General features: G+C 33.6%; 5 protein-coding genes and 1 long non-coding RNA gene across 8 annotated transcripts; 3 read left to right on the top strand and 3 right to left on the bottom strand.

Annotated features, from left to right (window-relative positions):
* Nucleotides 1-3,579: 3,579 nt before the first annotated feature.
* On the bottom strand, nucleotides 3,580-20,212 carry MESR4 (misexpression suppressor of ras 4). The gene is made up of 5 exons (XM_075312757.1): nucleotides 19,315-20,212; nucleotides 11,251-14,207; nucleotides 10,160-11,196; nucleotides 8,859-10,097; nucleotides 3,580-8,793 (listed from the first exon to the last, which is right to left on the bottom strand). Exons 2-5 carry the CDS (start codon nucleotides 14,188-14,190, stop codon nucleotides 4,572-4,574), a joined length of 9,438 nt encoding a protein of 3,145 aa, XP_075168872.1. The 5' UTR covers nucleotides 14,191-14,207; nucleotides 19,315-20,212; the 3' UTR covers nucleotides 3,580-4,571.
* A 2,850-nt stretch (nucleotides 20,213-23,062) lies between these two features.
* Nucleotides 23,063-23,697, bottom strand: LOC142241697 (uncharacterized). Its single transcript, XR_012723762.1, has 3 exons — nucleotides 23,458-23,697; nucleotides 23,288-23,393; nucleotides 23,063-23,222 (listed from the first exon to the last, which is right to left on the bottom strand). It is a non-coding gene; the product is annotated as an uncharacterized LOC142241697 (long non-coding RNA).
* Nucleotides 23,698-31,826: 8,129 nt separating this feature from the next.
* On the bottom strand, nucleotides 31,827-105,359 carry LOC142239444 (uncharacterized). 3 transcript variants are annotated; one of them, XM_075311234.1, is made up of 5 exons: nucleotides 104,738-105,359; nucleotides 66,537-66,586; nucleotides 38,140-38,376; nucleotides 35,567-35,907; nucleotides 31,827-35,495 (listed from the first exon to the last, which is right to left on the bottom strand). In XM_075311234.1, exons 3-5 carry the CDS (start codon nucleotides 38,352-38,354, stop codon nucleotides 35,002-35,004), a joined length of 1,050 nt encoding a protein of 349 aa, XP_075167349.1. In that variant the 5' UTR covers nucleotides 38,355-38,376; nucleotides 66,537-66,586; nucleotides 104,738-105,359; the 3' UTR covers nucleotides 31,827-35,001. The 3 variants fall into 3 exon arrangements, with proteins under 3 accessions (XP_075167349.1, XP_075167350.1, XP_075167351.1); XM_075311235.1 differs by having other exon boundaries at nucleotides 105,016-105,359; XM_075311236.1 differs by lacking the exon at nucleotides 104,738-105,359 and adding an exon at nucleotides 104,573-104,689.
* Nucleotides 105,360-112,655: 7,296 nt separating this feature from the next.
* Nucleotides 112,656-113,630, top strand: LOC142239698 (odorant receptor 45a-like). The gene is made up of 4 exons (XM_075311481.1): nucleotides 112,656-113,004; nucleotides 113,062-113,248; nucleotides 113,311-113,534; nucleotides 113,599-113,630. The coding sequence occupies exons 1-4, from the start codon at nucleotides 112,656-112,658 to the stop codon at nucleotides 113,628-113,630; spliced, it is 792 nt and encodes a 263-aa protein (XP_075167596.1).
* Nucleotides 113,631-119,843: 6,213 nt separating this feature from the next.
* Nucleotides 119,844-128,040, top strand: LOC142239697 (odorant receptor 45a-like). Its single transcript, XM_075311480.1, has 5 exons — nucleotides 119,844-120,195; nucleotides 120,261-120,447; nucleotides 123,588-124,050; nucleotides 127,758-127,913; nucleotides 127,978-128,040. The coding sequence occupies exons 1-5, from the start codon at nucleotides 119,844-119,846 to the stop codon at nucleotides 128,038-128,040; spliced, it is 1,221 nt and encodes a 406-aa protein (XP_075167595.1).
* Nucleotides 128,041-131,692: 3,652 nt separating this feature from the next.
* LOC142239696 (odorant receptor 45a-like) lies at nucleotides 131,693-134,564 on the top strand. The gene is made up of 6 exons (XM_075311479.1): nucleotides 131,693-132,044; nucleotides 132,109-132,295; nucleotides 133,134-133,416; nucleotides 133,501-133,596; nucleotides 134,155-134,310; nucleotides 134,375-134,564. The coding sequence occupies exons 1-6, from the start codon at nucleotides 131,693-131,695 to the stop codon at nucleotides 134,441-134,443; spliced, it is 1,143 nt and encodes a 380-aa protein (XP_075167594.1). The 3' UTR covers nucleotides 134,444-134,564.
* Nucleotides 134,565-136,781: the final 2,217 nt, after the last annotated feature.

The raw sequence follows: 136,781 nt of genomic DNA, 5'->3' as shown, positions 1-136,781 counted from the left end.
TGCCAAAATTGTATTTTTTAGAAAATTTCGTCAAAATTTTATTTCTTAAAAAATGTTGGTAAAATTTTATTTCTGTAGAAACTTTTGTATAGAAAATTTTGTCAAAATTTTATTTCTATAGAAAATTTTGTTAAAATTTTATTTCTATAGAACATTTTGTCAAAATTTTATTTCTATAGAAAATTTTGTCAAATTTTTATTTCGTTAACAGCTTTTTTAAACGTTTTTCCTCGGAATCTGAAAAAAAGCTTACCATTTTGTCTTCAATATGTCATACATATTTTCAGCGGGAGGGTTTATAATAACTTCATGCACTTTTTCCCAAGATATTACTATCAATTGAGGCGATAATCGTTCGAAATTTTGTAGAATCATTACCAGGAGTAAAACAGTCATTACACATTGCATTACATCGCGGTGAGTTATAGTGACTAACTTATAATGACAATAATAAGTACTTCTAGGTAATTTTTGAATTATTATTGTCAAAATGCTAATGGCTTAATAAATAGAATAAATGATGGTATCATTAGGTATAATTATTCACATAATTGAGCATTTACTTAAAAAAACTCAATATATATAATGTAACGGTAATTCTGAAAACTTTTCCGTTAACGAATATTTTTCACAAATATTTCATAATAATTGTGTTTTAAATTAATGACATTACCATATTATTTTTTAAACAAATGTTTTTATTATACCTCATTCATATAATACTTCCATAATCCACTTTAACTAGATTTCAACTGTCATTTGCCTTGTAAAAAAGGGATTCAAAGTCCACATTCGAACCTAATGTGAATGGACTATTAGGTATATTATAACGAATCCAAATCCCCTAAACAATCTAAATATTCAATTAAAAATGTAATTAATTCAACCAATTTTCTAATTGAAACTAAAGTCAATTACAAAAATTAATAGTATCAATTAATTTTTTTAATTGATGCTATCATTCCTGTAATTGAAGATATTTCAATTAAAAATTAATTGAATCAATTAATTTCGTGATTGAATTAGAAATTATTTATTAACAACATTTTAATAACAATTAATTATTGCGTCTTATCTTATTTATATGAATATATTAACATTTGTGTTTTTTTAATTTATACAATATTCATTTCTATTCAAATAGCGTCTATTTAACAGCATTACTCGACATATATCGAACCTTTGTAATCGGCGGGAGAAGTCATTATTATCGATATTTGGTTACCTGAGACAATAAGTAGTTATTTTTCAAACTTTGGTATATCTACAAATAAGTGATTACATATTAGGTGATTATATGCTTTAAAAGCACTACTTATTTCATGGCCGAAGGTAAGCCTGGGGTGAAGTACTTTCCTCCTAGGACATGCGTATGTAAATGTAATCCGGATACTAACCATATACTGTATAGACTTTTCAGGCATTTCAAAAGAGTACTATTAACATGGGACTTTTGTACAATTCAAATTTTTTTTGGACATTGAAAAAAATGATTTTGGTTATATGAAAGTGTCACGATCATAACTGAGGAAGGTAAACCTTCCTTTTAAAAAAATGGGTACCCCTTAAGGTTGAGTTACATACTATGCGTTAATGCGTCCGTTGATTGAAGAGTTGAATTTTCTCTTTGACAGCAACAGTTTTGTTAGAGTGCTTCAAACTGAAAAATAGCAACCCTTCCCTCAACGCACAGATTAAAGCATGATATGTAACTCAACCTTTGGAATCTGGAGTAGAAGCTACTTTTATATATATCGGACAAAGTAATATACTTAATAAACAAAAAGTAAAAATCAGATTGATGATTGACAATCGAAAAAGTTATCGACCAATAAACTCGATATCTACTGCCATGATTCGAAAAATTTAGATTTCGGTTAAAAATGTAGATATCGAATGCCGTGATTAGACCCTTGTAACACAGTAGGGATGAAGGCTTATAAATCCGAGCAGCATAAAAGTGATGAGGAACAGTGGTTCCCACGATAGGTACTGAAAAGGAAACAAAATCGGCTTCTCCAAAATAATTTTTATTTTTATACCCTCCACCATAGGATGGGGTTATATTAACTTTGTCATTCCGTTTGTAACACATCGAAATATTGCTCTAAGACCCCATAAAGTATATATATTCTGGGTCGTGGTAAAATTCTGAGTCGATCTGAGCATGTCCGTCCGTCCGTCCGTCTGTTGAAATCACGCTAACTTCCGAACGAAACAAGCTATCGACTTGAAACTTGGCACAAGTAGTTGTTATTGATGTAGGTCGTATGGTATTGCACATCGGTTTACATTTACGTATAGCCCCCATATATGGTCTCTAACAATCATGCAAAACTTGGTTCACATCGGTCCATAATTACATATAGCCCCCATATAAACCGATCCCCCAATTTGGCTAGCGATTGCTCTAAGAGAAGCAAATTTCATCCGATCCGGCTGAAATTTGGTACATGGTGTTAGTATATGGTCTCTAACAAACATGCACAAATTGGTCCGTAATTATATATAGCCCCCATATAAATCGATCCCCCGATTTGGTTTTCGGAGCCTCTAAGAGAAGCAAATTTCATCCGATCCGCCTGAAATTTGGTATATGGTGTTAGTATATGGTCTCTAATGACCATGCAAAAATTGGTCCACATCGGTCCATAATTATATATAGCCCTCATATAAACCGATTACCAGATTTGTCGTCCGGAGCCTCTTGAAAGTCCAAAATTCATCTGATTCAGTTGAAATTGGGTACGTGGTGTAAATATATGGCCTCAAAGACTCATGCAAAAGTTGGTCGAAATCGATCAATAATTATATATAGGCCCCATATAAACCGATCACCAGATTTGACCTCCGGAGCCCCTTGGAAGAGCAAAATTCATCCGATTCGGTTGAAATTCGTTACGTGATGTTGGTATATGGTCTCTAACAACCATGCCAAAAGTGGTCCATAGCAGTCCATAATAATATATAGCCCCCATATAAACCGATCCCGGGATTTGGTTTTGGAGCCTCTTGGAGGGGCAAATTTCATCCGAGTCAGTTGAAATTTGGTACATTGTGCTAGTATATGACCGTTAACAACCATGCCTAACTAGGTCCATATCAGTTATATATAGCCCTCAGATCGATCCCCAATCACACAAAAATTGGTCCATATCAGTTCATAATTCTATATAGCCCCCATATAAGCGACCCCCATATTTCAATTCTGGCTCTCTACGTACCGTGCAAAAGTCCATGTCGATTCGTAAATATTTGTAGACTTACATATACATAACTTTTTTGTCTAATATATACCACGTATGGACTAACTCACAATTTAGAAAACGATGTTAAGAAGTTTTAAGATACCACAACCCAAGTAGTTCGATTGTGGATGACAGTCTTTCGTAGAAGTTTCTACGCAATCCATGGTGGAGGGTACATAAGATTCGGCCTGGCCGAACTTACGGCCGTATATACTTTTTTGTTTTCAATTAGAGGAACAAAAATGCCGAGGGGACATCACCTTGGGAACTGTATCTCAACATAAATTTCCATTGTCCTAGTCTAATATAACCAACATTTAAAATGCAAATATTTTTAAGATTTTTTTAATTGATTGGAGTTATATTTAAGCATATATAATATACATGAATTACTTAGAGAATATATATTTTATATATCGTAAGTATATTTAGATGTTTAATAATAGTAGTAGTTGCTAAGTTTTAGAACATTTATGTGGGGGGATACATATATATATATTACATCGAACCTATTAAAAAAATTACAATGATGTGAGAGAAAAGGTTCCTTAGTGCATTAATTCTTCATCTGGGGAAACAAATGAATAGTGTAGTCTATATAACTAAAATATGACATCAGCCAAACGAAGATATTACATTTGATGTAATATCGTTTTCCTATACTATGTTATTTTTGTTGGTTTCTATTTGTTTGTAAACATATTTACACAAGTTCTTATGCATTCAAATATTCTCAAAGATTTTGTATTACTAAGCTTAATAATTAAAATATTTCAATATATTTTTTTTTCGTTTTCTCCATTATTTCTTTACATTCACAAACTGAAAATAAGTTTACGATATTAGTGGGTAATAAAAAGAACTATGACCCAATAAACTTCTATATCCCAGAGCTGAAGTTTGTTTAAGTTATACAAAGTTTTGCTTTTAATTTCATCTCATCCCTAACAAGAAGTAGTTAGTATATTTTCAAAAATTTAAATTTATAAAAAAAAATATTTAAGCTAAACCAAATCTATTCATTTAACATCATATCATAATAAGCGTAATTTGGCGGTTTTAGTTATCTGAACTCTTTATCTATAGATTGTGCAAGAGTTCCGAATGCGGCGTTTTAATTCTTCGCATTAATTTTTGAGCCACAATGAAATAAAACAAGAGAGAGAGAGAGGAAAAAATCGTAGATTATATGCAAAAGGACAACATAATGTGTGGGTGTGTGTGTTTGGGAGACATATAGAGAGCCTGTGGGATATTCGAAAACTCCCCCAAAAATATCACATTTTTAAATGGAGTTGGGTGGAGATAGTAAATCATAGGATACTAAACATTACTATGCTGGCCGAGAGCCGTTGTGGGATACAACTCTTCGGAATATTTCGGCCTACATTCTGCACAAAACCATTTTCCTTGAGGGGCCACCATAATACCCACACACTCAAAGTGAAACCATTCGATGAGACAGTTCTCTCCATCACAGGCTATCATTTCGGATACTTCGTCGTAGGGACAACGACAATAACAATAAACCGATTCACCCTCTCGAGCTTGTCTAGCCCCAGCTGGAGGCCGTATTGGATATCGTATGTTGTTTGCCTTGAAATACTGAAGTGTTGCAAAGTCCGGATTGGGCAATAGAGCTGGTGGTATTTTATGATTGAACGCTTTTGTTTGGGGTGTGGGAGGTCGTGGTGGCTGTGTGGGTAGCACTATGTTCATATTGCTGGAATTCTTTGGAATAGGTTTAAAGGCTATCTTTGAAGTTTGCGGTAAGGTGTTATTAATTTCATCATCACTACTGGTATCCGAGGTATTGTAATGATCTTCAGTATTATGCGTCTCGTGATTTCGTGTCGTATTTAAACCAATTTCAGATGGTCTAATTTTTAGAGTTGGTATTGGTGGTTTCCTATCTCCCTTGGACTCTTTCTTCTTCAAAGGTCTTTTCTTGGCCGATTTTTCTCCTCCTGTTAGCGAGACGCGCGATTTCTTTTTACCACTGGATGTGCCACCAAAACTGCTGTTAAACAAATTGTTTGCAGCATTGGCTGGTGTTTTCGGTGTTCTATGACTTTTGTTTTTGTTGTTAAGAATACTCTTTGAGGGTGTAGGCAGATCTTCTTTGCGCCATGTCAGCTGAGGTGGTGGTTGAGGCTTGAAAGCCCTTGTACCTATCATCAAAGGTGGACCATTCAATAGGTTCTCATCATCACTGGTGTAACCATAGAATTTATTTGGCCTCCTTGCTCGTTTGGAACGTTTCAGTGAACCATCTGCATCCGAACAGCTACTGCCATCACTAATGCGATGGTGTGAACCACCTGAATAGTGAGGCATAGTTAATGGTCTCGGCGTTAAAATCTGTTCTGTTGGATGTATATGAACTGGGGGTGGGGGAGCTGGATAGACGCCAATATGTTGAGCAACTGTCTGATTGGGTATTGAATATTGCTGAGCCATTGTGTTTTGTAGTCCTTCCATTGTGGGATTTATGAAAGATTGTGTCGTTGGTGGCATGAGATTCTGAGCCACCAAAGATTGTTCCTCTACTTGGCTATTCATCAATTGGATGTCTGTGTTAATTTGCGCCGGCGCAGTTTCTTGCATTTGTTGTTGTTGGTGTAGTTGTTCCATGGAATGACCATGTCCTTTGCATGATGATTTGCGGTCACGCTTCTTCTTCTTAACTTTAACCTTAGGTCTCTCATTGGATGCCACTTCTTCGGGCAACGAAGGGGTTGATGGACGGCTATTCTCCACGATGTCAAAGTTGTGCGATGGCGATAGTCTCGTTTGTGCCATCAACTGTGCTCTCTTTTGAGCCAAAAGCTCACTGGCCAACTTTTGCGGATGTTCATCGTAAAATTCTTCATCGGTCTCCGATTCGTTAGTTTCCAAATCACTCTCATAGAACAAGGGTTCTTTAGGTGGTGAAGGGGCTCTAAGTTCTTGAGATTTATCTTGACCATCCTCGTCTTCAACATTAATTACCTCCGAAGTTGATTGTTTATGACCCTGTTTCAGAGGTGAAACACTTTCACTGTGCTTACGCATGCGATCACGTTCAGACTTCTTGCGATGTCTCTTCTTTACGGAAGCATTAGAACCAGCCGATGAATCGCTATCATCAGATGAAGACGAGGAAGATGACGATCCAGAGTTTGAAGATGAGCAAGAGCAATTGGAACCGCAAGAACAACTGGAGTCTGAACTAGAACTGGAATCGCTGGAGGAAGATCCAGAGCCTTCCGATCTACGAGACGTTGTGCGCCGTGGAGATTTATTCTGCTTTCTCTTTGTGGGAGAGATTTCTGGTGTTGAGCAAATGTCTCCATCTGGCTTTTTGAAATCACCATCCTTGGCAGCCTGTGGTGGTGGTGGAGGAGGAGGTGGTGGTTCATACAACTTGCAGTAGTCATGATCGGATAAAGCGATATGTATGGGTCCATACATGATTTTGTTGATATCCTTGGGTTCAGTCGACTTTTCTCGCTCGGGTGTAGTATCTTTTTGTGTTTTTAGGAAATTTTGCCATATCTCCAAGACTTTTCCAGGCTCCGTTTCATTCGATTTTTCAGTATCTTTGGGCTCCTCATCGCCTTCTGCCTCCGACGGTGGTGATAGCATTACTCTGGGCATAGCATCTATTTCACTTCTGGTTTTAGAATCCGAATCTGAATCATCACCACCACTGGAGTCGGTTTCAGATAAATTGGGTGCAGCCAAATTTAAATCCTCTATCAACTCTTTGCGCTTTCTATTTTTCTTACGCTTCTTGCGAATTCCATCACCCGCCTTGGATTCGTCAGTCTTTGCACTAGCTGTCACCTTTGTTTCTCCCCCGCTTACAGAAGGTTCTTCCTTCTTTTCTTGCAATTTGTCATTCTCCTCTTTTTTGAGACCAGCTTCTAACATTTCAGTATCATCCAGAGGTTCTTTTTTAATGACAACAACATCGGATTTAGTATCATCTGAAGTAGCATTTTCCAATTTGATTTCACCCTTGGCCTCCTCTAGATTGGAATCCTTACTCTCTTCAACCTTTTCAGCTTCCACAGGGGGCGGCAAGTGAACTTCGGCATGCTTCAATAAAAGTCTGCGCGATATAAATTTTTCCTCACAATCATCTTCTATGCATGGATAACGGAAATCGCCAGAGTGTATGCGTTTGTGTACTCTCAGATACATAGCCTTAGAGAAGCAGAGATTGCACACCTCGCAGATAAATGATTGCGGTGGTATACAAAAATGATAGACATGTGGCCATTTCTTTTGCAGACACTTTTTGCAGATGGTGCTTTCCGTACCATGCTTCCAGAATAAATGTTTGGTGATGTCCAATTTATTTCGATAGGCTATACCACAGCGATAGCACAAATGATGAAGCTTATGCTTCCAGACATGTGATGACAATTTACTCTGGTCACGACAGTCTTCCAAACAAACATCGCATGCGAAATGCTTCTTGCGTAAATGGACCATGAGGCGAAATGGCGATGGTATATTCTCCAAATCGCACAAACAGCACCGGAATTGCACATCGAATACTGAAACTTTGTTTGGGGCCCCCGGGCATATGTGACATAGGATCTCGCTGAAACTAAAGAAGTTTGCCCGGCACATAAAGCATAAAATTGCTGTACGAAGATGCATTTTTCTGTTGTGCAAATACAGTTCCTTGTGTGTGGCAGCTACAACGCGACACTGGAAGCACTCGAAAATGCGTTCGTTAAAGTTCTTAGTGAATGCCCCATTGCCCACTGTGCAGTAACTGTTGGCATTGAAATAATGCTCCTCCAATTCTGGTAGAAAACTTTTTAATTTTGCCACAATGGTGTCGGCTTGCAACTCCTCGGCTGTAATACTGTCCACTGTGGCCGTAAATCTATGCTGAGCGATCATGTGCAGGACTAAACTTTTGCCGTTAACAGCAATTCGTCGAGCATGATTGCAGTACAGACATGTGGGATAGACCGTCCTCAAGCATATGCGTACAAAATCCACAGTTTCATATTTATCCAAGGGTTGATCCAATTGTAGATCCAAAGTTATGGTATCCTCATCTGCTACTTCAATACCATCAGCAGGAGGAAGTTTTTCGCTTGGTTGTTCCGTTGTCTCTGCCTTCGCATTAAGGTCACCACCGTCACTATGCTCCTTAGTATCACACACATCAATATCGACATCTTCTTCATCATCTTCCTGCGGCGAAACTTTAAAGTCCCCAGTTTCAGTTTCAGTTTCATTAGCTTGTTCTGTAGCTTTATTTAGGGAAATAGCTTCTCCTCCATCTTCTTGAGGGGTTTCATTATCATCATCTTCGGTTTGTGACACTGTATTTTGCGACATTGGTAAATCGCTTTCCTCAGCTTGACTATCTTTTGGACTTGTAGCCCCACCAGCTTGTAACGAATCCATATCGGATGGAAGAGTATCATGGTCATTTTCGTTATCGGTGATATGGCTTGTGTCCATGGGTTCATTATCTGTACTTTCCATGGACATATTCAAATGATGGTGAGCTTGATTACGCTTCGACTCCTCCCTGTAAAAGCGAAAGCGGTTAACAATAGGAATAAAGCAAAAGAGGTAATTTTATCACCAACTTACCCATATATTGTTTGTGTAGGATGAGCTGTTATTGTCTCATCAATGTCCATCATATCACTACCAATGGTATCTCGACGCTCGTGGGCTGTTTGAGACTTGGCTGGACTAATACCAACTGTATGCGCAGCAGTAGCGGGATGTGGTGGAGGTAGATCTTCCTCTGTGGATTGCTGACTCAATGTTACAGGGCGAACCAGTGATTCATCATGTTGTCCTAAACGCTGCTGCAAAGATTCTTCACTCTGTGATATCGAGATAGTTGGCCGCCTAGGTGTAAACCATCTCGAGTTCGGGGAGGCTGGCGGGGTTGGTGACCAATTTTGATCGGTAGTTCTAACGCTGCTTTGTGAAATAGTGGGCTGGCGAGGTTCAACAAATTGTTTATTTTGATGGTGTCGGAATGATGATTTCTTAGTGCGTTTGATGTCCATTTTGGTGCGTTCTATCTCTTGCATAATACGAACTAAATTCGAATTCGGTTCATCCAATGAATCGTCATCGTCCTGCGATAGTGTTCGATTTTGAGATGTACTATCTCTGCGGCTGACCTCACATGCGGGATCATCCTCCTGCGAATTTGCTGCTTCAGTGGCTGACTCTGTAGCCGAATTTCTTTCCATCTCACGGTCTTGAGAATTGGCGGGGGTAGTTTCAGCAAACAGGGGAAGTAAACTGGAATTACCCTCGTTAGCGGTTTCATTGGTAGCTGATGAATCATTTGGATTTTCAATACTCCTGTCCTGGTCTTCATTATCATCTTCGTCTTCCGGTTCTTCACTCTCGGACGAGGACAGGGCATCATCTACCGATTTTTGGAATTCTTTAGGTACTCGCAGCTTGAACTTGGGCACCACAAGCCTCAGAGGAGGCACTTTTTTAATAGTGTCTTCTTCTGCTTCAGCAGTCGGTCTATCTGGTGGTAGAATCACCTGTTGTGGTTCCATGGAATCGCTAGATTGGCCTAGTGCTGCCACTGGCAAATTAGATGCAGAAAGCGGTGCTGCGACTACAGGTGGAGGCGGAGGAAGATTGTTCGCATTAGAAGATTCATCAATGACCATATTACTACTACTGTTACTATCTTCGCTATGCAAAGGATTTGGGGTTGGCGGACGTTGTACAATACGGCCACTATCACAGTTCAAATTGGAATTGGAAAATATGGCGTTGGAAGAGTCTAAACCAAACTGTGTACCAACACTAGGTGTCTCCTGAGTAACATTTTCCACAGCTGGCGGCCTGAAATTAAAAGGACAGCGTTAGAATAACCAAAGAGCAAAAGTGGTGAGATAAAAATGTACCTTTCACAACCTATGGGATTTTGTGTCGAATGCGTCTTTTCCTTTTTCTTTTTTAATTTGGAAAAGCGTTTGCTATCAGGATGGGCTTTACATTGATTAGTATGTCTGCCCTTTTGTCCACATAATGCACAAGGTTTGATATATTCACCACAGTCATGTTGAGAAAACTGATCCTCTGCATCAAAAAAATGTTCACAGGTACAACACATAAGAATGCGAGCCTCCAGGGCATGACCGTCTATTTGAGGAATACTCTTGCGCAATGCTTCCTCTGAATTGAAATGCGTTTGCTCCAGATCATGTTTGATTTCTAAATGTAAAGCCAGTTTTTCGGCTGTGGGAAAGAAACGGACGCAGTACATACACATATGGCGATTGTGTATTTCTCGAATGTGTAGGAAGAGATTCCAGTTTTCGTGGAAAGTGTTGCAACTGGAACATTTGTAGAAACGTTTCTTGCTTACCACAGGACCGGGAGTACTTTCCTTTGTATCCGTCAAGGGCAAAGTATTGCTAGATTTGGCTTCTGTGGACAATGGAAGTGTCGTTTCATTTGAATTAGGCGCAGGTGCTGCAGATGGCGTAAACGTTGATGGGGGAGGAGGTGGATGAAAAGGAAAGAAGCTATTTGAAGACAAACAAATAGTTTGATGTTCTGTGAGAGCGGCAAGAGAATCGAAACTACCAGTTTTGCATTTGAAGCAAAGGTATTTTGTTACAGATCTTTGCGCTGGTGGTGGGGGCAGTTGTGGCGGTGATGATCTAGGCAGTTCAGCTGATGTCTGGAGAACGGATGTTGATTGTGGTGGTGACGGCTCTATTGGAGGTGCATTTATGGTTTGTGCCTGAGGAAATTGAGACGGTGCTGGTAGTGCTATATCCATTGGCATTGGAGGGGCCTGATACGTTTGTGGTCTATTCAAACTTGGAAATTTTGGTTTTTTCTCCAGTTGTTGCAATAGCAAGGACTTAAATACTGGCATCGATGGAGACTTTGGAGGTTCGGTTTGCATCTGATCTTCAATTGAATTTTCAATCTGTAAGAAGGATAGTTATAGAAAAGAAAATACAGAATATTTGAAAAGGCTTACCCTTTCATTGTCGAAGGTTTCAGATTTTATGACCATTTTGTCATATTCGTGATGGTGACTTTGCGGTCTAGATTTTGTTGCATCATCAAATATGGTTGGATCTTTGCGTGATGCTTCATTCTCATTGTTTAGATGAGGTTGCTTTTGTAATGGACCTTGGGGGAATCCATCATCACTGTGTCGTGAGAGTTTACGTTTCAACGAAATCCTCAAGGGCTGGACTTTTTCTTCTTTAACATCATCCATAGGATGGTCAATAACTAATTGTTGTGATGAAGAAGTATTTGTGGAATAAGAAGCAGCAGAGGCCAACGATGAATGGCTGGCCTCGTCCATATTGTCAATCGTGGATGCTTTTGGAAATTCCGCATTATGTAAACGTGTATAGTCATTGGTCGCAAGTAAGCCATTGACATTGTTATTATTCTGATTGATTTCTTGAGTTTCTTCATTTATTTTCAGTTCGGTTTCATTGTCAGAATCCGGTTGAAAATATTCCCGATCCGACTCGTTTATGCTACTACGTGAGTTTTGGTTTAGCGATGGTGGAGGTACGTAGACATTCTCTTGATAATTATCTGATCTAGTCTCCACACATTGTGTTCTCTCCGCTGAATTCTCTTGTGGTGTCCGTGCCTCAGCTTGACTATTGCTTTCCTCCTTTTGCTCCAGTGGTAAACTCAATGGCGTTTTGCATCTTACGGAAGATCGGGAGTTTCCCAAGCTATCTTGGGGAGAATTTAATATATCTCTTTTGGTAATAACCTCGTTTGGGAAATCTATTCTTGCCTCTTCATTTTCCGGTAGTTGGGGAGATTTCATTGAATATGTACTCAATGGTGAATGGAGGTTAGAATTTGTTCTACTTTTAATACTATCATTTGTATTATCATTATCATGGTAGTCATCCATCATTTCACTGTGATGGCTATGGTCACCGTTAATTTTTGGAGATTGATATTGTGTGGCATCATTCTCCCCATCATCATCATCATCATTGTCATCATTCATCATCACCTCTTCATCCCGTTGTTTTGACTCATTTATGGTTTGATAAGAATTTGCAAAAGCATTCCATGTTTTTGGAGCTTTGGCTAAATCTAATGCAGATTCCTTATCTGGAGAAAAACTTTCTTCACTCTGCATGGAGGGTTCTTCTCTTACCAACGATTCTAAGGTATGCGTCACCATTGCGTTTGATTTGTCAACTTCATCGGTTTCTTCGTTATTCTGCAGTTTATTGATATCTTGAACGTCTGCAGTTTCGGAAATACTATGATGTGTTTCTGATTGTGTGCTGTGATTGGAACTTTCATTGGCTCTATCACATTCGTTATCACTTACAAATCTTTGAGATTTCATCGAGGGGTAATCCATACTACTCTCCTCTTGCCTTGGTGAACTTACAGGGGAATTGTGTTCACGGGTGGTTGAAACCCGGGGAGAATCTTGTTCATCATCAATTCCTAATCTAAGTGAAGTACTTTGATAATTCAAAATCCCTTCGTTTTCGTCTAGATCGATTTCTGGCTTTTCTTGCCTTGGTGAACATGCAGGGGATTTGTTTTCATGAGTGATAGAGGCCCGGGGAGAATATTGTTGATCATCAATTTCTAATCTATGTGAAGTAGTTTCTTTGATTTCATCTAGATCGGATCTTGTTTGGTTTTCTTCTGCATTTTCTTGCCTTGGTGAACTTGCAGGGGATTTGTGTTCATTAGTGATGGAGGCCCGAGGAGAATTTTGTTCATCATCAATTCCTAATCTATGTGAAGAAGTTTGATAACTCCAAATGCGTTTGTTTTCATCTAGATCGGATGTGTTTTCACATTCTTCTCCCCCTCGTATATCACTGACATTGCTATCATCAGGTAAAGCCATATTTACTGGGGCAATATCTGATATTTCCTTAGGGTGATTTGGTTGGCTGGTTTCTTGACTTTCTTGGCTACTATCATCATCGAGATTAAATTGGCATAGTATTCTATGATTTGCTCCATTATTCTTTTCTCTTGATCTACGTTTGTTTGTTTCAACTTCCGTGTGGTCATCGCCATCACCACAGTTTTCGTTATCTTGTAGGTGATCATCCTCAACTTCTTGAGCTGTATTTTCGTTGACATCTAAGTCATCATCGTTCTCAATGTTTGAGCTTTGTGTATTTACATTTACATCTGAACTTTGTATATCGACATCCCCGGCAATATCATCCACTTGAATTTCTTTCCTATCAATATTATCATGCTCTTTGCTCTGCACCACTTTGTCTTTGACTTTATCGAGCAATGTCTCAACATCCCGTTCATGTGCTATTTCTTCATCATCACTTTTCAATAGTTCATCTTCTTGCTCCTTAGACACATCATAACCTGTATTTCCATCGTTACATGGATTATTGTCATGATCATCATCTTCATCAGATTTTAAAAGATTATCTTCTTCCTCGGCATCTTGATATACAATTTTTGTGTTCTCATTTGGACTCTTGTATTTTCTATCTTTCACACTAAGGTCTACAATTGTTGGAACATCCTCAACTTCTGTGCTACACGATAATTGAGAGGTTTTTTCTTCCACCTGTTGTTGCGTGTCATTGTCACCGATGTGGTCATCAATCTCACTGGCACCGCTTAGGTCCATTGGCTCTACTTTTTGTTCTGTCTCTTCTTCGTGTTTTTTGTCGGCATCATAATTCTGCTCATCTGCAATTGTTTGCTTTGCTGCGTCTGTTGTTGCTGTTGTTATTGTTTCTTGGATATTTTCCTCATTTTCAGTTTTATTTTCAGATTCTTCAACCTCTGTCGAATTTTGTGTATTCGAGCATGAATCTTCTGTTTCTACATCCTCATTTGTTTGTGGTGAATGTGCTAGTGGTGAAGCTACTACATTGCTTGATGTTGTTAAAGTTGTTTCCGTTTGAGGAGGATTTAAAGTTTCCATAATTTTGAGAATGTATCCTGTAAAATGTCGACAAAAAATAGTAATGATTAATATAGCTGCAACTCATAGATAAATCACCGATACATTCTTCTCGAAGATCAAACATTTTATTATAAACCCAAAGGAGTTAAAGTAAAAGTATGGGGAGTAAAATAAACATATCCATCTATTCAAGAAGTATAATTTAAACGTGCATTTGCAGTATTCAACTACAAATTGACCCAAATCACATTAACTGCGAGTTTCGGACACTGTCCCACCTGGAAATACTTTTAAGAGGATTTCATTAAGGGATAATTGGAAACTGCATTCCCAGTAGTATGTCGTCTGACCTGTAAATTTGTTTCAATCTAACCTAAGGGTCATACTTCTAAGGAATGTATTTATAATTTAGGAAAATGTAAGAAAATACAATTTAAGGTCATTCAAAATCGGTTTGTATTGTTTCAACGCATTCGGCATTTACAGTGTCCTGAAAACTCATCAAGTCATGTTTTTACTTCAATGACTTTTCTTTCTCCAAAGGGCAATTAATCAAAACGTGTAATTTTTTCATATTTCTTCACTCAAAATTCTAAAACTCATAAACGAATGATCCGATTGCTTCCAAGTCACTAGTCGTTTGAAGGTAAAGGTTAAATATTAACTCTAGTAAGCCTATCTATGTATAGGGTAGAAGATTTTTCTGTAACCTTTATATCCAATACATCCAAGATTGACTGGCTTAAGTCATGTCTCTAGGCTCATGACCTAAGAAATTGTCACAGTACTTGCAGATTGCTTGGTATAAACCAAAAAAGGGGGCGTCGTGGTAAAATGGAACAGAAAACAACGTTGAGTTAACTAATCATTATTTGCAGTTCCATTTGTTTCTATAACATAGCATATTTTGAATGTATTTTTTTAACTTTATGACGCTACCCTAACTTTGAAAAAATTAAAAAGAAAAATTCACCAGTTTAAAACAAAATAGTCTTAAATAGTACAGCATTTGTCCAACTTTTTGGGCTCTCTTTTTCAAAATTAAATTCTCCTTTTATCGTTTCTTTTCCAATTTCTTGCATTGTTTATATTTTCCTACATTATGATCAAAACATAATTTTTGCTTTGTTTTTATCGATAACAGTCGCATTACGTGGAAAAAACCGGGGACTATCAAAAGCACATGTTTTGGCCCCAAAAACAAATCTGTCATCAAACAATTATAACTGCCGTAGATTGTGTGAGTGTGCGTATGAAAACAAATCGGCGAATGGTGGAAAAATAGCAGAATGTAAACAAAACAAATGCCAAAAAAAAAATGTACCCCATTATCTTCCCAAGCGCCTTCACAAAAAACCAATAGCAACAATGTTCACAAAAAAAAAAAAAAAAAAACACCCAACAAACCGAAGTCTGATTATAAGCTATTACGGTTGAGATACCCAGAGTGACTAATAATAATAACCGCCTTATAAACATGAATGTGATAGTAAACGACTGTTTTATAGACCTGGAGTAGTGCGTAGTGTCTCGTGTACTATATGGTTAACAATTAAAATTCGGTAGTAATTGCATTTTACTGTAGAGAGAGGTGATTCATATTCTGAACATGACTTCCCAAACGCCTAGGTCAAACTATATTTATCAGGGTAAATATGATCTTAGGGATAGCATAGTCTAGTATTTAGTGACCTATGGCTAGCAATGAAATTTCAGATACTATATATTGGATTTTAATTTAATTGTACAAATATATACACTGATCTCATATTACAAATTTAAGCCCAGTGGTATATCGAATCGATATATGACGTTGTCGTAAAAGTTTTTTTTTTTTGAAGAGCAATATTAGGAAATATAATCAGGATCAGAACTTTTTCAAAAATTGGACTTTTCGAGTTTTAGACTTTTTCAAAGTTTTCAAATGTATCGCACTGCTTCTCAAAAGTAGTCTATTCCCTTCTTCTTTTCGATTTTGGTCAATTTCGTCTTTTTTGGCTGAAAGTCGAAGAGTCATTTTCCCACATTTATATCATATGCAGAGGAAACACAAATTTATCCCAAATAGACATGTTATACTGTAGTAGCCTGTAGGATTACCAATGGTGTGAGTTTTAGTAGTCTGCAAAAAAATTGGTTGCCGAAAAGTTTAGAAAAGTAATCTAGCTGATTATCTCAAAAGAAAAAATGATTCTGTCGTCTATGCTTTAATTTAGCTAATGGCATAATTATAGCTAGTGCCAAAAGAAATGAAAAATTGTCGAAATGGTTGACTTGAAATTGTATTTAGGAATAGAATCGCCGCAAAAATAATAGAATGGTTTACCTCAAGTAGGATATATCAAAAAGTTTTTGAATGAACTATCGCATGCAAAACCGTCAACAATTCCTCTCGATTCCAGATATTTTTTTTTTTTATGAAGAAAATTTTTTGGTTGATAATCACCTTTACTGGAAAAGGGTTGGGTATTTTCTGTATATATCTGATAATAAACATTCAGATTTATCCGCTGCTGTTCCAATATTGTCTAGAAAGATTAGCAACCACTACTCAAATCAACGAGATTGGAAATATGTCAAACAAATTTTTAGACATCTCTTAAAGGAACTATCGACATAAAGTTATGTGGTGGCTCCAAGACTTCATTAAATTTTGAAGTGTACGCAGATGCCGATTAGGATGAAGATGCTAAAGACAAAAAATCAACAAGCTGTTTTATATCTAATTTTACAACTATTAATCGAGCTTTATGGACAGTTTTAGATTAAGGAACATGATTAATAGTCATTGAAAAGAAAACGCCAGATACAAATCTATACACGCCTGGACTGTACATGTTTCGATTCGGGCGAATGAATCTTTCCACAGCCTTTAGTATAGATCTGGCTGGGAGAGATAACTCAATTTTGGGCCCTTTATGCTAACCCCTTATGGAGAAAACATTTTTCCTCTGTTTTATTTTTAAGCAAGGCTACATTTAGTTTTGCCAGTCGAAACAATAATATCCTCGACTGAAGCCGAATTGGTGGCATTAACCAACGCAAGGAATGCTGTGGATACTTCAAGTCTTATCGGAATTTGGAGTTACAGTGACAAATACTGTATTATTTTAAAATGAACAAAGTTGCCTCAATATTATACAAGATCTATTTTTTTCTATTCTATTCTTTTTACTTTGTCTATTCTTTTTACTTTGTCTTTTCCACATAAATCAGAGATTATAATACGAAATCACGATACTACAAACGTACAATTGTTATCAAAAGAAGTTACCAGAAGTGGATGACTGATATGGTCCATATTCGAACATGATTCATACTTGACCAAATTTAATGAAGTTTTGTAATTTTATCAAGAGATATCGTACAAATCAAACAATCCATTCTACTCTACTTAGGAATCAAAAAACGAATAACGTCCAAACGCATTTGGATTATCCAGCCATTTCTCATTTTTTTGATCCAATGATTTGTATTCTCTTCTACCTCCATGAGGGTATAAAAGAACTAGGATTGTCATTCGGGATCGATTTTTATAAATCCCTGGATTCGGGATTTTAAAATATTGAATCTCGGAATCCCGAGATTTTTTTTCGGGATCCCGGAAATTCTTGAACAAAAAATTAATAACAATCTACGGCGCCAAAACTAATTCAGAATAATTCAACTTTATTAACGAAAAAAGAACAAGAGTAACATAAAAAGCAATTTCAAATTGCTATCATACTTAACAAACACTTAGTAAAACTCAACATGATGAAGAACAAAAAAACAAAAGAGTTATGACAAAAATAAATTAAAAAGCCGTTTAATTTCGCTATCTTACTCAGCAAAAGATTTGAAAGATTTTGATTGTACTAGGTATATTTTCGTACCGTTGTGTTAGTCCTTTTGTACTTCATTGTTTTAAGTAACTTCTTAAAAATATCAAGGCATCCAAATTTTCATCAGACAAACGCATTATTGTCATATTGTCGATGGACCTTTTATCATAGTTTATTTTATGTGGCACGAATTCCATTTCACATGATCTCATTGTTCAAAGGACCTGATCGTTTACTTCGATTTTTGATGAAATCGTGCTGTTTATAGTACACCTCATGTATAATAAATTCTTCGGATATGAAATCTTAGGCCCGTTTGCACTGAATTAAGACTCCAATTTATTGATAAAGAAGAATCCACAAATTTAACAAATTGGGTTAATATTTTCGGGACCCCGAAAATTCCATGATTCAAAATAAAAATCCCGGGATTCAGGATCAATCCCGTCCCGGGACGGGTGGTAGCCCTAAAAGGACCAATATAGTTTTCATGCCAATACAATTTTTGATAAAAATTGACGTGTTTCCATACGGAATTGGGGTGTAGTCGACATCATGATGCCATCATACCTCCTATCTTTACGTGAGCGAACAGTAGGTAACTACGATTTTCACATCGATTGGCCAGATGTGTATGTAATAATTTATAATAATGTCAGATTTCTATTGACCCTGATGATTCACGGTGTATGTTGTTTTTTGAATAGCTTCTACCATCAAGGAACCAACTCTCCTATTGCAGATGTAAAATTTTGATTTAGATAGCCAAAGTAGTTTACTCTGTATACTCCCTCCCGGTTACAATGCGTAAAATTGCTCTTCACATAGTTTCTCTTCTCCCTATTATCTTTACAAGTCGGAAGTGAAACATGCGATACGCAAAATTTTATGCTGGGAAACCGAAACAATAACAACAAAAACAATTGCACAACCACTATTGCCGTCACCAAACACGTACACACACAAACACTACGCCAACATCCCCATGGCAAACAGAAATACAACAACGCCAACGGCAGTTGTTAATAGCAGAAGTATGAAATAGAATTTACACACCGAAATAATAATAAAAAGGAAGCCAAAATAACAAGAAACAAAAAACAACATAAAATTATGGCAAAGAGCAATGGGGTAAAACACTCACACATATAAACATATTCACATGCGAGCAAGGCATATCGTACATACAAACAAATAAATAAAAAAAAACACGCGCCTTTTCTAAATAACCACAATTAAGACAATACTTTAAATAAAAAATTGTCCAACAATTTCCATTTATTTTAAGATTTGTATCGATTTTCAAATCTATAATTACCTTTAATATTCAATACGATGATGATGATTGGTTTATTTGTATTGCTGTGCTATTAATATGGTGGAGCCTTTTTTCTCCCATTTGTGTTTTTAAAGAACTGTTTTGCTTGCTGTTGATGATGCTGATGTCTACCATTCCAACAAAAGCACCATCCAAAAATATTTGCTTAACCTTTAATGGTAACATTAACGTGGTCTCTTCTCTTTGTTGTTTGGTACACCTTACACACAATATTGAAATGTCTGAGCAACCACCGCGTGGTAATACAGTACGGGTTAAATTCCACGCGCGGTTTTTGTATTTTTCTTAATGCGAAATGTGTCCACTAAAATTTTGTTTCACAATTGTTTTCCGCACTAGCGACAGCGGCAATGGTGACGATCGACTAAATGAATGAAACCAAGAAACGAGTACGCTGTGCCTCGGCCGTCTCTCGCACGGAGTCTCAACGAGACACCACCCTCTTATTTAATCGTAACCCAGAATTTTTCTTCGTTATCCGTGTTCACGTACAAAAGAATTTCACAATTTTCCAATTTTTTTTGGAAAAATTCAACAAATATTCAATATTTTTTTATTCCCTCGATATCGATTAGCATCGAGTAGAATTTTTGCGCATTTTCTTTTGCAAATTACAGCATGATTTTCATAAAATTATAGAATTTATCAGAGCACACTTTTTTTTCTACATCACACGCGAATGGGTCGAGTGTGAATTGATTCGACAGGGGCTAAATTGCAACACTTTTTTCAGATAGTCCATACACTTTTTTCTAATTGAAAACTATGCTAAATGATTGGGCATAATTTAAATTTTAAATTTATCATAAATTCATTGGGTTTTTGGCGTTTCAATAGCTTTAAAAATTAATTGAAAATATTTTTATTCGCCAAACAATAAAATAATGTTAGCCATCTTGATTTAGGTTGGTTTATTGCGTAGTATATTGACAGAAGCGTTGTAGAAAGCTACCAAACTGGCAACCATGAAAATGCAACTCTGGAACGGTTTTGTATAAAGTAGCACTGTGGATATACATTAGGAGTGTTTTCCCTATAGAAAAACACGATTGGTACTTATTACACTCAAAAAATTTTCAAAAACTATACTAGAAAGGTATACAATTTACCTAAGTTACTACCATGAAATCCCTGTCAGTATTGGTGTGCAAATATAACCATAGCGATAGGCGAACACTTGGATACGTGCATTTCTTATGGGAAGCCCAAATTTCCTGACAGAATGCCGCTTCGGCTAGCGTCGTGTCGCCAAATTAAAATCTATTCTAATTCCTTGGCGGAAATGGTATAGTGTTGCCATTGCTTATAATTTTTTTTAATTCACCACTGGACATTGTTGTTGCCTGGCTACGTGAGCATTATTTTATCTTCAAAAAAAAAAAAAAAAAAAAAAAAAACAACAAAAAACAAGATATCACAAGTTTTTATTCTAATCCTTTATTAGATATTGAAACATCATGCTATATTGGACCTCAAATACACAAGGAAACAAGAAAAGAGGAAATTTTTGTATTTGTCATCGGGGCAAAAATGTTTCGCCTACCGCCCATCGCTATGGTTATATATAAACGTGTTTGCACTAACGATCGTGTCATTCTGTAACTAATCTGTAGTTACTGTTGTGCGCTTTGCAACCCTGATACGAAAAACGGTGGAATGGGAAAAAAAGCACAAAAAAATTGCAAAAGTGGAAATAGTTTGCTAATTTAAAAGAAATACACAAATCCAGAGGAGAAAAATGGGCGATATTCTCAATCTATATGGTAAATAAACAGCCAAACAGTTTTCGTTGTTTACTTAACGATGTATTGATTGTTATCTGCAAAGAAAACAACACATCAGATTTTAAACGTTTGGAAATGTAGTTTTAAACGACAACCGAATAGCTTGGTTGTTATTTTTCTTGTTATCCCTTCTTAACGCTGCGATACATCGTTAAAATTAATATTTTTAAGAAGCTACTTAAAACGATTAAGTACAAAAGGATTAACACAAATGTACGAAAATATACCAAATCTAATTAAAATCCTTAAAATGTTTTTATTTATTCATTCAGCTATGGTAAGCCAGTTTGAAGATAAATTCATTAGTGCAATAAGTTTATAATTACTTTAACGTTAAACAAACAACGCGGACCAGAAAAAAATTAAGTAAGGATAAAAAAACTGGATAAAGTGAACAAAATAGATAGACTCAACTTCTTTAAAATGTGACAATTACGACAACATAACATTGATAACTGGGAGCCCAGGATCGGACGGACAAGTGAGGTATAGATACGTTTCGAAAGGTAAGGATCATTAAATTCCCTCGACCATCTCTTAATGAAACCCAGTGTGGACATAGCACTGGAGACAATTGACTCAACATGAGAATCAAACTTCAGTCTGCGATCAAATAACACACCTAAATCATTAAATATTTGAACGTCTTCCAATTTAACGTTGTCAATATAATATTCCGTCAATAAAGCATTGGACCGAAAGAAGGTCATCTTCTTGCATTTGCCGAAATTGAGACACATTCCATTAATGTCACACCAGCGAACAACCAGATCCAGATCTCCCTGTAAACAACAAGAGTCAACCGTCGTACTAATGGACGAAAATAATTTCACATCATCCGCATACATCAATATATTTGAATGATGGATGGCCGATGACAAATCGTCAAGATAAAGAGCGAACAGTACTGGTCCGATATGGCTTCCCTGAGGAACCCCAGATGTAACCGATATCTTACGAGATGTTCGACCCTTAAACATAAAGGCCGGTACTCTGTTCAGTTTTCGCATTGAAACTCCATACAAAACCAAAACATGCGAAAAACTAGCGAAATTTTTTCCATTTGTGGTACTTTGTTTTTTTTTTTTTCGAGTTAAAAAACTGACGTAACTCGCGTAGTCAGTATTTTCATAACATGGCGCCATTTGCAATGTGAATTAAGAAATAATTTATTGATTAAACTGATTTTTGTGAATTTATAACACAAAAGTGGATCTGATTATTATTTAAAAATGTAATCTGATGATTGATCCCAATAAACACAAACATTTGAAAAATGCTACATTTCAACAATTTTTCAAACATTTTTTCAAAGGATTAGGGTAATATTCAAGTTGAGAAATTGTTGAGAAAATCGCGTTCTCAACAAAAAACAGACATTACCCTCAACAGTGAAATTCAACACATTAGCAATAATATCTCAAGTGTTATCCTCAAATTGAAATGCATCGCTACTCAATAATTTTTCAAACAATTTTCGATGCGAGTCAAATTCAAAATTAACATCTTTGCAAATACTTTTCAACCTAAATTTGTATGAATTATATCCCCACTTCAAATTGAAAGTCAAAGCCAAAATTCTATGAATTTTGTATAATTTATTCATTTTCATCAAAATAAAATATATAATAATACACTACACTACATAATACACTACAATACCAATTGATAAATAATGATCTTACTAAACATATCAACAAATAAGAACAAAAAAAAAAACAAACAACAAAACTTTAAATATCTTAAACATTATTAGTAAACACTTTTGCATTTATAATTCGATTTCCTTCCTTTTGGTGTCATAAAACAGCATTAAAATTTATTAACCTGCGGTCAATTTGAAATTAGTAACGTACTGGACCGCGTGTTAGAATTGATTTTCAGCAGAAGGAATTCACAAAATATCCATTTTAAACAGATGTAGGATAGGTAGGATAGGTAGTTCCAGAAGTTGTTGATTTCAACAATTTGTTGTTTTTAACAATTTTAGTTGGTTGCACTTGTAATGTTTCTGGAAACTTTTTCTTGTCGATAAGCCACTCATTTTTCATTGGTCAGCTTCTTAATGTTTGCAAGAATGTAGCATCCAAAGATTTTAGTTTTCTGCAAAGAGATTTAAATTTAGTGACTTCTCTGAAGTGTTGATTTAATTTTTCATATTGACGTACCAATTATTATAAACTATTTGAAGCAGTTCCAGTTAATTGTCCACCATTTTTTCATCGGTCAGCTTTTTAATGTTTTCAAGAACGTAGAATCCATAATTTTAGTTTTCTGCAAAGAGATATACATTTAGTGACTTCCTTAAAGTTTTATTTCATTTTTTATTTTCACTTACCTATTTTTATAAACTATTTGGTTATTTGTCTAAAATTTTCCATTTTTTTAATTTCTTGCAATTGACCACGAACTTCGTTGCACAAATAAGTATTGAAAACCACATGGTTTTTTCGTTGCATTTTAGGGTAGTGTTTTGTCAAAGTTTTCTCATATTATCTTCAACACCTTTTCAAAGATTTCGTCAACATTTTGGCAAATTGGAAGTAATTCGCAAAACAATTTGAAGATGTATTGAAGATGAGCTATTTCAAGTCAAGTTGAATTTATGTTGAAAATTATATTTACCCTCAAACTGAAAAGTTGTTGCATTTGAAAAACGCTCATCCTGTGTTTATTGGGATAAAACAAAGTATAACATGGAGTTGTATTTCCATAATAAACTAGCAACAATATCTAGCCGCTCCCTACTATATGGTAGAATATAAATAATGTACATATATAACATGAAATTTAAACACAAATGTTAACAAAATAAAAGCTTTATTTGGTGAACTATATTTTACAATCGTTTCATTTGTAATGTGCATCGGGATAATAAACACAAAACATAATTTAAACAAAAGGAGGCACAGCAATTGATGTTCCAAAACAAGCATTAGCACTTCAACCAACATGTATAGTACCGAGGTAGCAATGAATGGAATCACAAGAATTAATTGATATGTTCCAAAAAATAAAATGCAGCACTGTAAAATTTATTTTTATAATTCCAAAGATATTTGTAAAATAACTTCGCCTGCTTCTTCTTTTTCAAATTATTTATTTTGTATGCGTGTGCGTGTAAATCGAGCCACTAGTTGCCTATGTATATGTAATCATTTCGTGACATTTTGCGATGTTGTCAATACATTTCTATGAAATAAACGCGAAAAAGTTCCAAAATGGGTGTTTTTTTCCTTCAAAATATATTGTCAACACTATCATTTTTCAACGCGAAACAATGATTGAGTGGAACTTTTTTCGCACCAACAAACAGAGTAGCGGCCTTAACGCATTGAACCCTGTCAGACAAGTAGGATGAAATCCAGCATAGTAAAGCTGGAGGAAACCCAAGCGCAGATAACTTATACAACAATAGACGATGATTAACCTTATCAAAGGCCTTGCTGAAGTCAGTATAGACAACATCAACTTGATTACGCCTTGAGAATGCATCATGTATATATGAGGTAAACTCCAAAAGATTTGTCGACGTAGACTTCCCTTTTATAAAACCGTGTTGATACACCGAAAATATAGACCTTAATGAGTGAACGAGTCGATCAGTAATCAATCGTTCAAAAAGCTTCGGAATAGCACTTAGTTTGGCTATTCCCCTATAATTCTCTATCTCCGTCCTATCTCCCTTCTTGTTCAAGGGTATAATGTAGCTCTCCTTCCATAACGTAGGAAAACAACCTGATGACAAAGAATAATTGAATAGATTCGTCAGGGGAATGCACAACAAGGATGCACAGTTCCTTAATACCGCTGAAGGAACTCCATCCGTGCCAGGGCACTTAACAGCTCGTCAGACGTAAACCATATATTGGGAATCGTATCGAAAGTGCGAATCCTGTAAGGGTAATATACATCAACGGCCGAATACCATGAACATCCGAACACTCCTTGTCCAAGTACCTAAGTGTATTTGGAAAACTCGTCACATTCCTCTTAAAGTTCACAAAGTTATAAAAACATCTCGGATTAGCATTAAGGTTAAATCTCATACGTTCCAAATATCTTTCATAACATTCCTTAGACTTCTCCTGATATAAGTAACGTGCATTAATATATCTCGTGTAATTCAAGTTCGAGTTGACACTTTTAAATCTTTTAAACAATCTGTTCTTTCGATTTCTCACACTTCTTAATTCTTTGCTGAACCATGGCGGACCGGGTGTATAAGCGCTCATACGAGATATTGGCACTGCTTGACGGAAGCAATAATGAATCTCATCGTAGAATGAGGATAAACAGCCCGAGAGGTCGCCGGTAAGTGGTGGCCAAATAACGCGAGACAATAAATCGTGAAGAATTGAGAAGTCAGTACGTTTAAAATCATATCGAAGACAGTCTTGACTAATAAGCTTATCCATCGATCCATTAACATTAAGAGATAATGCAAGGGTAGGATGGTATACATCCTCAGGTGTCACAAATGGATCAACACGAGAAAGATTAATATCCGATACATTAGACAATATGAGGTCCAAAAATCTTCCAAAATAATTCGTAACTGAGTTCAACTGTACGAGGCATAATTCAGAAAAACATCAAAAAAATCCTTAAATATTCCTAAATTGGTCGGTACAAGTGTATCATCCACGGAATTGAGCCAGCGTAAACTCGGTACGTTAATATCGCCAAATACTAAAATTATGTCATCAGCTGTGAGTCTATCCATAGCCAACCTGATAAGATCCAAGTGAGTCATATATACCCATGTCAGACTTCGGTGGTATGTATGAGCATGTAATGAAAATGTTCAGTCGGGAGAGATTCAAGCGTACAGAAATAAAATCAATATCATGGGGGACATTTAAATCCTGCAAATGTGATAAAAACGAGCTTCTCACGGCTATCAAGACACCACCACCCCTACGAGCTAACCGATCCTTTCTATAGACGTTAAATTCTGTACAAAATAATTCCAGATCGAAAATGTCTGGTTTTAGCCATGTCTCAGTGAATATAACAATATCAAACTCGCATGATAGACTGTTCAGGAATACTTGACGAAGTTTCGTATTAAGACCACGTACGTTTTGATACACAATACAAATATCATGATTTAGTTTTTGAAGCCGTTACTAAATTAACAGGAATAGGACGGGTCGGTCTAGATCGGGGTATAAATTCCGTAAACCCGGAGGCCAGAAAGACGAATCAACCAATACATCAAACATTTTCAACGGAACAATGATCTTAAATGATGAAATATCCCTCTGTTGACGGTTATTCAGTTTAATAATGTTGCAGTCACATGATCTGAAGTCAACATACTTTGAACGTATATAGTTACAAACTCTATCCACAGAAGTATCGTTAGCAAGACGAGAAAGAAATACGATTTTACGTGGCGGCACAACAACTAAATCAGAATCACTAAGGGAATTTGCTGAAGCGGAATTAGGTACTAAGTCACCATGTACAGGGCCGACATCATGACTAGGCGGAGCAACGGATATCGATGGAATCGAAGTACTCACATTACCAATACGCGTGGGAGGACCCTGTGACAAAGGAGTCACAGCCCATTTGAGGGACAGTCCTCGTTAACCACCATAGTTGACAAAGGACCATTCAGGGCTGTGACAAAGGAGTCACAGCCCATTTGAGGGACAGTCCTCGTTAACCACCATAGTTGACAAAGGACCATTCAGGGAGAGATTCAGAACCTCAGTCTGAATCGGTAATTCATCAACAATTGGTGTAAATAGACCATTCAAGTCCGGAGTAGGGGGAAGACCCAGTAAAGGCGCTTCATCAGATATGACCATATTCCGGGGTGCAGGTCTCTTACGTTTGGGAGATGTAATACTATCAAATTTAAAATTCTTAAACATGTTCTCAAATTTGCGAAATCTTTCCAAAAGACTACAGAATTCCTTGTTAAATTCCGAAAACCCCCTTTTGGTCTCAATGAAAAACTTATAAAAGTCAATGTCCAATTGTCTGCACTTTAAACATGTCCATCTGAGCCCATTCGAACGATCCACTATCTTGTCAAAATGTCTACCATTAAGTCCGGCACACTTTAAGTGAGCGTGACCCTCATACAGCCAACACGTTATAGAGCGCTCATGAATATTAGTGACATCACATTTCTCATAAAGACAATCCGTGTTCGAGAAGATAGAAAGATATGATAATAACAAAACAAAAAAGAAGAACAAAAGGAAAAAATATATATGTATATATAACAGTATAAAGTCAACTAAGGGTTAATATATTAGTATTTCCACTTGCGCCTAGAAGTATGCTTCGGAGTCCGAATGCCCAAATAAATCAAGACAATACCAAATAAACACAGCGCTATTATAAGAAAGTGCCTAAAACTATGCTTTGAAAAATAAAAATAATTACCAAGTCCACAAATATGGAAATGAACGCAGTCCGCAAAACAAAAACAAAGTAACAAACAAGTCACCAAGGAAAGAAATGAAAACAAATGACAAAACAAAAAGACAATTGAGCGGGAATCCCTCGATAATTCCCACAAAAATAATCAACCGGAACCAATAACTCGAGTCAATTCGAAGATGTAATCACTCACTTGATTAAATGAACACTTTGAATCACTATAATAAAGTTTAAATATATGAAAAAACAATTGATTTAAAATCACTTGGAAGAATAGAAATAAAAACACGACCGACCACTTTAAGGGTTGAGTAAGATAGCGATATGTTTTTTTGTTAAAAAAAATTGAATTAAATTAAATTGGTTTAATGTACAACAATTTTTTGGCACTGCATTTGCTCAAAAATCTGAATATTTCTCAAGTTAAGTCATAACAGCAAACATAATGATTAATTTATGCTGTACTACCAGTGTGATAGAAATTTTGAATGCCGTTATACTGCCCTTTAAGACCAATATTTTGGTTTGAACTTTTTCTTTAGAAGAAATAATTATGATTTGAAGCAATCGTTACAACGCTTCTAATATGTTCGGGTTTATTTGGTCTCAATGCAAGTACTTTACAATAAAGCGTAATTTTACTCGACTCAAATTTCGTTCTAAAGTGTTTTCGTATAACACAATCCACAACGGCTATTTTGCCATAATGCTGATGTTTGGCGTTTGGCAGCCAGTCTATTTATCCTTGATCGAGGCACTATCAAAAAATATAACTTTATTCTAATTTGACTTTCGATAATTTTATACCCTGCACAAATTTAATTTTTCTATTTCGGTTGCAAATTGCGAGTTCGCTGGACCCAGAATTACAAATATGTAATTGCAGACATTTTATTTATTATATTCAATTTCGAATCATAAAACCCTATCCAGGTAAATCATTCTTATGCATTTTTACAAGATTTTACAAAATTATATGGCTATCCATATAGTTTTGTTTTTAAATAATCACCTGTGTGTAACGGTCATGTCATAAACTCGCCTAGAATATGTACACCACATCATTTATGTCTGAACGACCCATAAAAAATGTATAAAATGTTGGCAACGCTTATGTGTACATAAAACATACAACTGGACCCGATAAACCCAAATGTTTGAAAAATGCTAAACTTCAACAATTTTTCAAACATTTTTCAAAGTATTAGGGTAATATTCAAGTTGAGAAATTGTTGAGAAAATCGCGTTCTCAACAATAAAACAGACCTTACCCTCAACAGTAAAATTCAAAACTCTAGCAATAATTTCTCAAGTGTTATCCTCAAATTGAAATGCGTCGCTACTCAATAATTTCTCAAACAATATTCGATGCGAGTCAAATTAAAAATTAACATTGTTGCAAATAATTTTCAACCAAAATTTGTATAAATGATATCCCCACTTCTAATTGAAAGTAAATTCTATGAATTTTGTATAATTTATTCATTTTCGTCAAAATTAAATATATAATACTACACTACACTACATAATACACTACAATACTAATTGAAAAATAATAATATTATTAAACATATCAACAAATAAGTACAAAACAACAAAACTTTAAATATCTTAAAAATTATTTGTAAACACTTTGCATAGATAATTCGACTTCCTTCCCGTTGGTGTCATAAAACTGCATTAAAATACATTAATAAGGGGCAATTTGAAATTAGGAACGTACTGGACCGCGTATTAGAATAGATTTTCAGCAGAAGGAATTCGCAAAATATCCACTTTAAGTTTAGTGACTTCTCTAAAGTGATTATTTATTATTGTCCAACATTTTTTTATCGGTCAGCTTTTTAATATTTTCAAGAACCTAGAATCCATAATTTTAGCTTTCGTCATTGAGATATACATTTAGTGACTTGCTTAAAGTTTTATTTAATTTTTTATTTTCTCTTATCTATTATTATAAACTATTTCGAGTAAATTCAATTATTTGCCTAAAATTTTCCATTTTTTTTATTTCTTCCAATTGACCACGAACTTCGTTGCACAAAGAAGTATTGAAAACCACATGGTTTTTCGTTGCATTTTAGGGCAGTGTTTTGTCAAAGTTTTCTCATATTATCTTCAACACCTTTTCAAAGATTTCGTCAACATTTTGGCAAATTGGAAGTAATTCGCAAACAATTTGAAAATGTAGTGAAGATGAGCTTTTTCAAGTTAAGTTGAATTTACGTTGAAAATTATATTTATCTTCAAACTGAAAAGTTGTTGCATTTGAAAAACGCTCATCCTGTGTTTATTGGGGATTCATTATAAAATAATTATAGTAGCATGTAACTGAACTAGGACTGACCTTTTGATACTACGTTATTGGAGCAAAAAAATTCGTCCAAAATTTTTCTGAGACCCAAGATGTTAAGTTTACTTCCTCTTCCAGAATAGGTTCTCACATGTTCTTTACCTATTTACCATGTTGGCCGGTTCCTTTGCATTATTTTTATTATTTCTCTTTAAAATTGTAATCGTAACAAGTAAATGATTAAATAGGTGTGTTCGCATTCCCAATAATTTATAATAATATATTTCGTTTACATACTAGCCAACAAAACAGAGCAAGAGAAAGAAAAAAATTGACAACTGTAAATAAAGAATTTAAAAGAAGAACACGTGTGTTATTTTTTTGAATCATTACTACCTTATTATGTTTGCAATTGTATTTATGATACATCACACCTTTTTGGTGCAACTATTAGCACCGTTTACGTCTTATTTTTAGTAGATAATACCGTATGGTACTTCCAATGAAAAAATTTTCTAGGTTCAATATTTATGAATTTTTTTCGTGTATAATGCAAACGAGTTGTATGAGTCGGGATTTTTTCGGGGGGTTTTACGATTATTTATTAATAAATTGGAGTCTTCACTCAGTGTAAACGGCCCATAGATTTCATACCTGACAAATTGAGTTAATAAATATTTATGGTACACTTTTAGTAAATGATTAAATAGGTGTGTTCGCGTTCCCAATAATTTATAATAATATATTTCGTTTACATACTAGCCAACAAAACAGAACAAGAGAAAGAAAAAAATTGACAACTGTAAATAAAGAATTTAAAAGAAGAACACGTGTGTTATTTTTTTGAATCATTACTACCTTATTATGTTTGCAATTGTATTTATGATACATCACACCTTTTTGGTGCAACTATTAGCACCGTTTACGTCTTATTTTTAGTAGATAATACCGTATGGTACTTCCAATGAAAAAATTTTCTAGGTTCAATATTAATGAATTTTTTCGTGTATAATGCAAACGAGTTGTATGAGTCGGGATTTTTTCGGGGGGTTTTACGATTATTTATTAATAAATTGGAGTCTTCACTCAGTGTAAACGGCCCATAGATTTCATACCCGACAAATTGAGTTAATAAATATTTATGGTACACTTTGAGTAAGAATTTATTATACATGAGGTATACTAAACAGCACAATTTCATCTAAAATCGGAGTAAGCGATACGTTCCTTTGAATAATGAGTTCGTGTGAAATGGAATTCGTGCCACATAAAATAAAAAGCAATGATAAAAGGCCCGTCGAAAATATGACAAGATCGCGTTTATCTGAAAAAAATTTGGATGCCTTGACATTTTTACTTAAATCGAAGTACAAAAGGATTATCACAAGTATACGAAAATACGACTAATCTAACCTAATCCTTAAAATGTTTTACTGTGTAAAATAGCGATATGAAATGCCTTTTTTATTTATTTTTGTCATAATATTTTTGTTTTTTCTTGATAGTTTTGCTGCAAGTAGAGGATGCTGATGAGGAATGTGGTAATTCCGAAACGTGCGTTCATCCAACCATCTTTCAGTCTATATGGCTTTGCCCAAATAAATTTGACAAACATTATTTTCCTCTGTTGGTTAAGCTACACTTGTAGTTTAGTCAATGCATGGTTTTAAGCTGAAATCAAAAACAACAACAATGATTAAAGGAAAAAAACTCCAGACGGAATCTTCGGAATTGTCGTTAGGCGAAAATTGTCATATATCCTTTGCCCTTAGAAAAACATTTTTATCGGCATGCTTAATTTTTCTATCGAACTGAGTTTTAGAGAAATACAACTAAAAATGTTTGTTCTAAATCCACGTACATACCTCTAGTTATCGATGCTTCTACGAACTTCAGTATGAAGTAATAACTAAGCTTCCTATAAGAATGCATTTACAAAACTGTCTTATCTTATATTAATCTAAATTACAGCATAGCTTTCTATTTGGATACTAAAATGAATAATACTATTTTTTTAAATTTATTTGAAATTAGCTTTATTAACTTTACTTGCTATATCAAAAATACAGAACGATTATATAATATATAAAATTATGAATTTATACATAATTTATATACAGATAAATTTCAGTATATAACAGATGTGTATGACTTAAGAATTACTTTAATTCTTTATGTGTTAAAAACTTTTTTCACTGTTGAGCAGTTAATAACAATACCCATTTATATAAGCGGCTTTAATTTAAAAATGATAATATTTTAATGGTTAATTACACCCTACGAAACTATTTTTCACAATATTTGACTGCATATGTTACCTTCTTTAATTCCATATATGCATCCACTGAACATACCTAATATCTTTAGTTTTCGAGTTGAAAATCACATTTTTTGGGGTAAAGATTCAACAGGAATGGGGTTGTTGTTAAAATAAGTGCTAAATTCCACATCAGATGAAATGTGCTCCCCAAGGAGGCTCAAGAAGTCAAATCAAATCTGGGTATCGATTTATATATATTAATGAACCGATATAAAATAATTTTTTTCATGTTTTTTTTTAGAAGACCTATACTGACGTACCAAATTTCAACTGGATCGGACGAAATATGCTCTTCCAGGTGACTCCGAAAGTCAAATCTGAAGATCGGTTTATATGGGAGTTGTAAATAAAAAGGATCGATATAACCCATTTGCAATACCATCCGATCTACATCGATAACACCTGGTTGTGTCAAGTTTCAAGCCGATAGTTTGTTTCGTTCTGAACTGTGATTTTCACAGATGGATGGAGGGATATCGTTGGATTGACTCTAAATTTCACCACGACCAAAAATACTTTGTGGGATTTGACACCAATAATTGGATGCGTTACAAATGGAATGAGAAAATTATTATATCCTCATCCTATGGTGTGTATGGTGTATAAAATATGAGATACAACGGCATTATCGGCATACATAAAAAATATTTGATAAACTGCGTACCAGACCATTAGAAACAAATGACAAAACAATCTTCACGAGCGAACTTTTTGCCAAAGATTCATGCCGGGCATTTATGCTAAAATTTTATTATTGGCATGAATATATTTAAAAACAAATAAAGGGTGGTTAAATTGTAAGGACCGATGTTGAATGTGAACCACACCTAAACGCCAATTTTTTTCGAATTTTATTTGACATTTCTCTATTTCAGACTTACTCAATTTGGACCATGGAGAGATACACAATCCAACAACGTATTAAATGGTTCCAAGAAATGGCAACAATGGATGATCAATTTTCGAAGAAAATCATCTTCAGTGATGAGGCACATTTTCACCTCAGTGGATTCGTCAATAAACATAATTGCCGCATTTGGGCGAATGAGAATCCAAGAGTGATTGTCGAAAAACCAATGCACCCACAAAGAGTGACAGTTTGGTGCGGTTTATGGGCTGGCGGCATCATCGGGCCGTATTTTTTCAAAAATGAGGCCGGTCAGGCAGTTACTGTGAATGGTGTTCGCTATCGTGAGATGATAACGAACTTTTTATGGCCGAATTGGAAGATATGGATGTGGACGATATGTGGTTTCAGCAGGACGGTGCCACTTGCCACACAGCTAACGAAACAATGGCTCTTTTGCGCAACAAATTCACATCCTGTTTCTGTATGTCGAACGAGCTTTATCGATCGACTGAAATGGAAACAAACAGCTGAATTTATAACCAAAAATCAGCTGTTTCTATGCATTTCAGTCGATCGATAGAGCTCGTTCGACATACTGAAACAGGCTGTCAATGGCCGTGTTATCTCACGTAATGGCGATGTCAATTGGCCGCCAAGATCATGTGATTTGACACCGTTGGACTTTTTTCTTTGAGGTTATTTGAAAGAAAAGGTGTACGTCGATAAGCCAGCAATAATTCAAGAGCTAAAGGATGAGATAATTCGACACATTAACGGCATAGAACCTCCATTATGACTCAGCGTCATCGAAAATTTGGACCATCGGATGAAGGTGTGCCACCGAGGTCGCGGCGCCCATTTGGCCGATATTTTGTTCCATACATAATTGAGTAATACTAATTTATCATAATAAAATAAAATTACAATAATTTCCTAAATAGTTTGTGTTTTATTCAAAATCAACATCGGCCCTTGAAATTTTAACCACCCTTTACATTTCAATAATTTGACATTTATTTTGAAGGGAGTATGTTCACTTAGAGCATATTTTTTTAGTTTGGATATCCCTAAATCCAAACTAAAAAATGCCCTTATTTTTGATGAAAATCTGTGTAACATATTTGAGCATTCTGTTTAGTATAAGGGAAACTACTCCTTTTAAAAAGCTAATAAAGGGAAAGGCTTGAAGCTCTAACATGCTTGGTTTGACGACAAGCAAGTGAACTCATTGTTATATAAACCTCCATGTTACCATATTCGTCATTGCAAATTGCCGGAATTCATTTTTGTTATAACGATCAAACCAATGAATGCTAAATAGGTTATGATGATATTGAGGCTTGATGGATCGCTGAGAAGGCTGACTACAAACATTTGATGAAAGTATACAGCAAACGTCTTGGAGCCATTTTATTATTTTAATATATTTTGAATTTCGACAATTTTTCACCAAATTTATTAAAAGCTATTTATCATTGGTGTTTCACAATATATGAAAATGGCTCTTCATACAATAGTCATGTAAAATTATTTTCAAAATTATTTTGGAACATTTTCCATGACGATTGTTATAGTGTCACTTTAGAATCTAGGTAGCGACAGGGATAAAATCGAACTTTGGATTGCTGCACATTTTATCATAAAATTAATTTCAATATGCAAAATTATGAATACCGCCGGTACAACCGGCAGTTAAATTGTTTACGTTTCAAGAATAATAATATGTTTTTTGTGATTCATTATAAAATAAACTCTTTATAAAAAAATGTCCCGTAAAATATCGTAATTTTAGAATAATATAATTTGTAGAGCATTTTTTCCAAAGCAGTTATCATCAGCTGAATCAGATATGCCACCATATCATTTCAATATGATATATAACAAGTTAATATAGAATAGTGTGAATCGGTAGAAGAAGAAATATACATACATACAATATTAATGGTAGTAGAGAATATACATACATATATCTTAAATAAATACAAGCAAAACAAATCTACAAAATTGCCAATATTTAATAATTTCTTGTCATAATGCGATCCAAATCATTCCAGCTACAGGAATAATCAATTTGTAGTAAACCCTTTTTGCTCATTCCAAATTTACTGCTATAAATTCCACTGTAGAGCGATGATGAGGGTCTACGGCCAAGACTATGGGTGGGTCCACAGTCATAGCAACTGTCTGGCGTTATCGAAGGACCATAGATCGAATGACTGCCATAGAGTTGAAGTTGCTGGCGCTGTTGGGCTGCTGCCTGTGACAGACATTCATAACAATCGGATATGCTACAACAAGGCAATGTAGCATAAGGATTGCAATAATCATATGAGGGAGGCATAGAAAGTGGTGGAGCAGGAAATTCCAGTTTGGGTGCAGGTTTGGAAAATTGACGTGTAGGCGATAGCGGTCCACGATGATGTGAAGACTTACGGGGAATGGTTGAAGAGAGATAATCTCCATCGCCAAGTGAGCTGTGTGGATCAGCTGAGGAAGATGTCGAACCACCTGTCGATATCAAAAGTTAAATGTTAGACACTGAGTTCATTTTCACAACTATCAGTTACTGTAATACTTACCACCATAACCTCTGTAAATATTTCGTTCGATATCTTCTAAATTGAAACCGTTTTGGAATTTTTGTGACATGTGTGAAATCATGTATTCATCATAATTGTCGCGTCGTCCCACATCATAAATACCACTGGGACGTCTTATTGGTTTGATATTACAACATTCCATTTGACATTGGTAATGGGAAGATCTGCTTTTACGTGGCATTGTTGAAGCCATACGTGGAGCTAATTCGATTGGTTCACGTTCATAGAAGTAAGGCGAATGTATTGGCTCCTCTATGGGAGGACTAGGTGATGCTGAACTATCGTAATAGCCACGGGGTGAGGGAGTTTCACCAATTTTCCTGAAATTTTAAGAAAACACAAGACAAAAAATAATATTTTAAGTTTTTTCAAATATAAAATGTTGTAATACGGAGCGGTCCTGCGTTTCGCATTAAGGCGAAACCACTTAGAGAAGCTTAGAAACTAGGCCTATCATTCGGGAAAAATTTTTATAAATCCCGGGATTCGGGATTTCAAAATATTGAATCTCAAGATTTTTTCAGGATCCCGAGTTTTTCAGGATTCTCTCAATATTCTGAGTAATAATAAACTACAGCTTCGAAAAATTTTAGTACATAAAGCAAATTTGGTTTAATTAAATTTTATTAACAAAAAAAACGTTACAAGAGAACATAAAGGTGGGTATTAAGTTCGAGTTTAGCCGCAAAAATAAAAAATAAATCAGCAAAAAAGTATAAAATTATACCTCTCTGATGCCAATTTTATTATAACTTTATGGGGAATATCTCAAAGCAACTTTTCATAAAGCTTATATTCTTTAAAATATATGTTATTAAAGAAAAGTAATCGTGAAAACATGGCGATTTTAGCAGTTTAAAGTAGCTATTAAGTTCTAGTTTAGTCGCTAAAATCGCCATTTTTCATGATGGCTTTTTTTAATAATCTGAACTTAATACCCCTAAACTAGAACTTAATACCCACCTTAAGAGTAATTAAATTGAAACAAATATTTACGGCCGTAAATTCGGCCGAATTAACACCACGTACCAAATTTCAACCGGATCGGATGAATTTTGCTCCTCCAATGAATTATAGGGTTCTGGAGATCAAATCTGGGGCTCGGTTTATATTGAGGCTATATATAATTATGGACCGATATGAATAATAACTATAGACCGATTTTAACACCAAGTACCAAATTTCAACCGAAATGGATGAATTTTGCTCTTCCAATAGACTCCGGAGGTCAAATCTGGGGATCGGTTTATATGAGGGCTATATATAATTATGGACCGATATGGATAAATTATTGCATGGTTTTTAGGGACCATATACTTACACCACGTACCAAATTTCAACCGGATCGGATGAATTTTGTTCCTCCAATAGGCTCCGGAGGTCAAATCTGGGTATCGGTTTATATGGGGGCTATATATAATTATAGACCGATATGAACCAATTTTTGCATGGTTGTTAGGGAGCATATACTTACACCACATACCAAATTTCAACCGGATCGGATGAATATACGTAAACTTGGTCCGATATGGCCCATTTGCAATACCATCCGACTTACATCAATAAAATAGAGAGAAGTTCACCAATGTTGTATCACAGGTCAATAGAGAGAAGTTCACCAATGTGGTATCACAATGGACTGAATAGTCTAAGTGAGCCTGATACATCGGGATGCCACCTAACCTAACCTACATCATTGGAAGTTTATGATCTTTGCTTAAAAATTTTTTTTCATTAAATTTAGGACATAAATTTTGACTTCCCTCCATTAGAGTCGCATGTCTTTAACTAAGGCTAATTTTCCTCAAAGTAAAGAAACACATTTTTGATTTAAAGAAATCGTCCTCAAAATTAACTGAAATATTGAAACTTTAGATTTAAGATAAAAACGCTTCAAATATAGGCTAAGACTTATTTTGAGGATTTAGCGTCTTTGGTTTAAAGTTTTTTTTTTTTGGAAGTAAGAAAACATTTTTTACTTTGACGTCTCCGTTATAATTTGGATTTTTAAACTTGCATTTGTTTGTACGTGAGCACCTTTATTAATAAACCTCGAAAAGAGAATGAAAATTTGATAAATGAGATCTGTATCCTAATTTTAATTTTAGTGGTCCTAGATTTAAAGTCAGATAGGTCGCTAAAAAATTTCTTTATTTTAAAGAAGCCGCATCTTTGGCTTGGAACCAATACTAAAATCCTTAAGGGAAGGTCAAAATCTTTGGATCCAAGTAAACTTTTTTTTTGAGTACACAGACGGACGGACAGCCGGGCTGACGGACGGACATGGCTAGATCGACTCAGAATTTCACCACGACCCAGAATATATATATACTTTATGGGGTCTTAGAGCAATATTTCGATGTGTTACAAACGGAATGACAAAGTTAATATACCCCCATCCTATGGTGGAGGGCATAAAAAAATAACCACTAGCCAATGTAAAGTTAAAAATAAGAAGGGGAAATTTTGTTTGTCTAAAATTTCGTTCCTGAGGAAAGTAGTTTTTCTTTGGGTGTATGGTCTCCTGACATAATGGACTTCATAATACTTACTTTCTCACATAATCGTAATTTTCTAAATCCCAAGGATCTATATAACATCTTTGAGAAGGCAACAGAGTAGTACTGTAAATATCCTCGGTGTTGTCAATTGTATAGTAGGGTGACTCCTGTTGCTCATAAGACGAATCATCATTATACAAGGCATCCTGGGGTAATGGATGTTTGGGTCCCCGGCGTCTTGGGGTGGTGTGACTACGTTCCCGCATTGTGAGCTTATTTTTTAATTATCTGTAAAACGAAGAAAATGCAATTAGCATTTGTAATTATTTAGTCCAAGATGTTTATAAATTCATTGAATTTTTATTTATCAACTAAATTATACAAAATAGCGCCTGCCTACTAAAACGTCATTCACTTCCCCATCTTTTGCATAAATTATCGTAGTGACAAACTCTCTGAAGTACTATAGTTAACATTCCTCAAATCTGGTTTTTTCGTTTATGTCCACCAAACCACTTAGCATATTTTTATTATCAATTAATTTTTAATAGAAATTTGTTAGCAAGGTATGAAACTCCCAGTAATGGATGTGATGACAGCTGGGTATCTACAACTTGCAATTACTTCATATTGATGAGAAGATCAGTCGATGGGAGTATAGATTGTTATAGTTATTGCTATTGGTTTTGAATTCATAGTTACTCCACGTAATGAAAAAATACTTTTCAGGATGATCTCAGGAGTCATTTAATTAACTTTACACTATTTAATGGTACACATAACCCAACCAAATTTACTTGCTTAAAACCGACTAATAATTTTTTAATGGCTTCAATTAACTAAATAATAAGGCAAATTATCCTTATCTTTTTATTCGTCGACTTTATTATTTTAATAATCCATTATTCTTATGGGTTTTGAATACGTTTAGGAATCTATACACAAAGAAAAGAAAAACGGTATCGCAAACGTTATATCTTTCTTACAGTTTTTTGTTTTCATTAAATTGGGTTTGTTTAAATCGGTTGTGTGTGCCCAACATTGTGGTCTATAAATATAATTGCTTGACTGTATGCTTCCAGGGCTAAAACGATAGTTGCCTTTTGATGACAATAATAACTACTTGGCGTAGTGGATATTGTGTTTGCATATTATGTGTGGTCCGCGGTTTGATTCTCCGTCTGGACAAAGTGCAAAATTTAAAAAATTTATAAAATCGAATAATATTTTCTACGATGTTTGTATTGTAGAAAAAACTGCTGAGAACTAAAAAATTACAGGAATTGATATATGAATGAGGGAAAATGAAATTAGTCAAAGTTAATTTTTATACGCTCCACCATAGGATGGGGGTATATTAACTTTGTCATTCCGTTTGTAACACATCGAAATATTGCTCTAAGACCCCATAAAGTATATATATTCTAGGTCGTGGTGAAATTCTGAGTCGATCTAAGCATGTCCGTCCGTCCGTCTGTTGAAATCACGCTAACTTCCGAACGAAACAAGCTATCGACTTGAAACTTGGCACAAGTAGTTGTTATTGATGTAGATCGGATGATATTGCAAATGAGACATATCGGACCACTTTTACGTATAGCCCCCATATAAACCGACGCTCAGATTTGGCTTGCGGAGCCTCTTGGAGGAGCAAACTTCATCCGATCCGATTGAAATTTGGTACATGGTGTTAGTATATGGTCTCTAACAACCATGCAAACTTTGGTTCACATCGGTCCATAATTATATATAGCCCTCATATAAACCGATCTCCAGATTTGACCTCCGGAGCCTCATGGAGGAACAAAATTCAACCGATTCGGTTGAAATTTGGTACGTGGTGTTAGTATATGGTCTCTGACAACCATGCAGGAATTGGTCCATATCGATCCATAATTATATGTAGACCCCATATAAACCGATCCCCAGATTTGACCTCCGGAGCCCCTTGGAAGAGCAAAATTCGCCCGATCCGGTAGAAATTTGGTACATGGTGTTAGTATATGGTCTCTTACAACCATGCAAAAATTGGTCCATACCGTTCTTAATTATATATAACCCCCATTTAAATCGATCCCCAGATTTGACCCCCGGAGCTATTGGAGGAGAAAAATTCACCCGATCCGGTAGAAATTTGGTACAGGGTGTTAGTATATGGTCTCTAACAACCATGCAAAAATTGGTCCATACCGGTCTTAATTATATAACCCCCATTTAAACCGATCCCCAGATTTGACCTCCGGAGCTATTAGAGGAGCAAAATTCATCCGACCCGGTTGAAATTTAATGCGTGGTGAAATTTGCTACATTGCGCTAGTATATGGCCGCTAACAACCATGCCAAAATTGGTCCATATCGGTCTATAGTTATATATAGCCGATCTCCAAAAATAATCAACCAAAATTTTATTTCTATAGAAAATTTTGTTACCATAGAAAATTTTGTCAAAATTTTATTACTATCGAAAATTTTGTCAAAATTTTATTACTATAAAAAATTTTGTCAAGATTTTATTACCATACAAAATTTTGTCAAGATTTTATTTCTATAGAATAGTTTGTCAAATTTTATTGCTAAAGAAAATTTTGTCAAAATTTTATTTCTATAGAAAAATTTGTCAAACTGAATTATTTACGTATTTAATCGGCCTTTTTTGTTTAATATATACCCCGTATGGACTAACTTACAATTGAGAACACGGTGTTAAGAAGTTTTAAGATACCTTGCCATCGGCAAGTGTTACGGCATCCCAAGTAATTCGATTGTGGATGACAGTCTTTAGTACAAGTTTCTATGCAATCCATTGTGGAGGGTACATAATATTCGGCCTGGCCGAACTTACGGCCGTATATACTTGTTATTAAATAGTTTTCACATCCTTTAAAAGAGTCAACGTTAACCCAAAGAAGGAAATATAATCACCTCAAACACCTGTTTCAAGAGTAAAATGTTATTTTTGGATGGTGAACATGTAACATGTTTGCCGCAACTATGTTATTTACTCAGAAATAATGTATATGATTTCGACAATCATTTTATGTCTGCTGAGTAAACAACATTTTTTTAACAATTTGGAAGCCTGACGTTTTGTATAACATACTTGTTTTGTATTTACACGATACTTTACGAAACTTTAAAGTTCAATAGATTTATTTTTTGCAAATTCAAGTTTTAATTTGAATTAAGTAACATATTAATGGAGTATATTAATCTAATTCAGACATCAATTAAGAAATATTTTGATGTTCTTTTTCGCACCATGCAAACATAAACAGATTGACCGATATTTTTCCAAACAACTCATGCTGTCTGTCATTGTTTATTCAGAAAATCAAACTAAATTTCAAATTCAATTTGAATTAATATTTATGCTATTTTTATTTATTGAACAACATTTACGGAGCATGAGAAACTGAATGCAGCTGCAAGTTGCAAATTACAATATGCTCTTTACAAATTTGAAATAACGTGAATGGATGGATGGCCAAAGAATTTAAATGGTCTTGTTTAAATGCCAACAACATTGCAATTCCAAGTTCAGATGGATGGATGGGAAAGATAGAATATGGTATATGCTTCATGGCTTCTGCTTGCATGTTAGGATTAAAAAAAAAAAAACAATATATTGAAATGATGTGATGTTACAGAAAGTACAAATAATTCTGAAATGTAAGTGATAAAAAACTAATAGAAAATTTGGAAACTTCGTATAGCGCCAAAGAACGATGTGATTCCATAGAAATTAGGAAGATTTCTAAAACAATTTAACTAAATTGAATTCATATATTGGATGATTTTACTGAACTTTTTTCATTCATGCAGACAAATCTTACATATTTGTGGTAAACCTTTAACATAAAAATTGCTTACATGTTTTAATTATATATTAAATAGACTTATTAATAATCAACAGCATCGATTGGCCTTGAAATATTAAAAGTTTATTATACCACTATTTCCAATTTCCATGTAACGTTACCTTTTGTTAACTGTAATAAGTAATTCTTGCAACTTCTACCTTCCAGTTTTAAAAAGATGCTGCCTAACGATTTGGTCCTCCTTTTAAAATTTCAATCCCCACAAATATAAGAAAATCATAAACCAATTTTTTTTCACAAAACAATAATTGATGATTTCACAATAAAGACGAATGAAGGGTTTGTTATTCTGCTGGTGTTTTCTTTCTATAAGATTTCTTTATACATCATCACGCACATTGATAGACTTATATTGTTTTATTATTGATTTTCAAACCGATAATTTTACTCACAAACAGATATTTTATATATATATATATATATATATATATATATATATATATATATATATATATATATATATATATATATATATATATATATATATATATATATATATATATATATATATATATATATATATATATATATATATATATATATATATATATATATATATATATATATATATATATATATATATATATTTTTTTTTTTTTGTATTATACCAAACAGTATCGACTATTATATTATTTTTTAACAATCGCTAGATTTTGTGACGCTCTGTAAAACAAACAACCCATGTGCAAATGAAATATAGGAAAAATTCCTATATTCTAGCAAGAGTATTTCTTTAAGTTTTGAAAGGATTGAATACTTCTTAGTACCAGTGAACTATGCTAAACTATTTTTATACTCTCCACCATAGGATGGGGGTATATTAACTTTGTCATTCCGTTTGTAACACATCGAAATATTGCTAAGACCTCATAAAGTATACATATTCTGGGTCGTGGTGAAATTCTGAGTCGATCTGAGAATGTCCGTCCGTCCGTCTGTTGAAATCACGCTAACTTCCGAACGAAACAATCTATCGACTTGAAATTTCGCACACGTAGTTGTTATTGATGTAGGTCGGATGGTATTGCAAATATCGGTCCACTTTTACGTATAGCCCCCTCTAAGAGAAGCAACTTTTATCCGATCCGGCTGAAATTTGGTACATGGTGTCAGCATATGATCTCCAATAACCATGCTAAAATTGATCCACATCGATCCATAATTATATATAGCCCCCATATAAACCGATCCCCCGATTTGGCTTGCGGAGCCTCTAAGAGAAGCAAATTTCATCCGATCCGGCTGAAATTTGGTACATTGTGTCACCATATGATCTCTAACAACCATGCACAAATTGGTCCACATCGGTCCATAATTATATATAGCCCCCATATAAACCGATCCCCCGATTTGGCTTGCGGAGCCTCTAAGAGAAGCAACTTTTATCCGATCCGGCTGAAATTTGGTACATGGTGTCAGCATATGATCTCCAATAACCATGCAAAAATTGATCCACATCGATCCATAATTATATATAGCCCCCATATAAACCGATCCCCCGATTTGGCTTGCGGAGCCTCTAAGAGAAGCAAATTTCATCCGATCCGGCTGAAATTTGGTACATTGTGTCACCATATGATCTCTAACAACCATGCAAAAAAATTGGTCCACATCGGTCAATAATTATATATAGCCCCCATATAAACCGATCCCCCGATTTGGCTTGCGGAGCCTCTACGAGAAGCAAATTTCGTCCGGTCCGGCTGAAATTTGGTACATGGTGTTAGTATATGGTCTCTAATGACCGTGCAAAAATTGGTCCACATTGGTCCATAATTATATATAGCCCCCATATAAACCGATCACCAGATTTGACCTCCGGAGCCTCTTGGAAGACCAATATTCATCTGATTCAGTTGAAATTTGTAACGTGGTGTTAATATATGGTCTCAAACACCCATGCAAAAATTGGTCGAAATCGGTCCATAGTTATTTATAGCCGCCATATATACCAATCCACAGATTTGACCTCCGGAGCCCCTTGGAAGAGCAAAATTCATCCGATTCGGTTGAAATTTGGTACGTGATGTTAGTATATGGTATCCAACAACCATGCAGGAATTGGTTCATATCAGTCCATAATTATATATAACCCCCATATAAACCGATCCCCAGGGTTGACCTTCGGTGCCTTTTGGAGAAGCAAAATTCATCCGATCTGGTTGAAATTTATTACGTGGTGGTAGTATATGATATTTTACAACCATGCAAAAAGTGGTCCATATCAGTCCATAATCATATATAGCCCCCATATAAAGCGATGCCGAGATTTGGTTTTGGAGCCTCTTGGAGGAGCAAATTTCATCCGAGTCAGTTGAAATTTGGTACATTGTGCTAGTATATGGCCGTTAACAACCATGCCTAACTAGGACCATATCGGTCTATAGTTGTATATAGCCCTCAGATAAATCGATCCCCAATCACACAAAAATTGGTCCATATCAACCCAGCAAAAAAAGCGTCGCCAAAAAAGTAATGAAAATGTTCTTTTTGGATCCGGAAGTGGTGCAAAATTGACGCAGAAGCGATGAATTTAACATGGGCTTGTCATAGGATGGAAGTCCTGCATTTCAACAGCCGTTGCACTGAATTTGCATCACTTCTTTAGGTGTGATCCGAATTCATTGTTTTGGATGTAAATTAAAAAATTCTGTGATATTATGGCAAATAAATAATTTTTATAATGTTTTATAATTTGTAAAGGATTTTAACCCTTGTCGGAAATGTTTGACCTCAAATATTTTCAAAAAATCACAATTTTTTCAGATTGGATTTAGCATTTTTTTCGACAAAATTTAATTTATTTGTACCATTTTATGAAATCTTACTCTGTTTTTAATCTATTTGAAAGAAAAAAAGTTGAAATTACTCATGAAAAGTATTAACAAATCTAGTTATACAAAATTGAATGAAAAGAACTTCCTGGGCAGTTCAAATAAAGAACATCATTGGGAGTGCATCTTCTGGAAGTGCTTTTAGAGTTGTGTCTTTGGAAGAACTTCCAAATTTTTTTGCTGGGAAGTTCATAATTGCATATAGCCGCCATATAAGCGACTCCATTTTTTAAATTCTGGTCTCTACGTACCGTGCATATCGATTCGAAATTATTTGTAGACTTACCTATACATAACTTTTTTGTCTAATATATACCACGTATGGACTAACTCACAATTTAGAAAACGATGTTAAGAAGTTTTAAGATGCCACAACCCAAGTAATTCGATTGTGGATGACAGTCTTTCGTAGAAGTTTCTACGCAATCCATGGTGGAGGGTATATAAGATTCGGTCTGGCCGAACTTATGGCCGTATATATTTGTTTTATTCATATATGTATATTATAAGCTCTCTGTAATATTTAAAGGAAGTCAGATATATCATTTTATAAGAAAGTTTACTATTTTTTTTGAAAATACGAGTTTTTCTTGCGTGTATAGGGTATATACGGGCAAAAGAATGCCACCACAAACGTATTACTTGCGTTGCGGTAACATTTGCATATGGCAAGGTATCTTAAAACTCCTTAACATTGTATTCTTCGGATTAAAATTTGCTTCCAGAGCACTCAAGAAGTCAAATTTAATGTTATCGATTATTATGGACCAATTTTTATATGATTGTTGAAGAGATATTAAGTACCAAATTTCAACTGGATCGGATGAAATTCGCTCCTCTAGGAGGCTCCAGATTTCACTTCTTAATCTAGTGCTTAAGATTATACCGATATTGCTTATTTACAATACCAAGTTCAAACTAACCCAATTTCAGTGAAATAGGATGGAAATTTCGCATTTAAAGTGATCAAGAATAAATATCAATGGATTTTTCCAAGTAATTTGTTCAATTTCATTATTGAAAAAGAAATGTCGTATGAAATCAACATTTAGATTTATTATTATACATATACCAGGGAGCATAATCTTTGATATGTCATTTTACCATCCTTAAAAACGACAGATACCACATTTTTGAACAATCTAGTATTTCTCTCTCCAATATTTAAACTACTTGTTGTGCGAATAAGTCAGTGTCGTCTGGCCCCATTATTTCCTGAAATGTTTATAAGAATTTTTTCTTTTTAAAGGGTGATTTTTTAGTTCCCCGGTATGTTCCTACGGCCAGGCACCCATATTAGGTGAATATTGTACTGCTCAGCCATCTTATTGAGAGATTTGCAGCAGTCGATGGCCGTTTTCGAGTTGAGGAACACAGAGTCCAAGGATTTTATTGCAGGTTGACTGTCTGAGTATATATTAATGCCCACATTTTTTGGAACATTACTTCTCAGCCAATTCGCCACCTCTCTTATTGCTAATATTTCAGCATGAAAAACACTACAGTGATTAGGTAATCTTTTCGCTATTCGAAGTTCCAGAACATTAGAATATACTCCGAAACCCAATTGTCCATCCAATTTGGAGCCATCAGTGTAGAAATCTATATATTCTTTATTCCCCGGGGTCTGTGTGCACTACGCCTCACTGTTGGGAATTAGAGTCTCAAATTTTATGTCGAAAAGTGGACTCGCCAACGTGTAATCCACTACGTTAGGCACATCTGGCATTATTTTGAGGACCGAACTGTGACCGTCTAGGTCGCAGTTTTAGTCCAATCGCCTTCAAATTTGGCACAAGTATGTGTTTTGGCTCAGAATAGAATCCTATTGATTTTGGAAGAAATCGGTTCAGATTTAGATATAGCTCCCATATATATATATATATATATATATATATATATATATATATATATATATATATATATATATATATATATATATATATATATATATATATATATATATATATATATATATATATATATATATATATATATTTCGTCCGATATGGACTTATATGGCCCCCAGAAGCCAGAGTTTTACCCTAATTTGCTTAAAATTTTGCACAAGAAGAACAATTAGTACTATAGTGTGTCAAATTTTATTGAAATCGGTTCAGATTTAGATATAGCTCCCATATATATCTTTCACCCGATATGGACTAATACAGTTCCAGAAGCCAGAGTTTTACCCCAAGTTGGTTGAAATTTTGCAATAGGAGTAGAATTAGTAGTGTAGGTTAGGTGGCAGCCCGATGTATCAGGATCACTTAGACTATTCAGTCCATTGTTATTAGTAGTGGAGTCAAGTGTGCCAAATTTTATAGAAATCGGTTCAGATTTAGATATAGCTCCCATATATATCGTTCGCCCGATTTACACTCATATGGCCACAGTGGCCAATCTTTTACTCCGATTTAATTGAAATTTTGCACAGGGAGTAGAATTAGCATTTTAGCTATGCGTGCTATGGTTGAAATCGGTTCAGATTTAGATATAGCTCACATATATATGTTTTTCTGATTTCGACAAAAATGGTCAAAATACCAATATTTTCCTTGTAAAATCGCCACTGCTTAGTCGAAAAGTTGTAAAAATGACTCTAGTTTTCCTAAACTTCTAATACATATATATCGAGCGATAAATCATAAATAAACTTTTGCGAAGTTTCCTTAAAATTGCTTCAGATTTAAATGTTTTCCATATTTTTTTACTAACATTGTGTTCCACCTTAGTGCATTAGCCGACTTAAATTTTGAGTCTATAGATTTTGTAGAAGTCTATCACATTCTGTTCAGATCGAGTGATATTTAAATGTATGTATTTGGGACAAACCTTTACATATAGCACCCAACACATTTGACGGATGTGATATGGTATTGAAAATTTAGATCTACAAAGTGGTGCAGGGTATAATATAGTCGGCCCCGCCCGACTTTAGACTTTCCTTACTTTTTTGTTCTGCATTTTGACATATGGTATAATTTATTTTTATTTGCAGTTACATGATGTCTGCGTTGGTACATTTGATGGGCACGAAGTAAATATGGAATATAAACAATGAATTAATTTATAAAAAAATAAATTAAGTAAAACCAAATAAATAAAGTTAATTTTGTGTTTTATTTTCTCAAGCGGCGTCCTTTTTCGACCACGAAAAATAAAGATCAAAACATTTTAGGTTGTGACCACGTTATTTTAACTGGAAGAAAATCATTTTTGACGAATACCATAACATTTTAGATCGTGACCATTGAATTTTGATTCAAACAAAATTCTGTTTATCAATATAATAACATTTTAGATGAAAACACTTTTATTTTTCTTAGAACCATGTTCACTGAGCCAACATGGTTGCAGGTGAAAATGTTACATGGTCGCCACAAAAATAGCTCCTATCATATTATTTTGCTCTTCGTATATGATTGTGGCAACCATGTTTCTTCGTACCTACGTACCTATTGTTTGGCTCAATAGGTACGTAAATAAGCAGAATTGTCGCCTTTTTTGTGAGGCCATGTTAAAGCTCATGTCTATACAGGTAAGCCCTTTTGAATTGTCGCATTGGAAGACTACATTGAAGGATTTATTCGTGAGAGAAATGCGAAATTTTGCAAAGAGTATGTCAAAATTTGACTAAGGGGATGGACCATTTAAGGAGAAATCGTGGTCAATATTTGCATGAAATAATCATCAAACATTAAATTATATGGACTAGCGATTCAAATATTGATTTTATTTTTCTCAATTTTAAGTATTTTTTTTTTTAATTTTTTATAGCTCTTAAAAAGTACCTTTTATGAAGAAATTGCTTTTTAGAATTTCTTTATTACATCAATGATGAAACTGATTTGGTTCCTTAATTGGCTTGATTGAGTTTTATGAAGCGATTAATTGCTTCAATAGAATATATTTTCAACTTCAATTAAAATCCAATCTTTAGTACCAGGGTGCCGTTATAAGTTAATCTAGCATAGTTGCATAACAATGGGTGCAGTGCATAAATTAACTAAAGCCCGTCAATGGAGCCTAACTTAATCAAGTAATATGACTCTTTAAAGTGAAGTGTTACCACTTTTAGTCACTGTACCATATTTATAGCGAAATTTGTTGATGACTTTAAACTATAGTTGGTCATATTTAACCGTTTACGACACTAATATCGATGATACAAATGATGATGTCTATACCAACGATAATTGCTCCAATGTGGATACAATCTCATTGATCATGACTATGTCTTTGGTAAGAAGTAATAAAAAGAAAAAAAGTCGAACGCTAAAACAAGTTTCATGGAAAATCACATGGAGATTCGAGGAAAAGCTGGGTGAATGTTTCATTGCGTTTTCCTGGCAGTCTCAATTGGATTACGCGATATGGATATTGGCCAATGTTACGAAGCAATCATGGCACACTTATTGTGGCAATGGTTTCCTGGCAATTGGCTATGATTTGCGTCCGTTGCACATCGGAAGTCATTATTCACTATCCTGAAGATTTTTTAGTTGGTGTTATCGATATTTTTATTATTTCTTTTAATTCACCATGAGGCGGAAGATATTGAAGTAGGCTCTCATGTTTACACGAGAGTTGGCCTTATTGGACCAAATTCATATTTACTAATAGCTCATGAATATATATTAAAAGTGGTTATGGCCATATTCAAGAGCCAGTGATAGTATTTTCATCAATTGCAAGCGATGTTTATAATATGGCAGCAAGGTGGTACTAGTCCAGCTTAAAGTGCCGCCAAGCTTTTTCATCAGGCGGGATTTTTGTTGTGTGAACAAATATTTCAGATTGTTTTAGTGTTTTTTTTGGGCCCCACAATTATTACTATGGCATGCAATGCCACTCCAAACTGGATTCACATCTGTTGTCGCTTCGTTAGTGCCTATGATGTTTAGTTGCGATGGAATGGAGTAAGGCAGTTTATGGCTCAAAATGACATATTTAAACTTGAACTTCGTTGTTTTTGTTGTTTGCTCTCTTTGATTACATAAGATTTCTTGTAAAACAAGTTGGGAGGAAAAAGTGAATCCAAATATGTAATTCACATTCACATTTGCTTGTTATTTATGTGAGAAAAGTGCAGCCATGGGGGTGTGATAATTTGTGGTGCTAAAATTGAAAACCATTGTCAAACAAGGGCCGGAGGCTTACCCAGGCAAAACTAAATAATATGGTGTGCTATAAGAGTGTGGTTTGTAAATAGAAAGGTCGAAACAAATTGATACATCCTATCTTATGAATAAAGATACAAAGTACAACATATTTTTAATTACTAACAAAAGCTATGTTGCTTTTATTTTAGTACATAAAATTTACATTGTGTTATGGACAATTTCCTCGAATTCTTCTTCTATTCATATACAAATAAATGTCAATAAAAATTGAAAAAGATACTTCAAAACCTTAAAACAAGAGATGCAAATCCTCTCTAATCGAAAGTTGAAATATCTCAGTTAATTTAAAGACTATTCCTTTAAATCAAAAATAATTTTTAATCAATTTTGACGAAACATCAGCCATATCGTAAAAGGTGAAAAATGCTTCAACTTGGCAAGAATATTTCGAGTATGTAATTTTTTTAAGAAGCATACACACAAAAAAATTTTTTTCTGATTCAATCACCAAATTAATTGATCCAATTAATTTTTTAATTGAAATGTCTTCAATCACAAAAATGATAGTATCAATCACAGTTTTAATTGGGCATAGAAAAATTCTTGATTAAAAAATTAATTGATTTTTTCAGCAAATTTCAATTAATTTTTTAATTGATCCAATTAAAAATTTAATTGATGTTGATTGCAAAACGCAATTAATTTATTAATTAAAAAAGGAAACTATTTTTAATTACTTTCTGAATTGGCTTAGAGTTTTTATTTGGATTAACAAATGATTTTTTAAAATGCATTTTTAATTAAAAATTTAAAACAAATTAGCACTTTTTTTAACTGAATTAGTCTTCCGAATTTGATTAAAAAGTTAATTGTATCAATTATTTTTTTAATTACAAATTTTAAAATTTTCAATCATTGACTTAATTAACTTAATTTTTCTATCATGATTAAAAAGTTAATTGTATCAATTAATTTATTAATTGAAAAAATTTTCAATTTCAATTAACTCTCTAATTGGAAATATTTTGGTGATATTTTTTTCTGTGTATAAGACCCCTGTCATCTGGCTATGGAAATTCGTATTAGCCAACTATAAAAGTAAAAAAAGAGTTTCCCAATTTGTGATCCGGAGTAGTGCAAACTTGGATCATCTCCAATGAATTTTACATGGGCTTATCATAGGACGGAAGTGCTCCATTTTTGGATCATTTGCATTGCTTTAGAAGTGGTGTCTTGGAAGTTCATTTGGATGAAGAAATTTAAAAAGCTAAAACAAAAAAAATTCTACAATTTCACTTTTTATTTTTATCAGTATTTTTTGTTACACTTTTATTTTCTTATTATCTAATTTTTACAAATTGAAAAACTTCTTCGCTTCCACTGAATTGAACTAGGGTCTGTTGGCACCATAACATACCTCCATAACATACCGCAATCGCCATTGAACACGGTGCATCAAAACGTCCTTTCTACACGCAAAGAAAAAAAACGTTTGGAAAACGTGTACCGAAAACGTTTTTCTTTTGTTAGAGTTTTTTGAATTGCTTCGAAAATTTTAAACTTTTATCACCAAAAAAATTCGTTTGTTACAAAGTTTTTATTTTTTCAATAAAAAAAGTTATTTTTGAAACAACAACAGAGTCAATTTCGTTTATATCAAACACTGTTCTTTTCTGACTTTTGGTCTTTAATAAAACACATTTTACAGTTCAAAATTTAATATAGTACAATGTAATGTTGAACATTTTTTTCGGAATCTTCCGAACATATGTAGAATGTATGTAAAAAAAAAAAAAAACTTTGGTCGAAGCAGGGATCGAACCCAGGACCCTTGGCATGAGAGTCAGACGTAGCAACCACTGCTCCACGGTGCCAAACTAAATGTTTTTTTCTGTTAAATAAACTTTGTTTATTCGGTTCGTGGGCGCCGCAAGCTATGCTATATAAATATAACTTATATGGATATTTATCTATTGATGACCATAACAGGTACATAGCTCAGTGGATAGTGTGTCGGCTTACAAAGTGCATGGTCCGCGGTTCGATTCTCCGTCCAGGGGAAAGGTAACCAAATGTTAAAAATTTATAAAATCGTATAATTTCTTCTACATTGTTTGTATTAGAGAAAAAGGTGCTAAGAACTAAAAATCTTCGTGGAAGTGAGAAAGATGTGAGGGAAAATGCAATTAGCCAGAAAAAAATTTTTTTTGAGTTAGTCTTTATGAAATTGTTTTTACATCCTGGAAAAGAAAAAACGTTTATCACAAAAAGCATATACTTTTCTTCCAAATACACTTCCTTACAGCGAAAAGCAAATGAGAAACGAACTTTGTTTGTCTAAAATTTCGTTTGGGAGGAAAGAATTATTTTTTTGCGTGTAACAAGTATATATGAAAAAACAAGTATATATGGCCGTAAGTTCGGCCAGGCCGAATCTTATGTACCCTCCATCACGGATAGAGTAGAAATTTCTACGAAAGACTATCATCCAGAATCGAATTACTTGGGTTGTGGTATCTTAAATCGTTTTCTAAATTGTGAGTTAGTCCATAGGTGGTATATATTAGACAAAAAAAAAAAATATGGGAAACGTTTAAATCTGAAGCAATTTTAAGGAAACTTCGAAAAAGTTTATTTATGATTTATCGCTCGATATATATGTATTAGAAGTTTAGGAAAATTAGAGTCATTTTTACAACTTTTCGACAAAGCAGTGGCGATTTTACAAGGAAAATATTAGTATTTTTACCAATTTTGTCGAAATCAGAAAAACATATATATGGGAGCTATATCTAAATCTGAACCGATTTCAACCAAATTTGGCACGCATAGCAACAATGTTAATTCTACTCCCTGTGCAAAATTTCAACTAAATCGGAGTTCAAAATCGGCCTCTGTGGTCATATGAGTCTAAATCGGGCGAAAGCTATGTATGGGAGCTATATCTAAATCTGAACCGATTTCAACCAAATTTGGCACGCATAGCAACAATGCTAATTCTACTCCCTGTGCAAAATGTCTACTAAATCGGAGTTAAAAATTGGCCTCTGTGGTCATATGAGTGGAAATCGGGCGAAAGCTATATATGGGAGATATATCTAAATCTGAATCGATTTCAACAAAATTTGGCACGCATAGCTACAATGCTAATTCTACTCCCTGTGCAAAATTTCAACTAAATCGGAGCAAAAAATTGGCCTCTGTGGTCATATGAGTGTAAAACGGCCGAAATCTATATATTGGAGCTATATCTAAATCTGAACCGATATCAACCAAATGTGGCACGCATATCTACAATGCTAATTCTACTCCCTGTGCAAAATTTCAACTAAAACGGACCAAAAAATTGGCCTCTGTGGTCATATGAGTGTAAACCGGGCGAAAGCTATATATGGGAGCTATATCTAAATCTGAACCGATTTCAACCAAATTTGGCACGCATAGCTACAATGCTAATTCTACTCCCTGTGCAAAATTTCAACCAACTTGGGGTAAAACTCTGGCTTCTGGGACCGTATTAGTCCATATCGGGCGAAAGATATATATGGGAGCTATATCTAAATCTGAACCGATTTCAATAAAATTTGGCACACTTGACTATAGTACTAATTGTTCTTCTTGTGCAAAAGTTTAAGCAAATTAGGGTAAAACTCTTGCTTCTGGGGCCATATAAGTCCAAATCCGGCGAAATATATATGGGAGCTATATCTAAATCTGAACCGATTTCTTCCAAAATCAATAGGGATCTATTCTGAGCCAAAGCACATACTTGTGCCAAATTTGTCGATTGGACTAAAACTGCGACCTAGACTTTGATTACAAAAATGTGTTCACGGACAGACGGATATCGCTATATCGACTCAAGAGCCCACCCTGAGCATATTTGCCAAAGACACCATGTGTCTATCTCGTCTCCTTCTGGGTGTTGCAAACATATGCACTAACTTATAATACCCTGTTCCACAGTGTGGAGCAGGGTATAAATATGGGGGTCGCTTATATGGGGGCTATATACAATTATGAAGTTGATATGGACCAATTTTTGTGCGATTGGGGATCGATTCATATAAGGGCTATATATAACAATAGATCGATATGGACGTAGTTAGGCATGGTTGTTACTAGCACAATGTAGAGGCTCCAAAACCAAATCTCGGGATCGGTTTATATGGGGGCTATATATAATTATAGACCGATGTGGACCAATTTTTGCATGGTTGTTAGAGACCATATACTAACACCATGTACCAAATTTCATCCTGATCGGATGAAATTTTCTTCTCTTAGAGGCTCCGCAATCCAAATCTGGGGATCGGTTTATCTGGGGGCTATATATAATTATGTAGCGATGTGGACCAATTTTTGCATGGTTGTTAAAGATCATATACTAACACCATGTACCAAATTTGAGCCTGATCGGTCGAAATTTGCTTCTCTTAGAGGCTCCGAAAACCAAATCGGGGGATCGGTTTATATGGGGGCTATATATAATTATGAACCGATGTGAACCAATTTTTGCATGGTTGTTAGAGACCATATACTTACACCATGTACCAAATTTCAGCCGGATTGGATGAAATTTGCTTCACTTAGAGGGTCTGCAAGCCAAATTTGAGGGTCCGTTTATATGGGGGCTACACGTAAAAGTGGACCGTTTGCAATACCATCTGACCTACATTGATAACAACTACTTGTGCCAAGTTTCGTAATTTGCAAAACCTTCTCAAAAGAACTTCCTTGGAAGTGGAAAAGTCAAGCGGCACAGATTCAAATCCCAGCGGGGATGAATTTCTTTTGTATTTTTTTTTTTTTTAATTTTTTTTTTCTATTCTTTTTTGCGAATTTTAATTGTCCACTTAAACGGCATAATTCCGTACATTCTAAGACTTGTCCAAAAGAACTGCATCGGAAGTCGGAAAAATCGATAGGGGATCCCGTGATGCGCTTTAAAAGAAATTTTTGTGGAACAACCAGGGCTGTGGAGCCAGAGTCGGAGTCGGAGTCGTAAAAATTTTGCTCGACTCCGACTCCGACTAAACCAAATTTTTTAAAACACTTCACATTTTTGTAACTAAGCAAGTTTTTACGCAAATTAGTTTCCATTGCGTTGTTCATTCGATCAATGTACAGCATGATTGTAAATGAATATCAACTTCCAATTACTACTATCTTTTTATGTTTCCTAGAATGTTAGACTAGCGGATGGGATGGATCGATCCATTTTAATGCCCATATCAATTTATTTGAAATATTTCGAACAATTGATATTATTTTTATTTTAATTTTATTTTACGGCCATATACATATGTGGAATATTCACAGAAAATTTTTTCAAAGTTGTTTTTTATAGAAAATTTTGTCAAAATGTTATTTCTATAAAAAGTTTTGTCAAAATTTTATTTCTATAGCAAAATTTTGTCAAAATTTTATTTCTATAAAAATTTATTCAAAATTTTATTACTATAGAAATATTTTTTCTATAGTAAATTTAGTCAAAATTTTATTTCTATAGAAAATTTTGCAAAATTTTGTTTGTTACACAAAATTTTTTTCAAAATTTTATTTCTATTGATAATTTTATTTCTATAAAAATTTAAATCAAAATTTTATTTCTATAGAAAATTTTGCCAAAATTTTATAGAAATAGATTTTTTTATTAGAAAATTTGGTCAAAATTTTATTTCTAGAGAAAATTTTGCCAAAATTTTATAGTAATAGATTTTTTTATTAGAAAATTTGGTCAACATTTTATTTCTATAGAAAATATAGTCAAAATTTTGTTTCTGTAAAATATTTTGCAGAATTTTATTTACTACACAAAAATTATTCTTAAATTGTATTTTTATTGATAATTTTTTCAAAATTTTATTTCTACACAGAAAAAAATATCACCAAAATATTTCCAATTAAAAAGTTAATTGAAGTTGAAATTGTTTTCAATTAATAAATTAATTGATACAATTAACTTTTTAATCATGATAGAAACATTAAGTTAATTAAGCCAATGATTGAAAATTTTAAAATTTTTAATTAAAAAATTAATTGATACAATTAACTTTTTAATCAAATTCGGAAGACTAATTCAGTTAGAAAAAGTGCTGATTTTTTTTTTTAATTTTTAATTAAAAATGTATTTCAAACAATCATTTGTTAATCCAAATAAAAACTCTAAGTCAATTCAGAAAGTAATTAAAAATAGTTACCTTTTGTAATTAATAAATTAATTGAGTTTTGCAATCAACATCAATTATATTTTTAATTAAATCAATTAAAAAATTAATTGAAATTTGCTGAAAAAATCAATTAATTTTTTAATCAAGAATTTTTTCTATGCCCAATTAAAACTGTGATTGATACTATCATTTTCGTGATTGCAATATTTTGTTTGCTACACAATTTTTTTAAATTGTATTTCTATTGATAATTTTTTTAAACTTTCATTTCTATAAAAAATTTTGGCAAATTATATTTCTATAAAAATTTTATTCAAAATTTTATTTCTATATATTTGGTCAAAATTTGATTTCTATAAAAAATTTTGCCAAAATTGTATTTCTATAGAAAATTTAGTCAAAATTTTGTTTCTGTAGAAAATTTTGCAAAATTTTATTTCTATATAAATTTTTGCAAAATTGTATTTACTAGACAAAAATTTTTCCAAAATTGTATTCAGTGAGCATACAATTTTGGAAAAATTGCTGCTAAGTCGAAAACTTGTAGAAATGACTCAAATTTTTCAATGAATGAATCATAAATGCATTTTTGCGAAATTGTCTAAACAATTATAAATATTTCCCAAATATTGCCCGAGATTTTATAGAAGTCTGATTTGAGATTTTATTAAAATGTAGATCTAAATACAAAGTTGTGCAGAGTATATTATAATCGGCACGCCCGACTTTAGACTTTCCTTGCATTTTTATTTTTTGTTAAAATTGTGTTTTTTTTTAAATTTGTGTGTATAACGTTAGATTTAAATTTTAAGTACATAGATTTTGTAAAAGTATATACAATTTTGTCTAAATCGATTCAGATTCAAATTCAGGCATATGGGAATATAAACCTTTATATAGCTCGCAACAAATTTAAAGGATTTGAGATAGTATCAATAATTTTGGTCCACAAATACATATACTGTTGGTATCTTCGCATCTGTTATATAATTATTTTATTTATTAAACATTGCCCTAAATTTGAAATATAGAGTTCAATTGGCATCTAGTATGAAATTAAGACCCTTTTTTTGCACACATAAATAAATACGTATCGTAAATACGTATCGTATCGATCCACTTACGGTACCCCCACAATAGAACTACAAATTAGTGGTATTAAAATGAGATTTAGTTATATTACCCGGAGTCGACTCCGGAGTCGAGCTGATGAAAAATGCTGGAGTCGGAGTCGAGCAAAATTGACTCAACTCCACAGCCCTGGGAACAACTTCCAATTTTTTTGCTCGGAATCAATACCAATATAATTATTCTAAAGACAAAATCTTTGGAACCGCACAATTTTTTTCAGTGTAGTATGACTAATAGTATAGCGAATTATAGCATATTGGACCAAACCTGGATAAGATTGGTTCGTTACGAGGCTACTATGGGCAATCGGGCGAGATTTCTTCTAATCTAAACATACTCTTAAAATTTTAGTTAGTTTAAATATTGCGTTTAGGACAACATACCTTACTACAGGGAAATTTGAATTTAATGGAATTACAGTAATACCAAAGACTTGTAGAATTACGAAGTGTACATTTTTAAGTCTAATAGGCTCTACACATTACAGTCAAAATCCACTTTTTTGAGATTTCAAATCTACTTTTTATAAGGCAAATGACAGTTGAAATCTAGTCAAAGTGGATTTTGGAAGTGTAATGTGAATGAGGTATAAGGAATTTGTCCTTAATATAATATAATTTTACATACCATGGGAGCCACCGTGGTGCAATGGTTATCATGCCCGCCTTGCATACACAAGGTCGTGGGTTCCCACCTCAGTAATGCTGGTGACATTTCTCTTCTCTAAGTGGTTTCACTGCAATGTGGAACGCCGTTCGGACTCGACTATAAAAAGGAGGTCCCTGTCATTGAGCTTAACATGGAATCGGGCAGCACTCAGTGATAAGAGAGAAGTTCACCAATGTGGTATCATAATGGACTGAATAGTCTAAGTGAGCCTGATACATCGGGCTGCCACCTAACCTAACCTAGCCTACATACCATGCGGTCATGTGTTCGTGCGTTGTATTCGAATTCCTTGACGAATACGATTCTTCAATTGAGTTAAACAGTATGCGTCGGAATACCAATAAATTCGCTGATTACATTCCTTGCCTCTAGCTTTTTATTATGTTTTTATATTCCACGCATTTTTTTTAAAGAATAGGACTTTATGTTATTTTACTTCGTAAATAATTCCTTATTTTACATTGTTTTTCGTTTCTTGATTTATTTAAATGTCGACGCATTGAAAAGTTAAAAGTTCGTCAATTTCATGCGTCATGTGCATAACAGGTTGGCTGACAAGTCGATGGCGTCGCTAGTATTAAATGCATATTATTTTAATATAGTACCAACCTTCAAATAATTCGTGTCAAAATTTGACGTCTGTAAGTCAATTGGTGAGATAGAGCGTCTTTTGTGAAGCAACTTTTGTTATAGAGAAAAAATGGGAAAAAAGGAATTTCGTGTTTTGATAAAATACTGTTTTCTGAAGGCAAAAAATATGGTGGAAGCAAAAACTTGGCTTGATAATGAGTTTCCGGACTCTGCCTCAGGGAAATCAACAATAATTGATTGGTATGCAAAATTCAAGCGTGGTGAAATGAGCACGGAGGACGGTGAACGCAGGGGACGCCCGAAAGAGGTGGTTACCGACGAAAACATCAAAAAATTCCACAAAATGATTTTGAATGACCATAAAATGAAGTTGATCGAGATAGCAGAGGCCTTAAATCAAAGGAACGTGTTGGTCATATCATTCATAAATATTTGGATATGCGGAAGCTCTGTGCAAAATGCGTGCCGCGCGAGCTCACATTTGACCAAAAACAACAACGTGTTGATTATTCTGAGCGGTGTTTGCAGCTGTTAACTTGTAATACACCCGAGTTTTTCCGTCGATATGTGACAATGGATGAAACATGGCTCCATCACTACACTCCTGAGTCCAATCGACAGTCGGCTGAGTAGACAACGACCGGTGAACCGTCTCCGAAGCGTGGAAAGACTCAAAAGTCCGCTGGAAAAGTAATGACCTCTGTTTTTTGGGATGCGCATGGAATAATAATGTTTATCGATTATCTTGAGAAAGGAAATACCATCAACAGTGACTATTATATGGCGTTATTGGAGCGTTTGAAGGTCGAAATCGCGGCAAAACGGCCCCATATGAAGGAGAAAAAAGTGTTGTTCCACCAAGACAACGCACCGTGCCACAAATCATTGAGAACGATGGCAAAAATTCATGAATTGGGCTTCGAATTGCTTCCCCACCCACCGTATTCTCCAGATCTGGCCCCAGCGACTTTTTCTTGTTCTCAGACCTCAAAAGGATGCTCGCAGGGAAAAAATTTGGCTGTAATGAAGAGGTGATCGCCGAAACTGAGGCCTATTTTGAGGCAAACCCGAAGGAGTACCACCAAAATGGTATCAAAAAATTGGAAGGTCGTTATAATCGTTGTATCGCTCTTGAAGGGAACTATGTTGAATAATAAAAACGAATTTTGACAAAAAAATGTGTTTTTCTTTGTTAGACCGGGGACTTGTCAGCTAACCTGTTACTTTTCTATTATCGTGTAAGTCAAATTATAGTAGTGCCCACATTTTTACTTTTTTTGACAATAGCATGTAACGTATGTACGCATGACCGCATGATATGGAATTCTAGCTTTAAAGCTCAAAAACCTTCAATTGTAGGTTACGATTTTGTTCAATACCAAGAATCAATACTAAAATCCTTAAATGAAGATCAAAATCTTTGGATCGAAGTAAACTTTTTTTGAGTGTAGCACTAAACGGCTAAGGATCTTCGGTTTCTAATGTTTCTTCTATCCTAGACGTAGAAGTAAACTTATATTTGTGAGTGTAGCACTAAACGGCTTTACGTACACGCAAAAAAATAATTCTTTCCTCCCAAACGAAATTTTAGACAAACAAAGTTCGTTTCTCATTTGCTTTTCGCTGTAAGGAAGTGTATTTGGAAGAAAAGTATATGCTTTTTGTGATAAACGTTTTTTCTTTTCCAGGATGTAAAAACAATTTCATAAAGACTAACTCAAAAAAAATTTTTTTCTGGCTAATTGCATTTTCCCTCACATCTTTCTCACTTCCACGAAGATTTTTAGTTCTTAGCACCTTTTTCTCTAATACAAACAATGTAGAAGAAATTATACGATTTTATAAATTTTTAACATTTGGTTACCTTTCCCCTGGACGGAGAATCGAACCGCGGACCATGCACTTTGTAAGCCGACACACTATCCACTGAGCTATGTACCTGTTATGGTCATCAATAGATAAATATCCATATAAGTTATATTTATATAGCATAGCTTGCGGCGCCCACGAACCGAATAAACAAAGTTTATTTAACAGAAAAAAACATTTAGTTTGGCACCGTGGAGCAGTGGTTGCTACGTCTGACTCTCATGCCAAGGGTCCTGGGTTCGATCCCTGCTTCGACCAAAGTTTTTTTTTTTTTTTACATACATTCTACATATGTTCGGAAGATTCCGAAAAAAATGTTCAACATTACATTGTACTATATTAAATTTTGAACTGTAAAATGTGTTTTATTAAAGACCAAAAGTCAGAAAAGAACAGTGTTTGATATAAACGAAATTGACTCTGTTGTTGTTTCAAAAATAACTTTTTTTATTGAAAAAATAAAAACTTTGTAACAAACGAATTTTTTTGGTGATAAAAGTTTAAAATTTTCGAAGCAATTCAAAAAACTCTAACAAAAGAAAAACGTTTTCGGTACACGTTTTCCAAACGTTTTTTTTCTTTGCGTGTAGAAGCAGCTTTCTTGTCCATATAACTTCAAGAGGTCAATGCGTGCCACCTTTTCCACTCACCTGATGCATATATTTGAATTGGATTCGAAGCTATCCATGTCAGTGCACTCAATATTTATTAAAATTAATAATAATCATTTTTTCATTTATGTAATATTTTTGTAAATTATCTTAAAAAAATTGTTTAACTAATTACACATACTCGCTGAGGCATAAATGGTCTGTAATTATTTTTGGTGTACCCAATAATGATGGATACTCTTAAGAAAACAGCATAAACATTAGTATCAAATTGTATATACTTACGGTCTTCAGTGACCTTAAAAAGTAACATTCAATTGCTCTTTATGACTTCTTAAGTAGTCGAAATCGATTTGTACTTGGTTAGTACATATGGACACAACACTAGAATTATGTACCTTTCGATATGTTGATTTCGCAAAAAAAAAAACCAAAACAAATGAATTGAACTTGAAATGTTTGTAAAGAAATCAAAATAATCGCCTGTATTTAAGCGTACGAGTATATGGCAAAGGCGCGTAAGTGAGATATCCGTTTCCGCTTATTTGCTATACTTGGTGTATCTTAGCTTTGTGTATCTGTGTAATTACCAGTGTTTCTAAACTAAAGTTATATATGAGCCTACTATACATTTAACTATTTCTCTCTTCATGCAAAGAACAATTGGAATTGTAAAGTAGCGGCAATTACCAATTGCTGATGTTAATCAGAGACACAACATCATTAGTTTAGGTGGCCAACTATAAACGATAATAGTATGGATGTATATCAATGAAATCCAAAAGTAAATTGCAATTGGAGAAACTCCCCTTCATGGTTATGAATAAAAGTTATTTCGAAATCCAATATTTGCGTTGGGGGCAATTTATTGAGTGAAAACTAGAGCACTGGGGAAATTTAGTTTATAAGTTTTGCTAAACAAAAACACAAGTTGTATATAACATAAATAATAATTAACCCTTTCCCTACCGAAATAAACCTAATGTTAAAAACTTTAATTTTTCATCTGTTTTTACTTGTACTAACAGCATGTAGAACAAAAATTGCCATTTTGAAAACCTACCTCAACTACTTCAAGAGCTATATGAGCTTGTTCTGAAAACTTGATTCTTGAATTGTGACCAAATGGCCTTACGAAAATAAGCGCTATTTGGCCTATAATATCCTTCAAAGTGTGAGAAAAAATACAAAAAAGTACCCGAAAAAGTATCAGCCATAGTTTTTGTATGAAGGTCCATTTACTAGAAACATACAGTAGAAAAATTTTCTCAAATTTGCGCATTTTTCGTTTATTGCTAAAGAAGTTTATAGACCTCACCAATATAGAATATTTATAGCTTATTTAGATTAAAGCCTCTACTTTAAAATAACATCGAGAAATAAATCTAAACTGAGTGGGATAATAGAATTTGGTGTCTTTTTCCAATGTCCTTCTAAGTGGACATCGGTAGTGAAAGGGTTAAAGGTAATATGTACTGTGAAGAAGAATGTCCTTCTAAGTGAACGTCGGTAGTGAAAGGGTTAAAGGTAATATCAAGGATAACGTCATCCTTGACTATTCTGCGAAAGCTCCAAACAATATGATCTTTGAATAAGAATTTCATGACAATATATATGGGCGATGTTTGCCCAACGAATTAAGTTTGAGTGAATCCTAAATATGGTGTCGATCTATCCTCCGTCATTTAAAATTACGCTAATTTCTAAACGGAAATAGGTACATAACAAAGAATGGCATTACCAACTAATCTTTGAGGTAACTTAGTTCTACCATGGTGCATTGGTTAGCATGGCCGCCTTGCATACAAAGGGTCCTGGGTTCAAAACTAGTTTCGACCAAACACCAGCGGTATATTATCCCCTCCCAATAATGCTGGTGACATTTCTAAGTGTTTCATCAAAATCGGTTAATAATTGCGACCGGAATCCTGTGAACAACAAATACATGGATAGACGGACGGACGGACACCAAGCGCTAGATCGACTCAGGAGGTGATTCTGAGTCGATCGGTATATATTTTATTCAATATTTCTGGTAGACACATTTTTTGGCCGATCAAACTTATTATACCCTGACCACTATGTGGTTTAGGGTATAAAAATGATGGAATCATTGACTTAATTAAATTAAATTAAATTTAATCAAACGAAAAAGTCAGTTAAGAAAGTAATTGAAAATAGTTACGTTTTTAATTTAAAAAATATTTTTTTATATTCGGTTTCTTTGGCTTTTTTATACCCACCACCATAGAATGGTGACGGGGGTATAATAAGCAGAGATGGTCCGAATAGCAATTTTTTGAGATTTCTACTGTCAAAAAGTTGTAAACGTCAAAAACGTCATATACCTGTATAAAACGTAAAAAACGTAGTAAATCAAAAACACCTACAGGATCGTTAGATTTGATTTCAAAGACTATTTTTAATATCCTAATTTGTGGAAACGTCATATTGAAGTATTTTAGAATTTTTTATAATAATATTTTGAAATTTTTACTCAAAAGCAGTTTGCAGAATTTGCAGGCATAAACGCGTTTTCTGAAACTGTGAAAATTATTGTAGTAAAAATAGGATTTAGGTACAACTTGTGGTCATACAAAATGCCAACCGCGTTGATTTAAATTAATTAATAACTCCTCTTTTAATACGGCTATGTGAAATCCAGCTGGTAGTAGTACACTTATATTTACTGTTTGTATATAAGGAAAGGCATTCTCGAATAAAGTCAAACATAAGTGATTCTAAAAAACGTATACTGTACAAAAATACTTATATTACATTTTTAATTTAAGGGAATTTTTTATAATGGAAAGGCATTCGGAAATACAAAAATTAAAAAAAATATGTATTTCTAAAACAAGTGTACTGTCAAATTCTTATATTGTCAAAAACTAGGTATTTTCAGAAGGTTTACGACGTTTTTGACGTATGGTAAAATACGTCGTAAATGTATGTCAAATACTTTACAGTTTACGACAGACCATCTCTGATAATAAGTTTGTCATTCCGTTTGTAACACATCGAAATATCGATTTCCGACTATATAAAGTATATATATTCTTGATCAGGGAGAAATTCTAAGACAATATAACGATGTCCGTCTGTCCGTCTGTCTGTCTGTCTGTTGTAATCACGCTACAGTCTTCAATAATGAAGCAATCGTGCTGAAATTTTGCACAAGCTCGTCTTTTCTCTGCAGGCAGGTCAAGTTCGAAGATGGGCTATATCGGTCCAGGTTTTGATATAGTCCCCATATAAACCGACCTCCCGATTTGGGGTCTTGGGCTTATAGAAATCGTAGTTTTTATCCAATTTGCCTGAAATTTGAAATCTGGAGGTATTTTATGACCATAAAGAGGTGTGCCAAAAATTGTGAGTATCGGTCCATATTTTGGTATAGCCCCCATATAGACCGATCTCCCGATTTTACTTCTTGGGCTTATAGAAAACGCAGTTTTTATTCAATTTACCTGAAATTGGAAATCTAGAGGTATTGTAGGACCACAAATACGTGTGCCAAAAATTGTGAGTATCGGTCCATATTTTGGTATAGCCCCCATATAGACCGATCTCCCGATTTTACTTCTTGGGCTTATAGAAAACGCAGTTTTTATTCAATTTACCTGAAATTGGAAATCTAGAGGTATTGTAGGACTACAAATACGTGTGCCAAAAATTGTGAGTATCGGTCCATATTTTGGTATAGCCCCCATATAGACCGATCTCCCGATTTTACTTCTTGGGCTTATAGAAATCGCAGTTTTTATCCTATTTGCCTGAAATTGGAAATCTAGAGGTATTTTCGGGTCACAAAGAGGTGTGCCGAAAATGGTGAGTATCGGTCCATATTTTGGCATAGCCCCCATATAGACCGATCTCCCGATTTAACTCCTTGGGTTTCTAGACACCGTAGTTTTTATCTGATATGCCTGAAATTGTAAATATTCTGGTATTTTAGGCTCACAAAAACGTGTATCGGATTAAGTTTTTATCGGTCCATTTGGTAATGCCTCCATATAGACCGACTTCACTTCTTGAGGGTGTAGAAGGCGCACTGATCATGAAAATTGCTTGAAACTCAATGTAAAATTTCCAGACTTTACTTCTACAGATTTAAGATTTCAAATCAAGACGTTATTTTATAATTTTCTTGCACACTTACAAGAGATGTTAATGATTCCTGAATCTGATATAGTCTTCATAGGTGAAATCTTTAAATTTATCTTCGGGAAGTGTCCTCAAGTCCTCAAGCCCTCCTGAAATTTCAAAGGAAACCCTAATATTTGGTTCATGGTGGTGGGTATTTAAGATTCGGCCCGGCCGAACTTACTGCTGTATATACTTGTTATTCTTCTTTTTAAAAAATTAAAATGCAAGTTTTACTTCATTAATTGGTTTTGCAATCAACATCAATTGAAATTTGCTAATGAAATCAATTAATTTTTTAATCAAGTATTTTTTATGCCCAATTAAAACTTTGATTGATATTATCATTTTCGTGATTGAAGACGTTTCAATTAAAAAATTAAATGGATCAATTAATTTTGTGATTGAATCAGAAAAAAAATTTTGTGTGTAATGTCAGTATCAATGGAAAGTATGATGACTTATAGAAAAGACATTAGGATTTTCTAACCATTGCACCACGTTTACATGCCCGCCTTGCATACACAAGGTCGTGGGTTCGATTCCTGCTACGACCGAACACCAAAATTTTTTTCAGCGGTGGATTATCCCACCTCAGTAATGCTGGTGACATTTCTGAGGGTTTCAAAGCTTCTCTAAGTGGTTTCACTGGAATGTGGAACGCCGTTCGGACTCGGCTATAAAAAGGAGGTCCCTTGTCATTGAGCTTAACATGGAATCGGGCAGCACTCAGTGATAAGAGAGAAGTTCACCACTGTGGTATCACAATGGACTGAATAGTCTAAGTGAGCCTGATACATCGGGCTGCCACATAACCTAACCTAACCAACGGGCTTATAGAAACCAAAATTTATATGGGATGAAAATAATAGTAGAAACTATGGAATGCTAATGGCGATGCCTAGAGAGCAGGTGAGGTCGTTAACAGAAATCATAACAGGACACAATGCTCTGGGAAAACATGTGGTATGCATTGGTTTAGCGAATGTTAATATTTAGAGATGATGTCTGGACCCTGATAATTCGGAAGAATTCTACCATTTGCTACGTTAGTGTCCGGCATAACCTTTTAGAAGAAACACAATACGGGCTTCTTATTTCTTTCAAACTATTACCGATTCGTGTACTGCAGCCCTAGGAGTATACTCGCTTTTATCAGGGCAAGGGACATAACACAAATATGATGGGATTAAACTGGATGGAATGGTGGAAGAAGAGAAAATGAGTTTGAGGAACTGCAATTGACCAATATGGTCTAAGTGGACATGAAATATTCTAAAGAAAAATCTCCGGTTTAAGTCCCGGGAAAGCGGGAGCGAAAATAGAATAAATTCTCGGGATCCTGTTCCCGAGAAAAAAAACACTACCAGTAAGATATTCTTGATAATTATTATTTTATAAAATTGTTGACCATACTTACCGAGAAAAACAACAAATCAAAACAATTTCTTGTTGTTCCAGAATTGAAATCTGAAAAGAAATAAAGAATTGCATCCATTAGTGAAAACATAAATTTTAAAAAGATCAATGAAACCGTAAAATATTAACACGCAAAATAGACAAAAGTGAAACTTTTCAAAGTATGACATGGCAAAATTTGCTGAAGATGAATGGAAGCTTCGTTGTTTTTCATTTGTAATTACATTTTAAAATGTGAAAAATACAAAGCAACTGAAAAAATAAGATGAAGATGAACAAATGTAAACAAATGCTTAAAATATCAAATGTTGATGTTGAAGTTTATGGTGGTGGTGGCGGGGCGCATAATGAGATGTGAAGCCATCAAGCTTGGAGAAGTTTTGAAAAAAAAAAACATTTGTATGTACTGCATTTAATAGCGCGTTTGGGATGGTGTAAACTTGTGAGATTCTGAAGAGTTTCCTTGTTGAGATAATTCTTTCAAATTGTCATTGTCGGATATGTGATGAATCAATATCCGAAGGAAGATCAACAAGGACATGCAACTCTAACATTTTAGTCAAAAATGTCCCTAATATCAATGCTAGAAGAGAAAAAGTTGTCATCACAAACTCCTATTACCAGGTAATCCTGTAGGTACACTGGAAAAATATTGGCCCGCTTATTTACCTCCATGGTAAAATAACTCTAAAGATTAATTGCATATATATTTTTGAATCCCCATTTATTTGTTATGTTTTTAATACAAACATGAATGGTTAACTAACTTTCTTCAATTAACAATCACGATTATTTTCCCGGGGAATTGTATTCCCAATTACCAGAGGAATACAAAATTATTGAATTAAGTAATACAATCCTGAATTTTAAAGAGCACTTGATGGTATACTAGGGTTTGTTAAACTAGAAATTTTGAACAAAGTCGTAAATAGGGACCAAATTATCTTATCTTGTTTAATCTATTATCTACTCTTTTTTAATATATTCCAAAAAGAAAATGAATCATATATGTTATAACCTAATATGAACAAGTCTATACGGCCGTAAGTTCAGCCAGGGCGAATCTTATGTAGCCTGCACCATGGATTGCTAGAAAGTTCTACAAAAGACTGTATTATTCACAATCGGATTACTTTGGTTGTGATAACACTTGCCAATGACCAGGTATCTTAAAGCTTTTTAACGTTGTCTTCTAAATTGTAAGTTACTCCATATGGAGTCTATGTTAGACAGAAAAAGGAGAATCAAATACCAATAAAACCCAATTCAGTCCGTGATAGGTTTATATGGTGGAGTCTACAAATAATTGTGAACCGATATGAACCAATTTTCTCTCGGTACATGGATAACCAAGTTTCAATCGGATCTACTGAAATTTGTTCCTCGACGAGGCTTCAGATGTAAAATTTGGGGTCGGTTTATATGGGGGCCATATATAATTATGGACCAATATGGAACAATTTTTGCGTGATCAGTAGAAAGCATATACTGACATCAGGTACCAAATTTCATCTGAAATTTCCACCTCTAAGATGTTCCGAAAATCAAAGTTGCTGATCGGTTATATTAAGACTAAGACCATGTACCAAATTTCAACCGGATCACTTTTCAGCGGTTGATTATCCCCCTTTCACGTCGTTCGGACTCGGCTATAAAAAAGGGGGAGCACTCTTTGGCAAGAGAAAAGTTAACCATTGTGGTATCAGAAAGGAATGAATATTCTAAGTCAGACTAAACCTAACCTAGATTAATGATCTCTTTTTACCACACTCAAAACAAGTTTACTTGGATCCAAAGATTTTGACCTTCCTTTAAGGATTTTGGTATTGATTCCGAGCCAAAGATGCGGCTTCTTTAAAATAAAGACATTTTTTACGGACCTCCCTGGCTTTAAATCTAAGATCGATAAAATTAAAATTGGATACAGATCTCATTCATCGAATTTTTATTCTCTGTTTGCGATATATTAATAAAGGTATTCATGTACAAACAAATTCCAGTTTCAAAATTCTAATTATGCCAAGTAAATCAAAGTAAAAACTGTTTTCTTAATGCTAAAAAACTTTAAACCAAAGATACAAATCCTTAAGTTAGGTTAGGTTAACGTGGCAGCCCGATTAAGATTCAGGCTCACTTAGACTATTCAGTCCATTGGTATCACATACATTAACTAAAAGTACCTATTACATATGGGCACTTCTAGTTTTAACCGTTGAACCTTCTCGATTATTTTCTTCTGTTGAACCAACCTGATTGTTCCAAAAACATTAGCAGACTGCTTAAGTTAACGTTTTCCAGGTCCGCCAGTAATCTGAAGCTATATGCCCCTAAAATTTGCTTACGCCTTACACAAAATGCAGGACACTCACACAAGAGGTGTGTTATTGATTCCTTTTCCTCCGCATCATGACAGCTCATACTAGTTCCCCTGGAATATGTAAGGTAGTTCCTAGCCTTGCTAGCTCATCTGCTTCGCAGTTTGCAGGTAGGTGAATATTGTGCTGTTCAGCCATCTCATTAAGAGATTTGCGGCAGTCGATGGCCGTTTTCGAGTTGAGGAACACAGAGTCCAAGGATTTTATTGCAGGTTGACTGTCTGAGTATATATTAATGCCAATATTGCTTGGAGCATTACTTCTCAGCCAATTCACCACTTCTCTTATTGCTAATATTTCAGCTTGAAAAACACTACAGTGATCAGGTAATCTTTTCGCTATTCGAAGTTCCAGATCTTTAGAATATACTCCGAAACCCACTTGGCCATCCAATATATATCTTTTATTCCCCGGGGTCCGTGTACACCACGCCTCACTGTTGGGAAGTAGAGTCTCAAACTTTTTGTCGAAAAGTGGACTCGCCAAAGTATAATCCACTACGTTAGGCACATCTGGTATTATTTTGAGGACAGAACTGTGACCGTAACTTTTTTCCGACCACAGCGATAGCTCGCGCAACCGCACAGCCGTTGTAGCAGCTGACTGTTTGGCCAAAATGTCTAAAGGCAATAGATGCAATATGACATCAAGGGAGTTTGTTCCTGTCTTGCTGAATGCACCTGAGATACACAAGCACGCCATACTCTGAACTTTGTCTAAACTTAGCATTATAGGTCTAACCACTGCCGTGTATAGCCAATGTACAATTTTTGGTTTTAGTCCCCACTTTTCCCTATTGCCTTTTTGCACGAGTATAAAGCTACCTTTGCTTTCCTCGCCCTTTCTTCAATATTAAGCTTAAAGTTCAGCTTCCTGTCCAAAATAACGCCAAGGTATTTTGCACACTCCCTAAAGGGAATTTCAATACCCCCTAAGGAAATGGGCCTAACCGTGGGAGTTTTGCGATCTTTGCAGTACATGACTAGTTCTGTCTTTGCAGGATTTACCCCAAGACCATTATCTTTCGCCCATTTCTCAGTCATCCGGAGGGCTCTCTGTATAATATCTCTAACTGTTGATGGGAATTTTCCCCTGACTGCTAGCGCCACATCATCTGCGTATGCCACCACTTGTATCCTTTCTTTTTCTAGGGAAACCAGAAGGTCGTTTATAGCAAAATTCCAAAGAAGAGGTGATAGAACTCCTCCTTGAGGAGTGCCTCTGTTCACATATCTTTGTATGTTTGCTTGTCCTAGTGTGGCTGAAATGCGTCTCTTCCTTAGAAGTTCGTCTAACAGCCTAAGTATACCTGGTGATAGAACTCCTCCTTGAGGAGTTTCCTGTTCACATACCTTTGTATGTTTGCTTGTCCTAGTGTGGCTGAAATGCGTCTCTTCCTTAGAAGTTCGTCTAACAGCCTAAGTATACCTGGATCAACATTCAGAGTTGTCAGTCGAGTTGTCAGAGTATCGAGCTCGGATGGACGTTATTGAACGCCCCTTCGATGTCTAGAAATGCCACGATTGTGTATTCTTTGACAGATAGTGAGCTTTTGATAAAGCTGACTAGTTCATGTAATGCAGTCTCAGTAGACTTGCCCTTCGAGTATGCATGTTGTCGTTTCGAGAGCAAACTCGAATCGACGATAGTTCTAAGATAAATATCTATCATCCTCTCCAGAGTCTTAAGTAGGAATGATGATAAGCTGATTGGTCGGAAATCCTTCGCATTCGAGGAGAGGATTTTCCCGCTTTTGGTATGAAAACGACTTTTGATTCCCTCCACTTTCGTGGAATATATGCTAAGTTGATACATCCTATATATCGCCGACAACCAGGGGATAATTCTGTCAGCCACCGCTTGTAACTCCGCCGGAGTAATTCCATCAGGTCCGGCGGATTTGAATGATGCAAATCCTTAAAATAAGTCTTAGCCTATATTTGAAGCATTTTTATCTTAAATTTAAAAATTCTATGTCAGTTGAGTTAAAGACGATTTCTTTAAATTAAAAATGTTTTTCTTTATTTTAAGGAACATTTGCCTTACTTCAAAGATCTACAACTTCAACAGAGGGGCGTAAAATTTCAAGATTTGTGTCCCAAATTTAATGAAAAAAAAAAATTGAAGCAAGTATTATAAACTTTCTTTTAATTAAAATGTCATTATTTTAAAGAATTTTGTCCTTAGCATTGCGTAAATTTCGAGTGCTAAAATTTAAGTTGCATAATCTTCCATATTAGGTCAATATTTTTGTTCAGTGCATGTTTCATGAATATCAGCTTAATATTTCTACTTCTATTGTGTGATTAAAAATTGCAGGACAGATCACGGAACGACGGTAAGAAGGCAAGTCTGAGTGGATATTGTATGGTCTAGAAATCAGTTTATATAAAAAATCTACAAAAGGCTTATTCTACTGTCTGGTTGAAAACACGAGTTATTATTTTGTTAAGAAAAATACTTATTTGTCATACCTACATTGGTAAGGTTCAGTCCCCTAAATCATGTGTTAAACACTTGAAAGCAGAAAAATATTTTCATCTCTACAACAATTGCAGATTAATGAACTTGTAATCTCATCATCCCGTCCATGGAGATTGTGTATTCGAAGACCATGAAATTATATTGCACCAAATATGCTCATCTTCTCCACATGAAAAGCTAGGGGAAAATCAAATAAACGAGAAAAAAAAAACAAATAATAATAGACCAAAAATCCCACTCCAGCAAATAATTAATGAAGTGGAAAGTTCATTGTCTTGATGAATAGAGGAGTTTTGGAATGTAAAGCAGCAGAGGTATGAACACTTATCAGGTGGAACATGAAGTTATACACAGTCCAATGACGTCAGATCATGTATGAAAAAAATGTCCAATTTCCGAATGAAATTCATTTGCATACAAAAATCAGGAATTTTATGGCAATATGCATGGAGAAATATAAGTGAGGAATATTTGAAGGTAATGAAAGGTGTCACGGTGTGGTTTGCCGTCACTTATGGGACTTCACATAACGGTGATAAGGTGTGATAATCATAGGGCTGCGAAATTTCACAATAGTAGGACCTTGAGTTAAATTGGTAATAATCTTACATTTAGTTACATTGAAAATAATTTTATGATTCCGAGCTCTTTTTATACTTTTCGTATTCCTTTGGAGTAAAAAAAAAAAACAATATGTAAAGAATGTTGTACTCTAAGTGTATCGTATCGTAGTCGGGTTTAATTTTTTTGCATACACAGAAATAAATATCACTCACATTTTGCAAAATTTAACTACACGGACGAAAAAGACTGTTTTTCATATATTTGGGTGTAAAAATTATATGTTTGGAACTCAAAATTTTAGCATATTATTCTTAAGTGCAAGCATATTATGTTCATAAACTAGCATATATATGTGTTTGAGAAAGAGTGTCAGAGGGAGAGAGTATTCTGCAAGTCAGTTAAAAATGCAAGTAACCAATTGGTGCCTTAAAAATTTATACACACAAAGAAAATTTCATTAGAAGCTTTTTTCTACCAGTGTATGCCGTAGGTGAAACATAATATGTTTGAACAATACAAACAATATTTTGTTTGGACCAATCCAGAAAATATATATGCTTGAAGCAGAATTTGTTTGGGGGCATATGTTACCGAAGCGATTGTTTTTTGAGGGTGTATACAAATTTTCGTTGACTTTTATCTTAGGGTACAGATGGGGTACAGACAGACATGGATATAACGACTGACGATTATTTAAGAAGATTAGAATACAATGTTGGTTCTTTTGCAAATATTTCTTCAGTTACATTTTTGTGCGGATCATTATTTGGTATTGTACACTGAAAGGAGAATTTTCTTTTCTTTCTTCTTTAGAAGCAAATAAAACAGATCAGTGACAATCTTCATAAATTCGGGCTTAATTTCTTTTATAAAAAATACTTTACAACAAAGGGGGATTTCGTTTGTTTACAATTTAGTTTCGGGGGCTTTTTTTCTTTGTCTGTTAACACATAACAGGTTGGCTGATAAGTCCCCGGTCTGACACATAGATGGCGTCGCTAGTATTATTTTTATATAGTACCAACCTTCAACTAATTCGTGTCAAAATTTGACGCCTGTAAGTCAATTAGTTTGTGTGGTAGAGCGTCTTTTGTGAAGCAACTTTTGTTATTGTGAAAAAATGGAAAAAAAGGAATTTCGTGTTTTGTTTTCTGAAGGGAAAAAATACGGTGGAAGCAAAAACTTGGCTTGATAATGAGTTTCCGGACTCTGCCCCAGGGAAATCAACAATAATTGATTGGTATGCAAAATTCAAGCGTGCACGGATGAAAAAGACTGTTTTTCATATGTTTGGCTATAAACATTATATGTTTGGAATACAAATTTTTAAACACAATATTTTTGAGTGCAAGAATATAATGTTCATAAACTAGCAGAACATGTTTGGGACATATATGTTAATATGTTAGAACATATTATGTTTGGGACATAAAATGTTTGTAAATATAATATGCTTGGATGCAAACATATATTAATTTAGAAATAGCCTATAAACATATATGTGTTTAGTAGCTTGGAGCGCTATTTAACAGGGAGCGATATTGAATTAAGTTGGTGGTTGTTGCTTGTTATTACAAAATTAACATTTTATTTTTCCTTGGGCAATTGATCTGCTACTTCTTTGATCCTTACAAACTGTGTGGTCCGCTGTTCGAATCCCCGTCCGGCAAAAGGTAAAATTAAAATAAAAAAAAATCATAAAATTGAATAATTTCTTCTACAATGTTTGTATCACAGAAAAAAGTGCTAAGAACTAAAAAATCTCGTGGAAGTGAGAAAGATGTGGGGGAATATACAATTAAGTAGAAACAAACTTTTGAGCATTCAGGTCGAAAACCTATGTTGTTAGCACCTATATTACCTGTTTATTTTCATAATTCATTATGATTGTAAATATATAAATAAATAAATAAAATTTTGAGCACAATATTGTTTGGGAGAATTTTTTTTAAGCATATAATATTTTTGGGTGCAAAATACTTCCAAACATATTATATGTTCACATAATAACATATTGTTTTTTGGAAGACAACATTATTGAATTTGGATGCAAAAATACAAAATGTTTGGAACTTAGACTACCCAAACATATATTGTTTAGACCAATATGCTTTCAAACATATTATATATTGGAAGAGATCAAACATATAAATGTTTGGGCAATACCCAAAAATGTATATGCTTGAAGCAAAATATGTTTGGGAGTATATGTTACAGAAGCGATTTTTTGTGAGCGTGTGGTGAAATGAGCACGGAGGACGGTGAACGCAGTGGACGCCCGAAAGAGGTGGTTACCGATGAAAACATCAAAAAAAATCCACAAAATGATTTTGAATGACCGTAAAATGTAGTTGATCGAGATAGCAGAGGCCTTAAAGATATCAAAGGAACGTGTTGGTCATATAATTCATCAATATTTGGATATGCGGAAGCTCTGTGCAAAATGGGTGCCGCGCGAGCTCACATTTGACCAAAAACAACAACGTTTTTATGATTCTGAGCGGTGTTTGCAGCTGTTAACTCGTAATACACCCGAGTTTTTCCGTCGATATGTGACAATGGATGAAACATGGCTCCATCACTACACTCCTGAGTCCAATCGACAGTCGGCTGAGTGGACATCGATCGGTGAACCGTCTCCGAAGCGTGGAAAGACTCAAAAGTCCGCTGGCAAAGTAATGACCTCTGTTTTTTGGGATGCGCATGGAATAATAATGTTTATCGATTATCTTGAGAAAGGAAATACCATCAACAGTGACTATTATATGGCGTTATTGGAGCGTTTGAAGGTCGAAATCGCGGCAAAACGGCCCCATATGAAGAAGAAAAAAGTGTTCTTCCGCCAAGACAACGCACCGTGCCACAAGTCATTGAGAACGATGGCAAAAATTCATGGATTGGGCTTCGAATTGCTTCCCCACCCACCGTATTCACCAGACCTGGCCCCCAGCGACTTTTTCTTGTTCTCAGACCTCAAAAGGATGCTCGCAGGGAAAAAATTTGGCTGCAATGAAGAGGTGATCGCCGAAACTGAGGACTATTTTGAGGTAAAACCGAAGGAGTACTACCAAAATGGTATCAAAAAATTGGAAGGTCATTATAACATAATCGTTGTATCGCTCTTGAAGGGAACTAAATATGTTGAATAATAAAAACGAATTTTGACAAAAAAAATGTGTTTTTCTTTGTTAGACCGGGGACTTATCAGCCAACCTGTTAAGTAGTGGTATAAAGTGTACATATCACTAAATTAGCCCATATTTCATAATTTCCCCTAGCTACTTCGGCTACTGAATATGTAGTCAAAAATATTCAGTATAAATAAATAAATGGATAATAATTTCTAATTAAATTTCACAAGAATTCCATTTTTATGGGTGCGTCAATAAGACACGAAAATTGTGCTGCAAAGACCAATGATATGAACAAATCATCAGCAACATGGTTTCGTAAATTTGCCAAAATGGAATTAATTTACACCATTCAAAGAAAAAACGTTTAAAGAAAAAAAAACCAAAAATATATAAGAAATGAATCATACTAACAAACGATTATCGATTCATTATTAAAAAGATGGAAGAGAAGTGAGACGAAACAAAAACACATAAAATTGCGTAAAAAGTATAAATTAACAAATATGGTCGAATATACATTGCCTTCAAAAAGCAATGAACATTCAGAAGTGACCAAAACTATTTGCCACTTAGAAAACACGTAAAAAATAAAACAAGTTTAGTTGGACTGAAAAAATGGGATTCCTAATTTATTTGAAAAAAAAAAATGAAATCCAAACTATTCTGAGATTTTATTTGTTGAGCATCCGGAATGTTGAGTTTTAAACCAATTTGTTATTTTTCAATGTTTAAGGTAATTACTACTTAAACAATTACTTTGATACTGGGAAACAAATTTGAAATTATCTTCTTTAATTTAAAATTAAATCTCAATTCAACAGAATTCTTTTATATAAATAAAACGCTTTCATTGGAAAGTTCAGCGTCGCAACCAAAACTTTAGGATGCACAATTTACACAATATTAAGGAAAAATTTCTTTAAAATTATCAAATTTGAATTGAAAGTAAATTTTCCTTGTAAAATCGCCACTGCTTAGTCCAAAACTTGGAAAAATTACTCCAATTTTCCTATACTTGGAAAAATGACTCCACTTTTCCTATACTTCTAATACATATCTATCGACCGATAAATCATAACTACACTTTGCGAAGTTGCCTCAAAATTGTTTCATATATAAATGTTTCCCATATATTTTTACTAACATTGTGTTCCACCCCAGGGCATTAACCAACTTAAATTTTAAGTCAATAGATTTTCTAAGAAGTCTTAAATATATTGTCGGTTCTGATTTAAATGTCTGTATATGGAAACATAAACCTTTATATATTGCACCCAACAAATTTGATTTCAGATGGTATCGAAAATGTAGATCACAAAGTGGTACAGCGTATAAAATAGTCGGCCCCGCCCGACTTTAGACTTTCCTTATTTGTTTTGAAGGAATCAGTGTTCTTGTACATTTAAGGGTTAATATATCACAAACAGAGAATGAAAATTCTCTGAATTGAAATGAAATTTTTTGATCCTAGATTTAAAGCTACAAAGGTCCCTAAAAATGTCCTTATTTTAAAGAAGCCGCATTTTTCGCTCGGAATCAATACCAAAATCCCAAAGGCAAGGTGAAAATTTTTGGATCCAAGTAAACTTTTTTTTGAGTGTATGCTAAGCAAAAAGCGGAGGGACACAAATTTCAAAGATTTGTGTCCTTAATTTAAAGAAAAACTTTTTTGAAGTGAAGATTATAAACTTTCTTGTAATTAAAATTTCACACTCAAAAAAAGTGAACTCTCTATTTCACTAAAGCCAATTTATCTTTATTTTAGTTCATGGAATTATTATGTGTGGAGAAAGTTTCCTTTAATCTAATAATTTTTTGTGTACGCTAGTTAAATTAACTAAACCGAGGAAAAAATATACTCAAATGAAGCATAAAGATTAACTAAATTCGTGTCTTCCACAAAATAGTTCAGAATTTCTTTAATTTTGCAAATTTTACCAAAAATGCGTCCATCGTGAACTTCGTATGTTACTAAAGACATTCTTGCAATTTTGAACTCCAAGGTTTTCCTTCAAACTACAAAATTTTCTTTAACAAGTGAAAAAACTTAGTTATGTCTAATAAATTTTCTTGAATTTGTCGAAAAATATTTACTTATTTTTATGACATCGGCGTGATGCCAACGTTTGTAATACTGTTTAGTTAAAATTTTCTACAAATATTCAAAATTTTCTAAAATTAACCGAAAGTTTTCTTCCTGGTGGGTTCACTGTTTTTTTCAGTGTATTACTTCATTACATAAAATGCTTACGAGTCGAATTCATTTATACATTTAGTGACATCCTAGGTGTTAAGAGTTTTATAACGCTCTCGATTTTAATCATATTCATGTTTTTACATACATACACTGAAAAAACAGTGACCCCACCAGGAAGAAAACTTTTGATTAATTTTAGAAAATTTTGAATATTTTTAGAAATTTTTAACTAAACTGTATTACAAGCGCTGGCATCGCGCCGATATAAAAAAAAAAATAAGTAAATATTTTTCGACAAATTCAAGAAAACTTGTTAGACATAGATAATTTTTTCCCCTTTTTAAAGAAAATTTTGTAGTTTGAAGGAAAGAATTGGAGTTCAAAATTGCAAGAATGTCTTTAGTGACATACGAAGTTCATGATGGACGATTTTGTAGTAAAATGTACAAATTTGAAGAAATAATGAACTATTTTATGACAAATACGAATTTAGTAAATCTCTATCCTTAACTTGAGTATAATTTTTCCCGTCTTTTAGTTCATTTAACTAACGTACGCAAAAAATTATTAGAGTAAATGAAACTTTCACCAAATATAATAAGTTCATGAACTAAAATATAGTTAAATTGGCTTTAGTGAAATAGTGAGTTCACTTTTTTTTGAGTGTACATTTAAATACATTTAAAAGATTTTCGTGCGTGAGTACAAAGTTTCTTTCGTGAACGTGCGTGAGCGTGAGTCCTACCAAAAAATATCGTGCGTGAGTGTGCGTGAATCCTATTTCTCCGTCGTGAGTGTGCGTGAGCGTGAGCAAAATATTACTCACGTGCACATCTCTAGACTCTAGAGGATGATGCACGAAAAAAATATTTTTTCGTGGCCAAGAAAATCTTCTTCTAGCTTCAAATGAACATCGTTTACAATTTGTTTTTCGATGTAAAAAAGGTTTTATTTACATTAAAAATTTGTAACACCACTTATTTTTTGGATTCATGGATTAAATAAAAATTTCAAAAAAGATCAACGTTTTGGATATCACATTTCCAAACGTTTTATTTCTTGCGTGTATGTTCAATAAAAACCCACATTTGGATGAAATATTTTTTTCTTTTTCCTACCTAACGAAATTTTAATCAAGTGAACATTGTTTACCATTTTTGTTTTTCGATTTAAAAAAGTTTTTATTGAAACGAAAATTAAAAATTTTGGAAAAAAAAATAAAACAAATGTCACAAAACAACAACATTTCCAAACGTTTTTTCTTTGTGTGTATAATATATATATAGTTGTTGTTAAATGAAAGCCTCCACTTTGATAAAATATTTTTTCTTTTTGCGACCACTAAAAGATATTTCGAATTAAGAAATTAATTAGTTTACATTACCACCTAATCTTAAGCAACCTATGTATCACCATAGAAAGCCACAAAAAGCCACTACTAGCCGTTTTTTGGCAAAACCATTAAAATACCTTTGATTAGTAGTTTCCATTATTGGTCCATTCAAAACGAAACAACCAAAACTAGTCTTATACGCTATAGTATCTCATTACATGGTTGCTCAGTGATTTGTTTATTGTTTTAGATTTTGGTTTCAATACCCTCCACCATAATGTGTGAGGAATTATAGATTTACCATTGTCTGAGTGACGTATAGAAAAATGGGGTTACGTCGCTTTAAATGTGTATGTTCTATATTAGGGGGAAATTCTGAAATGATTTATCCGACCGCCCGTATCATTCCGCCAAGAAATAACGAAATACGAAGATGTACTAATATTTTGAGTATACTAAACAAAAGCTTATTTGGAACCAAATACTTTAACTTTGCCTTACTGATTTTGGTATAGATTCCTTGCTAAAGGTACGAGTCTTGGGAAGCTATTTTGTAAATCTAAGCTCATTAAAATTAAATTGATCGAATTTCATTCTCTTTCGATATACTAACAAAATTATTCTCGTGCATACAAATAAATATCAGTTTTAAATCCAAATTATAACAGATAGTTTAAATTCACAATTGTTTTAATTAAAAAAAAAACTTTAAACCAAAAAAACAAACTATTCAAAACACATTTTAGCCTATATTTCATTTAAAGGTTAATGATTTAAATCAAAGGCGTTACTTTAAATCCATACGACTTCAACGGAGGGATGTAAATCTCAAATTTAAAAGAGAATTGTGGCTAAAATTTATCCCTAATTCAATTCTCCCCTCCTTTGACTCGGAATCAATACCAAAATCATTAGTGTAAAGACAAAATATTTAGAACCGGTCATGCTGTTCTCCAGTATATGGACACCCATACACTTAGTCATATTCATATTCGCATCACCTGATCGTGCCTTTGGTGCGAATGAGGCCGTCTCCTTATATTCGGATCGCATGGTTTCTATGGCTTGGACTTCCTGTATGGTTTTTTTTTGGGGTTTTCTACTGTCAAAAAGTTGTAAACGTCGAAAACCTGTATAAAACGTAAAAACGTAGTAAATGTCAAAAACGCTTACAGGATGCTTGGATTTGATTTCAACCTTTTTTTAATATGCTAGGACATATTGAAGAATTTTAGAATATATAATTATAATTATTTGAAATTTTTATTCAAAAGTAATTGTAAAATTTTCCAGAGAAACTGGTATTTCATTAACTTCTGAATGCAATGCGTTTTCAAATTGTTGTAACTGTGAAAATTGCCGTGGCAAAAGTCAGATTTTCAAAGTCTAGAATGTGAAGGCATACAAAAAACTATGAAATAATTGGTTCTAAAAAGCGTATACTATACATATTTCAATATTGTCAAAAACTAAGTATTTTATGGAGGTTTACGACCTTTTTGGCGTATGGTAAAATACGTCGTAAACGTATGTCAAATACTGTACAGTTTACGACAGACCATCTCTGTCCCGCAGTCAAAACAGGGTGTCGATGTCTTTAGCTATACCCTTAGTTATCCTCATTCCCGCTTTCGTCATGGTCTTCGAATATATGGCCATGGATTATTGATGTATTAGCTGCCTTTCTCGCCGATTACGGTACTATGGCAATCTATTGCTACGTTTTTATACCCACCACCATAGAATGGTGACGGGGGTATAATAAGTTTGTCATTCCGTTTGTAACACATCGAAATATCGTTTTCCGACTATATAAAATATATATATTCTTGATCAGGGAGAAATTCTAAGACGATATAACGATGTCCGTCTGTCTGTTTGTTGTAATCACGCTACAGTCTTCAATAATGAAGCAATCGTAATGAAATTTTGCACAAACTCGTCTTTTGTCTGCAGGCAGGTCAAGTTCGAAGATGGGCTATATCGGTCCAGGTTTTGATATAGTCCCCATATAAACCGACCTCCCGATTTGGGGTCTTGGGCTTAGAGAAATCGTAGTTTTTATCCAAATTGCCTGAAATTTGAAATCTAGAGGTATTTTATGACCATAAAGAGGTGTGCCAAAAATGGTGAGTATCGGTCCATGTTTTGGTATATCCCCCATATAGACCGATCTCCCGATTTTATTTCTTGGGCTTATAGAAACCGCAGTTTTTATTCAATTTACCTGAAATTGAAAATCTAGAGGTATTGTAGGACCACAAATACGTGTGCCAAAAATTGTGTGTATCGGTCCATATTTTGGTATAGCCCCCATATAGACCGATCTCTCGATTTTATTTCTTGGGCTTATAGAAACCGCAGTTTTTATTCAATTTACCTGAAATTGGAAATCTAGAGGTATATACAAATACGTGTGCCAAAAATTGAGAGTATCGGTCCATGTTTTGGTATGGTCCCCATGTAAAACGACCTCCCGATTTGGGGTCTTGGGCTTATAGAAACCGTAGTTTTTATCCAATTTGCCTGAATTTGAAAAGCTAGATGTACTTGAGGACCATCAAAAGGTGTGCCGAAAATGGTCCGTATCGTTCCATGTTTTGGTATAGCCCCCATATAGACCGATCTCCCGATTTTACATCTTGGGTTTATAGAATCCGTAGTTTATATACAATTTGCCTGAAATTGGAAATTTATAGGTATTTTAGGTCCATAAAGAGGTGTGCCACAAATGGTGAGTATCGGTCCATATTTTGGTATAGCCCCCATATAGACCTATATCCCGATTTTACTTCTTAGGCTTCTAGAATCCGGAGTTTCTATCCAATTTGCCTGAAATTGGAAATCTAGAGGTATTTTCGGGCCATAAAGTGGTGAGCTGAAAACGGTGAGTATCGGTCCGTATTTTAGTATAGCCCCCATTAGAACGATCTCCCGATTTAACTTCTTGGGTTTCTAGAAACCGTAGTTTGTATCCGATTTGCCTGAAATTGTAAATATTCTGGTATTTTAGGCTCACAAAAACGTGTATCGGATTAAGTTTTTATCGGTCCATATGGTAATGCCTCCATATAGACCGACTTCACTTCTTGAGGGCGCACTGGTCATGAAAATTGCTTGAAACTCAATGTAAAATTTCCAGATTTTACTTCTCGGGTGAAAATCTACAGATTTAAGATTTCAAATCAAGGCGTTATTTTATAATTTTCTTGCACACTTACAAGAGGTGTTAATGATTCCTCTAAAACTCAAACGAAAATGGTTCTTATAAATCCAGAATCTGATATAGTCCTCATAGATGAAATCTTTAAATTTATCTTCGGGAAGTGTCCTCAAGTCCTCAAGCCCTCCTGAAATTTCAAAGGAAACCCTAATATTTGGTTCAGGGTGGTGGGTATTTAAGATTCGGCCTGACCGAACTTGCTGCTGTATATACTTGTTAAAATTAAAATTATAATTAAATTGCAAATGTCTTTAATTTGAAAAAAAAAACAAAATTCTTTTGAAAGTTATATTAATTAGATTGGACAAATTCATCACATATCAAATAGGAAAATTTCTTCAACTTCAATCATTCTTATTTCATTGAATTTTTAACTTCAATTAAATTATTAATTGAACAAAAATAGTGATATTTTTTTCCGGTCCGCATGCGTACATGGCCATATTACCATGACCATATTATTCTTTATGATAATATCATGTTAAATTTCAACGTTCCAGTTTGCACCATTTCAAGTACTGTTGCAAGTATCCTAGTATGCAATATAATTAAATATTAATGGAAGCTGTAATGAGGTTGATCGAGTAATTATTTTAGGAAATTTCCGCTTGACAATTTTGAAGGCCCAAGGTCATATATTCGATATCGGAAACTATCAAATACTAGCATTGGCAATGAAAACGATTAATCTCTAATGCACACAATTACATAAAACAATTAAATACACATATGACTCTAAGCCATAGGATGTTAATTGCAAATCTCCCATGTTTATTTGATTTTTTAGACCCTGGCTACTCTAGGTTAACCATAATATTGATGGCATTTAAAAAGCAGAAACAATTAACAAACAATCTATTGGACGTCTGTTGTAGCTTCAGTTTAAGTGATTACCTCCAAGATTCAGACAAAAAAAAATAAACAAACAAAACAAAAAGACCTACTTGAGAGTTGAGAAATATGAGGCGTTGATAACTGAAACCTAAAAATTGTTACCAAGAAACGCCCGAAGTTGAACACCCGTACACCCGTTAATATAAAAAAAAAACTAAAACCGAATAAAATCTATAGCCTTCGGTTATAGGTTAAGATTATCAATAAAAAAATATGGTTAAGACTAATTGGTTTTACACCAAACGGCTAGGCGAGAAAACCAAATCAATCCACTTGAAATTTGCAAAATATTTGTTCATCGTATTTGTTAACGTATATCTGATTTGGAATTAAATTGTTTATCAGACGATTTGCATTAATTTTTTTAATCAGTTGGAATTTTGAATGATAGTGAAATATTTTACGGTCTTTTTTTGTTGGAGTGAATTTCATTAAAATTTATTGAGGCTGAGAGTTTGTCAATCGATTGAGTTCATTCGGCTAACCAGTCGTATATACACAGAAAAAAATATCACCAAAATATTTCCAATTAAAAAGTTAATTGAAGTTGAAAATTTTTTCAATTAATAAATTAATTGATACAATTAACTTTTTAATCATGATAGAAACATTAAGTTAATTAAGTCAATGATTGAAATTTTTAAAATGTTTAATTAAAAAATTAATTGATACAATTAACTTTTTAATCAAATTCGGAAGACTAATTCAGTTAAAAAAAGTGCTGATTTTTTTTTACTTTTTTAATTAAAAATGTATTTCAAACAATCATTTGTTAATCCAAATAAAAACTCTAAGCCAATCTAACTAAGTAATTAAAAATAGTTACCTTTTTTAATTAATAAATTAATTGCGTTTTGCAATCAACATCAATTAAATTTTTAATTGAATCAATTAAAAAATTAATTGAATTTTGCTGAAAAAATCAATTAATTTTTTAATCAAGAATTTTTTCTATGCCCAATTAAAACTGTGGTTGATACTATCATTTTCGTGATTGAAGACATTTCAATTAAAAAATTAATTGGATCAATTAATTTGGTGATTGAATCAGAGAAAAATTTTTTTGTGTGTAATGGCACAAAGATTAAATATTTCATCAGATTTTTGAAATAAAATTTAAATTTATGAAATATTTATGCATAATCTTTACAAATACAACGTTATTGTGAATTCTTCACTATTTAGAACTTTACCCCTGTTGTCAATCAACTTTCAAATATGATAAACATACATTTATATTTAAATCGATAAAGAGGAACCTCATTCTTTGGCGATCTCAGCTTTGCAAAAATTGGGCTTGGGCTGCCAAATTTGCATTTGCTGTTCGATTTTAAAACTTTTAGCGTGTCTAAAAGGTAGGCTCTTGGGCTAGACCTACACAAATTCTTATCATTCTATAGCCAACTGAGGTTTGCATATGCCAACGACCTCCAGAGGTATACATCCCTCGAAATAGAAACAAACGAAGTTAGAAATACAATCAGCGCTTGAATAAACTAAGACTACGGTGAAGGTATTAAATGGATATATGTATCTCTTCCGCCGTTCTGAAATGTGTATGTTATGTCGCCTGCCTTGAAAGCAATCCCAGTTTCGACCGATATTTCTGAATGCATCAAAGCTTCTCAAAAGTGGTTTCATTGTGATATGAAACGTCGTTCGGACTCGGCTACAAGAAGGAGGTTCCTCACAATGGACTGAATAATTGAACCTAATGCGGTTGAATCCGAAATCGATTTAGTGGAAATTAAAAATCTATATGGTAAATATGGTCCAAAATGACATGAAATTGTCTTCAATAATTTGTGAATGGGGCGAATCGAGGGTTTCTGTCACTTTACTCTCCAAGCTAGGCATTTTGGGATAACTGGACGTGGCTCATCAAAAATCTAGATTCCAAATACATTTGTAGAATCCGCGGATATTTTGGTTTCCACACACTGTAAAAATTAGAAATGGAAAGCCAACCACACAGAAAAATTTTCACCAAAATATTTCCAATTAAAATTTTAATTGAATTTTCAAAAAGTTATTCAATTAAAAATTTAATTGATTCAACAATTTTTTTAATTAAAATAAAAACCAATCGTTTAATTAATTTTTTAATTGGATCAATTATTTTTATACCCTCCATCATAGGATGGGGGTATATTAACTTTGTCATTCCGTTTGTAACACATCGAAATATTGCTCTAAGACCCCATAAAGTATATATATTCTGGGTCGTGGTGAAATTCTGAGTCGATCTGAGCATGTCCGTCCGTCCGTCTGTTGAAATCACGCTAACTTCCGAACGAAACAAGCTATCGACTTGAAACTTGGCACAAGTAGTTGTTATCGATGTAGGTCGGACGGTATAGAAAATGGGCCATATCGGTCCACTTTTACGTATAGCCCCCATATAAAGGGACCCTCAGATTTGGCTTGTGGAGCCTCTAACAGAAGCATATTTCATCCGATCCGGCTGAAATTTGGTATATGGTGTTGGTATATGGTCTCTAACAACCATGCAAAAATTGGTCCACATCGGTCCATAATTATATATAGCCCCCATATAAACCGATCCCCAGATTTGGCTTGCGGAGCCTAAAAGAGAAGCAAATTTCATACGATCCGGCTGAAATTTGGTACATGGTGATGGTATATGGTCTCTAATAACCGTGCAAAAATTGGTTCACATCGGTCCATAATTATATATAGCCCCCATATAAATCGATCCCCAGATTTGGCTTGCCGAGCCTCAAAGAGAAGAAAATTTCATCCGATCCGGCTGAAATTTGGTACATGATGTTGGTATATGGTCTCTAAAAACCATGCAATAATTGGTCCATATCGGTCCATTATTATATATGGCCCCCATATAAACCGATCCACAGATTTGGCTTGTGGAGCCTCTAAGAGAAGCACATTTCATCCGATCAGTCTGAAATTTGGTACATGGTGTTGGTATATGGTCTCTAACAATTGTGCAAAAATTGGTTTACATCGGTCCATAATCATATATAGCCCCCATATAAACCGATCCCCAGATTTGGCTTGCGGAGCCTCAAAGAGAAGCAAATTTCATCCGATCCGGCTGAAATTTGGTACATGATGTTGGTATATGGTCTCTAACAACCATGCAAAAATTGGTCCACATCGGTCCATAATTATATATAGACCCCATATAAACCGATCTCCAGATTTGGCTTGCGAAGCCTCAAAGAGAAGCAAATTGCATCCGATCCGGCTGAAATTTGGTACAGAATTGGTCCATAGCGGTCCATAATTATATATATATAAAACGTTCTCCAGATTTGACCTCCGGAGCCTCTTGGAGGCTCAAATTAGGAACGTGGTGTTAGTATATAGTCGCTAACAACCATACCAAAATTGGTCCAATCACACAAAAATTGGTCCATATCGGTTCATAATCATGGTTGCCACTAGAGCCAAAAATAATCTACCAAAATTTTGTTTCTATAGAAAATTTTGTCAAAATTTTATTTCTAGAGAAAATTTTGTTAAAATTTTATTCGGTTCATAATAAAATTTTCATTATTGTCAAAATTTTATTTCTATAGAAAATGTTGTCAAAATTTTTTTTCTATAGAAAATGTTGTCAAAATTTTATTTCTATAGAAAATTTTGTTCAAATTGTATTCGGTTCATAATCATGGTTGCCACTCGAGCCAAAAATAATCTACCAAGATTTTATTTCTATAGAAAATTTTGTCAAAAGTTTATTTCTATAGAAAATTTTGTTAAAATTTTATTTCTGTAGAAATTTTTGTCAAAATTTTCTTTCTATAGAAAATTTTGTCAAAATTTTTATTTCTATAGAAAATTTTGTGAAAATTTTATTTCTATAGAAAATTTTGTTAAAATTTTATTTCTGTAGAAAATTTTGTAAAAATTTTATGTCTACTTTGTCAAACTGAATTATATACGTATTCGGCCTGGCCGAACATAAGATTCGGCCTGGCCGAACTTACGGCCGTATATACTTGCTTTTATTGAATTTTGATGGAAACAAAAATCAATCACAAAAATTAATAGTATCAATTGATTTTTTAGTTGACTTTTGTGTTTGATAATATCATTTCTCTGATTGAAGACATATCAATTAAAAGTTGACAGATCAATTAATTTCGTGATTGAAGACAAAAAAATATTAAATATCAATAGTTTTAAGCTTGAGATCTTAGTTTAATATAGAACTAACTAACTAACAAACTATTGATATTTATTTGAAAGAGAAAAGACCGAATAAGAAAACCCAAAAAACACAAGACCAAAAATATTTTTTTTTCTGTGTATGTACGAATGTATAGATTTGAATTTTGAAGTTGATATGTGGCAGCTCTGCACCCAAAACAGTGAACCCACCATGAAATAAAATGTAGGTTTATTTTTAATTTAAAATTTTAACTAAAATAGTTTTCTAATTGCAACATGTTACAAATAAGTTAATACGCTTTGTCAAATTGAAGAAAATTTATTAAAAATAATATTTTTTTCTATTGTTTAAGAAATTGTCATATATTGAAGGAAAAAATTGGATTTAAAAATTGTTAAAATATCTCTAGCACTAAATTGAAGTTCAAAAGGTGTTATAAATTACGAGCTACATTTATTCTGTGTATGTAATATGTTAGTTGGATTCTTCAAGTACCATTTAGTTGGATTCTTCAAGTACCACATTGGCCTTTTATTTAACACAGTCTTAATATTTACCATAAATTTTATGTTATATTACTTCCAAATGTTCGTAAAATTTTCACGAATCACTTTCTATATTGTTATATTGGTATTTGATAATTATTACTTTTTTACATTTTAATTTAGTTTCATCACAGTAGCTTTGTGTAATCAATTCAAAATGTTGTTAACGTAATAAGGAAATTCAATACAATTATGTTGGCAATAGAAAATTTCTTGTAAATTTTGTGAATAAAAAAAAAAATAAACAAATTATTCAATTACATGCACTCAAGTATGTAATACAAAATTTGTACAAAAAATTCGCTAGCAATATCTTGCTGAACCTAAGGCAATCCAAATTGTATGTTTGCAACTTTATTGAAAACGAAAGACTTAAGGCACAAACACATTGACTAATCGAGAGTGAAACAAAAGCAATGAGTGAACACACGCATTCCCTTAGACTATGGCTATGACTTTTCTTTTTATTTGCTTTATCATATTGGAAAAAAGGGTTTACAATTATTGACAAAGATTTGTTAGTCATTATCTTAATTAAATGTAAATATTTAAATGAATGCATAAGTTTTATTGATTTTTAAAAATTCACAACAATGCAGAAATAAGAAGTTTTGAGTAGGTTAAGAAAACAATTAAAATAAATATGTTTGTACTTTTTTAATTCAGATTTGTAATGTACCTATTATTATATAAGCAACGTTAATTTATTTTAATAGGATTAAAATCTTTGGGTCTCTGCTAATTTTCATCTTAATATTCTTTTTCATTAACCATTGTCCATAATTTACAATGGTAGTTATTTCCATATATTTTATTATTTCCACTTATTTTCTGCTCCATTACATTTGTAATGGGAATTTTATTTGTATTGTCTTAGCTGTATGTGGCTAACAGTACCCTGATTTCATTTTACCTATTGTCTGTCCCACAGAAATGTTTGAAATTTTTATGCAAATTTATTTTTTCTTCAATTTTGGCCATTGTTACTTTCGGTAGCAACGTCGTCAGCCCCATGACACATGTCTGAAATAGGTTCTATACATTTCGCAATGGCCAACAATTCAGTATGTTTTATGGGCTACCTCCGCTTATAAGACCTATTGTCACATTATGCCAAATATAGAACTTGCGATATGCCAACGTGCGACTGGAAATATTTTCTATCTTTGGTTTAAGAACGTGATACCTTGAATTGAAGCTCGCCCTATTAGAATATTCATTTTATGTTCAAATTATTGTTGGTAATTTTTCAAAGGCCAACTTTCCTAATGGTTATGGGCAATTTATTTGATATCATTTTGGTGTTTTGTCTTGTGAAGGAATTTTTGGTAATTTGGTCATTTAATGAAAATGAAACTTTTGTTGCGAAAAAAGTACTACACTTATAATCGGCTATGATATATGAGAAAACATTAGAATATAGTAGTATAGGAGAGGATTCAAAATTTGAAAATAGACTTTTGATAAAGAGATATTCACTATGTGTGTCTGCCATAGAAGTCGATTTTGATATTTTAAAATTCGATTAATCGACTTTTAAAGCTGGCCAAATCAAATAGATGAAACGGATTAATCAACTTTTGATGCTGACCAATAAAGGAATAATCGACTTTTAACAACAAATAGTTTAGAACTCGACTTTTTATTGAAGGAAGAATGTGATGTCAAATTTTTCAAGTAATTTTGAGGACAATGAAAGTGTTCTTTTATTTGAAAAATAATTTTGTCATATGGAGAAATATACAGTGTACTGGAAACTGATATGTATTGTAGTCAACTTTAGGTTGCTATTTCAATGCCTTTTCTAAACCGCTCGTCTAACAGCTGTAAGATTGATTCCCGTGACAGTTCATTTTATTGTTTACAAGCTTACAAACGCATTTGGTCTATTACGTTCATAAATAAAGTTATTTGTGATGGAATTCAAGCTTTATAATGTGATTGCTTTATATAAGCTGGAAAACGTTAAAGCAGTCTGCTAATGTCTGGTTGGTTTAACAGAAGAAAATAATCGATAAGGTTCAGCGGTTAAAACTAGAAGTGGCCATATGTAATATGTACTTTTAGATAATGTGGTATCACAATGGACTAAATAGTCTAAGTGAGCCTGAAATTTAATCGGGCTTCCACTATAACCTAACCAAACCTATCGTTAAATATCGTGTCTTTACTCGTTACCATTATACCGACAGTGTTGCATTGCGTTCAAAAAATTTATGAAACTAGAAATCGGTAACAACAGCAGAAATATCCGAAAAGTTAAGACCAGTTTCGAAGAAAATCCACGCAGTCGTAAAAAACATGTCATTTTGAAAAAGGTGTATGAAATGAAACCATTAAAGTTCCAAAAAGTGCAAGAGCTCAACAACGTCTAAAAAGAGTTACACACTGAAAAAAAACATTGTTATACCCACCACCATAGAATGGTGACGAGGGTATAATAAGTTTGTAATTCCGTTTGTAACACATCGAAATATCGATTTCCGGCTATATAAAGTATATATATTCTTGATCAGGGAGAAATTCTAAGACGATATAAGCATGTCCGTCCGTCTGTCTGTCTGTTGTAATCACGCTACAGCCTTCAATAATGGCGCTATCTTTCTGAAATTTGGCACAGATTCGTTTTTTGTTTGCAGGCAGATCAAGTTCGAAGATGGGCTATATCGGTCCAAGTTTTGATATAGTCCCCATATAAACCGACCTCCCGATTTGGGGTCTTGGCCTTATAAAAACTTGATGTATTTTAGGACCATCAAAACCGAAAATGGTGCCTATCGGTCCATGTTTTGGTATAGCCCCCATATGGACCGATTTCCCGATTTTGCTTCTTGGGCGTCTAGAAAGTGGATTTTTCTATCCGATTTGCCTGAAATTGGAAATCTGGAGGTATTCTAGGGCCATAACGATGTGTGCCGAAAAGGGGGTGTATCGGTTTATGTTTTGATATAGCCCCCATATAGACCGGTCTCCCGATTTTACTTCCTGCGTTTCTAGAATCCGTAGTTGTAATCCAATTTACCTGAAATGTGAAATCTAGAGGGACTCTAGGACCCTAAAGACCTGTGCAGAAAATGGTGAGTACCGGTCCATGTTTTTATAAAGCCACCATATAGACCGATCTCCCGATTTTACTTCATGGTCTTCTAGAATCTGTAATTTTTACCCAATTTGCCTCAAATCGGAAATCTAGAGGTATTCTAGGATCATAAAGAGGTGTGCCGAAAATGGTGAGTATGGGTCCATGTTTTGATATAGCCCCCATATAGAGCGATCTCCCGATTTTATTTCTTGGGCTTCTAGAATCCGTAGTTTTTATCCAATTTGCCTGAAATTGGAAATGTAGAGTTATTCTAGGGAAATAAAGAGATGTGCCGAAAATGGTGATTATCTGTTCATGTTTTGATATAGCCCCCATATAGACCGATCTCCCGATTTTACTTCTTGGGCTTCTAGAATCCGCAGATTTTACCCAATTTGCCTGAAATTGGAAATCATGAGGTATTCTAGAAAAATAAAGAGATGTGCCGAAAATGGTGATTATCGGACCATGTTTCGATATAGCCTCCATATAGACCGATCTCCAGATTTACTTCTTAGGCTTCTAGAATCCGTAGTTTTAATCCAATTTACCTGAAATCTAGAGGTACTCTAGGACCCTAAAGACGTGTGCCGAATATATTGAGTATCGGTACAGTTTTTGATATAGCCCCCTTATAAACCGGCCCTCCGATTTGGGGTCTAGATTTTAGAACTACAATTAAATGTGCTGAATACTGTTTGTATCCTTTCATGTCTTGGTATAGCCCCATTACACCGAACTCCCGATTTAACTCCTAGGGTTTCTAGAATTTTTTTTTATCTGATTTGTCACAAATTGAAAATATACTGGCATTTTAGACTCATAACAAATGTATATGATTTAGTTTTATCGGTCCATTTGGAAAGGTCTCCATATAGACCGATTTCACTTATTGAGGGTATATGTTAGAAGGCGCACTGATCATGATTGCTTGAAACTGAATATAAAATTTCCAGATTTTACTTCTCTGTCGAACTTACTACTGTATATACATGTCTTCTTTACACTTAACCAATACCAAGATTCCAAACCAAAGAAGCGGAGAATTGAAGGTAGGATACATTTACGACACAATTTTTCCCTATATTTGAGTTTTGCGTACATGATTCTAGGAAATAAATTTTATCAGAGTCCTTTAAAAACGTGTGAATGACAACTTAACTTCAAATTCGACTACAAGGCTTCAAATAAAAACGTCTTTAAAATGAAGAGTTAAAAACCATCTCCAATTTTTAAGAAGCAAAAAGTCGACAAATTTAAAAGCGATTTCATTAATTTTGAAGATTTTTTCAGAAGTATTAAAGTCATGTTGACCATAGTAAACCGAAATTTTCTTTTATGTTAGGATATTCAATTTTAAGTCGAATCTCTTAATTATAATAACATAGCGACTTCATGGGAAAGTTTTTCAACTTTTGGATAAGGAAAAAAAGTTTATATCAGAGAAATGCGTCTTCTATGCTAAACAATTTGGACTTGTATATTTAAGGACATGAAATCTTTGGCATCAGGACAATATTTCTTTCAGTGTAGACTGAAATGCAAGCTTACTCGATTGGTGCCGGTTACCGAATTCTCTGATGACAAGCCATTCCAAATTGAGCAGTTTGTGAACAATAAAAAGAACGGGTGTACTTGCCAAAGATGTCAGCTGAAAATTTACACCTTCGGTTGAATGCAAGAACTCAAGCTGCTCCGATGGTAATGGTGTGTGCCGCTATAATGGACGATGATCGCTCCCCGCTCATATTCATCGACCGTGGTGTGAAAATAAACACGACTCAGCAGAATCACACTCAGCACGCGTCATTCAAGAATAGCTAAAAAAGTTGGTTCGTCACTTAATTTTTCCGCATAATGGCCACCAAAATCTCCGAATCTCAATCCTGGGGCATTTTGGAGAAAAGTCTGCCATTAAAAAATACCAAAGCTTCGATCACCTCAAGACGACGTTCGCCAAAAATGAACCAAAATATTAGAGAGCCACACCCTCAAAAAACTCGCTTCTGTAACATATGCCTCAAACACATTTTGCTTCAAGCATATATATTTTCAGGATTGGTCCAAACAAAATATTGTTTGTATTGTTCAAACATATTATGTTTCACTCCAGGCACAGTGGTAGAAAAAAAATAATGAAATTTTCTTTGTGTAGATATATTTTTAAGGCGCCAATTGGTTACTTCCATTATTTTATTTGCAGCATACTCTCTAGGTCCCTCTTTCTAAACACATATATGTTTGCATCCAAGCATATCATATTTACAAACATTTTATGTCCCAAACATAGTATGTTTTATTGTTGTTGTTTTTTATTTCAGCTTAAAACCATACATTGACTAAACTACAAGAGTAGCTTAACCAACAGAGGAAAAGAATGTTTGTCAAATTTATTTGGGCAAAGCCCTATAGACTGCAAGATGGTTGGATGGACGCACGTTTCGGAATTACCACATTCCTCATCAGCATCCTCTACTTGCAGCAAAATTTTAACATATTAACATATATGTTCCAAACATGTTATGCTAGTTTATGAACATTACATGCTTGCACTTAAAAATATTGTGTTAAAAATTTTGAGTTCCAAACATATAATTTTTACACCCAAACATATGAAAAACAGTCTTTTTCGTCCGTGCACTTTCATAATTATTCCCAGCAAAAAACCATCATCAAACTAGTAGTGCAAATGTTCTTTTTGGATCTGGAAGTGGAACAAAATTGGCGCAGAAGCGATGAATTTAACATGGGGTTGCATAGGACGGATGTTTAACCATTTCAACAGCCGTTACACTGGATTTGCATCACTTCTGGATTTGTGATATTTTGCCAAATAAATAACTTTTATACTTTTTATAATTTTTTTAATGCATTGTTTTAAAAGTTTTACATCAAATATTTTGAAAAATTCGCAATTTTTTCGAAAAAATTTAAATAATTTGTACCATTTTATTAATTCTTATTCTGTTTTTAACCTATTTGAAAAAAGTTAAAATTTCCCATTAAAAATATGAAAAAAACGAGTTATAAAAAATTATCTTAAAAGAACTCCCTGTATAGTTAAAATAAAGAACATCATTGTGAGAACACTTTTGGATTTGCTTTTGTAGTTGTACATTTAGAAGAACTTCCAAATTTTATTGCTGGGTTCTAATAACCTTTCGATTACATTGAGATAACGGCAATTTCCATAGCTACCCATATCATTTTATTGTTTTATGAATACTAGGTTAGGTTAGGTTAGGTGGCTGCCCGATGTATCAGGCTCACTTAGACTATTCAGTCCATTGTGATACCACATTGGTGAACTTCTCACTTATCACTGAGTGCTGCCCGATTCCATGTTAAGCTCAATGACAAGGGACCTCCTTTTTATAGCCGAGTCCGAACGGCGTTCCACATTCCAGTGAAACCACTTAGAGAAGCTTTGAAACCATCAGAAATGTCACCAGCATTACTGAGGTGGGATAATACACCGCTGAAAAACTTTTTGGTGTTCGGTCGAAGCAGGAATCGAACCCACGACCTTGTGTATGCAAGGCGGGCATGTTAACCATTACACCACGGTGGAATACTAAAACGGATCACGAGGGTGGAATTAATAATATTAATCATCGATATCAATTAAAAAAAAAATTAATCAAATTAAAATATTATTTGGTTTAAGTAATTTTTGCGAATGAATTTTGTGGAAAAAAATTCAAATTCAATTGTAATATTAATATTTTTTCGGTATAGCCGGTAAAAAATTCGTAACTATATTATGAACACAACTTTATGAGTAAATGAGATTAGTTTACAAATTTATCTCGAAAGACCAACTTATCAAATATATTAAAATATCGATTAGTTGACTTTGGGAAATGCCGGCAATTAGATTTCCTAAATTTTAACCAAGTTGAAAAATTGAAACGTCGACCTTTCAAAATTTTAAGTACAGACTTGATTCCGATTACAATCCATTCTAATTACATGTAGAGAAGGAAGATGCTCACTTCAACCCGGTTTCTTTGTATTTGTAGAAGAAATGGCCAAGGCTTTACAATTATAATTGGTAGAATTTAAAATGTTCGAGAACAAAATATTTTGTATATAAAAGCTTAAACCAAACTTCAACTTAAACCAAATGTATTTTATGGATATCAAAAGCAATAACATACACATCCAGACTGTGCTCTCAATAATTAACAATAAATTTCATATTTAGAAATATTCGATATAAACTTTAGACGATGAGGTTGTTTAGTTTCCTTATACATAATCATCTATAAATTAGTGAATACATTTTTCCGCCGTTAGAATTTTGTATAGCAAAAAAAAAAATGACGTTGCCGGAATATTCCCACAACATTTGCCCAAATCTGATAATTTAGAACAACTTTAACTACTTTGGCTTAGAATTGAGATAATCGAAATTGCATTTATGGTTGCATTAGAAAACATGAAGGCCATGTGTTAATATTTCAAACGAATCATTTCCAAATGCAATAGAATCTAATTAATTAAGTATGCTTAGATATTTTCGCCTTATTTAAACACAAAGAGTTTTGCAGAGGAATTTTACCATATGTTAATTTATTGGATTTCTGTTAAGACTTAAGATAAAAATACTACGTCTTGTGTAAATGAAACTGGTTTCAGAACAACCTGTATTTTTTGATACTAAGTAATCTTTTGCAATTGAAGCTAAAGAGTATTGTAGAATTCTTATGGTATGGAGAATTTGGAATTTGTCCCAAAGAATGTGGAAACGGGATTCCAGATCTTCTGATATAACAGCATTAATGTTATGGATATTCTTAATGAAACTAGCTTTCGACAACAAAGCAAAACTTTTAATACGTGTAGAAACTCGTATATCCTACATCATGAACTTGATGAATGAAAATATAGACAAACGAAGTTTTCTTTTGACGCTATAAAATTTTATTTAAAATTAAAAAGAATTAGAGTAGGTCATTGTAATTTAATAAATTGGTCTTTTAAAGGCTTTGAATTGCTGAGTTAAATTGAAAAAAAATAATAATAATAACAAGTATATATAGCAGTAAGTTCGGCCGGGCCGAATCTTAAATACCCTCCACCATGAATCAAATATTATAGTTTCCTTTGAAATTTTATAGGGATTTTATGACAGATCAAGCAGAGCAGAACACTTCCCGAAGATAAATTTAAAGATTTTACCTATGAAGACTATATCAGATTCTGGATTTATAAGTTTTAGAGGTATCATTAACATTTCTTGTACACAGAAAAAAAGTGAACTGTTTTATAGGAAGAATGAACTACCACGCACGAAAATTGAACTAAATTTTACTCCACATTTTGATATTTCCACAAAGCGTTGTTAAAACCAGGAAATTTTTATACCCTGTTGTACTTTTTAACTGCAGTTCACGAAATTACATCATCTCATAGCAGAAAAAATTAACTAAAAGTAAAGACGAAAATCATTGGCGCCAAATCATGACCATTTTAACCATACAGTAGTTCAATCTTACTATTTCTGATAATCGTACGAAAATTTTCATTTGTTTTAGTTCATATTGAACTTATGTCTATGGTCATTGAATTTTATACTCACGTTTAGTTCATAAAATTTTTGAGACATACCTAAAAAAATAAGATTTCATTAAGCTGTGGAAAATTTCGATAAAAATAATAAAATTTAACTACAAGCAAATAATTTTTTCCCGAAAAATATATGTGCGTGAAGATAAATTGTAAATTTAACTAGTCGAGACACAAACCAGGTAGTTTTTGCCTGCGCACCTAATGGGTTAATTACAATTTGAGGAGATAAAATATTTAATGAAATTCAGCACTTTCCAACATATTTGCGCAAAATATTTTGGTATAAAACGAAAGATCTTGACAAGTACTATAAATGCGAGTGGTTGTCATGTTCGAAAGCGTCCCATAAATGTTAGTTTTGCAGCTATATTTTAAAAGTCAGTTTGTCCAACTTGAAATAAAGTTAAACTACGCCCACTGTGCAATACCTGCTCTAGATTTTTTGGTATCAAATGAAAGCTCATGACGAGTACTATAAACGCAAGTGGTTGTCATGTTCGAAAGCATCATAAAAATATCGATTTTTATAAAAAAGAAAATTACTTTTTTAGAATTTCAAAAAAAGTGCACATTGGCCCACTGTGCAACACCTGCTCTACAGTGTTTGGTATCAAATGAAAACTCTTGATGAGTACTATAAATGCAAGTGGTTTTTATTTTCGAAAGTTTCCCAAAAAAAATTGTTTTAAGCAAAAGTAAAATTAATTTGCGAAATTTTAGAAAATATCGCACCAGCGCCCACTGTGCAAAACCTGCTCTAGATTTTTTGGTATCAAATGAAAGCTCTTGACGAGTACTACAAATGCAAGTAGTTTTTATTTTCTAAAACATCCCAGAAATGTAGGTTTTTGTTAATTTTTTTTTAAATTTAATCGCCACAATTTGAAATAAAACTGAAATGCGCCCACTGTGCAATACCTGCTCTAGATTTTTTGGTATCAAATGAAAGCTCTTGATGAGTACTATAAATCCAAGTGGTTGTTATATTCGAAAGCATCATAAAAATATCGATTTTTATAAAAAAGAAAATTACTTTTTTAGAATTTCAAAAAAAGTGCACATTGGCCCACTGTGCAACACCTGCTCTACAGTGTTTGGTATCAAATGAAAACTCTTGATGAGTACTATAAATGCAAGTGGTTTTTATTTTCGAAAGCATCATAGAAATATCGATTTTTATCAAAAATATAATTAATATGTCAGAATTTAAAATATAGTGCACGCGGGCCCACTGTGCAATACCTGCTCTAGATTTTTTGGTATTAAATGAAAGCTCTTGATGAGTACTATAAATCCAAGTGGTTGTTATATTCGAAAGCATCACAGAAATATCGATTTTTATCAAAAAGAAACTTAGTTTGCACGAAGTTACAATATAGGACACCCGTGCCCACTGTGCAAAACCTGCTCTAGATTTTTTGGTATCAAATGAAAGCTCTTGATGAGTACTATAAATCCAAGTGGTTGTTATATTCGAAAGCATCATAAAAATATCGATTTTTATAAAAAAGAAAATTACTTTTTTAGAATTTCAAAAAAAGTGCACATTGGCCCACTGTGCAACACCTGCTCTACGGTGTTTGGTATCAAATGAAAACTCTTGATGAGTACTATAAATGCAAGTGGTTTTTATTTTCGAAAGTTTCCCAAAAAAAATTGTTTTAAGCAAAAGTAAAATTAATTTGCGAAATTTTAGAAAATATCGCACCAGCGCCCACTGTGCAAAACCTGCTATAGATTTTTTGGTATCAAATGAAAGCTCTTGACGAGTACTACAAATTCAAGTAGTTTTTATTTTCTAATTGCACAGTGGGCGTAGTTTAACTTTATTTCAAGTTGGACAAACTGACTTTTAAAATATAGCTGCAAAACTAACATTTATGGGACGCTTTCGAACATGACAACCACTTGCATTTATAGTACTTGTCAAGATCTTTCGTTTAATACCAAAATATTTTGCGCAAATATGTTGGAAAGTGCTGAATTTCATTAAATATTTTATCTCCCCAAATTGTAATTAACCCATTAGGTGCGCAGGTAAAAACTACCTGGTTTGTGTCTCGACTAGATAAATTTACAATTTATCTTCACGCACATAAAAATATCAGTTAAATTTAGCGTTAGTTTAACTACGGAAATTTTTTTCTGAGTCAGTGTGCAAGAAAATTATAAAATAACGTCGTGATTTGAAATCTTAAATCTGTATATTTTCATCCCTATTATATACATGATTGCAAGAAGTAAAATCTGTAAATTTTACATTGAGTTTCAAGCAAGTTTAATGATCATTGCGCCTTCTATACCCTCAAGAAGTGAAATCGGTCTATATGGAGGCCTTACCAAATAGTCCGATAAAAACTAAATCCGAAAATACCAGAATATTGACAATTTTAGGCAAATCGAATAAAAACTAAGGTTTCTAGAAGCCCAAGGAGCTAAATCGGAAGATCGTTCTTATGGGGCTACACTAAAATATGGACCGATACTCACCGTTTTCGGCACACCTCTTTATGGTCTTAAAATACGTCTACATTTCCACTTTCAGGCAAATTGGATGAAACCTACGGTTTCTATAAGCCCAAGACCCCAAATCAGGAGGTCGGTTTATATGGGGACCATACCAAAACATTGACCGATACTCACCATTTTTGGCAAACCTCTTTATGGTCCTAAAATACCTCTTGATTTCCAATTCCAGGCAAATTGGATTAAAACTACGGTTTCTATAAGCCCTAGACCTCAAATCCGACCTCCCGATTTATATGGGGACAGTATCAAAACCTGGACCGATATAGCCCATCTTCGAACTTGCCTGCAGACAAAAGACGAGCTTGTGCAAAATTTCAGCAAGATTGCTTCATTAGTGAAGACTGTAGCGTGATTACAACAGACAGACAGAAGGACATGGTTATATCGTCTTAGAATTTCTCCCTGATCAAGAATATATATACTTTATATAGTCGGAAATCGATATTTCGATGTGTTGCAAACGGAATGACAAACTTATTATACCCCCGTCACCATGGTAGTGGGTATAACAATATTGAGGATAATCGATGTAAAGATTGTAAAGAACATAACATAAGGTTTAATACAGCGGAACTTCGTTTGTCTAAAATTTCATTCCGGAGAAAAGTATTTTTCTTTGTGTGTAGGTTTTTATTGGAAAATCTTTTTTAATCTAATTATTGAATTAACATAAAACTCTTGAATATCAACATAAATTTTAAAGTTGGTATCTGATATAAAGACTAAAACTATTGAATTATAAATTTGTCCCAATTAATTGATAAACTCTTTACCCATTTTGAAATCATCGCCAATATTGTCAACCTTAACGTACGAGCCATTTGTTTACATTTTTTACAAAAATGCATTGATTAATATAAAACATAATTTTAAATAACATATTTAAGTAATAACCGGTTTATTAATGTGCATTTTGAAAGACAAACAAAGTAAATGTGTACAAACTTACATAAAAAGAAGAAGAAAACAGACTCTCCCAAAAAACAAAAGACTTAAGACACATATGCGTTTTTGCCATTATATCAAGAGATTAGTGTGCGAAAGATTTCCGGCATCCATAGTGCATGACTTTTGTAAACAATGACAATGGATGTTGTGGATATTTTCTTATAACCCAAAAAGTTGTCAACAAAAGAAAAATATTTTTCTTAAGATCGTATTTATGAGATCTTACAAAGAGTAACTATTTTGGGAATTATGTTATACTCGTATTTATAGTTTGTTTTTCAATTATCAATTTGTTTTGGGATTTATTTTATATTTTTCTATATGAAGAAGATTCATTAATGACACGTTTTGCTTAAATGACCTTGGTTAAATGGTGAATATCAATTTGTCACAGCATTTTTGCTAATAACATAAAAAGAGTTTTTTTTTAATTATTTAAAGAAATATTTTGAAAGATTTATTCTATGATTTTTCTCAAAACGGAAGATTAAATTAGAATTAGGATTGTTTGAATGCTTCCAAAAGAACTAAAGCAAGCCCATGTTTTGAATTCAATTCATGGAATTGGTGTGAAGAATGTCATATAAAACAAAACGCTAAAAAAAAACAATTGAAACATTACGAGTATTTCAGGAATTTTGAAACGAAAATACTCGTTCGACTTATGATTTGATGATAATTCTTTTTGAATTGAGATGTTCTTTAAAATCTCACACTAAAAAATATCGACCTATTACATATACACCTGTTTATAATCTTCATTTTAAATTGTTTTCACAAAATTAAGGACCCAGTAGAAAATTTTGGAAGCTGTTCTAAATACAGAAAAAAAAATCACAAGAATATCTTCAATTAAAGTCTTAATTGAATTTTAAAAAATATTCAATTAAAAATATAATGGATTCAACAAATTTTTTAATTGAAACAAAAATCAATCACAAAAATTAATAGTATCAATTAATTTTTTAATTGACTTTCAATTAATTTTAATTGATACTATCATTTCTGTGATTGAAGACATTTCAATTAAAAAATTAATTGAATCAATTAATTTCGCGATTGAATTAGATTTTTTTTTTGTGTGAAAGCACAACTTTAAAACCAAAAAAGTTCTTTTTTTTTAACTACACAATTTAATTCAATTTTTTATAATTCCCTTTTTTATATTTTTAATGGGAAATTTTAACTTTTTTTGTTTTAAATAGGTTAAAAGTAAGAATAATAAAATGGTACAAATTACTTAAATTTTAAAATGCTAGATCAATTCTAGAAAAATTGCGAATTTTTGAAAATATTTGAGGTCAAACTTTTTAGACGAGCGATAGAATCCACAATTTATTTCGTAAATCTAGTACAACAAGATCTTAAATCTTACAATTGAAAGTACCATAAAAATGTATAAATTAATTTACAACATATTAACATAATATAATAAATAAAGTATAAAAAATGAAAATTATGTATAAACAAAAATTTTTAATTAAAAACAATATATATTATTTTCTTTAAGTAAATGTTTTAAATATTTCTTTTTTGAACAAATTAGCATTGCTTATAGTTTGTAATCGTGATGGTAAATCATAAAAACAAGTACATACAGCAGTAAGTTCGGCCGGGCCGAATCTTAAACACCCACCACCATGAATCAAATATTAGGGTTTCCTTTGAAATTTCAGAGGGTTTGAGGACAGATCAAGCAGAGCAGTTCAACCAGAACACTTCACGAAGATAAATTTAAAGATTTTACCTATGAAGACTATAACAGATTCTGGATTTATAAGAACCCTTTTTGTTTGAGTTTTAGAGGAATCATTAACATCTCTTGTAAGCGTACAAGAAAATTATAAAATAACGTCTTGATTTGAAATCTTAAATCTGTAGATTTCCACCCGAGAAGTAAATTCTGGAAAATGTACATTGAGTTTCAAGCAATTTCCATGATCAGTGCGCCTTCTATACTCTCAAGAAGTGAAATCGATCTATATGGAGGCATTACCATATGAGCCGATAAAAAACTAATCCGTTACACGTTTTTGTGAGCCTTAAATACCAGAATATTTACAAATTCAGGCAAATCGGATAAAAACTACGTTTTCTAGAAACCTAAGGAGTTAAATCGGGAAATCGTTCTTATGGGGGCTATACTAAAATACGGACCGATACTCACCGTTTTCGGCACACCTCTTTATGGCCCGAAAATACCTCTAGATTTCCAATTTCAGGCAAATTGGATAAAAACTACGGTTTCTATAAGCCCAAGAAGTAAAATCGGGAGATCGGTCTATATGGGGGCTATACCAAAACATGGACCGATACTCTTCATTTTTTGCACACCTCTTTATGGTCATAAGATACCTCTAGACTTACAATTTCAGGCAAATTGGATAAAAACTACGATTTCTATAAACCCAAGACCCAAATCGGGAGGTCGGTTAATATGGGGACTATATCAAAACCTTGACCGATATAGCCCATCTTCGAAATTGACCTGCCTGCAGACAAAAGACGAGTTTGTGCAAAATTTCAGCACGATTACTTCATTATTGAAGACTGTAGCGTGATTACAACAGACAGACAGACAGCCAGACAGACAAACGGACATGGTCATATCGTCTTAGAATTTCTCCCTGATCAAGAATATATATACTTTATATAGTCGGAAATCGATATTTCGATGTGTTACAAACGGAATGACAAGCTTATTATACCACCGTCACCATTCTATGGTGGTGGGTATAAAAAGGCAGATTAAATACGAATATAATGCAGTTCTTGACCAATATGACCTTTTGCGCTGTAACTAGAGAGCCAGAATTGAAATATGGGGTCGATTTATATGGGGGCTGTATACAATTATGAACCGATATGGACCAATTTTTGTGTCATTGGGGATCGGTTTATCTGAGGGCTATATATAACTATAGACCGATATGGACCTAGTTAGGCATGGTTGTTAGCGGCCATATACTAGCACAATGTACCAAATCTCAAATAAATCGGATGAAATTTGGTCCTCCAACCGCATCGAATGAAATTTGCTTCTCTAAGAGTCTCCGCAAGCCAAATCTGGGGGTCAGTTTATATGGGGGCTATACGTAAAAGTGATCCAATATGGTCCATTTGCAATACCATCCGACCTACATCAATAACAACTACTTATGTCAACTTTCAAGTCGATAGCTTGTTTCGTTGGGAAGTTAGCGTGATTTCAACAGACGGACGGACGGACATGCTTAGATCGACTCAAAATTTCACCACGACCCAGAATATATATATATACTTTATGGGGCCTTAGAGCAATATTTCGATGTGTAACAAACGGAATGACAAAGTTTTATACCATCCCCCATCCTATGGTGGATGGTATAAAAATCATTAAAATTGAGCTAAAAAAATATCTTCAATGATATTACAAAGCAAGAAAATTTTCATGAATAGCAGGAAATACTTTGTTGTATTACATGACATATTGTATTAATACGCTTTTCTGTGAGTGTATAGACTTCCCTTAGAACTCGGTATATAACCATGATTAACATTGAATTCGCAATTTTCATTCGAATTCGAAAATCTAAGTATATTTATGATAAATATAGTTTATATCAGCCCATCTTCATCAGACTTTCTTAAAATTTAGAATCGAGTGTTAATTTAAATCCAAATATATTTTGTATAGGTTCAGTTTTTGAGCATCTAATTTATAATCCGATATATTTTGACCTATAATCTTCTGAATATTGTTTGTTTTACTTATATACTAACTAATAGCCCGGTTATTGTAAAAACATTTTAAAATCTCAATTTTCAGATGTTCTTCTTCAAAATTAAAATATAGTTATTATGGTAGATATTAATCCTCATTTTGGTTGAGCGCCTAGATTACGCTGCTTTTGTAGGATTTTCTTGAAATTCGAAATATGGAATATTTCTAAAACTCATAAAATTTATATCGCCTTACAAATTTCATAATAAATATAATCTAATAATGTTACAATTTACATTTAAATCCGATTGTAAACATAACATCATAGTTGTTGTGAGTGCATGAATGACATTCACAAGAAAATAACACACAACATATGAGTTTGTGTCTTAAGTCTTTCGTTTCTCTCACATCTATAGCATCTCTGAGTAAAACTCATTCAGCGTTTGTTTCTTAAGTCTTTTATGGAGATACTTGAGACCATACGAATTCAATTGAATTGAATTAAAAAATCTATTACCCACATAAGAAAAAAAAACAACTATACAAAATATAAATCTTCTTCATTAATTATGGATGACTCCACAAACATGAAAACCCAATACATATACATATAATTTTTTGTCTTAATTTATATTATGGGTAAGACACCCTCTACCTCAGTAAGAACTCAAAGCCTTATAAAGAAATTTCCAAAATAGAAGGAAATAACCTCAAAATATATAATAATGAAAAATTAAAGAAAATCCCCCACACATGAATGAACGAATACATACGGGTATAGTACTATGAAGCATTTTGTAGATGATGACAATTGTTCATCGTAAATGATGGCTTTGAAAACCTACTACACTCAGATCCATGAAAATTAATAACAATTTGACAAGCCCCATTCCATTGAAGAGATTACAGTTGGAGGTATCATCAATGCCACATTTGACTAAGATGACTAGTCTGGTTTGGTATACTGGGGTAGAGTTCCTCCGAAGGCGTAATTTGTCACAAATCCACCAGACATATAATGATGAGGAAAAAAAAACACGGCTACGACCCAATCAAGAATGAATGATGTACATTGAAATTGTATGGCAGAGACATGATAAGATCTACCCATCACTTGACAAAGAGAATGAACCTACGCATGTGGAATTTTTAATTTGATATCTTGAAAAGAACTTTCGAAGACTATTGTTTGCCATGCCATATTTTTTGGGACTACATTCTCAATTTTTTCCTGGGGTTTTGTTGCACAAAGGCTGTAGAAATGTGTCAATAGAATCTTTGAATAAATACCTTTTCCTATAACTGGATGTCTCACTAACTTCCACTGCTTTTATTAAAATTCAAAAACTTCTTTAGTTGACAAATTAATTGACCATTTGATGAACATAATTTCTTCCTGAGTTTTTGTTGCACAAAGGCTGTATAAATGTGTCAACAGAATCTTTGAATAATTACCTTTTCCTATAATTGGATGTCTCACTCACTTCCACTTTTATGAAATCCAAAAATTTCTTTTGTTGACAAATCGATTGACCAAACTCCGGGTTTTTTGGAGGCGAGGACATATAATTTCCGTTTGTCAGTAAATGTTGAAGACACAAATAAAATTTCACTTAAAATTACTTTTTTATTTTCTTTCTATTCAATTCACCAATAATGCATTGCCACCATACGGCACGTATTACTAAAATTAAAAAACAAAAAAAAACTTTCTGAGGTTTCTTTGCTATTACTTTATTATTGCTGTTCTGTGATGCACGTATTTGGCGGTTATTAATTTCCGTTTGGGAGTTGGCCTGGGTGGTAAGTCCAGCAGCAACAGCAGTAGAAGAAGGTTCGCCGAGTTCCCCTCTTTTGGCAAACGACACAATTTTCTTTTTGGTGGTTAATTTTTTATGTATGTACTTTTTTTTTGTTTAATATTTTCCTTGCATTCGTATTACTATAGCAGCAGTTTGATTGCCACTTCCATTCAAAATAAATTTCCAAAATATTCATAAAGCCCGACAGTCGTTTGCCGTTCGAACGTACTTTACGCATACACCCGCTTCTTCGTTATGGCCAACCGTTAATTTCAAAGATTGAAATACAAACTGAATTGGGGAAAATAATTCACTCCATCATATGGTGTGATATGCCATATACATGTAACTCAAACATGACTGACACACATGTCGTATGTTGTATAAGGTTTTGAATCAAACCTAATATTCAGAGGCTGGTTGTGTTTTTCTTTCAATATTAAATTATTGTTTGGTTTTTATGTCTCGTGCTTTCTTCGCTTATGCCCCTTCATGAATTGTTAATTTGGTTAATGAATGGGCTTGTTATAAAGAAATTATCGTCATATTTAATAGCTGTTAAGTGGTGTGTTGTTATATTTTTAATTTTTAATGTTTTAATTTGTTGCTCAACAAATATTTGTAAACAACAATCCGTTACATTATTCTTAAAATTTTATATTGAAAGGGATCCAAATAAACGAATCATTAGTTTTTCTTCTGCCATTGGTTTAGATACTTCTTTTAAAAAAACACTCAGCTAATTCAAATCATATAACGACTCAAAAGGAACATTCTATATTCAGGCGTTAAAATTATATAGCAGGTGATTATGTCGGAAAAGAGAGTTTCAAAAGGAGTTGTTTAGATCCCCATTTAGTGCAAATGAATTTTACATGGGTTTGTTAAAGGATAGAACTGCTCCACTTTCGGTGGAAATTCATTTGAAAAAAGAAACTAAAACAAGTATATACGGCCGTAAGTTCGGCCAGGCCGAATCTTATGTACCCTCCACCATGGATTGCGTAGAAACTTCTACGAAAGACTGTCATCCAAAATCGAATTACTTGGGTTGTGGTATCTTAAAACTTCTTAACATCGTTTTCTAAATTGTGAGTTAGTCCATACGTGGTATATATTAGACAAAAAAGGTATGTATAGGTAAGTCTACAAATAATTACGAATCGATATGGACTTTTGCACGGTACGTAGAGAGACAGAATTGAAATATGGGGGTCGCTTATATGTGGGCTATATACACTTATGAACTTGATATGGACCAATTTTTGTGTGATTAGGGATCGATTTATCTGAGGGCTATATATAACTATGGACCGACATGGACCTAGTTAGGCATGGTTGTTAACGGCCATATACTAGCATAATGTACCAAATTTCAACTAACTCGGCTGAAATTTACTCCTTCAATTGGCTCTAAAACCAAATCTCGGGATCGGTTTATATGGGGACTATATATGATTATGGACTGATATGGAACACTTTTGGCATGGTTGTTAAATATCATATACTACCACTACGTACCAAATTTCAACCAGATCGGATGAATTTTGCTTCTCCAAAAGGCACCAGAGGTTAAATCTGGGGATCGGTTTATATGGGGGCTATATATAATTATGGACTGATATAAACCAATTTCTGCATGTTTGTTGGATACCATATACTAACATCACGTACCAAATTTCAACCGAATCGGATGAATTTTGCTCTTCCAAGGGGCTCTGGAGGTCAAATCTGGGGATCGGTTTATATGGGGGCTATATATAATCATGGACCGATTTCGACCATTTTTTGCATTGGAGTTTGAGGCCATATATTAACACCACGTACCAAATTTCAACAGAATCAGATGAATTTTGGTCTTCCAAAGGCTCCGGAGGTCAAATCTGGTGATCGGTTTATATGGGGGCTGTATATATTTATGGACCGATGTGGATCAATTTTTGCATGGTTGGTAGAGATCATATGCTGACACCATGACATCCGGATCGGATGAAATTTGCTTCTCTTAGAGGCTCCGCAAGCCAAATCTGGGATCGGTTTATATGGGGGCTATATATGACTATGGACTGATATGGACCACTTTTGGCATGGTTGTTAAATATCATATACTACCACCACGTACCAAATTTCAACCAGATCGGATGAATTTTGCTTCTCCAAAAGGCACCAGAGGTTATATCTGGGGATCGGTTTATATGGGGGCTATATATAATTGTGGACCGATTTCGACCACTTTTTGCGTTGGAGTTTGAGGCCATATATTAACACCACGTACCAAATTTCAACAGAATCAGATGCATTTTGGTCTTCCAAGAGGCTCCGGAGGTCAAATCTGGTGATCGGTTTATATGGGGGCTGTATATATTTATGTACCGATGTGGACCAATTTTTGCATGGTTTGTAGAGATCATATGCTGACACCATAAACCAAATTTCAACCGGATCGGATGAAATTTGCTTCTCTTAGAGGCTACGCAAGCCAAATCTGGGGATCGGTTTATATGGGGGCTATATATAATTATTGACCGATGTGGACCAATCTTTGCACGGTTGTTACAGACCATATACCAATACCATGTACCCAATTACAGCCGGATCGGATGAAATTTGCTTCTCTTAGAGGCTCCGCAAGCCAAATCGGGCGATCGGTTTATATGGGGGCTATATATAATTATGAACCGATATGGACCAATTTTTGCATGTTTGTTACTAACACCATATACCAAATTTCAGCCCGATCGGATGAAATTTGCTTCTCTTAGAACATCGGCAAGCCAAATTTGGGGGTCCGTTTATATGGGGGCTACACGTAAAAGTGGACCGATATGGCCCATTTGCAATACCATCCGACCTACATCAATAACAACTACTTGTGCCAAGTTTCAAGTCGATAGCTTGTTTCGTTCGGAAGTTAGTGTGATTTCAACAAATGGACGGACGGACATGCTCAGATCGACTCAGAATTTCACCACGACCCAGAATATATATACTTTATGGGGTCTTAGAACAATATTTCGATGAGCTACAAACGGAATGACAAAGTTAATATACCCCCATCCTATGGTGGAGGGTATAAAAACTGAAAATTTTTTTTTTTTGCCAATCTCTAGTTATATTTGGACCTTTACTTAAGAATTTTTGTCTTGAAAGGAAGATCTTATCATTATTGATTTTTTCTGATAGTTTAACAAACCAATTCCTGAACAGATAATTTCAAACTATAACACTGAAAAAAGTTGTGACCTAATATGACTGATTATGCTACCTGAATTTTAGGACATGGAATTTACGCAATATAAAGAAAAAATTCTTTAACATAAAGAATTTTTAATAAAAAGAAAATTCATAACCATTCTTTCTTTGAATTTGGGAGACGAATAATTTATAAATGCATCCTTCTGTTAAAGTCGTATGACATTTGTTTTTTGTATATGAATGTCTTAGTGAATATATCACAAAAAGAGAATGGAAATTCGATGAATGAGATCTGTATCCTATTTTGGATTTAATAGTGCCTAGAGGTAAAGCTAGACAGCTCCCTAAAAATATTTTTATTTTAAAGAAGCAAAATCTTTGGCTCGGAATCAATACCAAAATTCTTAAGATGCGGTCAAAATATTTGGATCCAACAGTGAATCAACAGTCACTTCACAGTAAAAGATATTTTTTTCACATCAAAATGAATATTTGCCTATATTTCAATATCTTCTTTTTGTGTTTAATTCAAAATCTCAGTCTAAAACTGATATAATCAAAACCAAAAATAGTGTTGTTACATTAAAGAAATGTTAACTAATTTGTTCCTCATCTTTAAACTATAAAAAAATATAAAATATATAAAAAAAATATTTTGAAAAAGCAACCCACTTAATTTATAAAATTGGTTAAAACGATTCAAATCTGTTTATTGATTTTTTTATATTCTTATTGCTATACATGAATAAATCATTTTACACTCAGAAAAACGTCAGTTCCAAATAGAAAAGCAAACAATTTTCCCCTAATTTCAATAAATATTTTAATGAAGGATGCAACAAATAATGTTCCTGTCCTATATTTTAATCTATCTTAACTTCAGTCTACACCGAAAAAAATGTCCACAGTTAAACTAACGCTAAATCCAACTTATTTTTATTGCAAAAAAGTGATTTGTCTGTACAAATAAAAAATTATCACCGACATTTTTTCAATTATACACTTTAGTGAATTTGGAATCGGATTCAATTAATATGTTAATTGATTCAATTAATTATTTAATCAAATCCGAATAAAAGCCAATTAAAAAAATTATTGATATTTGTTACGTTTCCAATTAAAATATTAATTGATGCAATTGATTAATATTAATTGATGCAATTGATTAATTGATTAACAAAATCAATTCGGAAATAATTTTCAATTACAAACGTGATTGAAAATTGTTCCGTTTCCAATTACACATGTGATTGATCCAATCATCTTTGTGATTGAAAATGAATAATTTTGAGCGATGGAAAGAGCGAAAAGATAACAAAATAATGGGTATTTATTCAACAACGTATGATGGAGAGATCAGTCTGTGTAGTAACTCGTAACGAACGGTTGGGTTTTTTGTTTTTCGCGTAAATTGAAAAATATGATAGAAAAAAATATGAAAAATATGATTCTATCTGCTGCGTTCGAAATGTGTGCATAAATATTTGGTTGAAATAAATAAAGTGTGCAACAACAAATGGCCACGAGGTAATGGTTTGAAAAAATATATGGCAGAACGCATTTGAAATTAACTGTGTTTGTGTTTTGTGGTATTGTAAAAATGGAAAACAATCTACGCTTATTGAAGGTAAGCAATTGTGAAATGTGAATGAACCGTTTTCCATTGAAGGCTATTTACATTAAACGGACTAAAATAATATATTTTTATATCCTTCACCACTACTGCGGTACAGGGTATAATAAGTTTGTGCATTTGTATGTAACGACAAGAAGGAAAAGTCAGAGACCCATCGTTTAGTATACTGATCGTCTTAGAATTCTAGTCGATTTAGATAACAGGTTGGCTGATAAGTCCCCGGTCTAACAAAGAAAAACACATTTTTTTATCAAAATTCGTTTTTATTATTCAACATAGTTCCCTTCAAGAGCGATACAAAGATTATAACGACCTTCCAATTTTTGATACCATTTTGGTAGTACTCCTTCGGTTTTGCCTCAAAATAGGCCTCAGTTTCGGCGATCACCTCTTCATTGCAGCCAAATTTTTTCCCTGCGAGCATCCTTTTGAGGTCTGAGAACAAGAAAAAGTCGCTGGGGGCCAGATCTGGAGAATAAGTGGGGGGGGGGGGGGGGTATGGAAGCAATTGGAAGCCCAATTCATGAATTTTTGCCATCGTTCTCAATGACTTGTGGCACAGTGCGTTGTCTTGGTGGAACAACACTTTTTTCTTCTTCATATGGGGCCGTTTTGCCGCGATTTCGACTTTTTCTGAAGGGGAAAAATACGGTGGAAGCAAAAACTTGGCTTGATAATAAGTTTCCGGACTCTGTCCCAGGGAAATCAACAATAATTGATTGGTATGCAAAATTCAAGCGTGATGAAATGAGCACGGAAGACGGTGAACGCAGTGGACGCCCGAAAGAGGTGGTTACCGACGAAAACATCAAAAAAATTCACAAAATGATTTTGAATGACCGTAAAATGAAGTTGATCGAGATAGCAGAGGCCTTAAAGATATCAAAGGAACGTGTTGGTCATATCATTCATTAATATTTGGATATGCGGAAGCTCTGTGCAAAATGTGTGCCGCGCGAGCTAATATTTTACCAAAAACAACAACGTGTTGATGATTCTGAGAGGTTTTTGCAGCTGTTAACTCGTAATACACCCGAGTTTTTCTGTCGATATGTGACAATGGATGAAACATGGCTCCATCACTACACTCCTGAGTCCATTCGACAGTCGGCTGAGTGGACAGCGACCGGTGAACCGTCTCCGAAGCGTGGAAAGACTCAAAAGTCCGCTGGCAAAGTAATGGCCTCTGTTTTTTGGGATGCGCATGGAATAATTTTTATCGATTATCCTGAGAAGGGAAAAACCATGCATTTAATACTAGCTACGCCATCTATGTGTCAGACCGGGGACTTATCAGCCAACCTGTTAATTTTTTGAAATAAAGTACTGGTGGTTATAGCAAATTGACTTATATTGTACGAAAATTTTCTTAGTCGTATACAGGTTTGTTGTACCTTTGATTCCTCAATTTCTCTACTTTTTTGAAAATTATACTGACAAACAGTTTATTTGAAACCAATTTTTTAATAAAGGTTTCTCAAAAACTTGTTCATTTTTCCGGATAGCAGTAATATTTTGAATGAGTGTAGTACATTCTTCCCACAGCGTAGTAATAATGAACTAAAATACGATGCAATCATGAACTTATTTATAAGAAAATCATGAACTTATCTAGATGAACAAATCTTTGGCTCCAAATCATGGTCATTCTTACTATGGGTTAGTTCATTTTTCATAAACAGTAGTAAACTTTTTTTTGTCGGTGCAAAAAGTATTTACTTATTTCTGTGATATCGGCGTTTGTAATGCAGTTAGTTAAAATTTAAAATTAAACAAAGTTTTCTAAAATGAACCAAAACTTTCCTAAATGGTGGGTCAAATGTTTTTTTAAGTGTATGACTGGCCGAATATCCTTTATTTGTAAACGATTTTTGAATTTAATGAACTTCCTTATGGAACCTCGTGTTAATCTAATATTAATGGAATAGTTAAGTAATTACACTCCAAAAAAGTGAACACTCTATTTCACTAAAGCCAATTTAACTTTATTTTAGTTCATGGAATTAGTATGTTTGGAGAAAGTTTCCTTTACTCTAATAATTTTTTGAGTACATTAGTTAAATTTATTAAAACCGAGGAAAAAAATAAACTCAAATGAAGGATAAAAATTAACTAAATTTGTGTTTTCCACAAAATAGTTCAGAATTTCTTTAAATTTGTAAATTTTACCAAAAATGCGTCCATCATGGACTTCGTATGTCACTAAAGACATTCTTGCAATTTTGAACTCTAAGTTTTTCCTTCAAACTACAAAATTTTATTTAACAAGTGAAAAAACTTAGTTTTGTCTAAAAAATTTTCTTGAATTTGTCGAAAAATATTTACTTTTTTATGACATCGGCGTGATGCCAACGTTTGTAATACTGTTTAGTTAAAATTTTCTACAAATATTCAAAATTTTCTAAAATTAACCGAAATTTTTCTTCCTGGTGGGTTCACTGTTTTTTCAGGGTATTTACATAAATAATAACATTTATTATACATACATAAATTGACGGCTCGTAATCCATGACAGTAAAACCCATCGGGATATCCTGTAAACATTTCAGTTTCTTTTTTAGTGATTAAAGTTGGTTGCAAAATGCCAATCATTATCATTATGGGGTATCGCTACATCCCACTAATATTCTATTATTTTGACAAGTAATTCCAGAAATTTAATTAAATTCAAAATATGATTTCCTCCTTTTCTTAATAGCCAATAAAGTAGTATTCCCAAATTTCTCCTGTGCAGCCGATGATGTCTATTTTACCCAGAGCACCAGATTCTTTGCCATCCCAAAGAGTACTACAAGGTTATTTTTTTGTTCAGAAATATAGTTTTGCAGCCATTGGCATAGATCCAACTTCATTGAAGCGTACCATCTATAATCCTTATCGTGCCTGGATACCACTTTTGTCAATAGTGACTGTGTGTATCCCAGTATTCTTATATGCCAGTAAATATGTGGACGATTTATTGCAGATGACCAATATATTAGCCCCCATTTGGCAATCATTATTGGGAATAATTAAATTTTTCCTATTCATGTGGAATAGAAAGAAAATTGTCGAATTGGTACGCAAACTATGGCAAAGGAACCTGGAAGGTAATGATGGCTAGATTTATCCTTGAAATTGACTATTTTTGTTTACCATTTTTGCAGCGAATGATGAGGAATTAAAAATTCTGGTCGAGGAAAATTCTTATGATACTAAAATTTCCATATTCTATTACACATCTGTATTTATCTCAGCTGTTTTGGCCACATTGTTACCATTTATGACAGCTGGATTTTATGCCTGGAAGGGTTATAGCTTTTGGGAATCACTGGATCCTCCTTTTAAGGGAGTGTAAGTTTACTAAACCAAGGCTGAAGAATTTCGGGTTTTAATTTCTTTATTTTTTTTTGCAGATATCTTGTGGATCCCCATAATTCGTACTGGGCTTATGCATTTGCCTTTATTTGGAATGCTTTGGGTATCTACTATGTTCTTAATGGAACATTGGCCATCGATACCCTATTCTCTTGGTTCATGCGTAATATCTCAGCTCAGTTTCGTATATTAAATTTAAAATTCGAATTAATAGCTAAGGATGTTGCCTCTATGAAAACTCAAAATTTGGAATTGGATCGGTGTATTATTGAGGCTATATCAAGATGTGTGGATTATCATCGTCGTACTATACAATTGGCTGAAAGCTTCAATGAAGTCTACAAACACATTGTGTTGATTAAATTCCTCATCAGTTGTGTTCAAATTGCGTTGGTTACTTTTCAATTTCCCAATACCACACAAGTGGCCGTACAAATGTTTAATGTGTCATTTATGGTATCCGTATCAACTCAATTGATGTTATATTGTCATGGTGGACAGAAAATTAAGGAGTTGGTAAGATCCTTTTCTAACATAAGCGTTAAATACTTATATAACGATAAGATTTCCTTTAATAACACATTAAAATTAAGGTGGAATTGCATACCATGCGTTAATGCGTCCGTTGATTGAAGAGTTGAATTTTCTCTTTCAAAGCAACAGCTTGGTTAGAGTGCTTCAAATAGAAAAAATCAACCCTTCCATCAACGTACGGATTAACGTATGATATGTAATTCAACCTTTAACCTCTCATAACTGGAAAGCTCACAAATGTGGATAAAATTTAGGAGTGCGTTCACTTCAGAGAAGTGTCACTGTATTAGTAATCTTGTCGATAAAACAGCTGATCGTATGCAATAACATAGACCAATTAAATATAAGACATCTGAAGTGAATTCACAGCGCTGTAGTTTGTCTGCACACCGAAGAGGGCTCGTTTTCGTCTGAAACAGAGTGATTTTTTAATTTGGCTTTAATTTGACTTCTTTCCTTTGTTCTCTTGTTGAACCGCCAAATATTGTAAAAGCTTATAAAAATCTATCCATCCACACTTTTTTTGTAATTGACTGATTTGTACGGTTATTCTCGTTTTCCAAAAAGTAATTGAGTCACTTGACTACGCAATTGAGTGGAATGACGGCGCACTGCAAATAAACAAAACCATGGTGAATTCACTTGAGATGCCTATACCTTCCTTGGTCTATGGCAATAATGTCACTAAGAAACCCTCTGTTTGGATCAGTAGATTGATTTTTTGTTAGCGTATAAATAAAGTTTTCCAAAAATGTAATCCGGTATCCAGGAAATTCGAGTTCATAGAGTTCATTTAGAGCCACAAATTGAGTGTAGAAGAAGGTGGACATTGTAGCTGCTATATAGACCGATCTCCCCGATTATATTTCTTCACCATTTATAAATTTTTATTATCGGCGTTATGATAAACCTTTCTTATTTTCAGAGTTCATCAGTGGATTTAACTATTTACGAATCTTTCCAATGGGATGGCTTGCCTATTAAAATCCAAAACTTACTTCGACTGATCATGGTTAGATCCCAGAAGTCTTGTCATTTAACCGGATTTTTCTTCGTGCTTGATTTGAGTTTATTTGTCTGGGTTTGTACAATATTTAAACAATATATGTATAACATTTTATTTTACAAATTAAATTGTAGGTCTTTAAATCAGCAGGATCGTTTCTAGCAATGATGTTGTCCTTGAGCGAAAGTGAAATCCAGTAGCGAAATTTACTTAAAAGATTTTCATTTGTAGAACAATAATAAATTTTGTTTGCGTACTGAATGATGAGTTGTTTATACCGCTGTAGTACAGAATATTGTTTATAACCCCCATTTATTGATAACCACCAGAAGAAGCAGTAAACGATCTACGGTTAGGTTAGGTTAAAGTGGCAGCCCGATTAAGTTTCAGGCTCACTTAAATAGACTATTCAGTCCATTGTGATACCACATTAACTAAAGGTACCTATTACAAATACGCACTTCTAGTTTTAACCGCTGAACCTTCTCGTTTATTTTCTTCTGTTCAACCAACCAGATTGTTCCAAAAACATGGTTCAGTTTTGGTGAGGTTTGAGCCTGTAGAAACTTCCCGCATACGATGTTCGTCAATATCGGAAGTTTTTGTGTCTCTTTCGGCTTCGCAAGGAGATTTTTCCACTTCTGACTCTAACGGAGTTTTGTCCGTTTCGGAATTCTTTGGCTGATCGCTTTTGTATATGGATATAATGAAAGCCATAACTTACACGTCCTTGGGTCTGGGCTAGATGTGGCAGCGACTCAATGTTCAATATAAACACCGCATGTCGTCGTGGTCCATCCCCCTCATCCAAACGACCAACCTTCCAATCGGCGGTTGGAAAATCTGGGTTACATTCCTTTAGTCTGTTTAATGTTGACTCAGGAGGGTCAGGAGCTCTAGGTTTAGCCGGTATGTCTTTTCTCGACTAACTCTAAAGCGGCTCCTTCACCAATTAGCATTAAAGCAATCCATAGACCTCTGGTCCGCAAATGCGATTAATTTAAATCGTCCTTGATACCATCCATCATCTTGCTGTCGAAGACTTGGTCCGGGAAACTTTTTTCGCACCTCTGAGTAGACACCAGACATTGCGTTCTCAATTTTCCCCCATTTTTGCTTTGGAACCATACCGTCCAATGCTCCTTTATTAATGATAGCCATCACAAGGCTGTCTTTAGCAACTGAGGCAAACGATCTATGATCCCTTTTGGAGGATCATCCTGTGATCGTTCCCTTTTTCCATTTTATGGAATCGCTTTGTTTAGCCGACAACGTGCTTGGGTCGACTGCTCCTAATTTATTTAGTATAAACAAAGCATTTCTGCGTTCTTTGAATCTCTTTCGTGAGGAATTACCTCCTTTTGATGTTGTTACCTTAGAAAAGGTCCAACGATGCGGCTTCTTTATAATAAAGACATTTTTTAGCGACCTATCAGGCTTTAAATTTAGTATCAACAAAATTAAAATTAGGATTCATTTGTCAGATACTTCAAAGTAAACAAGTATATACGGCCGTAAGTTCGGCCAGGCCGAATCTTATGTACCCTCCACCATGGATTGCGTAGAAACTTCTACGAAAGTCTGTCATCCACAATCGAATTAATTGGGTTGTGGTATCTTAAAACTTCTTAACATCGTTTTCTAAATTGTGAGTTATTCCATACGTGGTATATATTAGACAAAAAAAAAGTATGTATAGGTAAGTCTACAAATAATTACGAATCAATATGGACTTTTGCACGGGATCGGTTTATATGGGGGCTATATATGATTATGGACTGATATGGACCACTTTTGGCATGGTTGTTAAATATCATGTACTAACATCACGTACCAAATTTCAACCGAATCGGATGAAATTTTCTTCTCTTAGAGGCTTCGCAAGCCAAATCGGGGGATCGGTTTATATGGGGGCTATATATAATTATTGACCGATGTGGACCAATTTTTGCATAGTTGGTAGAGACCATAAACTAACACCATGTACCAAATTTCAGCCGGATCGGAAGAAAAGTTTCTTCTCTTAGAGGCTTCGCAAGCCAAATCTGGGAATCGGTTTATATGGGGGCTATATATAATATAGGACCGATGTGGACCAATTTTTGCATGGTTGATAAAGACCATATACTAACACCATGTACCAAATTTCCGGATCGGATGAAATTTGCGTCTCTTAGAGGCTCCACAAGCCAAATCGGGCGATCGGTTTATATGGGGGCTATATATAATTATGGACCGATGTGAACCAATTTTTGCATGGTTGCTAGAAACCATATACGAACACCATGTACCAAATTTCAGCCGGATCGGATGAAATTTGCTTCTTTTATAGGCTCGGCAAGCCAAATCTGGGGATCGGTTTATATGGGGGCTATATATAATTATGGACCGATGTGGATCAATTTGTGCATGGTTATTAGAGATCATATACTAACACCTTGTACCAAATTTCAGCCGGATCGGATGTAACTTGCTCCTCTTAGAGGGCCTGGGGGTCCGTTTATATGGGGGCTATACGTAAAAGTGGACCGATATGGCCCATTTTCAATACCATCCGACCTACATCAATAACAACTACTTGTGCCAAGTTTCAAGTCGATAGCTTGTTTCGTTCGGAAGTTAGCGTGATTTCAACAGACGGACGGATGGACATGCTCAGATCGACTCAGAATTTCACCACGACCCAGAATATATATACTTTATGGGGTCTTAGAGCAATATTTCGATGTGTTACAAACGGAATGACAAAGTTAATATACCCCCCATCCTATGGTGGAGGGTATAAAAATGATTTCATAATTTAAAAAAAAATTAAACCAAAGATGCTAAATCCTCAAAATAAGTCATAGCTTATATTTGAAGCTTTTTCAGCTTAAATCTAAAGATTTAATATTTCAGTTAATTTAAGGACGAATTTAAGGGAGGGACGCAGATTTCCAAAATTTGTGTCCTAAATGTAATGAAAACCATTTTTGAAGCCAAGACTATAAACTTTATTTTAATTACAATTTCATTATTTTAAAGAATTTTGTCCTTAATATTTTCTAAATTGCGCTGCCTAAAATGTAGGTTGTGAATTTCGTATAAGAAATTTCGTATAAACGTATATATGTTTAGAAACTTCAGGGAAAGCAAAAGAGTAGAAAGAAGGTAAATATGACGACGGAGATATATACCGAAATACATATATAGATATGTAAGTTTAATTACAACAAAAGTGTAGGTTGCTGAGTACTCGTCCATAATTGCTTATCGACTGACATCTTTCTTAAATAAATTACATACATATATGCTTATTTCTATTCTAACACAATTATTTTTAAGAAATTTTGTTGCAAGCAAACAAATATTTAGAAACTGGAATTAACTTTTTTTGGAGCCTTAAACAAAGATATGCTTGGGACTATATGTTACAGAAGCGATGATTTTTCTATTGATTCCGACCCAAAGAAGCGGAGAATTGAAGCAAGAACAAATTAAAACACAATTCTCTTTAAAATGTATGTTATGTGTACTTGATTCTAGCAAACAAAGTAATTTATTCGTTTTTTTAGCTGTTTTCTTCAGTGTCCTTTAAAATCATATTAACAGCAACTTAAATTTCCAAATTCGGACTCGACTACAAATAGTATATATTATATGTACTTTGTTTCAAATAAAAATGTCTTTAAAAGAATGTGTTGAAAAAATTTTCTATTTTTTAATCCTTTTTTGCTTTGTAGTCAAGATGTAAAAAAGTTAACAAATTAATTAAAAAGTTAAGTTAATTAATTAAAAAACGTTAACATTAATTTTTAAGAATTTTTCACCCAAGTTTACCTAAGTCAAACAAAATTTTCTTTCATTTTAGGAATCACTTAACTATAAAAACAAAATTACTTCATTGAAAAGTTTATCGATTTTTGACAATGAACAAAACTTTATATCAAAAAAATGCGACTTCTATGCTAAGAAAAATCGAAGTCGTATTTTAAGGACACGAAATCTTTGGAGTCACGACAATCCAACATCCGTCTTAAGCTTCCCAGCAAACAAATTGAAGTACTTCTGAGGGCACAACTTTAAAAGCCGTCTTTACATTGTTTTCAATTTTCCAAGTAGTTTTAAAGATATCGTTCAAATTTTGAAAAAAAAAATAGAAATTTTTAACAAAAAAATTTTTTTTTTTGTTCTTGAAAAATTTCTAAAAAATAAAAATGGGACAAAAATTCAGCGTCAGAACCATAAAAAAACTTATTACATACAACCACTTACTAACAGATTCTGGAACAAAACTGTGATTTTTCCCCATTTTTATTTTTTAGGAATTTTTCAAGAACAAAAAAAGTGATTGTCAAAAATTTCATTTTTTTTCAAAACTTCAAAGATATCTCTAAAACTACTTGGAAAAGTGAAAAGCAATGTAAAGACGGCCTTAAGAGAATACTGTTAGGGATTTTTTTGATATTTTTTTAGTTTAATATGTTGAATCGTTTTCAAGTTATTCCAATATATGTAGCGGAAGTGCCTTCACTTTGAACCCAGAAAAATCGAGCTGATAGAAAAAAACCAATTGCAGATTTGGATTAAGCGATCTCAAATTACTAAAAATTTGCTATAAATTTCAAATCAACACAAAAAAGTTCAATTTTGTTCCCCTGTGTAATTGTTAATTTGAAAGCGAAAACACACCTGTGGTAGCCAACCTAAAGGAAAATGAAAATATTTCAAAATTGTTCGCAGCATTTCGAAATGCTTGTGCGTTCAGTCATTTGCTCTTTTCTAATGTATAACTACTGGCCGAGTTTATTTGCAAACAATACAACAATTTAATGAATTTTTCTTGCCGAACCTCATGTTAATCTAATATTAATGGAAAAGAATTAGCCCATATATTTATATAATTATTTACATAAATAATAAATGTACATAATACAATCACAAAACGTTTGAAAAACTTCGGCTGCTTGTAATTGTAATGACAATAAAACCCATCGGAAAGTCGTGTAAATATTGTAGTTTCTTTTTTGGGTGAATAAAGTTGGTTGTAAAATGCCAATATTACCCTCGCTACCTCCAGATGCGCTGCCACAGCAAAGCACATATGAGAGATTTTTCTTTGTACAAAAATATAGCTTTGCCACCATTGGAATTGATCCCACCTCTTTGAGGAGGACCATATTTAACCCAATGACATTGGTTTTACCTTTGATTGCTATTACAACAGTATTGGGTCCTTCATTACTATTTGCCCGTACTTGCGCTATGGATCTTAATGAGGTGGCCAGAGTATTAACACCCATATTACAATGTATTTTGGCAATAGTGAAAATTTCTTTATTTGTTTTACAAAAGGAAAAAATTGTTAAACTTGTACGTTATGTATGGATTTGGAATATTGAAGGTAGGTGGTAGTTAGAAAAAAATTCCAACACGTACTTGAAAAATTGATAAGTTTTCTTCTTCCAGCTAATGCCGAAGAACTCCTTATTCTGAGGGAAGAAAATCGATATGACCAGATAATAAGTGGATTTTATTACGGTTCCGCAATTATATCTGGCTTCTCGGTCACATTGTTACCATTTGTGATAGCGTTATTTTATGCTTGGAAGGGCAATAGTTTTTGGCAATCGCTTTATCCACCATTCAAAGGAGTGTAAGTTCAAAAGCATTAAAATTTATGCAAATTTGGGTTGGACCAGATTTGACAATTATAACCAAATGAAGTGTAAAGATTTACTAAATTCGTGTCTCCCACACCCAGAGAAGGAATATGATCACCTCAAACATGTTTTAAGACCAAAATGTTATTTTTGGGTGGTGACCATGTAACATGGAACCATGTTATTTTCTCGGAAATCATGTATCTGATTTCGGCAAGCAGGTTATATTTGACGAGAAAATATCATTTTAGTGGCAAACATGTTACATGGTCACCATACAAAAATAACATTTTGCTCTTGAAACATGTTTGAGGTAATCATATTCCTTCTCTGCGTGCACAAAAGTCTTCGAAATTTTCTTCAACAATTAATTATGTCTAATAAATTTTCTTGAATTTGTCGAAAAAAATTTTTACTTACTTTTGTGAAATCAGCGTGAAATCAGTTTAGTTAAAATTTTCTACAATTAATCTCAATTTTCTAAAATAACCAAAATGTTCCTTTTTGGTCGGTTTATGGGTTTTTGATTGCGGTCTCGACATCAAGAAAAAACGTCTTCGAAATAAAGTGTTGAAAATCACTTCCTATTCAACAACGTCAAAAAATTAAAAGATGATTTAATTAATTTTGACGAATTTTTCAGTATTATTGAAGCCAAGTTGACCTTAGCCAAACAAAATTTTCTTTGGTCTAAACGCTGAAAAAACAGTGAACCCACCAGGAAAGAAAATTTTAGTTAGTTTTAGAAAAAATATATTAATTTTAGAAAATTTTAAATAAACAGTAATAGAAACGCGGATGTCACGCCGATTTCACAAAACTAAGTAAATAATTTTCGATAAATTCAAGAAAATTTATTAGACATAATTCATTTTTTTCACCTGTTAAAGAAAATTTCGAAGTTTGAAGGAAAAAATTGCAAAAATGTCTTTAATACCATACGGTTAATTACTGGTAAATTTTAAAAAATTTAAGAAATTCTGAACTATTTTGTGGGAGACCCGAATTTAGTTAATCTTTATACTTCATTTGTGTATAATTTTTATACCCTCCACCATATGATGGAGGTATATTAACTTTGTCATTCCGTTTGTAACACATCGAAATATTGCTCCAAGACCTCATAAAGTATATATATATATATATTCTGGGTCGTGGTGAAATTCTGAGTCGATCTGAGCATGTCCGTCCGTCTGTTGAAATCACGCTAACTTCCGAACGAAACAAGCTATCGACTTGAAACTTGGCACAAGTAGTTGCTATTGATGTAGGTCGGATGGTATTGCAAATGGGCCATATCGGTCCACTTTTACGTATAGCCCCCATATAAAAGAACCCCCAAATTTGGCTTGCCGATCCTCTACGAGAAGCAAATTTCATCCGATCCGGCTGAAATTTTCTTCATGGTGTTAGTATATGGTCTCTAAAAACCATGCAAAAATTGGTCAACATCGGTCCATAATTATATATAGATAGCCCCCGTATAAACCGATCCCCCGATTTGGTTTGCGAGCCTCTAAGAGGAGCAATTTTCATCCGATCCGGCTGAAATTTGGTACATGATGTTCTTATATGGTCCCTAACAACCATGCCAAAATTGGTCCACATCGGTCCATAATTATATATAGCCCCCATATAAACCGATCCCCCAATTTGGCTTTCGGAGCCTCTAAAAGAAGCAAATTTCATTCGATCCGGCTGAAATTTGGTACATAGTGTTAGTATATGGTCTCTAATGACCATGCAAAAATTTGTCCACATCGGTCCATAATTATATATAGCCCCCATATAAACCGATCACCAGATTTGACCTCTGGTGCCTTTTGGAGAAGCAAAATTCATCCGATCTGGTTGAAATTTGGTACGTGGTGGTACTATATGATATTTAACAACCATGCCAAAAGTGGTCCATATCAGTCCATAATCATATAGCCCCCATATAAACCGATCCCGAGATTTGATTTTGGAGCCACTTGGAGGAGCAAATTTCATCCGAATCAGTTCAAATTTGGTACATTGTGCTAGTATATGGCCGTTAACAACCATGCCTAACTAGGTCCATATCAGTCTATAGTTATATATAGCCCTCAGATAAATCGATCCCCAATCTCACAAAAATTGGTCCATATCAAGTTCATAATTGTATATTCGTAATTATTTTTAGACTTACCTATACATAACTTTTTTGTCTAATATATACCACGTATGGACTAACTAACAATTTAGAAAACGATGTTAAGAAGTTTTAAGATACCACAACCCAATTAATTCGATTGTGGATGACAGTCTTTCGTAGAAGTTTCTACGCAATCCATGGTGGAGGGTACATAGGATTCGGTCTGGCCGAATTTACGGCCGTATATACTTTTTCCTCTATTTTAGTTTTATTAACAAACGTACGCAAAAAATTACTAACGTCATGGAAACTTTATTAAAACGTAATAATTCCATGAACTACACTGAAAGAAGAGTTTTCTTTTCTGAGGAACGAAATTTTAGACAAGCAAAGTTTTCTTTTGATACTAAAAAATTTTCGTTAAAAACAAATGAAACATTTTAGAGATGACCATTTTCTCGCTTATCATAAATTCGGGTTTACTTGACCTAAAAGAAAATACTTTATTAGAAAGAGGAATTTAGTTTGTCTAAAATTTCGTTCCGGAGGAAAGTATTTTTTCTTTGGGTGTAAAATAGAATTAAATCAGCTTTAGTGAAATATAGGGTTCACTTTTTTTGAGTAAAGAGAACCATTTTTAATTCGATCACTTAACTATAAGGACAAAACGACTACATTGAATAATTTATCGACTTTTGGAAAAGGAAAAAACTCTATATCAGAGAAATGCTACCAAAACTTGGATTCGTATTTTAAGGATAAGTGTTTGCAAACTGTGCCGTCATTCATTCCTTCTTTTTTTGGGAATCTTACGAATCTGCTCTAGTTTACATTGAACTTATTTCTACGGTCATTGAATTTTATACCTCCTTCATAAAATTTTTGAGGTATGCATGGAATAAGGAAAATTCCATTGAACTATGGAAGATTTCAGAAAAACTAATAAAGTTAAATTAAAACGATGGACTTTTATTTTGTGTATGCTTTCTTTGCTAATTCTATATTTATTATTTTCAGTTATATCATGGATACCCATGCATCTTATATTGGATTCCTTTTTGCCTTTATATGGGACGTTTTAGCTATTTACTGCACCATAAATGCTTCATTAGCTATTGACTCACTATTCTCATGGTTTATGCGCAATATTGTGGCTCTATTTAGAATTTTGGATTTACGTCTTCGAATGGAGGCCATTCGACATGATTTATTTAAATCTGAGGAACAATTCAAAAGTGCCATAAGTGAATGTGTCAAATATCATTTGAGAGTCATCAAATTGGCAGAAAGTTTCAATGAAGTCTACCGAAATATTATATTTTTCAAATTTTTGATTAGTAGCGTACAAATTGCTTTGATTGTCTTTCAATTCCCCTATACCAAGGAAGTGGCTATACAACTGATGAATGTTTCTTTCATGATATCATTGTCAACACAATTGATGCTGTATTGTCATGGTGGTCAGAAAATCAAGGATGTGGTAAGTTGGATCAGATGTAGAGAAATATAAATACAACAAGTATATACGGCCGTAAGTTCGGCCAGGCCGAAGCTTATGTACCCTCCATCATGGATTGCGTAGAAACTTCTTCTAAACACTGCCATCCACAATCGAATTACTTAAGTTGCGGTAACGCTTCCCGATGGCAAGGTATCTTAAAACCTCCTAACACCATCTTCTAAATTGTATGTAAGTCCATACGTGGTATGTATTAAATCAAAAAAGATCGATCCAATACGTATATAATTCAGTTTAACAAAGCAGACATAAAATTTTGACAACATTTTCTACAGAAATAAAATTTTAACAAAATTTTCTATCGAAATAAACTTTTGACAAAATTTTCTATAGAAATAAAATCTTGGTAGATTATTTGTAGCTCGAGTGGCAACCATGATTATGAACCGAATAAAATTTGAATAAAATTTTCTATAGAAAAAAAAATTTGACAAAATTTTCTATAAAAATAAAATTTTGAAAATGATGAAAATTTTATTATGAACCGAATAAAATTTTAACAAAATTTTCTCTAGAAATAAAATTTTGATAAAATTTTCTATAGAAATAAAATTTTGACAAAAATTTTCTATAGAAATAAAATTGTGTTAGATTATTTTTGGTTCTAGTGGCAACCATGATTATGAACCGATATGGACCAATTTTTGTGTGATTGGACCAATTTTGGTATGGTTGTTAGCGACCATATACTAACACCACGTTCCTAATTTGAACCGGATCGGATGAATTTTGCTCCTCCAAGAGGCTCCGGAGGTCAAATCTGGGGATCGGTTTATATGGGGGCTATATATAATTATGAACCGATGTGGACCAATTTTTGCATGGTTGTTAGAGACCATATATTAACATCATGTACCAAATTTCAGCCGGATCGGATGAAATTTGCTTCTCTTTGAGGCTCCGGAGGTCAAATCTGGGGATCGGTTTATATGGGGGTTATATATAATTATGGACCGATGTGGACCAATTTTTGCATGATTGTTAGAGACCATATACCAACACCATGTACCAAATTTCAGCCGGATCGGATGAAATGTGCTTCTCTTTTAGGCTCTTTTAGGAGCCACCGTGGTGCAATGGTTAGCATGCCCGCCTTGCATACACAAGGTCGTGGGTTCGATTCCTGCTACGACCGAACACCAAAAAGTTTTTCAGCGGTGGATTATCCCACCTCAGTAATGCTGGTGACATTTCTGAGGGTTTCAAAGCTTCTCTAAGTGGTTTCACTGGAATGTGGAACGCCGTTCGGACTCGGCTATAAAAAGGAGGTCCCTTGTCATTGAGCTTAACATGGAATCGGGCAGCACTCAGTGATAAGAGAGAAGTTCACCACTGTGGTATCACAATGGACTGAATAGTCTAAGTGAGCCTGATACATCGGGCTGCCACATAACCTAACCTAACCTAACCTAGGCTCCGCAAGCCAAATCTGGGGATCGGTTTATATGGGGGCTATATATAATTATGGACCAATGTGGACCAATTTTTGCATGATTGTTAGAGACCATATACCAACACCATGTACCAAATTTCAGCCGGATCGGATGAAATATGCTTCTGTTAGAGGCTCCACAAGCCAAATCTGGGGGTCCCTTTATATGGGGGCTATACGTAAAAGTAGACCGATATGGCCCATTTTCAATACCATCCGACCTACATCAATAACAACTACTTGTGCCAAGTTTCAAGTCGATAGCTTGTTTCGTTCGGAAGTTAGCGTGATTTCAACAGACGGACGGACGGACATGCTTAGATCGATTCAGAATTTCACCACGACCCAGAATATATATACTTTATGGGGTCTTAGAGCAATATTTCGATGTGTTATAAACGGAATGACAAAGTTAATATACCCCCATCCTATGATGGAGGGTATAAAAAACAATTTTTATCGCCTAGAACCTAACCTACGTGATATTAAAGATTTCGCAACCTAAATTTTAGGATGCGAAATTTACAAAATATTAAGGACAAATTTAAAATTAAAATAAAGTTTATAATCTTTGTTTCAATTTTTTTATTAAATTTAGGACACAAATTTTGTAAATTTGCGCGCCTCCTTTAAAGTCGCGTGTCGTTGAACTAAGGCTAATCACAATGGACTGAATAGTCTAAGTGAGCCTGAATCTTAATCGGGCTGCCACTTTAACCTAAGGCTAATTTTCCTTAAAGTAAAGAAACACATTTTTGATTTAAAGAAATTGTCCTTAAATTAACGGAAATATTGAAACTTTAGATTTAAAATAGAAACGCTTCAAATATAGGCTAAGACTTATTTTGATGATTTAGCGTCTTTGGTTTAAAGTTTTTTTGGAATTAAGAAAACGTTTTTCACTTTGAAGTATCCGTTATAATTTAGATTTTTAAACTGACATTTGTTTGCTCGTGAGTACCTTTATTAATAAACCGCGAAAAGAGAATGAAAATTTGATAAATGAGATCTGTATACTAATTTTAATTTTATTGGTCCTAGATTTAAAGCCAGATAGGTCGCTAAAAATGTCTTTATTTTAAAGAAGCCGCATCTTTCGCTCGCAATCAATCCAAAATCCTTAAAGGAAGGTCAAAATCTTTGGATATAAATAAAATTTTTTTTTGAGTGTAGAGACACAAAAAGCTGAATAGTGGCTTTTTGACAAAAAACCCAGCAAACAAATTTGGAAGTTCTTCCAAAGGCAAAACATTAAAAGCACTTCCATAAGATGTACTCCGAATGATGTTCTTTATTTTAACTACACAGGAAGTTCTTTTCATTCAATTTTTTATAACATGTTTTTTCATATTTTTAATAGGAAATTTTACCTTTTTTGTTTCAAATTGGTTAAAAACAGTTTAAGAATTCATAAAATGGTACAAGTTATTTAAATTTTGTCGAAAAAAATGCTTAATCCAATCTGAATAAATTGTGAATTTTTGAAAATATTTGAGGTCAAACGATTCAGACAAGCGTTAGAATCCATTACAAATTATAAAAAAATTTAAAAATTATTTATTTACCATATATCACAGAATTTTGTAATTTACATCCAAAACATTGAATTCGGATCACACTTAAAGAAGTGATGCAAATTCAGATCACCGGCTGTTGAAATGGAGGACTTCCGTCCTATGACAAGCCCATGTTAAATTAATCGCTTCTGCCTCAATTTTGCATCACTTCCGGTTCCAAAAAGAACATTTTCAACAAAAAGAACATTTAAGTCTATTTTTTGTTATATTCAAATTCGATTATTCAGATCAAAAATGTTTAAAAAGTGGGAATCGATGTAACGAATTTTGTAAATGTAGAACTCGAAAATTTGTACGAACTCGAATAGTGGACTTTGCAAATTTTCAGAAGGTCGAGCTTTCCAAATTTGAAAAATTTTGAAAGGCCAAAAATTGTATTCGGACAATTTCCCTTTGTTATAAAATGTTTTCTTAGACCAACGAAATTTTCGTTTGATTTTTCTTCAGACTAAATTTACCAATAACGGAAAACTTGTTTGGTCTAAAAAAGTTCGTTTCGGAGAAAAGAATTATTATATACGATTTATTATCAGTTTCAGCCAAACTAAAAGATGTTTTAGTGTAAACGAGTTCAAACAGCATACAATGAATGCGTTCCCTATTTCAGTAGACTTTCTTTTCTTTTTTAGCTGTTAGCTGTTTTTTTTCCTTCGTTACAGAGTAGTTCGATAGATTTGACAATTTATGAATGTTTCCAGTGGCCAGATTTCAGTGTGAAATTAAAAAAGCTACTTTTGTTGCCAATGATGGGATCTCTGAAACCATGCCACGTTACTGGAATTTTCTTTGTGGCCGATTTGAGTCTGTTTGTCTGGGTATGTTTCCAACTTTTCAAAATTAATTCTAATTTTATTGTCTCTTCAACATTCACAATTTTAGGTGTTCAAATCTGCTGGATCTTTTTTGACTATGATGTTGTCCATGTATCAATCAGATGATTAATAGGCATATCAAATAAAATTGGCTTAAATAAAATTTCGAATATGTGAATTACATGGAAATTGCACATGCACACATACATATAGATTTTATTTGTGTACAGATACAGATGAAAGTGGTGGCTGCCTTGGAGGTGATTATTTTGAAGATGATGGAAGAATGGACGGAACTATACAATAGACAATAGTAAAGGAAACGATGGAAGAAGCTCGAGGTCATTATGACCGCTGGGTGTTAGGTCCTGACATCAGAGAGAGAGAGGGAGATAGAGTCCTAAGAGTTTGAAATCTATTATACCAAACCTATATTACGTTTACACCGACGCACAGTGCTTCGAATGCGGCAAAAAAAATTATGTGTTCATATGTTTATTCTAATTTCTGTTTTTAATAGTCTATGATACCAAATTTTGAATACAGAAATAAAACTCTGCTATATTTGACTAGAACTATTTTTAAAAAATACACCCAAAAAATTAATAGAGAAAAGTTTACTTGATTCAAGCCGTAGCGGTGTCAAAAGTACGGTAAGTACGGATTTTCTAAATCCAAGAAGAAAATTCTTAATTTAATCCCGAAAATTTTAAGTACAGATTTCTTAATTTTAGAAATTTAAGTACGGAAAATGCTTGATTTAAGCCTAGTGAAACTCTATTTAATCCTAATCTGTACTTGATTCAATCCGCATTTAAGCTTACATTAAACCCAATAGCGTTTAACTTGAGCCAAAATGAACTTGTTTTAAGCGGATTGAAGGCTTGAATCAATCTTTTTTATTCTTGAATATAATCCTACTATTCTTGATTCAGGAACAATCTGCACTTGATTTAATCCCGAACCGTATTCGATGTTATTTTATATGCGCTTGACTTTAGTGTGCTTTGTACTTGTTTTAATCTCAATGTGCGCTTAATTCCCATAAAGTAAAACTTTGTTCATATATTTTTAAAATATTTTTTATCATTCTTTTTTTATATCGATACATACATTTGTAATGAAAAGTTAAATATGTAAAATAAGAAACTGCATTATACAAATAATACACAAATTTACGCATGGATTTCCTCTGCCACACCTTGGTATTAAGTAGAGGATGTAAAACAAGAAGTATAATTATCTATTTCAATTCAATAATTATATATTTCAAAACATAAAATAATTATAACAATTATTTCTATAAAACGATGTGACGACTTTTGAGTCGGCATGACAAAATTTTTTTTGTTAGTATATAGACGCTACGTTTGTTAATAGATGTATGCAGAATCAATTTAAATATGATTAAATACATATTTATTGGCAAGTAGCCATTTTAAACTAATAAACTTAATTTTTACTTACTTTTAAATATTTGTATGCTGTCTCAACTTTTTTTAATTCATAATTTATAAAGCTTGTTTGTAAAATGTTTCATACATGGTAAAACATCTGTAAGAGTAACAAGGAGAGCAAAACTTTATTTTGCATTCCAATGTGCTCAAGTAAAAGTGTTCTTATTTTAAGCCAGATTCGGCTTAGGATAGCAAATCAAATGCAACCAAACACAGACGATGCTCCGAACGTGTAACGATAAAAATATCAAGTTAAACTTTTCTTATTTTAAGCCATAGTCGACTTAAGATAGCAAACGAAATGGAAGCCACTACCATTACAAGCAAAAAAGTGTTTGGGGGTCGAAAATCGATGAGAGCATCGAGGAGAACAAAATTCTTCTTTGTGCTCTCATTAGCTAAGTCAGTAAGGCATATTAAGTAACAATTTTCTTGTTTTAATCCAAAACATGCTTAATTCAAACTTGATTTACACAAACAAGCACACTTTGTGCTTAATATTAGTATAACTTATTATTTGCGTTCTTAAAATTTTAAGAGCGAATTCAGGCTAAAAATAAGAATTTGAAACTTGATTTTAAAGTCCACATTTCTTTGGGTGTATTTGAATTTTAAGCCTTTTTTGGTCGAAAATGGGGTTCAATTACGTGGATGGCGTAAAAGAACGAGTGGTCCGATTTTAGTCAAATTAAATATTTTGTGAAGCTATTGGTGGTGGTTTTTGAACTAAAACCAAAAAATAACAAACTTGAACAAATTAAAATTTAGCCAATTTTTAAAGGATAATTTACGAAGGACGCCAAAGAATATTACACGCAGAGAAGAAACATGATTGTCACAATCATATTCGAAGAGCAAAATAATATGATAGGAGCTATTTTGCGGCGACCATGTAACATTTGCCCCTGAAACCATGTTGGGTCAGTGAACATGGTTCTAAGAAAAATAAAACATGAACGAGTTCTAGGTTTTTGTTTTTGATTTTAGTTTGTTTGTTGGTAACTCATATCATAAAAAAAAATAATATAAAATAAAATTCTGTGAACGTTAAAAAATTACGTTATTTTTGATTTTTTAAATTTTCACACATTTATTTGCCTTTTTGGCCATCTCGAATTTAATTTCTGTCTTTGATTTTGTTTTATATTAACGTTAATTTTTCAAAAGTGTACAGATGAAAATTTCATTTTTTCCTCATTTTTGGCCAAAGTACCATCAACTTTGATAATAAGATTTGCCAGCAATCTTATTCCCATAGTAGAAGTGAAAAAAGAAAAAAAAACAACGTTTGGAAAACGTGTACCGAAAACGTTTTTCGTTTGTTAGACTTTTTTGAATTCCTTCGAACGTTATCCAATTGCCCTCCGATGTTTTAATAAAATCTGGAGCGGAGTTAGTGGATGCTAGTACCTTCCGTAGTCTGGAAGCCTCCGACGTATTCTCAATGCTGCTACAGTAATCATTCCAAGAGTTATGCTGAGCCATTCTCAGTTATCGTTTATATCCTCTCAGATTCATCTTTTAAGTGTCCCAATCCTCCGGAGCTCTTGTGGACTTTGCTTTGTTAAAGAGCTTCCTGCAGGCCGATTTTTCCCCTTTGGCTTTTCTCTAGGGTATGCAGCTTTTAGTGAGATGTTGAAGACGTTTGAAATCCGCTCCACGGTTTGTTCGATATCCTGCACAGTGCTCATATTTAACAGGTTGGCTGATAAGTCCCCGGTCTAACAAAGAAAAACACATTTTTTTGTCAAAATTCGTTTTTATTATAGTTCCCTTCAAGAGCGATACAACGATTATAACGACCTTCCAATTTTCTAAAACAAACCTACATTTTCTTTCATTGTGGGTTCACTTTTTTTGGGTGTCGTAAGGAATATAGGGAGAAGGGGATTACGAATACTTTCTGGCAAATAAAAGCCCGGGAATCGGCTGATAATTGCCAATTTGAAAGCGAAAACACTCCTGTGGTAGCCAACATTCGACGCCTGTAGGCCTTTCAAATATTTCAAAATTGATCGCAACAGTTCGAAATGCGTGTGCGTGAGTGCGTTCAGTCATTTGCACTTTTCTAATGTATAACTATTTATTATGACTGGTCGAATTTCGTTTATTTGTAAACGATACAATAATTAATTAACGATTAATCTAATATTAATGGAAAAATAATAATTAAATAATTACTTATATAAATAATAAATGTACATATTACAATCACAAAACGTTTGTAAAATTTCTGCTGCTTGTAATTGTAATGACAATAAAACCCATCGGAATATCGTGTAAACATTTTAGTTTCTTTTTTGGGTGAATAAAGTTGGTTGCAAAATGCCAATATTACCCTCGCTACCTCCAGATGCGCTGCCACAGCAAAGCACATATGAGAGATTTTTCTTTGTACAAAAATATAGCTTTGCCACCATTGGAATTGATCCCACCTCTTTGAGGAGGACCATATTTAACCCAATGACATTGGTTTTACCTTTGATTGCTATTACAACAGTATTGGGTCCTTCATTACTATTTGCCCGTACTTGCGCTATTGACCTTAATGAGGTGGCCCGAATATTAACACCCATATTACAATGTATTTTGGCAATAGTGAAAATTACTTTATTTGTTTTACAAAAGGAGAAAATTGTTAAGCTTGTGCGTCATGTATGGATTTGGAATAGTGAAGGTAGGTGGTAGTTAGAAAAAATTCCAACATGTACTTGAAAAATTTATAACTTTTCTTTTTCCAGCTAATGCCGAAGAACTCCTTATTCTGAGGGAAGAAAATCGATGTGACCAGATAATAAGTGGATTTTATTACGGTTCCGTAATTATATCTGGCGTCTTAGCCACATTGTTACCATTTGTGATAGCGTTATTTTATGCTTGGAAGGGCAATAGTTTTTGGCAATCGCTTTACCCACCATTCAAAGGAGTGTGAGTTCAAAAGCATTAAAAATGGTGCAAATTTGGGTTGGACCAGATTTGACAATTATGTTATACCCAAATGAAGTGTAAAGATTCGTGTACTAAATTCGTGTCTCCCACAAAAATCTTCGAAATTTTCTTCAACAAGTAAAAAAAATATTTACTTATTTTTGTGAAATCAGCGTGACATCTAAGTTTGTAATTCAGTTTAGTTAAATTTTTCTAAAATTAATCTCAATTTTCTAAAATAACTAAAATGTTCATTTTTGGTCGGTCTACGGCTTTTTGATTGCAGTCTCGACTTCAAGAAAAACGTCTTCGAAATAAAGTATTGAAAAACACTTCCTATTCAACGACGTCAACAAATTTAAAGATGATTTAATTAATTTTGACGAATTTTTCAGAATTATTGAAGCCAAGTTAACCTTAGCCAAACAAAATTATCTTTCGTCTAAAGAGAACCATTTTTAATTCGATCACTTAACTATAAGGACAAAACGACTACATTGAATAATTTATCGACTTTTGGAAAAGGAAAAAACTCTATATCAGACAAATGCTACCAAAACTTGGATTCGTATTTTAAGGATAAGTGTTTGCAAACTGTGCCGTCATTCATTCCTTCTTTTTTTGGGAATCTTACGAATTTGCTCTAGTTTACATTGAACTTATTTCTACGGTCATTGAATTTTATACCTCCTTCATAAAATGTTTGAGGTATGCATGGAATAAGGAAAATTGCATTGAACTATGGAAAATTTCGGAAAAACTAGTAAAGTTAAATTAAAACGATGGACTTTTGTTTTGTGCATGCTTTCTTTGCTAATTCTATATTTATTATTTTCAGTTATATCATGGATATCCATGCATCTTATATTGGATTCATTTTTGCCTTTATATGGGACGTTTTAGCTATTTACTGTGCCGTAAATTCTTCATTAGCTATTGACTCACTATTCTCATGGTTTATGCGCAATATTGTGGCTCTATTTAGAATTCTGGATTTACGTCTTCGAATGGAGGCCAGTCGACGTGATTTAATTAAATCTGATGAGCAATTCAAAAATGCCATAAGTGAATGTGTCAAATATCATTTGAGAGTCATCAAATTGGCGGAAAATTTCAATGAAGTCTACCGAAATATTATATTTTTCAAATTTTTGATTAGTTGCGTTCAAATTGCTGTCATTGTTTTTCAATTCCCTAATACCAAGGAAGTGGCTCTACAACTGATGAATGTTTCTTTCATGATATCATTGTCAACACAATTGATGTTGTATTGTCATGGCGGTCAGAAAATCAAGGATGTGGTAAGTTGAATTAGATGTAGAGAAATATAAAACAAAAAACAATTTTTAACGCCTAGCAATAATTATATTTAGAGACACAAAAAGCTGAAAAGCGAAGTCAAAGTCCATTTTTTTAATGTTCAAATTCGATTACTCAGCTCAAAAATGTTAAAAAAAAAACGAGAATCGATATATCGAATTTTGTAAATGTAGAACTCGAAAATTTGTACGAACTCGAAAAGTGGACTTTCCAAATTTTCAAAAGGTCGAGCTTTTCAAATTTTAAAATTTTGAAAGGCCAAAAATTGTATTCGGACAATTTCCCTTTGTTATAAAATGTTTTCTTAGACAGAAGTTTACGTTTGATTTTTCTTCAGACTAAATTTACAAATAACGGAAAACTTCTTTGGTCTAAAAAGTTCGTTTCGGAGGAAAGAATTATATACTATTACTTTTTTATGAGTTTCAGCCAAACTAAAAGATATTTTAGTGTAATCGAGATCAAACAGCATACAGTGAATGCGTTCCCTATTTCAGTAGAATTTCTCCAGTTTAAGTTGTTTTTTTCTTTCGTTATAGAGTACTTCGATAGATTTGACAATTTATGAATGTTTCCAGTGGCCAGATTTCAATGTGAAATTAAAAAAGCTACTTTTGTTGCCAATGATGAGATCTCAGAAACCATGTCACTTTACTGGAATTTTCTTTGTGACTGACTTGAGTCTGTTTGTTTGGGTATGTTTCCAACTTTTCGAAATTAATTCTAATTTTATTGTCTCTTCAATATTCATAATTTTAGGTGTTCAAATCTGCTGGATCTTTTTTGGCTATGATGTTGTCCATGTATCAATCGGACGATATCAAATAAAATTAGCGTAGATAAAATTTCGAATATGTGAATTACATGGAAATTGCACATGCACACGTACATATAGATTTTATTTGTGTACTGATGGAAGAATGGACGGAACTATACAATAGACAATAGTAAAGGAAACGATGGAAGAAGCTCGAGGTCATTATGACCGCTGGGTGTTAGTTCCTGACATCAGAGAGAGAGAGAGGGAGATAGAGTCCTAGGAGTTTGAAATCTACTATACCAAAACTATATTACGTTTACACCGACGCACAGTGCTTCAAATGCGGCAAAAAATTTATGTGTTTATTCTAATTTCTGTTTTTAATAGTCTATGATACCAAACTTTGAATACAGAAATAAAACTCTGCTATATTTGAAATATATTTTTAAAACCTATTTGAATTTTAAGCCTTTTTTGGTCGAAAATGGGGTTAAATTACGTGGATGGTGTAAAAGAACGAGTTGTCCGATTTTAGTCAAATAAAATATTTTGCGTAGCTATTGGTGGTGGTTTTTGAACTAAAACCAAAAAAATAACAAACTTGAGCAAATTAAAATTTAGCCAATTTTTTAAAGGATAATTTACAAAGGACGGCAAAGAATATTAAACGCAGAGAAGAGTCACAATCATATTCGAAGAGCAAAATAATACGATAGGAGCTATTTTTGCGGCGACCATGTAACATTTGCACCTGAAACCATGTTGGGTCAGTGAACATGGTTCTAAGAAAAATAAAACAGGTACATTTGTTCAATTACACTTCCCTTTTATATGTTCACATAAAACCACGTGCCACTTCTGAATAAAAAAATTAATACAAAACACAATAATTCCATGTTCTCCGTCCATTCCAAGAAACAATCAACACACGACTGACGCCCAAAATAAAATCGTGTGCACCTGTTCAATGTTTTTATAAAATTCGTTTCGCTGCAAAAAAGTTAAAAATTAAGTGATCACGAAAAAAATGTACATGGTCTTTATGGCCATGTAGTGGTTCTAGACATGTCTATACGTAACCTATAAAAATACTTTTTTCCCTGCAAAAAAGTAAAAAAAAATGAATGGTCAGGTACATGATTTTCCCGACCCTGTAATGGTCTCAAATTCTATCATTTAAATAATAGAACATGTTTGCGGCATTTGAGAACCAACATATATTTTTCCGCTCGAAAATTATTTTTACAAAGACAAAATACATGGTTTTCGCGACATTAAGCATTAAATGGATACGGCAACCATGTCCAAACATGTTTTTTTCTGTGCGTGTATATCTCTCAATTTGGTCTCACACAATTTTTGGGTTGACTATACTGTAGTTTATTGAATAAAAAAATAAAATTCTGCTATATGTGTTTAGAAATATTAAAAAAAATATATATTTTTTGTGTATATTTTTGGTAAAAAAAACAGCAAAAGGATTTTGGATGATATCTGTCTTTGATTTTGTTTTATATTTGTTGTTAGCTTTCAACACAAAAAATAAAATATTGCTAATTTTGAAATAGTAACGTTAATTTTTCAAAAGTGTACAGATGAAAATTTCATTTTTACCTTATTTTTGGCCATTTTGGTGGTACTTTGATAATAAGATTTGCCAGCAATCTTATTCCCATAGTAAAAGTGACCCATTTTAGAGGCCTATCCGGTGAACCTACACGCAAAAAAAAAACGTTTGGAAACGTGTACCGAAAACGTTTTTCGTTTGTTAGATTTTTTTGAATTTCTTCGAAAATTTTAAACTTTATCACCAAAAAATTTGTTTGTTACAAAATTTATAATTTTTCAATAAAAAAATTATTTTTGAACCAACAACACAGTCCATTCCGTTTATATTAAGCACTGTTCTTTACTGACTTTAAGTCTTTAATAAGACACATTTTACAGTTAGTAGTATAAATTTAATATAGTAGTATGTTATGTAATGTTGAACATTTTTGTGAAATCTTCCGAACATATCTGAAATATATGTAAAAGAAATATAAAAAAAATCTTTTTGGTGTTTGGTCGAAACAGAAAAGAGCCTATTATATATACAATGTTGGGAACTGTGCTCCTCATTAAAGTTCACGCATAGAGTGGTTATTGTGCAGGCGATAGATGCTAGCAGATTTCAATGTCGACCATGTCCTCTGGCATTCTTTCCTACAGGGACGAAAAAGGCTGTTTCGGTGTACAAATTGTATGTTTGAAACTCAAATGTTTAGCACAATATTTTTAAATGCAAGCATATAATGTTCGTAAACTAGTATAACATGTTTGGAACATACAGAATATATTATGTTTGGGACATTACATTTTCTTGAATACAATGTCGTTTGATGCAACCATATATTAAATTAGAAA

Source organism: Haematobia irritans, chromosome 5, assembly GCF_050003625.1.
Source record: "Haematobia irritans isolate KBUSLIRL chromosome 5, ASM5000362v1, whole genome shotgun sequence".
Taxonomy (NCBI): Eukaryota; Metazoa; Arthropoda; class Insecta; order Diptera; family Muscidae; genus Haematobia; species Haematobia irritans.
This window is presented reverse-complemented; position numbering and strand designations above follow the sequence as displayed.

Excerpts from the sequence above, each read along its gene's own strand:
- LOC142239698 (XM_075311481.1), top strand. The coding sequence starts at position 112,656 with ATGTCTATTTTACCCAGAGCACCAGATTCTTTGCCATCCCAAAGAGTA. Across the intron at positions 113,249-113,310 it reads GATCCTCCTTTTAAGGGAGT|ATATCTTGTGGATCCCCATA; the intron begins GTAAGTTTACTA and ends TTTTTTTTGCAG. Across the intron at positions 113,535-113,598 it reads AAATTTGGAATTGGATCGGT|CTTCAATGAAGTCTACAAAC; the intron begins GTATTATTGAGG and ends ATTGGCTGAAAG.
- LOC142239696 (XM_075311479.1), top strand. The coding sequence starts at position 131,693 with ATGCCAATATTACCCTCGCTACCTCCAGATGCGCTGCCACAGCAAAGC. Across the intron at positions 132,296-133,133 it reads TACCCACCATTCAAAGGAGT|TTATATCATGGATATCCATG; the intron begins GTGAGTTCAAAA and ends TATTATTTTCAG. Across the intron at positions 133,597-134,154 it reads GTCAGAAAATCAAGGATGTG|AGTACTTCGATAGATTTGAC; the intron begins GTAAGTTGAATT and ends CTTTCGTTATAG.
- LOC142239444 (XM_075311234.1), bottom strand. The coding sequence starts at position 38,354 with ATGCGGGAACGTAGTCACACCACCCCAAGACGCCGGGGACCCAAACAT. Across the intron at positions 35,908-38,139 it reads AATTACGATTATGTGAGAAA|GAAAATTGGTGAAACTCCCT; the intron begins GTAAGTATTATG and ends TTAAAATTTCAG. Across the intron at positions 35,496-35,566 it reads TATTTACAGAGGTTATGGTG|GTGGTTCGACATCTTCCTCA; the intron begins GTAAGTATTACA and ends TGATATCGACAG.
- MESR4 (XM_075312757.1), bottom strand. The coding sequence starts at position 14,190 with ATGGAAACTTTAAATCCTCCTCAAACGGAAACAACTTTAACAACATCA. Across the intron at positions 10,098-10,159 it reads AATCCCATAGGTTGTGAAAG|GCCGCCAGCTGTGGAAAATG; the intron begins GTACATTTTTAT and ends TTTTAATTTCAG. Across the intron at positions 8,794-8,858 it reads CCTACACAAACAATATATGG|GGAGGAGTCGAAGCGTAATC; the intron begins GTAAGTTGGTGA and ends TCGCTTTTACAG.
- LOC142239697 (XM_075311480.1), top strand. The coding sequence starts at position 119,844 with ATGCCAATATTACCCTCGCTACCTCCAGATGCGCTGCCACAGCAAAGC. Across the intron at positions 120,196-120,260 it reads ATGGATTTGGAATATTGAAG|CTAATGCCGAAGAACTCCTT; the intron begins GTAGGTGGTAGT and ends TTCTTCTTCCAG. Across the intron at positions 127,914-127,977 it reads ATTTGAGTCTGTTTGTCTGG|GTGTTCAAATCTGCTGGATC; the intron begins GTATGTTTCCAA and ends TCACAATTTTAG.